This window comes from Vigna umbellata, chromosome 1, assembly GCF_029865625.1.
Source record: "Vigna umbellata cultivar VRB3 chromosome 1, Vumbellata_1.0, whole genome shotgun sequence".
NCBI lineage: Eukaryota > Viridiplantae > Streptophyta > Magnoliopsida > Fabales > Fabaceae > Vigna > Vigna umbellata.
In genome coordinates this window covers 40,828,742-40,970,154 of record NC_142165.1, presented here as the reverse complement: position 1 = coordinate 40,970,154, position 141,413 = coordinate 40,828,742, and the positions used below count along the sequence as shown (strand labels likewise).

At 31.8% G+C, this 141,413-nt stretch overlaps 16 protein-coding genes and 8 non-coding genes across 29 annotated transcripts; 21 read left to right on the top strand and 3 right to left on the bottom strand.

Moving 5' to 3' along the window:
* Positions 1–12,692: 12,692 nt before the first annotated feature.
* Positions 12,693–18,241, bottom strand: LOC124837376 (Pyridine nucleotide-disulfide oxidoreductase family protein). The gene is made up of 14 exons (XM_047312713.2): positions 18,087–18,241; positions 17,850–17,983; positions 17,679–17,783; positions 16,855–16,968; positions 16,706–16,759; positions 16,426–16,542; positions 16,144–16,253; positions 15,985–16,058; positions 15,366–15,427; positions 14,942–15,140; positions 14,625–14,685; positions 14,326–14,393; positions 13,330–13,472; positions 12,693–13,188 (listed from the first exon to the last, which is right to left on the bottom strand). The coding sequence occupies exons 2-14, from the start codon at positions 17,973–17,975 to the stop codon at positions 12,958–12,960; spliced, it is 1,464 nt and encodes a 487-aa protein (XP_047168669.2). The 5' UTR covers positions 17,976–17,983; positions 18,087–18,241; the 3' UTR covers positions 12,693–12,957.
* A 17,125-nt stretch (positions 18,242–35,366) lies between these two features.
* On the top strand, positions 35,367–38,796 carry LOC124837381 (transcription factor bHLH68-like). The gene is made up of 9 exons (XM_047312720.2): positions 35,367–35,910; positions 36,124–36,412; positions 36,791–36,865; positions 37,076–37,141; positions 37,414–37,479; positions 37,652–37,708; positions 37,919–37,963; positions 38,200–38,244; positions 38,360–38,796. Exons 1-9 carry the CDS (start codon positions 35,663–35,665, stop codon positions 38,492–38,494), a joined length of 1,026 nt encoding a protein of 341 aa, XP_047168676.1. The 5' UTR covers positions 35,367–35,662; the 3' UTR covers positions 38,495–38,796.
* A 5,995-nt stretch (positions 38,797–44,791) lies between these two features.
* On the top strand, positions 44,792–52,656 carry LOC124837380 (putative E3 ubiquitin-protein ligase LIN-1). Its single transcript, XM_047312719.2, has 15 exons — positions 44,792–45,906; positions 47,087–47,317; positions 47,437–47,519; positions 47,607–48,764; positions 48,855–48,999; positions 49,139–49,399; positions 49,496–49,802; positions 50,146–50,270; positions 50,352–50,468; positions 50,895–51,026; positions 51,103–51,225; positions 51,502–51,612; positions 51,694–51,840; positions 52,032–52,277; positions 52,486–52,656. Exons 1-15 carry the CDS (start codon positions 45,103–45,105, stop codon positions 52,501–52,503), a joined length of 4,008 nt encoding a protein of 1,335 aa, XP_047168675.2. The 5' UTR covers positions 44,792–45,102; the 3' UTR covers positions 52,504–52,656.
* A 1,974-nt stretch (positions 52,657–54,630) lies between these two features.
* On the top strand, positions 54,631–56,708 carry LOC124837371 (protein NRT1/ PTR FAMILY 1.2-like). The gene is made up of 4 exons (XM_047312709.1): positions 54,631–54,703; positions 54,829–55,046; positions 55,169–55,707; positions 55,829–56,708. Exons 1-4 carry the CDS (start codon positions 54,631–54,633, stop codon positions 56,706–56,708), a joined length of 1,710 nt encoding a protein of 569 aa, XP_047168665.1.
* Positions 56,709–60,498: 3,790 nt separating this feature from the next.
* LOC124837372 (protein NRT1/ PTR FAMILY 1.2-like) lies at positions 60,499–62,857 on the top strand. Of its 2 annotated transcripts, none has more exons than XM_088110530.1 (4): positions 60,499–60,905; positions 61,000–61,217; positions 61,314–61,855; positions 61,990–62,857. In XM_088110530.1, exons 1-4 carry the CDS (start codon positions 60,821–60,823, stop codon positions 62,855–62,857), a joined length of 1,713 nt encoding a protein of 570 aa, XP_087966656.1. In that variant the 5' UTR covers positions 60,499–60,820. The 2 variants fall into 2 exon arrangements, with proteins under 2 accessions (XP_087966656.1, XP_087966661.1); XM_088110535.1 differs by having other exon boundaries at positions 60,499–60,932.
* A 2,253-nt stretch (positions 62,858–65,110) lies between these two features.
* Positions 65,111–67,312, top strand: LOC124837370 (cyclin-dependent kinase F-1-like). Its single transcript, XM_047312708.2, has 2 exons — positions 65,111–65,710; positions 66,320–67,312. The coding sequence occupies exons 1-2, from the start codon at positions 65,222–65,224 to the stop codon at positions 67,055–67,057; spliced, it is 1,227 nt and encodes a 408-aa protein (XP_047168664.2). The 5' UTR covers positions 65,111–65,221; the 3' UTR covers positions 67,058–67,312.
* A 3,016-nt stretch (positions 67,313–70,328) lies between these two features.
* Positions 70,329–77,140, top strand: LOC124837374 (protein tesmin/TSO1-like CXC 5). Its single transcript, XM_088103097.1, has 8 exons — positions 70,329–70,978; positions 71,424–71,531; positions 71,639–71,816; positions 72,601–72,954; positions 73,835–73,935; positions 74,009–74,103; positions 75,149–75,571; positions 76,619–77,140. The coding sequence occupies exons 1-8, from the start codon at positions 70,779–70,781 to the stop codon at positions 76,807–76,809; spliced, it is 1,650 nt and encodes a 549-aa protein (XP_087959223.1). The 5' UTR covers positions 70,329–70,778; the 3' UTR covers positions 76,810–77,140.
* A 1,491-nt stretch (positions 77,141–78,631) lies between these two features.
* On the top strand, positions 78,632–80,637 carry LOC124838397 (uncharacterized). Its single transcript, XM_047313993.2, has 3 exons — positions 78,632–78,838; positions 78,997–79,115; positions 80,325–80,637. The coding sequence occupies exons 1-3, from the start codon at positions 78,702–78,704 to the stop codon at positions 80,342–80,344; spliced, it is 276 nt and encodes a 91-aa protein (XP_047169949.1). The 5' UTR covers positions 78,632–78,701; the 3' UTR covers positions 80,345–80,637.
* Positions 80,638–82,977: 2,340 nt separating this feature from the next.
* Positions 82,978–86,868, top strand: LOC124838386 (proteinaceous RNase P 1, chloroplastic/mitochondrial-like). Of its 4 annotated transcripts, XM_088103093.1 has the most exons (8): positions 82,982–84,463; positions 84,558–84,647; positions 84,746–84,927; positions 85,012–85,132; positions 85,381–85,452; positions 85,604–85,733; positions 86,078–86,138; positions 86,604–86,840. In XM_088103093.1, the coding sequence occupies exons 1-7, from the start codon at positions 83,075–83,077 to the stop codon at positions 86,122–86,124; spliced, it is 2,031 nt and encodes a 676-aa protein (XP_087959219.1). In that variant the 5' UTR covers positions 82,982–83,074; the 3' UTR covers positions 86,125–86,138; positions 86,604–86,840. The 4 variants fall into 4 exon arrangements, with proteins under 4 accessions (XP_087959220.1, XP_087959221.1, XP_087959219.1 ...); XM_047313980.2 differs by lacking the exon at positions 86,078–86,138 and having other exon boundaries at positions 82,985–84,463; positions 86,604–86,868; XM_088103095.1 differs by lacking the exons at positions 86,078–86,138; positions 86,604–86,840 and having other exon boundaries at positions 82,979–84,463; positions 85,392–85,452.
* Positions 86,869–87,134: 266 nt separating this feature from the next.
* On the top strand, positions 87,135–90,372 carry LOC124838388 (putative protein ABIL5). Its single transcript, XM_047313982.2, has 8 exons — positions 87,135–88,245; positions 88,334–88,416; positions 88,883–89,030; positions 89,104–89,203; positions 89,297–89,339; positions 89,425–89,582; positions 89,683–89,747; positions 89,882–90,372. The coding sequence occupies exons 1-8, from the start codon at positions 88,171–88,173 to the stop codon at positions 89,966–89,968; spliced, it is 759 nt and encodes a 252-aa protein (XP_047169938.1). The 5' UTR covers positions 87,135–88,170; the 3' UTR covers positions 89,969–90,372.
* Positions 90,373–92,585: 2,213 nt separating this feature from the next.
* Positions 92,586–99,619, top strand: LOC124838393 (uncharacterized). 2 transcript variants are annotated; one of them, XM_088103092.1, is made up of 5 exons: positions 92,586–93,146; positions 93,612–93,680; positions 93,771–95,467; positions 95,558–95,678; positions 98,970–99,619. In XM_088103092.1, the coding sequence occupies exons 3-5, from the start codon at positions 93,788–93,790 to the stop codon at positions 99,596–99,598; spliced, it is 2,430 nt and encodes an 809-aa protein (XP_087959218.1). In that variant the 5' UTR covers positions 92,586–93,146; positions 93,612–93,680; positions 93,771–93,787; the 3' UTR covers positions 99,599–99,619. The 2 variants fall into 2 exon arrangements, with proteins under 2 accessions (XP_087959218.1, XP_087959217.1); XM_088103091.1 differs by having other exon boundaries at positions 92,586–95,467.
* A 119-nt stretch (positions 99,620–99,738) lies between these two features.
* On the bottom strand, positions 99,739–100,777 carry LOC124838391 (dynein light chain 1, cytoplasmic-like). The gene is made up of 2 exons (XM_047313986.2): positions 100,320–100,777; positions 99,739–100,183 (listed from the first exon to the last, which is right to left on the bottom strand). Exons 1-2 carry the CDS (start codon positions 100,455–100,457, stop codon positions 100,040–100,042), a joined length of 282 nt encoding a protein of 93 aa, XP_047169942.1. The 5' UTR covers positions 100,458–100,777; the 3' UTR covers positions 99,739–100,039.
* A 5,601-nt stretch (positions 100,778–106,378) lies between these two features.
* Positions 106,379–106,475, top strand: LOC124838405 (small nucleolar RNA Z43). The gene has a single exon (XR_007028843.1). It is a non-coding gene; the product is annotated as a small nucleolar RNA Z43 (small nucleolar RNA).
* Positions 106,476–106,814: 339 nt separating this feature from the next.
* LOC124838400 (small nucleolar RNA U83) lies at positions 106,815–106,894 on the top strand. The gene has a single exon (XR_007028838.1). It is a non-coding gene; the product is annotated as a small nucleolar RNA U83 (small nucleolar RNA).
* Positions 106,895–106,993: 99 nt separating this feature from the next.
* On the top strand, positions 106,994–107,083 carry LOC124838404 (small nucleolar RNA snR60/Z15/Z230/Z193/J17). Its single transcript, XR_007028842.1, has one exon. It is a non-coding gene; the product is annotated as a small nucleolar RNA snR60/Z15/Z230/Z193/J17 (small nucleolar RNA).
* A 151-nt stretch (positions 107,084–107,234) lies between these two features.
* LOC124838401 (small nucleolar RNA snoR99) lies at positions 107,235–107,338 on the top strand. Its single transcript, XR_007028839.1, has one exon. It is a non-coding gene; the product is annotated as a small nucleolar RNA snoR99 (small nucleolar RNA).
* Positions 107,339–107,426: 88 nt separating this feature from the next.
* On the top strand, positions 107,427–107,550 carry LOC124838402 (small nucleolar RNA SNORD14). The gene has a single exon (XR_007028840.2). It is a non-coding gene; the product is annotated as a small nucleolar RNA SNORD14 (small nucleolar RNA).
* Positions 107,551–107,659: 109 nt separating this feature from the next.
* On the top strand, positions 107,660–107,783 carry LOC148205369 (small nucleolar RNA SNORD14). Its single transcript, XR_015783983.1, has one exon. It is a non-coding gene; the product is annotated as a small nucleolar RNA SNORD14 (small nucleolar RNA).
* Positions 107,784–107,890: 107 nt separating this feature from the next.
* Positions 107,891–108,014, top strand: LOC124838399 (small nucleolar RNA SNORD14). The gene has a single exon (XR_007028837.1). It is a non-coding gene; the product is annotated as a small nucleolar RNA SNORD14 (small nucleolar RNA).
* Positions 108,015–108,192: 178 nt separating this feature from the next.
* On the top strand, positions 108,193–108,316 carry LOC124838403 (small nucleolar RNA SNORD14). The gene has a single exon (XR_007028841.1). It is a non-coding gene; the product is annotated as a small nucleolar RNA SNORD14 (small nucleolar RNA).
* A 1,154-nt stretch (positions 108,317–109,470) lies between these two features.
* Positions 109,471–112,553, bottom strand: LOC124838385 (chloroplast processing peptidase-like). The gene is made up of 5 exons (XM_047313979.2): positions 112,056–112,553; positions 110,781–110,918; positions 110,366–110,452; positions 109,885–109,952; positions 109,471–109,790 (listed from the first exon to the last, which is right to left on the bottom strand). The coding sequence occupies exons 1-5, from the start codon at positions 112,476–112,478 to the stop codon at positions 109,646–109,648; spliced, it is 861 nt and encodes a 286-aa protein (XP_047169935.1). The 5' UTR covers positions 112,479–112,553; the 3' UTR covers positions 109,471–109,645.
* Positions 112,554–117,276: 4,723 nt separating this feature from the next.
* On the top strand, positions 117,277–119,105 carry LOC124838394 (putative polyol transporter 6). The gene is made up of 2 exons (XM_047313991.2): positions 117,277–117,511; positions 117,589–119,105. The coding sequence occupies exons 1-2, from the start codon at positions 117,325–117,327 to the stop codon at positions 118,947–118,949; spliced, it is 1,548 nt and encodes a 515-aa protein (XP_047169947.2). The 5' UTR covers positions 117,277–117,324; the 3' UTR covers positions 118,950–119,105.
* A 10,935-nt stretch (positions 119,106–130,040) lies between these two features.
* On the top strand, positions 130,041–131,194 carry OFP8 (ovate family protein 8). The gene has a single exon (XM_047313987.2). It carries the CDS (start codon positions 130,097–130,099, stop codon positions 130,979–130,981), a length of 885 nt encoding a protein of 294 aa, XP_047169943.1. The 5' UTR covers positions 130,041–130,096; the 3' UTR covers positions 130,982–131,194.
* A 7,841-nt stretch (positions 131,195–139,035) lies between these two features.
* On the top strand, positions 139,036–140,033 carry LOC124838395 (uncharacterized). Its single transcript, XM_088110516.1, has one exon. It carries the CDS (start codon positions 139,280–139,282, stop codon positions 139,913–139,915), a length of 636 nt encoding a protein of 211 aa, XP_087966642.1. The 5' UTR covers positions 139,036–139,279; the 3' UTR covers positions 139,916–140,033.
* Positions 140,034–141,413: the final 1,380 nt, after the last annotated feature.

The window sequence follows — 141,413 nt, the reverse complement described above, 5'->3', positions numbered from 1 at the left end:
TACATATCTTCTATAAAAAATAAACAAGAATGTGTGTTACATACAAAATCATAGCTGAGCATACCTGTTTAAAAATGTCAGACTTATTCTAGTTTTCCACAGAATCATCCTTCATAAATCAAACTAAAAAAAAGAAAACAATAAGAGTACTAAATTAAAGAATAGAATTAAAAACTCGATTTAATTTAAATATTTTAATACTGTAAGAGAATTATATCATCATTTAATGATAAATTATTGTTTTTTAATATAACTATTTTATGAGGATTGTTAAATAATAATAATTGTTTGCATGTTACTTTTATAATTATTTCTAATTACTTAAATATGTAAAATAACTTAGATTTTCTTGCTGAAAAAGTCATTATGTATGTACTATATAAAAAAAGCGAACTTTAATAATAAGAATAAAAGTTTCGAAAACATATTTTTAAAGGTTATCTATAAACTAAATTTAATCTTTCCTTCTATGCTAACCTTTTCCCGTATGTCATGAATGATAAATTATCATTCTTCTAACTAATTTCGATTTAGATGAAAAATATTTGCTTTATTTGTATATTAAATTTTCTTTATTCTTAATTTTATAATTTATTTTCAAGATTAATGTTTTTAATCTTTTCTATATTATTTACACTTTATTCGACTGTTATTTGATATTTATATAATTATTTTTTTATAGCTGATATTGAAAATATATATGTATATTATTTTAATTTTAAATATTTAATAATATCAAATTTTATTTATTGTGACTTTTTATATAAAAGATCATTTAATTAATATTTAAAGTAATAAAACGAAGAGCATATTCGTGTAAGGTATAAGTTTGAAAATGAAAATAATCTGTTGCTTTTTGTCATCGATAAAGTTATACTTATTTAAGGGGATGGTTTAATCCTTCACAGGAAAAAGAAATTATAATTATTGCAAGTTTGTAATAACCTCCTCATAAAGAAATGTTGATAATAATAATAACTTGGGTTATATTATTATAGAAAAAATATGTTCCATATAAAAGTATACCATAATTTATAAAGGACATTTTTTAGTTCTGAATATATAGAGATATTTAATATCAGAAAATAAGATTTTGCTTACTTGTTTTTGAAAAGTTCTACAGTATCTATCGCAAGAGTAGTATAAATTAAAAAAATTGTTTTTTTTATATAGTTTATAGCTGTTGTTATTATGCTTTGTGGAATGGTAATTTGCAGGAAAAAGCTAAGATGGTGGTTTGCATGGAAGAAAGGTGAGACAGTGAGGGTGGAAAACTGGAGTAAGGAATCAAAGAAAATGATGGAACGAACAGTGTCTCTCTCGAAAAGCCAAATTTTCATGCCTCTCACAGATAAATTTATTTTTGGCTCTTATGTTTCTTAGATTCTCGTGAACAAAAGAAGATCAAAAGAAAAACAAAACTTTAACCTAAGAAAAACAAAACAATAAAGAGAAAATAAATCAATACCATATACAACAAAACTGACAACTAATCAAAAGGAAGAAATTCATATGTTCAGAAAAGAATTACAAAATAATAATAATAATAATAATAATAATAATAATAATAATAATAATAATAATAATAATAATAATAATAATAATAATAATAATAATAATAATAATAATAATAATAAAGATGAAATTGAGTGTTGTAATATTATTTTTACTACTTTGTCTTGAAGCATTGCTTAAAGACAATCATTGCCGGTAGAGACATGGGAAGGACAAAAACTCCAATACATGAAAAGGGTTAAATGATTACACTTTATCATAAAGTTGTAAAAATAATTATACAAAAATAAAAAACCTTGAATCAAGTCAACACACTGTAAAATTAAAAAATATATGTATATTTATGCAAGAAAAAACAATAATCAAATCAACAAAACGTTATAAATAATCAGGGGTTAGTTTTTAAGAATTTGCTTTAAAATCAATCTTGTAAGGTTTAAATAATTATCACACCAATTTTTTTAGGAAAAATATATTAATTAAATAATTTTCAAAATTTATAGGTTTTTATTTTTATTAACATTATTTGAGTTCAAAAAATAAGAATGAGAGAAAATTATGTACAAAATTTGAGATAAATGAACATTAATAATTTATTTTAAAGTTATAAAGAATATATATTACATAAGATGCTTTTTTAGATCTAATAGTCTCAAAGTATAAATATGGTAACATCGTGTGTTGGTGTTATTATTATTTATTTAATTTAATTTTATATATTTTTTAAAATTAAATATGTTTTTAATTTTTAAACTTTAAAATAAAATTATCATTTTTTATTGTTAAAACTTTTATAACTTTTGTTCTAAATTTTAAAAATAAATATATAATCTTTTTAACTCAATTATATTAACATATGTTTTGTACTAGTGTTAATATGCTTCAAAATTCATATTTGAATTTTCAGCAAACGTATTATCATGTTTGGTGTCAATGTTGGGATTCATTACCATTTTCTTAATTTCTTTCATTTTACTTACAAAAATAACACAAACACATCAATTTATATTTTTTATAACTTCTCTGCTCTTCATTTTATAATTAATGGCAAAATGGGTTGTTTTAGTAAGACTTATATCAAATTCATAGAAGATAAATATATGTAATAAAAATGGATTGTTTTATTATCACACAACACTTTTCAAACTCATTTTATGATAATTAACTTGTGTTGTTTAATATATTTCATCAACTATTTGTAAAGGAGTTTTCATAAATCAATTTAATAAAACTTGACTTGCATTATTGAATGCTTGAAAAAAAAAGTTAGTTGTTGGTCCGTCAAACATGTGTAAATTATTTTGAAAAAAGTTTTTTATATATTTTATTTAAATTTGTATATAATTAAATTTTAAAATATAAAAACTCATTTTATTTTATTTTCATATATTTTGTTAAAGCTTCTGGAGAGATTTATCCAAATGTGCTATGAGAAAAATGATTTATAATCTACAATAAATAAATTAGCATGAGTAAATATGAGTGAATGGTCATGGACATGAAAACCTTATTTCTACTTTAATTGAAATTTTGTTTCATATTTTATAAAAAAAAACACTTCTGAGGTCTAAACTCACTCTAGAAACTTTTATTATTATATCGAGAACAAGGATTTTAATTTGAAATAAAAACGAAATATACAGGAATATATAACTGTATACCAAGAGGTATTTTACTTCTCTTTTTTAATATACTTTTTTATACTATAAAAAATACATAGTATTTTTTTTTTCTATAAAAGAATTAAACAATGCAAAATAAAGGACTATGGCTATTATTAAAAATATCTAAAATAATTTGACGTGACATAATATTTATAAAGTAACTTTTATTTATATATATATATATATATATATATATATATATATATATATATATATATATATATATATATATATATATTCATGGTGTACAACAAATTATAGAAGCTATAAAAGAACATGATGTACATTAGTGGATGTTCCAAGTTGTTCTGGTATATATACTATTGGATATACGAAAACAACTACAAATTTATTTTTCATATATCATCAAATATTTTATCCATTTTTTTGAAAAAGACCAAACAACCATTTAAAAAAAACTTACATAGCAAAACATATTTAATGTAGTCTTTTAATGAAATGAATGGAATAACATACTCACGTCCCCAGGAGAAATATGGGTTGGTAGGAGACAAAACGCCGTTACTTTGAAATGTGGTATAATTTTATCAAATGAAAAACTTATAAACTTCGACGATTAATTATTCATGAAGAATATAAATATATAATTGCTTAAATAATTATCATTTCAATTAAATTTAAACAAGCTAGTGAGACGAGTGATAAACAATCAATAACATTAAAATAGGCTTTCTAATTACGATTATCACGTATAAAAATGAGAAATATATAAAGAAAAGTCAAATATCATGTACAAGAAAAGTCGTCTATTTTGACTTACATACACATGTTATCTTTCTCTTTACCTATCATTTAATTTTTTCAAAGGTGTAAAATGATTAAAAAAATATATTTTTTTTTAATCGAACATTCACATATATTGTGAAAAAATCAACCCTTATAAATATTCCTGAAATTTTTTAATGGAAGACCATAGTTAGCCACAAGATAATGGAGGAAATTGTATGCTGTCTCCTAACTCTCTGACAGTGAGTTTCCACTTAAGTACTATTTTTCCCACAAATCATAGTTACACAAAAAGCAAACGAAATGTACTACTTGAATTATGTATTTGTGATCTTAAATATATATTATTTTTTATGAAGCACTTGGCATTAAAAATAATACATTAACTGTTACAAATTACAAGTCAAAGTTCAGCCACACTGGATCCTTGGTAAATAAAATAATCTTACACTGACAATTTTTTCAAATAAATATACTTATAACTATCTTTGACAAGGTTAATATTCAGAACTTTTTGTTGATTCAAAACTAATTTGAAATCACAAAATTATTAGTCTAAATAGCATATAGTTCGAATTCTTTTAACAATACTTGCTTATACATGAAAAAAACTGAGATAATTTTTTTTCTAAATAATTAGTGTAAGAAATGATTAATTTTATCTAGATTATAAGTTATTTAAATGAGATAAACATATAAATATTTTGTTTAATTAAATTAAAAGTTTTATAAAAAAAATTACCTGGTCAAATCTTTTTTATAAAAAAAATATTAATTTTCTATTTTTTCCTTAAGATGATGAATTAATAGTTTATCCTCCTTAATGAAGTTAATAAAAGGTAGAAAATATCATCTTAAAGTTTTCTTCTTTTCTGTTTTCTTTTTCTAATATTTGTATGGGGTTTGAGAATACAAAGATGAATATTTGTTAGTTTATTGTCAAAGCAAACCTTTAGTTCAGGTTTTCTATAAAGTGGTTTAAGTTTAATGTATTAAAGTCTGAACTTTTTTAAATTTGATTTTGAGTAATTGAAATTTTCAAATAAGGAAAATGGTTATAATTTAATAGTACTTTAGAATAAATGATCTAGATATAAATATAATTTGGTCATAACGTTTTAATTTTTTTCAAAAAATAAGTTTTGTTGGAGAATATGCAAAGTGTTGAGTTTTGGCATGGAGAGTATATATGATGATGATTTTTGTTGGATATTTGCGATTGTGATTCTATATTTAAAATATAGTTAGTAGTGTTTTATTAGACATTATTAATTAATAGTGTATTGTATGAATAAGATGTTGAACGGTTGAAAGTAATGAATATAATAATTTGTACATTTTGTTTGAAACTCTAAATAAGTAATGAATATAATCATTTGTACACTTTGTGTGTGTGAAATTCTAAATAAGTTGTAATATAATATGTTACTAAAGAGAGAAAGTTAAGGATAATTATCTTTATTATTGTAAGAGAAAGTATAATTATGTTATTAATGATAAATATGATGAGATGGAAATTTTGAAATGTGTGACTTAAATTTTGTATGATGAAAGATGAAATATGTTTTGAGTTTAAATGTATAGATTTGATAAAAATAACATTATCACTATCAAATGATCGGCAACTCTTTGGGTTTAACATATTTTTAAATAATAATCACGTTAATTTTTTAAATTTTATTTTTAACTTTAAGTGAAGTGTACATATTAAAGTTTGAAGTGTTCTTAATTATTTTGTTGAATATATGTAAAGGCATTATAGTATTCAAGTTGACAATGATTTTACTCGATAGTGTGTCAACGCATAATTTGATGCTACAAAGTTTAATAGTATTATAAAAGTTTGAGAAGAGATAAATATAATCACAAGGTCTAAGGATACTATTAATCTATAATGGAAGAAGACCCTCACTTTATTTCCAAGAAAAAGTCTTTATTGTTTTGTTTGAATTAGAAGCTAGAAAATGTAATAAAGGAAAATAATAGTAAAAAAATAAGGTTGTTTTGGATTAGAAAGTTAGAAAAAAGGTAAAAAAAATTGCAATTAATTAAATTAATGTGATAGAACAAAAAAATTACAAATTAATAATTTAACATTTAAATGTCATTATATTAAAATTACATTATACATGAGTTGCCAACTAGCTTATATATTCTTAACTACTGAAATGACCAAAATATATAATACTATTAATTCGAAATACGATTCGATAAATATAAAAACTATATAATATAATTATCACAATCAACAGAATAAAAAACTATACTGAACTAATAAATATTAGTAGTCATGCAAAGGAATATCACAACAAAAAAAGTATACACACATTGAATTTACAGGTGCATAACATCTCCTACCCAAAATTTTCGAGTTTAGAAATGCAGAAAAACAAGCATAATCAATTACATGATGCAACATAAATAACCAAAGATACATAATAAATTATGACATATTAGGTAATTAATTATGATAACTTGATATCAAAAGATTAACATGGTAAACTCCTAATTTAATGAGTTGGTTATGCACTTAACATCAAGGTGTTATTAAGGAGATTAAGCTTTAAACTCAATCTAAAGTAATGTAGAGTTAGATAACTAACCAATATTTAAAGACAAAATTTTCATGTCATGAATGGTGTTGTACATTCATCTCATATTGAGCCTTAAACTAATATGATGTAGAGTTTGAGGATCATAACTCGATGTTTTCTAAAATTGTCTCATGCATATTGAATTGCTCATTTAAATAGTGAGTGTATTAAATATATGTTTAACCTATTATAATGTTGAGTGTAAACAAGAAAATAAAAAATAAGAATAAGTATATGTATTGTGTAGGATGCAAAAATATGAAATTAAAACAAAACACTAAACAATGTATTTAAAGATTTGAAGGTTGAAGACCTATTTATATCTGAAACAGTAAAAAAACAAAGGAATGACAACATCAAAGTAAAAGATGAATATTATGGACATAGATAATTCTAAAGATTAATTACTCCATATTTATTCAAGAATTGAATACTAAAAACTTGATTTTAAAATCAAACACCCTCTAATTCAATTATCAAACAACTATAGTTTTTATGCATCACAAGGGTAAAATGTTTTCATTAAACTATATAACCTAACATGGGCATTAAATTATTAATTAAAAATATATTTTTTATTGAGTGATACATTATTCTTTTAGTAGAAAAACAAAAATAGCAAGCCATGAATGAAAAGTAGGCTGAATCCTCCAATGGGTCCTATTATTGAAAAGAAAAATGAAAATTCTGTGTTGTAGTTGATGGGTCCCAAGAACAGCAATGTGATGGTTTGATTTGAGGGTAGTTCAGTGGTTGAATTTCTGACCTTTTTCCCCCTTCTCTAAACAAAACCATGATGATGGCAATCCTGTGTATAAATCCTAACATAGGATGGTGTTAACTAGTAACAGGAGAGTTTTTGTGCTTGCGGGTTTGTTAGGCCAAGCCCAACTATATCCCCATCACAATCCTATGTTCCATGGTCGTGTCAATTTGTGGGGTCCAGTTTGTCATGCATTTTGCCTACAGTCGTGCCACAGTCATAACTGGATAATAAGATAAGCCTCAGCTTTTTAACTAGCACTTGTGAGGATCCTAATCTCTTTTCTCAGTACTCAACCATAGCATTCGATTTCTGTAGAATATTAGAATAATCAACTGTAACTCGTAATAATCCTCATTCATTCTAACTTTAGCTTTCTATGGAGGCCCTGTTCGAATCTACCAAAGCATGATACCACCTACTTAATACTGAGAGAGCTATGCTTAATTCTTTCCATTTATTTAATTATCTATTTATCCATAAATAATGCACCTACCAATTGTAATAAACAACAAGAAAAAAACTCACCCATTATATCTTTTTCAAAGACAGTGATTTAGTTTGACTGTTACTCCCAGTTGGATAGTCTGTGAAATTTCAAGTTTTGTTTTGCTTTGTTTATTATCAGTAATAGAACTGCCAAGAAGAACAACAAACAGCAAAAAAGCTTGAGAAAAACTACAGCTCCCAAAGAGGGAATTGAATAAAGTTTAACTGAAAAGTATGAAATGGTTGTCATAATCGAACAAAGACTTTGTAGTAAAGGGTAGAAGACAGCATGAATCTTCAAAATAACACTCTCTTGACCCCATCAAGGATTTGATAAAACACAAGTGGAGTCCCAACCTACCTTTTTTCAATTTTATAGTCCTAAATGGACAATCATATTCCTGTATGAACAATGCCACTCTCTGCACATTTGATGCACCAGATCAGAGAAACCAGGCCCCACAATTTCAATTGCTTCCTAAGATGCTCCTTACTCAAATAAGTAACAAGAAAAATTTTAAAAAGTCATACATGTGTGTGCATATGAGTGGGGTTGAATATATCATATCTGCATTATCACAATATATATAATTTAATTACCACTGTGGCTGTAAAAATGCAATGGTAATCTCTAGAGTGAAGCATCTTGATTCCACGTCAATCAGATCACATCCAAAGTTTTCATCATTGGTTCGTGAATGAAAAATGTTGTCAGTAACATCTTAAAACGGGTGCTGTTAGAAGAATGTTAATAATACGCAAAAGTAAGAAAGTCCCATCATGCAAAGGCGTGTGTTCTTTGACGTGTATGGAGTGGCTGGGGCTTCATTGCGCATGGATGTACAGCCATAATAAAAAGACTATGCACCTATAACGCACACAAGTGTTGAAGACGTTCAAAATCCAAAGGTCTTATTTGTGCTAAATGGAATTCCTATTCATCCTTTTACAAGAGAGGAGGGTCATATCATATCAACGTCCTTATAATCTTGTCACCTAGCACAGATGAATTTTGAGATATAATTCGAAAAGCCTGCAGGTAGTAATATATTCCAACTAGCAAGGGGCCCTTTGTATCAAACATGAATTATTCACTCCATGTAGTACTACCTATGAATTTATCACACCATTCACCACTACTCTTGTATTGTAGCGTGAAATCAGGAGATTGGAATTTCACCCATGACCTATTTTTTCCCCTACAACAGTAATTTATGTGCAATCATGATGGTGTGCCAGCAAGAGAAGAATGTGACAAGAGGGTCATAAATACATTGTTCTTTACCAAGGTAAATCTCACATTTCTGTCTCATCATCACAAATCAGCATCACCCTTTTACCTTCAATATAAATAAAATCAAGGTTCGTTATTTGGATGGACGGTGGATATATAGCATAGCATAGCATATATATGCATAGGTACGTAGGGAGGCTAGGAACAAAAATCTGTGTGTTGGAACATATATTCAGTGATTTTGGTGGCTGAGTTTATTTTATTCCTTTGAAACTTTAGTTTAATTTCATTAACTTAGCTTTATTAATCGGGTAGAGCGGTAGGAGTGTACCGTGACACCGTACAATAACAGAATCTAAGCCTCTTTGGTTCAAAGAAAGTGAAAATATCAAGGATTGTGGTAGTGGTTTAGAAGAGTACAAGTCTAAACAAAAAACAAGAGGGTAATATAGAAAAAGAAAACTTTATATAAGGTGAAGGAATATCTTCAACTATTATATCGAATACATAATATAATCTGTTTGTTTTTTTTGGAAACCACTGTAGCTTTTATGTAAAATATGAATTCTTTAAAGTTGGTTGTTCTTTTTTTCTTTTAACTTATGATTTTTGTCTTTAAAATTAAGTTAAATAAGAATTTTTGAAATTAACACTATATTCACGTTTACATAAATTATTTGAATGTAACTTGATGGTATTTATAATGAATTCATTTTGTGACGTTGATGTTTTGAATTGTATAAATAAGTAAATATATGATTATATTTATATTTTTAAAGTACGAAATAATGGTAAAAATAAACAAAGAAGGTAAAAAGTAATTGGTGAATTGAAAAGGATGCCTTAAATAAGAGAAAACACGAAACAACTTACATTAAATACCCATCGCATTTAAGGAACCCTGTAATTGTGTTGTTGTTCCGAATCTTGAAAATGAGTTGTGAGCTACATATTATGTGTAACATGAACCATTATATAAACAAATATATGATTATATGTCAAACTATCTCGATTTTCGTTATTTAAGTGATATTGCCGTATATGTTTATATTTATAGTAAGGAGTAATAATCCTCAAACTACTTCTTATCGTCTCAATAACATTTACCGATTAAAAAATATTTATGATAAATCATTTTCCTTTTTATTATAGTAATAAATAATTGGAAGATAACATAAATATTAATAAATAAAATCACATTTTTTAAAACTAATTAAGTTCCTTTTTTTAGCGTAATTCTTATCCTCTCTTTTTTCTATTTCCTAACAGGCAGACGTATCGTAGAGATGATCGCATCCACTAATACCGGTTGTGCTGAAAAGAGAGCTTCAGTGGGAAAAATGACAATAAGTCTGGGACGTATGCACACGACACATCAAATGAGTCATCACAACACACCTATTTTCTCACATAGGATCTAGCTTCTACACTGGTCTTGTCTCGAAAACAAATGGAATCAAACTAAGATTTATGAAAAAGTTAAACAAATTAGCAGTTCATCAAAATTAAAATTATAAAAAAAATGTTCAGATTTTAAAAAGTTACTGTGTTGCTAGGTTGTGTTTGAAAACCTGTTTAAGAGATAAGAATTTTTTGGTTATGATGTTTTTCTACAATTGATTGAAAACTTTTTCTTTCTTTAATGGAAGTCACGTGTTTCCATTTATACTTTTATTTTATTTCGTTAAATTTTAGTTACACCTGGTTGACTCATTAGACTCTACACGTTTAACTTTTTACTTTTAGCAAATATATTTTTATTATAAATTAAATAAAAAATTAAAAAAATCATTTTTAAAATCGGATTCTAAACTAAATTTAGAAACGCATGTTAAGGTCAGGTGGAATATAATGAATTTCAGCACATAATACTTAAGTACCTCTTCCAATTAAATCAATTTTAATATATAATTCAACTCATCGTTACCCATTAAAGTAATTTTATCTAACTATACAATGTTTAGTTAATTCGCTACTTAACTCGATCAAAGTAGTTTGAGACTTGAGTTTGATTTCTTTTTTTTTTGTTAATTTAAATTAAACTAACTAATATATTTTAGGTTTTGCAAAGTATGAAATTAGGGTAAGATAGCTTTATGACCAAGTTAACAGAGTTAATTGTTTTCCTTTTTTTTATCTCTACCTTAAAAATGTATTTTGAAAAGTCTTGAAATTGAACATGTAACAAGTTTGATTTAAGCTAGAATAATGTAAAAAAAAATCTTGTTGATGGATAAAAATAATATTTGCTAGATAAAAATCTTGATCAAGTACTTAAAATGCATGAACAAGTCAATATTAGCAGTTGTATAAAACTTGTGAAATATATATAATGTAAAAATTGACATACACATTACATATGAAACTCTTGGTCTAACAATTAATTATGCATTATAGACATGTGTTCAAGTCTTCCCAGCAGGTCACTAATTTAGTAAAAAAAATTACTTTGAATAAAATAGCTCAGTAGATATCTGATTCATATTAGTGTGGTAGTCTAACAAATAGTTCAAATTAAATTTTAAATCGACCACATAGTTTTGAAGCTTAGAAAGTTATAGAAGTCATACGTGATGATGCCAGAAAGTGAAATATTTCTATATTTCATTAGTTAATCACAGACCCAATTTTAACCAATTTGGGTATAACAGCAATTCTACTACTCTCAATTGGGAAGCAACATCCACCATTATTATAAGCCATTTTTCATTCAAAGCCAAAGAATATTTGAAAAGCATTGAATGACACATAATGATGTGATTGTGGAGTGTGGAAGACTTTGAGCATTCTGTATTGGAAGACTTTGAGACGACTTGAGCAGTGAGTTGAACGTATAAAGAAATTGTAGCAAGTGCTAATTTGACTTTTGAGACAAATGACATGCGCAGAAGCAAATGGCTACGGCTGCTACCCTTCAAACCACACTAATGTCTTTATAATAAACCCAAAATGGAAAGAGTGAAGATTTTGATTTGCAGGTGGAATTAATCATTTTTTCTAGTTTAAAAAATTCTGATGTTTGACATAATAAGCTATATTGAAAGCAATGTTTCTTTTTCTATTTAACCTCACATTACAGAAGACATGCCTATTAAATTCTTAGTCTTACTGAGGGAATCATCAGAAAAATATGAGTATCAGTAAGACATCCTATTCTAGAAACCCCGTTTCAGAGAGCTTCATGAAATGCATCAACATATTGCAGTTCAAACGTGTTAAATAGGGAAATTAAATTTTGTATTATTGTCTTACATAAGAAGTCAAATGTTGCAGAAAATCAAAGATGTGTGCAGAGCAATTATTTAAATCTGCAATAGACCATTTGAAGATGGCCTACTCCAGTTTGTTTGAAGTTCAAATTTCCTCTTTCTAACAATACCTTTATAATGGTCCAGACAGTAATTTAATTTTACAATTTTTATATATTCTTTAAAAAAACTATTATCAGTTATAAGAAATCCTAACTTATTCCACTCAGTTCTGAGATCAAATGTTAGCTATGGCACATTATCAACCAGAAGAAAACATTATTTTTCACCTTTTTATTCGCTCATTAGCTCAACATTTAGTATGAACTGTTTTCTAAATTTAATAAAACAGTTATGGATTGTCTTCATATTTAATACCCAATTCTCATAAATTATGTTTATTACAAGTATTATAACTTGTACAATGCAAATAAGATATTTAAATCACAGTAAACAGACGTATATAAAGAATTGAGTGTTCCAGTAAGACAATAACCATACAATTACCACCTATCAACAGGTTAGCATGGTTTGTGTTCAAAGGGATTTCACCATTTTACGAAATGATTGAGGGCATTACAACAGACACAGAGAATGACTTCACCGACAAGTGTATAGTTTCTTCGTGTATTTACTGTCCTTGGGGTACGAAAAGATGTTTATCAAGCTTAAAATAATGAAGTATCATGAAATTATTGATTCCTTATGAGATAGCTTTATACAGTTTATCCCAGGTGGCAAGTTTTTCCCTAGGCTTGTTCCTTAAACTTCCAAGCCTCCTCTCTTCAGAGTCTATCTTTTCCCAATCACTGAATGAAACTATTCTTACATTTCTGTCATGCAGAAGCTGGAGAAGTCCGACCCTGCCTGGTTTTTCCAGGGCTGATGATGGAATCAACCCTCCTTTTTCAAGGTCTTCGGATATGCTCGAAACCTATCAAGTCAAAATGAGCAGAAAATACAAAACTTACATTAGTAATTTATTGCACAAGTGTAACAATTAACAAGGCTTGCTACTTCTGTCAGTTTAACTGGTATGGGAATAATATGTATGATAGAAAAGCGAGATACATACAGTTTCTTCTGCACAATACAAGTTTGTGGCAATAATGCCAGTTGGTCCTCTCTTCAACCAGCCACATACATACAAGCCCTTTTCAGGGACTGTAGGATCTGAAGGGTCACTCAACACTCTACCTCTATCATTTGGAACTATACCTGAAAGGTAGCCATCATATATACACGACTATGAGCTCCCGTCAGATAACACGTTTACATACATCTACACATCATGTTTCTTGGCATGCCAGAAAAAAGTTCCATCTAAATGTTTTTATAAAACAGAAGAGAGGAAACACAAAGCAGGAAAGTTGGGAATCTGCCAAAACCCTAAACCTATAGCTACAATGAGAAGAATGTAAAAAACAAAAATAAATAAAAATACATCAACACAAGAGCAACAATCCATTTACTGCACCTGGCTAGGAACACCCGTCAAAAACAAAACTAGACAAGTGAAACACAATAGTGCAATTAGCATGAGTTAAGCCATCCAAGCCAAGTACTGTTTTATTTGTCATTTAAAATCCTCTGATACGGATAAATCTGACATGACCACGAGGAATCCAACAACTACTGAAAGAAATCCTGCTATTATCAATTAAAGTCACATTTCCTGTGACCAATACTACTGAACAAAGTCATGCCATGAAAAACCAAGAAAATATACACTGAAGACTATTTTCAGGAGAGTGTAAACTTCTTATAAGACTAGGAATAAAAAAATATTGTAAATGCTATTTGTTTTCATTTCATTTACCAATTGAAACCACAGGATCAACAAAATTACATCACTTGTTTCCAGCCCTTTGGGGCAGTTTGGTATGAGAAAATGTTTCTATTACATTTTTTGTTTTCGCCTTCAAAAGCAAGCTGAATTTTTCTAGAATTAGTCATATTTTTAAACAAACACAGTTTTAAACGTGGCTACTACACCAAAGAATATGTAACATCGATTAACAAAAATTTGGATGAGAACTGAATTGATTGAGAGCGTCGATTACTCATTCACCTTTCTTGTGATCAAAAGGTAAGCCATCAACCGGTACTGATTTGTAACCAATGCTCTTAAGTACCATCCTACAAAAAGCCAACCAGTTGCACCATACTATTACTCTCAACATTGTGTGACAACAATACATGAATAAAAATCTTGAGAGGCTGTAATCAGTCATTTGAAGAGTATAATAACAATTTCTTTATGATATATATAGATTATAAAAAAAAATGTGGATCTTTGATTACAATGCTACCAGCAGAAAGGATCTCATGTCAAGCAATGACAATTAGTAATTGTAAATGAGATGATACCCGCATTTTATATCTTCAAACTCTCCAGTACCAATAGCAATCTGTTTTCCGTGGCTAACACCTGCAATACTTAACTGAATCAGACATCATAAGTAATTCATTGCACGATAGACTACTATGGACTTAAATGTACTAGAATATAGCAAAGCTTCAAAAATGGCTTATATTAAGCATTATAGGAAAGCCCAGTACTGTACATATTTGCAGTTGTATAAGAAATTATGACAATTTAAAACTTTATAAATTACAATGTCGCCAATATTGTAAAGCTCTAACTTCAAAGTAAAAAAGAAAATATTTGGACAAACAAAAATTACCCTGAAGAACTGTCTTCTCAAAGTGCACGCCAGAAACATGGCCAGCTCTCTCTTTCGACTCCTGAAAATCATTTGGCTTACGGAAGAAGACAAAACGGAGTTCACGCTGATTCAAACCTATGTGTTTAGGTTTTGATCTAGCAGCCTTAGATAGCAACTCGTGAACTCTTCTCTGTATTCGGTTACTCTTAAGTTCTTCCTTTGCCAAGTGACAGCATCAACACGGATATAAGATAACATCAGTGAAAAGGAATCAACCTTTATTTATTATCAAATACAAATATTAATGTTCTTAATTTAGATAAGAAAAACAAGAATTTAAAAAAACATAGTGTACTTAGGAAATCCTAGTATTCTATGCTTTTGGGTGAAGATGATTGAAAACAGTGATTGACGAACTAAAAGTAGATTCATCTAATTATACCTCATCCAGTGGGGTTAAAAGTAGATCAGATTCCTGAATGAAAATATCAACATTATGAATACCTGTAAAATAGACCTTAAAGCTTCAGTTAGCATCATGTGTGAGACATAAATAGCATGTTACTCGTAGTATATGACAATTAACAAATAAGTAGGAAGTAATCAGAACTAATACAGATTAAGATAAGAAACCAATTATAACATGTCAGATTGTAAGACAAAAGCCATGATAAGGGCTCCAATTCATTTCAGACTTAGTCCTTGGGTTGTAGGGTTTGTAATCAAAGGCCTATGAGTAACTAGAAACAGGTACTCTTAAGTAAGAATCACTCGTAAATATTTGGAAGAAATCAGTAAGAGACTGAATTCATCGAAATCAATGGAAAGTAGAAAGCGGACAAGCAAAGTAATTACTAGGGATACAAATTAAGAAAGTATAAGTTTACAAAGGAAACTTTGAAGTCTAAAGTGTTAGGTAGTACATCGTATAGCGGAGGCATACCCCTTTCTCAAACAGTTCCATTGAAAAAAGCCAAAACCAAATCAAAGTATCAAACAAATGTGTACAAGAAAACCACATCGCTAAACTAACTGTGTATAAGAGTTGATGCAGAAGTTACCAAGAATTTCACGCAGTTCTTTTGCAGTACAAGCTGCTTGTGCTGGACCACGTCTTCCAACCAAATAAACCACCCTGCAACATTGCTTATATTACAGACAGGCAACATACGAGGTATCAATAAGACTATCTGATTACTTCAACTAATGCAACTAAAAACCTGATACAGCTCTCCTCTAGGGTAGCCAAAGCATGACTGGCAATATCAGTTGTTGCTAACTCAGTGGTAGGTCGTAAAAGAATCCTTGCAACATCTAAAGCAACATTTCCCTGAAATTAAATAAAACCTTAAATCAAAGTTAAAATTATATCTATATCTTCAGGAAAAATCATTTTCACATCACAAGTATGTTCTTTAGTCTAAACATTCATTACGTTGTCTTTTTTTCTAGAAAGAAATGAATAAATTTTTGGCATGGTAGGACACGATAGGTAAAGGTACCTGACCAAGAATTACAGCTGTATCAGTGCTCTTTAGGTCTGGCTCAAGATTTTGTCCATCTGGGTGCCCATTATACCACCAAACAAACTCCCTAGCAGAATGTATCCCTTTCAAATTCTGAAAGGGAGAAGAATATTAAACATCATTGAAATAGGAGTAACTCAAACTATCATCTAGAATAGCCATCACATAATAAATGAACATTTAAGACATTGCTTATGCCGTTGGAACACACAAAACTCTAGCAAATTCAGGAACAAAAGTAAAAAATCAAGATTACCTCCCCAGGAATACCAAGACTTCTATCACTTTCAGCACCATATGCAAGGACAACCTGCCCAAGTTCATAAACTGATTATTGAAAAGATGGTACAACTGACCAATATCATGTCACCATTATGACAAAAACATCCAGAATCAGAGCCTCACCACATGATACAGCTCGCGTAATTCAGAGAGAGAAATGCTTGATCCAAGGGTCACATTACCAAAAAATGAGCATCGTTCTTGTTGTGCCACCCTTGAAAACTGGTTGATGACAATCTGTTGCAAGTTTTCTGGTAAATTAAGCTCAATGCTGTTACTCTCACCAAAGAAAATAGTGAAGTCCCCAACACCATAAAAATAGAAATAATAAGTTTTGAAATAATTTTTCAAGTAAACATCAAAATTCATCGTTGAAAATTTTGGCAGCTGGAGCAGTAGTTCCTAGCAAAAGCCCCACTCTAGTCCCTAAGAATCACAAATCATAGCCATATAAGTCCACATACACCAGACAAATTAATCCCTCACAAATCATAGCCATCACATATCCAAATTTCTGCAGTGATTAGAATCAAACACTTATGCAATCGGCGTATTGGAACCATTGGAAAAAGATTGAACAGCTTATATTAATTTAGTAAATAGGACTGACACACGTTCAAGATTTGAGTTGTCCATTCTTCATCCAAAAGATCCAACCTACTGACTGTGTGTGAACACATGATTGCACAAATTCGGTTTGATCAGGGACTAGGCGGAAAAGTTTTTTAATTTTAGGAACTACTGTGGCCTGAGGATTTTACTCCATTTCTTTTTTCACTACTACAACACCAAAATATCTAAATAGCCATAGCACAACATAACTAAGAACTTCTTTTTCATCCCCACTCCCTTGTAGCCAAGAAAGATCCCCCTAAAATCACATTTATGAAAAATTCCAGTGCTAGTGAATTTTGAACAAAGGAACGGTGCAAGAAACAAGAGTGGACCTTTGTTTCAGGGTGATCGGGTGCAACACCAGAGCGAACCAACCCAAAAGGTGTGGGCAACCTGTCAACGATATCAACTTGTGCTTGTTGATGCGCCTTCAACATCTACCAAGAACCCATTTGGTTACAGTTATTCATTTTCAACTGAAAGCCTAAAGATTAGGGTTTTACCTTCTCCGCAGTGTAGAAACCAGCAGGGCCACTTCCAACGACACACACCCGCAATGGGTTTGAAGAAATGCCCGAGAAGCTCCTACATAGCCACCTTCTAGCTCGGAAAATTGCGATTTTTTGCATTTTATTATCTGTGGGAGAGAGAGAAAAAACAAAAATGTGGTAAATCCACAAAATGGTGTTTGTTTTTTCTGCAACGAAGGGTTTTCTTCTTGGGAAGGAAATCAGAATCACCTGTGCTGTGTCTCTCACGAACAGAACATCATCGGAGGCGATCCGACTTGAAATGTTTCGGTCTGGATCAGTTTGGTGGAAACATATTTTCGGCTCAAATCTAGGCCTGACAAATCCAATTGAACTGGGCCTAATTATAAGATTGGCGGCTGGGTGTTGATCCCTCCACCACCACAGCCTTCTCCCTCCACCTCCCCTTTATTATTTTGCCCCTCAATAAAATTTTATTTTTAGAATTATTATTTTTTAATTTTACTCATTTATAACATATTTCACTGATAACCTACGTAGTTCCTTGTATGAGTAAAATATTTTTCTGCAAAGCTCAGTGATCGTGAAAAGAATTATCAAGCAATCTTCCTCTTGCTTTCGGTGCAGTGTGTTTGTGGTGTAATGTGCTTGTCGTGGTTCCTCTCCAGGTACGTAGTCATAATCCTTCCAATAATCCTAAACCATAAACCCTAAACCCTTCCAATAATCTTTCCAATAATCCTTTAACCCTAAAACGTAAAATGAAAACGAAGCCTAAACGGATGACATCCTTCAACGGATGTCAACATCCGTTTCGCCTTAAACGGATGTTGACATCCGTTGAAGGATGTCATCCGTTTAAGCTTTTTTTAATTTTATGTTTCTGTTATTATTTTATTAGATATTTTAATATTTTGATTTATTATTTTTGAATATCTTTTTAATGTATTTTAATAATGTATATTTATATTAGTTTATATTTAAATATTAAAATATTAAAATAATAAAATAATAAAAATAAAAAATTTTAACTTTAAGGATATAATTGGAATTAAAGATAATTGGGGAGGTAGAGGGAGAAGGCTGTGGAGGTGGAGGGTGCAACACCCTTGGCGGCTCCTTTGGGGCCTTTTGTTCTTGCCCTACAATTTCTTTCTGCACCCCGAATTTTCAACGTGACCATAAAAATAGACTTCAAGATTATTTATTTTGGAAATTTTCTAGAACAAGTTTCTTAAAATTTTCGGAATACAATTTCTGAATTTTTGGTACAAGATTAATGGAATAGGATTTAGAACTTATAAAATGTTTTCTACAACAAGTTTTTTTTTAAAAAAATTGGATCTCTTAAATAAGTTTTCTGAAATGTATATAATACTTTCTGAAACCATTTTTCAGAATGATTTTTCCAAAACCATTTTTTTAATACACATAAAATATGTTATAAAAAAAGCTTTCCAGAATAAGCTTTGTCAGCAACTCTTTCTCTTCTCCTCCTCTTCTTCTTCTACCTATTTGCAATAGAACAGCGATGATTAGGTACAAGTAAATAAGAATATTTTAATATTTTTCTATTTTATATAAAAGTGCACTTAATAATAATAGGGTGCAAGAAGTAAAAGCATTTCTTTAGACACCTTTATTTTCGTAACATTTACTAATTTATTCAGGATTATCTAAATTGATAAAAAAAAACATATTTATTCTTGACTTTATGATAAACAATAGTAAAGAAGAAAAAATTAGTTTAACTTAAATATGATAAATTTAATTAAAAAATTAGGTAAAAATTTCAGAAATGATTGTGAAACACTTCCTTTAAAAAATAATAATTTTATTAAGTATCACGACATAATGCTAAATAGGAAAGATACGTATTTTTATTCAGTATAATTATCAGTTGTATGACTATTTTTATAACGAATTCTTAATTCGACAAAATAATGTTTTGTTCTTTAAAAACTTCACTGTAAATTGTTGCTTCAATGACGTCAAGTTTTTGGCAACATGCAACGAAACTAACTCCTAAACTACATCTAATTTTATCTTCATATATTAAGTTTTCAACTTTAATAAACAATGGTATGCTTGGAATAGAAAAAAGAGAACAAGTAAAAGAATGAAAAAAAAAAGTGAAAATAACGTTCTCATAAATATCACTTACAAAAAAGCAAAGGAACATAAATTTTAAGTCTCACTTATATTTCTGATCCTTCAAATTAGAAAGAAGACAACTTTTATAGTCAAAATGCGAAACTATCATTTTGTTTTGGTTATAAATATTTATGTCACCTTTACATATATGATTAACATGAATTTCTTTAATGTCAAACAACCAACAAAATCATCACACTTTGTACTCTTTTGTTTTACCTTTTTCTTTCTTTCTTCCTTTCTTAATCCATATATGCCACTAATAGTAAATTCAAGTGTGAAATTTCTATGAGTTGAATGTTTTTCGTTAAGTTCACAAGTACATAAAATTGATTTCATGTTTCTTTTTTCCTTTTGAAAAAGCACATGTTTTTATTAACCCACCACTTCGTCAAGTTACAAACTATTTCAACAGTTTTAACCTTTGTCATTGAAATCTACCTTCAACAAAATGTCTGCTTTGCAATGTCTACTTTTGTTGTCCTTTTTTAGCTTTTCCATAATGAAAAAAAAGTGGATCCATTCAAGAAAACATGATTAAATCCGAAAAGCCAGTACACGGGTTTAACGACAGTATATATTGCCTTTAGCAATGTTAATTAATTAAAAGGTTCTTATACGTATATTTCCCAAGCTAATCTAAGTCGCAACAAGAGAAAACGACCGTATAAAGGTCAAACACGTACGTATGTATAAAGTGCATGCAAACACGTACGTACATGTATATACCTCTTTATTGATGAGGTTAAACGAAAACCTAGTTTATATAGAGTGTTAAGGATAGGTTTGTGAGAGATTGTCAATGTCAGAGATGACGTGAGCATGACGTAGATTAATTAGAATATGAAAATTTGTGGCTGTGTGAATTTACGAGTAAAAAAGGAAAAAGCAAGAGAAATAATTAGAGGATGGACCCGATGTTGATTTTGGAATAGGGAGATTTATTCTTTAATAAAAGGGAGAGGGAAAAAAGAGGTGTAATTTTTGGCTTTTTGCTTTATGTGTATAGGAAAGAAGACAAAGTGGGCCAGGGAACAGGGCCCACCGCACTAGGATTGAGTAGTTGTGTCCAAAAACTTTAGCTCACTGTCAAATATTGAAAAGCCCAAATAGAAAGGAGTTCCCTTTGTATAGAACACTTTCCGGACTATTACAGCCAACCTGGGCCCACAAAACTGGGCCCACAAACCGCCTAGCTCACCTCCTTAACTACTTTTTCAGGTCAATATCTTTCCACTTTTTTGTTTTTAAAATATTTTTATTTCCATAAATTATAATGAATTAATTATGTTAAGCAATGCCTCGCACGTGTCAATAAACGCTGGCACAGATACTTAACAAGATTTTCACGAGTTACATCACTAACAAAATTGAAACTTTTGTCTTTCTAGAACACCAATCTAATCCTTATTAATTAATTAGACAAACCTTGATTATTTTTTTTAATCAGAGTACCATTATTGTAGAGCGTGTGGTTCAATTAGTATTGGTTGGGATGAAATTATTGAAGCATAGATAATAATTTTTAAAGTCTTTTAGACTAATAAGTTAAATGGAGAAAACAGATTTAACACTCGTGATCATAAATTTAGATATTACTACTTTATACTTCACCTTCTCAATGTGTTCTCACGTAAAGTTAAATTTGTATAAAAATATGAACTAAACTTCAAAAATATTTTATACTTATCCTAACTCGATTTTTTTTCACAACGAAATTATGTCAAAGTGACAATATTTTCTCAAATTCTTAATATTTTAAAAAAAAATGTCTATTTTCATAAATTACAAAAATACATTAACTTGTTAAAAACCGGAAAATGGTCTAAAGTGTAAAATTTTGAAATTGATCAAAATTAGGTTACACTTATCGGAAACTTGATTACTTATTTGGTATTATAGAGTACTACGGAAAATAAATGCGAGAAAAAATATATTTAAATTAATGGTAAGAATGGAATAAAAATATGATTTTTTTTTTTTACTGTAAAAGAAATATATTTTTATCTTTATTAGTTTATTTTTTTGAATATAAATGCGAGAGTCCATGGGCCTTGGCCCATTTTCTCCACCTAACTTTCTTTCAAATTTCTGTCTTTATTCTTTTATTTTGTTTCCCGTTTTTTCTTTTAAACAGAAAACCATTCTAATTAAAAAAATAATTAAATAAAAGTAATTTGATCCCATCAGAATTGAATTTACAGTAATTGTTTTCTAAAATTTCATAACTTTTAAATTGCAAATGCTTTTGAGTATTACCTCTGCTTTTGTAGAGAGATAATGCTCTCGACTGAGGCAAATTTTTGTTTGTATTTTTGGTTGTTTTAGCGATAGGTCATTACGTACCTACATTGAGAGTTTTCGTCTCTCTTTTACATATTGCTTTAACTATCCTAATAAGGTAAAGAAAGCAATTTCGTATTTAATTTTAAATTATGACGTGTAAATGTTTTTAAGTTTTTAATATAAAATTTATTGTTGAATTTAATTTGAATTTGTTGGTGTTTTTATTGGCATAAATGTTTTAGCATAAATGTTTTATGTGTGTTTTTTCTGTTGGAACATGTTAATAAATAATTTTAGTCTCCATATTTTTAAATTTTACCTGTTTAATCTATTTGTTACTTCTATACTTTTACAACTTTCTCACTTGTTTGGAAACATTATTTTATTTATTTCACATTTTTCTCATTGTAAAACATAAACAAGTTTTTGAAAAGAAAAATTAAAATTTTATCACGTTTCATTTATATTAACTTTTTGTTTTTTTGTTTTATTTACTTAATACACTTCTATATAACAAAAAATAGTTTTAGAAAAAATTATAAAGTTAAGACAGATTTGTTTCTAATAATAAAATTAATCTTCTTAAAGTTGAATATTTAAAATGGGACGCTTGTTACTCATACAGATGTTCACATTTTGAATTTTTTGGTTTAAATTCTCTACTTACAGAGGTTACTTTTATTTGAATTTTGAAATATGTTATTCAGATGTGTGTTTAAATATTGACATGTGGCGTGTTTTTGCCTTTTTCTCTATTTTGTTGTATTTTTTTTTATAGATATGTTGATTGAGTTTGTTATTAAAAATATTAAATAATAATTTTATTGTTATGTTTTATTGATAGTTTAAAAAAACTTAATTCATTTAATTGGTATAATATGAGTACTGTGAAAAAATAAAAATGAGAAAAAAAATATGCACGTGACATTAAAAGTAAAAAATGGGAAAAAAACTTGTTAATAATAATGTAAATACCTCTTTTTTTGCATTTAATGAATTAATTTTTAGAATAAATTGTTTTATGAATTACTTTTGGAGACTCATAAGAAGCTATGTTTTAAGAGTAAATAAATGTTTATAAATCACATCTTCTTTATAAATATAGTAGATAATGTTATTATATTTTTTTTATTGGCATAATTTTAAACCAAATATTGATCGTTATAAATGTGGCACCTTGTATAATTTCCATTATTGTTTTTTTGGTGATAAATAACTTTATATTAACATTACGATAAAAAGTTATTTAAATTTTATTTAGATATATTTGATTTTTTTTCAAATGTAAATGGAAGTTATAGTCAAATTATCATGCAAACAAAATTAAAGAGAGTGAAAAGTTTATCTTTGATCCTATTCAGATGGAAGTGTTTTTATATTACTTAGTTTACAATACTTTAACACTAAATATTGTAAATTTAGAAATGTAAAAAGTATTTTTAGTCTTACTTTTGGACAACTTTTTCTTAAATTTATTCTTAAATTCTCTTATTGGGATTTACATTGCAGTGAGTTTTTTTTTAAAAAAAATGCAAGGTAGTGTAACTTTTAACTATAAATAAAAAAATTAATTAAGAATTTGGGACACTAAACGCCTAGATGATAATTTCATCAAAAATAAATATTCATTATTTCATTTAAGGAGTAATCATTCATAAAGATAATAATTCTAACACGTTTTCCCTTTCTTTTTCTCCACGGGCATTGTCAGACCAGTATAAACTCAAAATCTTTCAAAAGACATCCCTTTAATTAGAAGTTTTTGATCCTTAACTTTACTTTAGGGTTAAGTCTTATGTTGTAACATTATCATCCGTTAATATTATATATTTATCAGTATTATGTTTTCTTAAATAGATAAATATAAAAATAATAAGGAAATGTCAGATTAATTGGCCAAAGTTTAATTTAGAAGTGAAAAAAGAAAAGGCTATATAAACGTTAAATTGTTATGTATAGTTATAATGGTTATACATGCCAGGAGTATCATTTCATAAATTTTAAATCAATTTAAGTTTACACCGTTTATTAAGATATTAATTATTATTTTTTACAATTTAAAATTTTGAATCTGGTATCTAATAGAAGAAAGAAAGAAAAAACTGATTTTGGCAAAGAAATTCTTGATTATTGTGAATCAATCAGTGTCGAAACTATCATTTTCACAACTTTTTGTTAGACAGTAGTAGGTTTGAACAGTACATCTGATTTTATTTTTATATAATTTCTTTAGAATTTTGATAATGCCCTCAGACACTGAGTTGACCCCTTGATTCAACTTCTAAGATATCTTAATTCTTAAGATCAAATTGCGGATTTTATTTCCTCTATCTTGAAAACGATTGTGAGAATTAATTAAAAAATAATGTTATCGTCACCAAACCCCTCAGACTAGAGGAAGGTATCAATCTTTCTGCCAATCTCACTCTTAAAAATTCGTTTAATAGCATGAAAATTAATTTTATAAAATAAATTAGATTTAAAATTCATTTTTTAGCACAATATTAAAATCATACGTTCTATTTTAATATAAGAAAAAAGAAATTAAGTTTAAAGTTTATCTTTTTTATCATGATGACTCATACTTTTATTTCGACTTAAGAAAGTGTGTTAAAAAATATTTTTTATCTTCTTATATTTTATTGTTAAAAATTAAAATAAATTTATAATTTATTTTTGAATATGATCATATATTTTACTTCAATGTGAGAAAAATGTTTGAAAAATATGTCTTTTATATTTTATGGTTGGAGGAGTAGAGGTAAATCTGGATGAGTGAGTGAATTATATAAGTGTGACAAAAGATTAGTTAAAGTAAGATTGATAATTAATATATTAATTTTGGAGTGTTTGACTTTGTTTCTCTTTGATGAGTTTCACTTTTGACACATGAGAGGGTAGAGAAAAAGCAACGAGGAAAATGAGCATTGTTCGTGTATGTAGATGATTTAAAAACAGATGCAGTGATGGGGGGTGCAATTAAAAAATAGAAAGTATGAATTATTTTCCACAAGATATAGGAAAAGACAAAAGAAGTAAAGATAGTAGGGTTGTAATGCGTAGGGCATTGGAATTTGTATTTAAAGTATGTATAAAATATAGAAATATGAGTATCAATTTCTTACTCAGAATGATTGAAGCTTTTATTTATAATCAACTGAGATCCTGCATGCCTTTTGCCTCTCTGCCAACATTATTTCTTTCCCACATTTTTAAAGTTACTCCACATTTCACCAATTTCCTCCAAAATATCACGTGCATTACTTAGTGAAAAACTAAATATTAATTCATTTTTATCAATTATATAACTTATATGTAAAATATAGTTTGTTTTACCGTTATCAAAATAACCAATACAGTACATAATTTAATTACAAATTATCAGTCATATATTCTAAATAAAATAAAACATTCCTAAAGATGAGGTGTTAAAATAAGAACAAACTAATAACAAATACTCAAAAGGAAAAGGAGAAGAAAAATAAATGAATATCACAGGCTTGGGAAGAATTTGGCATGCCGGAGATATAAATTAACCCGTGTAATGAAAACAACGGCACGAAATTAAGCAAAAGAAGAAAAAAATTCAAGACTAAACGAAAAACTTAAAATAAGAGTCTTAGAAATAGAAAATAATAATTTATAATTCTCTCAAATATGAAAACAACGATAACTTTTACTAAGGTTGATTTACTTTGATGTAACTTTCCAATCATGATTCAAGTTATAAACATCATATAACGCTCTAAGTGTACATGAAAAGTGGACAACAATATATTTAATATCGTCTTTTACAATATGTATGGTAGATTACCTGAGCCGATCGACTAATAACACAGATGACCACTGAAGATAAGCAGTTTACGGACGATTCTAAACGATCGTCTATTTATTAAGACGAACGATCGTTTAGAGATATCTTATGTGGCTCGTCATCGCCCTTGACATCAATCATCATAAGCGATCGTTGTCTAACGATCGTCTAATGATTGAACTAAAGGGCGCTCGGTCAATTTCATCCTATGTGGCCTGTCGCCGCCCTTGACATCAACCATCATAAGCGATCGTTTTCTGACGATCGTATAATGATTAAACTAAAGGGCGATCGGTCAATTTTAGTCAAAATTGACATCTTAATCCTAAGAAGTTAAGAAGCAAGCGGTTGGATGTATCCGGTTATAACGCCGCGGACCACGCAGTCAACTGACCCATTATCAAGTACGACTTAACGGTTGTATTTTCCAGAAAGTCAGATTCTCAACCAACCGGATTTTAAGGTAAACGGTTTATTTTCATTACTAGGATAAATATGAAAAGGCTGAAGGAAGAAAGGTACGTTTTTCCCCTAGAGAGAGAAATTAAGAAAGAGAATATTGATCTTCTTCTCCATTTTGAACTGAAAAAGGTTCATTTCATCCTTTTCTAACTTGAGCGTCGGAGTGCCTTTGCAAGTACCCAGCCCATTTCCCTTCAAAGAGCTTTATACAGGAAGGAGACGCGACAGCAACCGTATCACTGGAAGGAGCGGTGGAGATTCACTACGCTCATATCTCGGCCTCAACTAATTTACCGAAACACAATCTATCAAAATTTGCAAGGGTCATCAAAATATCTAAATTATCGAATTTAATCTATAATTGTATAAACTTATATTATTTTAAATTTACTCAAATGGATTATCTTCAAATCAAAATTTTTATTTTTAGATTTTAAGTACGATCTATCTGTTTGGATATAAATTTGATATAAATTAGATAATATTTTAGATTTAAAAAATTTAAAATTAGTATGTTTTTATGTTAAGTGAGATAAGTTTGGATCTAAGTCGATCTGGGATGGCCAAAGCTAAAGAACAAACTAAGTCATGTCAAACCTGTGTCAAACTAAGTGAGACTAGGTTGAATCAAGTCAAAAAGTCGAATTGAACATATCCTATTCAAAAACTGAGTTATGTCTACTTGAACCAAAGGTCAGGATTAGTCATCATAAACAAACAAGACAAATGAATGATGAAATTGAATTATTTGAATCCAATATTAGACATATCTCCTTATACTAAAAGTGGAATCAAACTGAATTAAAGTGAACAATCACACCAAATCTGTTTAGATCAAATGTCGAGCCAAATCAATTTGAAACAAAAGTCACTTCAAGTTAGGACAAATCAAAAGTTAACTCGTAAATGTTTAAATAAAAAACTAAGACGAATCAATCCAAACAAAATATAAATAATGAGTCAGTAAAAAATTTAGTAAATTACATTTTATAATTTCATCTAATAAACTAATTAAGGTGTACAAAGACTAAAAACATAAAAATTAATCAAATAATTATATATTTTATTTATTTATTTTCTCAACCAAGTAATTTAGTTTAAATCTTTAATTTTAAAACCACTCCCATAAAAAACACTGAGTAGTGTGTTATATATGTTTAGATTGTTTCTTTTGTAACTATTCAAGTAAAAAGTTATTCAAATTTTAAATTCTGTGATATGTATTTTACAAAGGACACAAATATTCAATCTTGTAATTTGAAATAGGAATATGAATTAAATTTTAAAAATCAATTGTAATAAAGTAAATTAATATTTAAAAATAATATTTTTTTCTTCAAATTTTTCGATTAAAAATAATCAATTCAAATTTTAAAAAAATGTATATAATTAATTATTATTTCAAGTTATATATTTGAATTAAAGAAATAAAGAATAACAAAATTAAAAAAACTAAAACAGGACTATATTATTCTTTCATCGGTTGCGCTGAACCTAACCATTACACCTAAATACAAAAAGAAAAGAGAAAAAAGAGGTCGTACAATTGATGTGTAGTGGAACTCAAAGGATATCACAATTGAAATGATGCATATCACAATATCATCTCGTGTGCTTCTTTTATTTCTAGCCTAAGAAAATAACAAAGTTGTTAGATACTGAAATTGCACTTTAGCTTTCTCTCTATTGTAGGGTTGTTCTTTACATTTACAAAGGAAAGTAGGACTAGGAAAGGGTTAGCTTTTGGGGCATCCTATTAACCTATATTTTTATTTATATTTTCATATTATTCTTAAGTGTTAATTAAACCGTCTTGGGATCATCTTCAAGAGGCATAATAATGATACTAATTTTAAAGGGAATTCGGAAGCATGTGATGAGGAATCCGATGACCATTTTTTTAATTTTAGAAAGCACACTCTTTTCAAGTTTTTTAAGGATAAATATTGGGTTTCAAAAACCACATTCCAAGTTTCAATATTGTCGTTTTAATGTGTTACACAAATAATTTAGAGTTATGAGTACGATATGCTAATTATGATATTGTCTAAGAACATCATGTTCATCACGCGGATTCAATATTAACAATAATTCTTTGGTTACGTGACGAGAAAAGACAAAGCACCCCAATATTAGCACTCTAATTAATGATCATGGATTATGGAAAGTTATAGTAGTAGATTATTAGCGATTACTTTTAATCAAGTGTTTAAATTCCAACTTTTCCTTATAAGTTATGATACAAATTACTAATAACTTAAGTCATTTAAGTATATAAGTAGAATTTAAGTATATAAGTAGAACAATACTTAAGTAGAGTGAGTTATTTTTAAGCCATCAAGTTCACTTGTCATACAAAAATATTTGACTTTTAGAAGAAAAATAACAATTAATTTTGTATTATATTATATGATTGTCCGATCAGTAGATTGATTGGTCAGTAGCAGCCCATCAGAAGGAACAACCACTGAGATAATTAAGAGATAATCAATAACAATAAATCACCATTGATGAACAGTTAACAAAAATCATAACAATTATTAATGGATAATTAATGAGTCTGATTTAATTGTTATTATGAGGTTTATAAATATATGTTTCATATTGAACTAAATGACACTTTTTCACGAGCTACTCTTCTAGACTTCATGAAAAACATATATGACTTAAACGGTAAAGTATTTTCTACATGTCAATCTCGGACAAATCGATCATTTCTGAAACAGTAATCAACAAATTGAACGATCAAGACCTTAAGAAATATTAATCCTCAACACCCTATACACAAAAAAATTTTATAGCAATATTTTGCTCATTTATTTCTTGTTGCTAATTACAGAACATATATTTGACTTAAAAACTTTATACCTCACTAACTTGCGTACACTCTTTGATATGAAATAAGTTTTTGGCTATGTTGATCATAAATGTCATTGCTGAAATAATCAAAATACATATAGATGACGAAAAAGCGAGGTCAATGTCTTCCTTTTTTTAATTATACATATGTACACGGTACTACTAAACGTGTACTACTAAAAAGACAATTATTAAGTGGAAGGGGAATCCAGTACATAAATTTACGTAAAACACATATGGTCGGAATTTTTTTTTTAAATAATTAAAAGAATATATGAACGACTATTCCACGGAGATATTTTAGATATGTTTAAATAGATTTGTTTACACGTGATTAAAAAAAAAACAAACAAACTTATTTATTACTCTTGTAAATAAGCAAATTTGTAAAAGAAAATTTCAAATTTATTTTTACTTTATTTTTATATTATATATATTTTTTTTCATTTTTCATATGAGAAAGAGGGTAAGGACAAGAAGGTGCTCGAACATGTTTGTTTCTCGGGAAAATCAAGGAGAAAAGCATGGAAAATAAACGAAAAAGTGTGGGGGAAAGAAGAAAAGAGGCTGTGTCATGTGTGTTAGCAAGAAACGACACCGCACCTATAACCAAGATTTGGGAATAGGGTATGTGCTAAGGAAGACAGACCACACGCTAGCTAAACTATGTGTCTGTTACTTATAAATATCTTTATATGCTTAAAAGTTATATTCTTTTTCACCTTTAAAAAAGTTATATTCTTTTTACTATAGTTTTTTCAGATTTTTTTAATTACGTAATTCGTTTTTATTTTATTTTTTAATATTTTATCGTTTCATTTTCCCCCATTATTTGATTCTTAGAAGTTTCACGGATATTGAATAGGAAGATCATAGATGACATCTTCTTTAAATTTGTTTTATTCTATGTTTTTTATTTTTTTCAATAATTCACGTGCATGAACACGAAATGTGATTAATTATTTCCACGCATCTTGTCGACAGGGTAGCCTAAGCTCGCGAATTAAGAGCTTATTTTGTTTGTTGGGAACATTAAAATGCGGTTTAAGGAATGTTTGTCTGAAATGTATAAAATTTAATAATCGTATATAAAATTACTTAGTTGTTATTAGATGAATAATCTCATGAGTGGTTTGTGTTGACTATTGATTTGCATCGATCACATTAAAATTTGTGATAAAGATTCTCATGGCAGCATGTGTGTGTACGAATATATTATTTATTTATTTAATGAAGGAGGAGGTAATCTTTCGAGCGCAGAATTGTATACTTTCATTTTTTTAATGTGTGCATACTTTATTATTATTTTTATAACAAATTTATTAGGTTTAATTTGAAATTTAATTTTTCTATTTAGATATTTGTTTTGTTTTGATTTTTATGTTTAATTTTTATTTAATTGAGTTTTTTTTAAATATTTTGGTTATTTTTGTAAAATGAGTACTATTATCATTTAAAAGTATACCTCAAAAACTAAGGCTTATACTTATTAAAGTTTTAATTATTTTTTATTTTGAAATTTTAATTTTGACACGTTATATAAATAGATATGACTAAGATTTTGACATTTAACAAACTAAAATATTAATGTAGAAAACTTTTTTATACTGGCTAAACATATTTTTTATATTGAATCTTAAGTTACTATAGGAAAATATTATAAAAAGTGTAACTTTTTATGTTGATTCTAACCACAACCAATATAAAAAAGTGTCATCTTATAAATGACATGATTTTTAATGCTTGTATTATCACATTTTTTATTTCCAAAATAATCTATTAACTCATTTTTCATATTGTTTTTACAAAGTAGAAGAGTTTAAAATATTAACCTAGGTTAAAAAAAGTAATTTTTGAAAGACAATTATTCAATTAAAATTATATACTAAAATATTAGTATAATAAATTTCATTTTTGCTTTTGCTGGTTTGGATAATCATCTCATCAACAAACATATCCTTAAATATTAAATACTCATATCTATCACCAACAAATTTACATTAGTATATATTAAGGAATATTATCTAATATTCATTTATGATTTTATATGCCTGATGTTTCATTTTTATCCAGTTTATATATTAAATTAAAAAATATATATTATAGAACATTAAACTTAAACCAACCTATTTATTATTTGGAAAAGGTTATAACTGGTTAGTCAGTCCACTCAGTACAACATCATATATTGAAAACGACATAATTTGCTGCCCAAATACTTGTTAAATTTTACAAAATTTTCCAAATTCATATGATTGTTCTAACTCTTCACGCCTGATTTACCCCATTCCATTTGTTTCTTAATTTGTTCCTAGTTAGGTTAATTCGAATTCATGAAAAGGATTGAAGTAAAGAAGAAAAGGAAGACATTCTCGGTCCATTTTTCTTATATAAACAAACAAATGTTAATTATTAATATGCTAAATTCTATTAAAAGAGAATACAAATCCATTATCTATCCTTTATCTCCTCATTCATACCAGGTTACTGGAATGACATGATCGGTAGATGAAAAGGTTCTTGAGACACTTGTTTAATTTGTTTCCTTTAATCAAGATAATTTTTTAAATGATGTGGTCATAATCTTGCATTCGTATACCTAAATGCACAGTCTATTATGGGTGTTTATGATCACTCCATAAGATTTAGTATTATTTTAGAACTATAATATCATTTATCGGAATTATACTTTTTTAATAATGTTTATCAAGTATTTTAATTTAGTCTTAATATAAACGAGTGTTAAACATATGGTTTTTCGAGAGATTAAAAGATATATTAAAAGAAGATTTGGACGTAGGAAAAATTGTTTATTGGTTTGGTGTACTGTATAGGGAATAATAATGATGTCTCAAAATTTGTAATTGTTTGGGCTCTCATGACTGTTTACGAGGTCAAATTCATTTTCACTTATAATGTTATTTTTCTATAATATTATTTCTCGTTGTTTTTAGAAAAACGACTGTTTTTTTTTTCATAGAGTTTCTATTGTGTATTTTTATATTTATTTATTTATTTATTTGTTAGTAGGATGATTCTCAGCAATAACAACGATGCGGTTTTTCTAACACAAAGTTCATATATATGTAAATAATTTATAGATATATTACAATATTTCTTACATTATATAAATTTTAAAATTTCTGACAACTTACAAAAATGTATATATATTGTTTGAAATTTTAAATCATTATGTATATTAAATATCTTGAATTAGAATAGTTTAAATGTGAATTTTGTAAGTTGATAAAATTATTAATGAGTTTTATCAAAATCACTCCTCTATTTAACTTATTTTGAGTAGTTTCATTGTTGTGTGTATAAGTAATATAGATTGAAAATGGTATATTTCGTTGAGCTATTTTTAACTTAATTTGATAATTTCCTGGTGACATTTGCACGTTGTTTCATAATTTATTTATCAAATTTATTAATTTAAATTACATGCTAAGCTTATTATATTTTTGTTCACATTATCTATGTACACATAATTGTATTTGTATGTTATTTATAGGATAACGTTATCTTTTATGAAAAGAAACAAGACAAAAATTGTAGTGAATAATGCGAACTAAATGTAAGTGATTAGTGTGTTTTTATACACTCATTCACCTTTTAAGTTTGATTCTTTAATATAATAATTGCTTTTAAATATGTTGTTTTAATTAAAATGTGTTTATCGAATAAGCACCTTAGTGTCGTCCATGAGAAACGTTTGCGATTTTAGGGTCGCTTGCTATAGCTGTTATTAGTTATGTGAGATGGAATATATGATATCTAAAATACTGTTTTATTGATCAAGATTTACAGAATATGATATCTCAAATACGTTTTATTTGGAATCATTATGCTAAAGTGACTTCAGTCTGATAAAATGAATATTCTCGGTTTATACTTCAAACTCTTCTTACATGTTAACCTCTAAAAAGGTTTTATTTTCAAATTAATTATGCTATTTTTAAATTATCAGATTTTATTCTTTACACATTCTCTGTTAACTCAAATCCATTGTAATTGAACCTTGCATTTATAAGTTTTTAACTAACTTAACTTTAAGATTCTCTTAGTATAGATGAGTTTGGAAACTTATACAACTTCTTTTTAGATTTTTTAATTTTTATAATTACTTTGATATACATATTTCAATAAGTTCATATTAGGTATAACTGATATATATGAATATTATTTAAAAAATATGAAAAAAAAAACATTATGAAAAACCTTCTTGATTTTTTTCATGAAAATTATTTCATACTTTAAACTTTATATATCATGAAAAAAAGTATAAAGAGAATTTTATTATTGGTCAATCCTCTCACATTTCAATAAAGACCTTTGTTTTTCAAAATTTTTGTTTTGAAAGATTGAGTATTAAATCCATTCCTATCAAATATTCTTGTAATTTGAGGTGATTCATCATCTTCTCGGTATTAAAATATTCACTCTCATTATACATATTGGTCCATTTAAAAGTTATTTTCAATTCTTTTGCAAAATAAACATTCTTAAATGTCAAAAAGATAAAAAACTATTGTGGAATTACTATTAGTTAAATATAATGGTTGTAAATCCTATAAACTATTAATAACATGAGTGTTTAAAACCATTGAAAATCACTTTCTATAAAATCATTTATGTGGGTTAGAGTACTCTAAATAGTTATAAAAAATTTCCTTGCTGATAAAAAAAAAAAAATCACACAGGCAAATTTGGTTGTGCATAGCTTATAATGGTTATTTTGTTTTGTTAAAAAACGATGAAGCCTGTTTACAAAGTTAATTTAAACCAATAAATTTATATATTTTTTATCATGAAAGAAAGGAACTGTAATGTCTACCTTGCAAAGTGTTCCATTTTTATCCCAATATGCAACTTTTTGGATTCAATACAATTTTCATGTCTGCATGCACATTTTATGCTTCAATACAATTTTGGGCTTTCTATTAAAAGAATATAATTTTGATTTGTCTTAATTTTGGTTCATGTTTGATTATTTTTCTCACATTTTAATTAATTAAATAGTGTTTATTGCACTTCTAAATAAATATGTTCAAATTGATGATTATTTTATAATTACATATTTTCTAAACTAAGAACATAAAATATCTTTGTTTTTAAAGGTGATATTACGTTGACAGTAGTATTTGTCTTACATTCAACTTATAACTTCATATAATATTATTTTATTGTAATTCTTTAATTATATTTATTCTTATTACATTAAGTATAATGTTTTATTATAAAACGAATTGTCAAAGTAAGTGTACGTAGATTCAAAAGGGAGTGTCAAAGAATTATTTTATTAATATCAAAATCGCGGATTGAGGAAAACAGGAAATACAAACTGTATTTAAACCTATATTTCAATTAAACTCCAAATCTCTTGTTAAATTATTTTTCATAAAAACTGTGTTAAAAAGAGTTTGGATTAAATATCAGGACAAAAACTGAAATTGAAAAGAAAAAATAATCAAATTCTTAAATAAATTAATCAGCTACTACTAAATTCTATTCCCACCAATGACATCACAACAAAGTATACATATGCTTATAATGAAAACAAAAGACCATGCAGAATTGGAAACATAGTAAGATGAAGATTAATAATTAGCTGTAAGCCTATTTTCGAGAGAGAAAAATTAGCTGTAAATAAGGTTTAACTTTTCATACATAAATATATGGAAGAGACATACTAATTAAGTGTTTAAGAAGTGGTTAATGAAATGGAATAATGAATGAATGCAGACAGAGTCAAGGATAAGAAGGTGGAAGAGTTTGTGTTGGATAAGTCAAATTAAATTTCCCAAGTTTGAGACGTCTCATCTATTAAAAGGGTTTGCAATATCTAGAAGCCTCAGCAGCACGCCACGTGGAAGATGTGATACAAAAATCGTGCACTTGAGAGTGGCTATGGTTAGACGCATATATTGGTTTTCTTAATTATGGAATTGCTACCACCTTTTCTGTCCCACTTTAAGATAAAGCAAAAGCAAGCAGCTTAGGGGAAATAGAAAAGCAAAAGAAGAAAAAGAAAAACATGAAAGGAAGAAAGAAAAGAAAACAAAAGCAATAAAGAAAGAAAACAAAGACAAAAGGTTCTCAAAACTCCATGATTATTCAAATTCTCTCAAAAACAGTACCGAGCACTGCTAGTGTTCCCCCTACTTAATCAGAACCTCTCAAACAACCTTCGATCGGAACAACGTCTTCCTTTTTCTTCTGTAGAGATCATACCAAAATTCAGAAAGCCATGAACAGAGGTGTCTTGCAAAGCTCACCGGTGCAACAAATGATGGCTGCAAACCCTAACAATTGGTGGAACATCAACACCATGCGCCCTCCTCCGCCTTCTCCTCCTCCTCCTTCTCAGCCTTCTTCTCCGTTCTTCTCCACTCCTTCCAACTTTCTAACTCCGTATAATACCTCTTCATCTCTTCCTCTTCCTTCTTGGCATGATAACAATCAAGAACTACCTGAGTCATGGAGCCAGCTTCTCATGTAAGAATCACTCCTTCTTTCTCTCTCTCACAGACACACAAACACATCACTTGACTGTGTTTTTTACTTGTTAGTATCAATTTAAAGACAGATCATTTCATTTTTCAAAAACCTTTTAAGTCAAAATAAGGAATTGTTTCTTTGATTATTTGAAGGATCAAATCTAAGTAGCTGAGTTTTGTTTTTGATTGTATGTACGGTTTTGGGAAATAGGAGTGGGATGGTGTCTGAAGAAGAGAAAGGGGCTATGTGCCAGGTTCAGCAACAAATGCTGAGTCAGGCTTCAAGGGTTCCTATTGTTGATGTTAAGCAAGAAGGCTCGGTGAACAGCTACGTGTACGGTCATGGAAACGAAGAGTTTCACCCAGCAAAGCCAACTTGGCCTCAAATAGTGCCTTCTTCTTCCCCTAAATCATGTGTAACAAGTTTCAGCAGCAGCATGTTAGATTTCTCTAACAGTAACACAGATGCTAGGCCTCCTCCTCCAGACCCATCATCAGAGGTATATATTATATTACTGATACATGTTATTTAATTTCTTTTCTGGGTTTTGCTTTGAGTTATGTTATACATTTCGTGAAACTTTACTAAAACGGTATTGAAGAATATTTGCTAATATGATTTCTGATTGATAAAGGCATATGGGTCCTCTCCAACTTTTATTTTTTGAATGAATATTTATGTCAAACGGTTCTTCTATTCTTTCTTTATTATATAGATCAAGCATAACGGATTTCTTTGCTTCTCTTTATGTTCTATTCTTTCTATATAATAAAACCAATTCTAGTAAATTCATGGTCTTGTACGACTTCTATTTTCTTTTTCTCTGCATTATAATTTTAACCAAAAGTTTTTGTTTTTTATTTATTTTATTCTCAAGTGTAATAGCACTGCAGCTGGTGGGGCATTCAAGAAAGCTAGGGTTCAACCGCCCACAACGCAGACGACCTTCAAGGTATTTTTCATCCACTGAAAACTATTATACAGAAACTTCCAACCTCGAACACTTTTTCAGGCAAGCCAACACACATAACCGCACACAAACATCACATGTGTGTGGCTGGTCACTATTGTTTTTCTTGATTGTCTTGTTCCTGCACATGTTTTTTTTTTTTTTTTATCTTGAAAGGAAGAATAACCTTTTAAGCACATGTGTCCATTTCAGGTTAGGAAGGAGAAATTAGGTGACAGAATTACAGCCCTTCATCAACTCGTTTCCCCGTTTGGAAAGGTATATAAACTTTAATTTATTCAATTGGAGATTTAAATAAAACTAAAAAAAATAAAGTACCAAGAAAAGTTAATTCAATTACCTACCTCCAAAATAATAATGGAAAATAATCTTGAAGAAAACGATACTTTTTCTCGTATATATGTTTCATCTTCCCATCCCATCTTTATTATATATTTTTTACACAGTATTTTAGAGGAAGCAACATGCTATTTGTTTATCATCGCATAGGAGATGACTGTTGTGTGTGCTATTTTTTTTCACTTTTACAGACTGACACGGCGTCTGTCTTATTAGAAGCTATTGGGTATATCAGATTCCTTCAGAGTCAAATTGAGGTAATTAATGTTTATTCCCTCTGTCGATTTTTGCAAACACCTACGAGAGTCAGTGAATAGTGATGGCACGCTAGCTGTTAAAACTCCACTATTTCACCCTGTTCTAATCGTCCACACATTGATGTATACTTTTTGAAGTTCTAAAATTATTCTCTTTTCACCATTAATGCAGGCCCTTAGCTTACCATACTTGGGTAATGGATCAGGAAACATGAGGCAGCAACAATCTGTAAGAAATAAGACCAACCCATTTCTGGTTATCACACATAGCAAAGTCGTTTCTCATTTCCCAAAGCAAAATGAAAAAAAAAAATTACTATAATCACTCATTCTTTCTCTCTTCAGCATCTTTCTTCTTGCATGTGCGCCAGAATGTATACTAATTAATGGGTAATTATGTTGTACTAATTGAGTGATGATTGTAATTGTTTAATGTTAGGTTCAAGGAGAGAAGAATTGTATATTCCCTGAAGACCCCGGTCAGGTTTGCTTTTTCCTTGGATCCATTAAAGGTGTTTGGGGATTTTGCATTTCAAAAGAAGCTATGACAAGTTCAACTTGAATTCTAAATTATAAATGAAGAAAGTAGCTAGACAATTAAAGAGAAATGTCACCAGCTTTATCTGATATAATATATATTATATTACTCTCTGAGATGAATCAGTTTCTCTAATTTACTGGTCAAATTCTTATTTTGTTTTATTTAATTTCTGGTTACAGTTGCTGAACGAAAACTGCTTGAAGAGGAAAGCAACTAGTGAGAAGGTAATTGTCAGTGAATTAATTTTGAATTTGAACTTGATAAAGATGAATTTATAGTTCAATTATATATTCTGATGTTAACTTGTGTTCTTTTGTTGTTGTTGTTATAATTAATTAGGATTCTGAAGAAGAGGCGAAGAAGGATCTAAGGAGTAGAGGGTTGTGTCTGGTTCCAGTGTCATGCACACTGCAAGTTGGAAGTGACAACGGAGCTGATTATTGGGCACCAGCTTTTGGAAGTGGCTTTCGGTAGATGGAGCTAATTTACTTATTAGCAGAAATTAATATATATGTTGCAGCACACAGAGAAACGAATTCATGGAGATTGTATAACATCATTAGCAGTCAATCTGCTGCAAAACCTAAGGCTGATTGCTCATGATGCTATACAGCATTCCTGAATAAAAAGTGTGCTGTCAATCCAGTAGTATATATTTGCAACTCCTTGTTAAGATTCCTAAATTCATAAAAATCTACCTTTTGTTTATTTTAACGAGCTTAAGCTGTATAACGTTAGATGATTGTATATATGCAGTAACTGTATGATTACTTTCATTGCTACTTCTATAGCAGTAATTAAACAGACCATGAAAGCTATTACTAATGCAGGTACGAAAACTTTTAAAAATAAGTTCTAAAATCTCTTAGTATAAGAAATGGATCTTTTGAAAGTGTTTGCAGTGAGCATAAAACTTTTGGTTGGATGAATGGACGTAAAAAAGTGTGCCAACTTCAGACAGATATTCACCGACAGAGTCGAACACGCATGCAGAATTGTATCGCATGCGGGGGTAATATATATAGTTATACGCTCTTTCTTTCGGTTATATCAATCACAGGGTATGTAGCAGAATAAATAACCCTAGATTGGCTAGGGCATCACTTCTCATTACATAACATATACAAAGACAATTTTCTAAAGCATTTCTTTATAATTTTTAATTAATTGAGTCATAATGAAGTTGTGTTAGAGAAACTTTCAAAATGTAAAACTTTTACTATAAGGAAAAAAAAAACTTCGCCTACCTTCGATTTTATTTTAGTACTTGATCTTTTATATTTGAAAGTCAATAATCTATTTTAAGAACTTCTTTTGTGATAAGACTTTTGAACATCGTGTAAATTTAACCTTCAATATAAGAATATATGTTTTACTCAATAAGGAAACGTGTTTAATATTTTAATAAACAAATATGCAATTTTTAGTATCATATATGAACTTAATATATGACAATAGTGCTAATACTTATTTCTGAAAGACTTTTTAAATACAATTGATATAACTTTTTTTAACTATATTAAATGTTTTTTTAATGTCTAGATATTGTTCGTTGACGAGTGACCTATCTTATTTTCATTTCTCTTTCTTCTATGAAGTCAATGAATTATTAAGTAATTGCGATAAAAGAGAACCTCAAATGAATCCTTGCTTGTTTGGATAAGTGTATTATTAGAAAAAGAAGGAAATAAAAAAGGAAAGAGAGTATGATAATTTTAGATGCGTAGAGATAAGAAAATAGAGAAAAGAAAAGCATTTATACTTTTTTTTTCGTTTATCCAAATAAACAAAAATACTTTATTTATTTATTTCTATCTATTAAACAAATATTTATTTTCTTTTTATTTTATCTTCTCATCTCAATCCAAAATTTCAAAGGAAATTAAAATTGGTTGAAAGTTTCACATGCCAATCTAGAGTATATAAATGAGTGCAAAACTCATCTTAAAAAGTCGATTTTGTAGGATTGAACTATACTTGAAGTTCATTCTTAATATGTATGGTGATGATTGAAAAATTATATTTGTTAAGAAAATTGAAAACTTACTCAATTTTGATGATATTTATGTTTGAAAATTATGGGCAGAATTTTTCCAAACTGTGATAATCTATAATGATAACTTGTTGCCCTTTGTTTCCATCACTATATCATCTATGAACTTCATAAAAAATAAAATATATGTTTCTTAGTGGAACATATCAAGACTAAATTAAAATACTTGATAAACACATTTCTGTATACAAATTTTCAATAAGAAAGTGGCGAGTATGAATTATAAAATTTGTTGATAAATATTATTCTTCCAATTTTTTATTATGTTTTACAAAACTGTCGATACCTGTAGAGAAGGTAATGAAAATATTCAACAAGAAAACAAAATCACTTAAAAATTCAATTTCATAATAACATATTTACCTAATTCGCTGTTTGTAAAACTAAAAAAAAAAAAAAGAGGAAAAAAAAAGTTGAAATCAATGTCGAATTCCGGGATTTTGCAGTGCAGGTTTTATCTCCTCAGTGAAAAAACAATCACAAGGCCCAATCTGATAAAATTCCAAGCAAAAAGTTTGGCCCACATACAGTATCCTTGTTATTATTTTAATTGGTATAAGATAGTAATGCAATTCTTGAATGTCTAAGAGGCTATTAATTTCAGTCATTGAAAAGGTAAAAGAAAAATAGATATATCAAATATCTAATTTAAAAATAAACTAAATACATATAATTGAAGAAATTGGAAATAATTAAAATTGAAATCACATCACTTCCATTCCATTGAAAGAGGGGAGATGAAATTTATATATAAATATAACTTAGATAAGTTCATTGAGACCAAAATCTATAAATAAGAAAATAATGATTTGCAATCACTCAAACTTTATACAATCATATGGCAATTTTTTAATAAAAATGTTAAACAAGTAATATCTAAAGTTTGAAATAAAATAGTGAGATACGAATAAGATGACACGCTACATACGTATAACAAATAGAATAGTGTGAGACTCTCAATTTCATTCCTTAATTATTTCTTTTTGGATGTGATGAACCCTTTCTTTTTCTAAATCTTCATGTTTTTTTATCTTTTTTTTCATGTCATATTCAAACTCTTTTCATGAGTGTACAAAACATTTTATGACATCTAAAAAAAGTTTACTATAGGTATTTTGATATTATGGTTACAAGAATAACAAAACAGACACTCTTTTTACAATGTCGTGAAAACATGTCATAATAAGTCTGACTTACTATGATAAGTATTTAAGTATAAGTCATAATAAGTCAAATTTAACTCCATTACACAATACACATAAACATAGCTTATCTCACACCAAAATTAAGTAATCTTGTTTTGTACTTTTCATCTACAAACTCTTTACTCTCTAATTAACGCATGATTTGGGTTTAGGAAACTAAATACTTCTTCAAGATGGGATGACAAAGGTAATCGAGAAAGATGGCGAATCTTCAAACTATCTCAATCAACTTTGACCAATGCTAGATGTGGAAGAACACAAAACATGATATGCATCACCATCAAATTAACACATTAAAATAATAAATGTAAAGGTTTGAGATTTGTTGTAGAAAAAAGAAACCTATATGAGAAAAGTGAGGTACCAGCACGGGTAATGCAGAGACTAAACTCGAGGATGAGGGTGCAACCAAGATCAGTCTTGTCAGGGCACGACAACACAAATCGAGAAGTGACAATGGAAAACAAGGCACAACTATTTGAGACGAAGGAAAATATGCAAGACGAGGTGCGATTGTGTGATACGAAGGAGACGATATGAAACTATAGTGGATGACGATGCTATTGCATGAGAACAAACTATACAACGATAACTGTGTGATGAAACTTTAGAAAGAAAGACTAAGAAGACGTTGACTGTGGACTGATTGCGAAACTTGATAGTTCAAAAAATTAAAAATTTAAACATATTATTATGATGGGTATGAAATTAAGAATCATAAAAAGTCTTATTATAATAGATATTTCTAAGAATGACATAAATAATAAGTCATCATTAATTATTCTTTACTAATATCTTTTTTTTGAATTCATATGGATCTGAAAACACTCTCAGAAAAGATATATTTTTATTCAAGTCTTATTGGTAATCTATTTTTAATCTTCTATAATTGTTATTATGCATTATGAATTTTATTAATTTTTACTTTTTTATTATGATAATGATAAAACAGTCTTAGTTTGTAGCATTTATTTGTAATTAAATAACCTTTTTCCACTTATTTTCCTGCCCTTTTTTAACTATTGCAGTCCTTTGCGATCTGTCAACAAAACATTAGTGAAAGTCAACAAGTTAGATGTATAAAAACACGCCCTATGATTCAAAAATGGATTACGATCTTGGTCTTACGGGCTACGTTATGTTCTTGGGCCATCTCTTCTTGCACTCCCATTTTTTCTTCCTTCACCGCAGTAAATTTTAAACTTCTCCTTTAGTCTTTAGGAGATTATATTAAAAAATTTAAGAAAATAAAATTTCTCTAGAATGACGAATCGGAATGCAAGATTGATTATTTCGAAATATATTTTTGGATTTAATAATGTATTCTGGACTAATAATTCAAAAATACATCATATTTCAAAGTGTGTAAATTGGATGTACATTATGAATTGATTGATCCAGTTAATATGTTTATATTCCGGAATGGTGAGTCTGGTGAGTTCCTACAATCCGGTAATGCATTCTAAAAAATCTTCTGAAGAATGTTCTTGAAGAGTGTTTTAATCGTAAATTGTACATAGTGATTAAAGTAATCGATACTTTAATAAAGGACCAAAATTTTGAAAGAATCAAATTAGTTAAAGGCATAGCTAACATTTGATATAAAAATATTTTTCTGTGGCGTGAATCAGTAAGCAAGTGGAATTTACGCGAAGAAAAGCAAATATTGATTTAAATGATTTTGAATTATTGTTAAGAAATTAGAAAAGAAGCGTGATTGAGTTAAGAAGAAAAAATAATGGTTTAATACATATTTTGGTTCCTCTTTTCGGAGGGTTTGTTCAAAGTGATCATTCCTTTTTTCAAAAATTCACTTTAGTCCTACCTTTCGCAAAAACTGTTCAAGTTGGTCCTTTTTGGTAACGGCGTTAAGTTCACTAACGGTAGAACTGTCAAGTGTGCAATGTTTGATGACTTGGAACCTTTTATATGTGTTGGCAGTGTCACTTCATTATATGGGTTAAAAAAAAATTAATTTCTCAACCAGAAACCCTAGGGAGAGTTTGCTTCCCACTGCCTCTCACTGATTTGCCGCTGCAACAGGCCTCCACCCAACCAGCCACCGCGAGTTGTGGCACAAGGCGTCGCCGGCGCTGACGTTCGTTGCCGATCGAGGTGAGAGTTCCCCTCTTCCGCCGCTCGTCGCGCGATCGCTGCCACAATCTCTGCCGGCCACCGCACCAAGGTGCCTCTTCCTTCTCCTCTTCGCGCGAGGTTCTCCCTGCGCCTCGTCTTAAGACGTTGATGCCAGAAAGGGTCGCCACTCCAATGCCGGCGATAAAACTCCTCTTCCTCTGTTATGCGAAGTCAAAGGTGAAATAAATCGTCATGGTTGCACCGCTTCTACTCGGAATTCACACCCGCCATCGGCAATCACCTTCTTGTTTGTACTATATTGTGTTGGGCATGAGTCTTGGGGTGTGGAAAATTGATTTTCTGATTGGTGTAGTGAATGTTTTCTATTAAGCATTGGGTTGGGGAAAAAATGGGTTTATGTTTGGGTTGAACTTCTGGAGATGAAGGAGAGGGTGTTTAGAATTCTCAGGTTGTGATGGTAAGGCGTTTTGCTTCAGAAATTGATTTGTTGTTTGATTTTCTTTCGGCGGTGGTTGATTTGGGTGATGGTGGAAGATGAGGGATGTGAGTTGTTTCAAAAGATAAGCTTTAAACCTATCGGCATGGGATTTGTGATTTGGGTCTGTTCATTCTGGAAATGCATTTGATTCTGCTACCATTTTCTATAGTGTTTTCTGGGTGCAAGCAGAGGAGTATCGAAGCCTTGATGCTGGTGGAATATACACTATTTTTTTATTTTACCCTATTTACACGTCATTATTAATTATTTTTTAAAACAAATTATAATGCCACATCATCAAACATTACACATCTGGCAGTTCTGCCATTAGTGAACTTAACGCCGTTATCAAAAAGGATCAACTTGAACAGTTTTTGCGAAAGGTAGGACTAAAGTGAACTTTTGAAAAAAAAGAGGGATCACTTTGAACAAACCCTCCGAAAAGAGGGACCAAAATAGATATTAAACCAAAAATAATATATAAATGATGAATGTAATCTGCTTTATAGAACGATTAACTGTCAAACGGAGCCGGCTGGGCGGCAAACTGGTCCCACACCTTGTTCATGTTTTGCCGCCACATTTCGAAGTGGATAGAGTTACGAAAATGGCCCCACTCTTTTGGACTTCCTCCACTCCTCATTGCACCCAGCTGTGGGCGATGTTGCCATCTTCAACTTCACCCTCCGTCTCTAATTGCATCCTTTCTTTAATCTTAAACTGTAATTTGTCTCACATATATATAGAAAGAAAGAAAAAGTAAATTATTAATTTGTGATTACAACCGAAATTATACAAACGACAAATTAAGGTGTTGGATGCATGTATTACTGTAGACCAATTAAGGTATCTCTGTCCTTTCACAATATCTGAATATAGTTTTGACGCCAATAATAAAAGGATTATATATCTCACCACAATATCTTTGGACCGATTTCTTTACTATCATCACCAGTTAAACAACGAAGTTCAAAGAAATTACAGACAAAACATAGATTATGAGATGAATATAACATTAGCATATAAAATATCTACTTTACTCTAATGAATTATGACTCATTCTTTTGTTTACTAATTATAAAAGTAAGTGCCTGAGACCAAACCAAGGGACATATGGGTCATTTCAAAAGGTGCCGCCCGAGACTTCCCATTCCGGCAAATTGAATCAAAACCGTTAACTGCTATTTCCGTTAACGTCATATTCGTGTACCCTTAAACGCACCGAACTTTCACTAACATTCCCACGGCCATGACCACCGTAACGGTCACCACTCGATCTCAGATCCTCCGCCACACCTCCGCATTCACTTCCTCCGTCCTCTCGCAATCCGAACTACGGCGCCGCCTCATCGCCACTCTTCTCCGCGACACTCCGATCTCCGACCAAAAGCACCTCAAACTTGCCGCAGACACTCTAGAAAGCGCGATATCCTTCTCCAGCCCCGCCCTGCGCGCCTCCTCACTGTCTCTCGTTGAGAAGCTCCTCCTCCCTCTCCCCGACTTCGCCCTCTCCTCGCTACTCCTCTCGCTCGCCCACGCCCTCCGTAACCGTCCAACCGAATCCGCCACCAGCCTCCTCCGAATCTTTCACTCCAACAACAGCAGCAACAAAAGCGCTTCACTCGCTAGATCGGAAATCGCTCCTGCACTCTACGAACGCCTCTTCTCTCTACACCTCTTCCCTGTTTTCCGCTGGTTCGATCAGCAGAGGACGAAGATTCTCTCCTCCACTCCCTCAACCTCCATACATGAAAATGATTACTCGGTTTCTGAGGAGTACTCGGTGGTGCTGCCTTGCGCTAAGGTGCTATCGAAGATGAGCGAGGAGCAGGCCGCAAAGCTCCGGGAGGTGGAGAAAGAGTACGAAGAGGTTCTCGACGACAACTGTAGGGTTCTCGCAGAATATTTCAAAGAGGTTTTGGTGAACGAGGACAGTGACGCGGGGATTAGTCCACCGTCGTTGATAATGAAGAGCGGTGCTGAAGGTGGCGGCAGGGAGAACATAAGGGAGGATATAACGCGAACGAATCTGTTGGAGAACGGGCGGTATAATGTAATGTTGTATATCTACTTTTCACCAATTCGCTACTCTTTTCATCAATTGCATTTCTGTTTTGTTTATGCTTTCTTCTCTAAGGATTTTGATTTTAGCTGTTTAGTTATAAATAAAAGAATTATACAGACAGTTTAAAACAATTCTCAAATTAATTATATAAATTACATGTATCAAATTTTTTTATAATCATGATTAAACTTTTATTTAATTAACTGGATTACGATTTTTTCTCTCGAACTTACATATATATGATTCTTTTCATGAGCTAGCTTAGATATGATTTGTTGTTCTCTTAATATCATTTTGAAATTTTGTCCAAAGTTTTCATAACTTCATGTTTAATCTTAACTATAGAAAGATGCTTCCTCAATAATACATGCACCAATTTATATATATTATTTATCACTTTTTTTTTTCTTTCTCTCTATAAATGTCTACCAACATGTGACATGAGTGCGCTTGAATTAATTATTTTCCATTTTGTCATGTTTTTGTCTTAAAAAAGGAACGTTTTAATAATTATACTTCGAAGGTGCTTTTACGAAAATAATTCTATTTTTCTTATAACTGCTATTTTAGTTAGTATATAGGATACATATTCTTTTCTATAACTAAAAATTATTATAAGTGAATGTTTTAAATAGATAAATTATATCTAAAATTATTTACTTTTCTTTTTAATTGTTGAAAACGTATTTTGATAAATTGTTAAATTTTAATTTAGAATAAACAATATATAATTAAGAAAAATACATACAATAAAGTAAAGAGAAAAATGATACGAGATGATCTCCAGAAGAATTTTTTGACTGGTTAAAAAATAATGTAGAGGAAAAAAGGTATTATTAAGTAGTTAAGAGATGGGAGTTGCTTTCTGAAACTATTAGGAGAATATTAGATTCGAAAACGTTTGATAGACATTCATAACATCTACCTTTAGAGAATGAAAAACTGAAATAAGTGTAGGTTTGTAAGAGGTAATGCTCATCTAAAGAAAGAAATAAAAGAAATAAATGCGGGTTTGCAGTAAGTATGATGTGATAAAAGAAGAAAAGAAAAATAGAGTTGATTAAATATTAGTGGTTTTGTATCATCGTTATGGTGGACTTTAACATACTTGCACTTTCATTTCATAATCATTCTGTCACACTTTTTTTTCCCCTACGATGTGCTGCAGCCAATATGGTCCGAAAGGGAAGCATCTGTTGAACTATTGAGCCCCAGTTCCAGCAGAAGATCTTCCCAGGAACCATTTTATCCTCAAAGAGTCTTTTCGAGAATTCTCAAACCCAAAAATCCTTCGAAATCTTGGACAACGACAGTCTATTTAAACTCAACCGCTGACGCCGATTTTTCTTCAGACGAGAGTTTGGTTAGTTCTTCTTCAGATTCTGAGGCAGAAAATGAGGTACGTAATTGATGATACCGAGAGAGGGTGCCGAGAAAAATACCAAGGAGGACTGAATTTTCTATGACAGTTGTTTTAGTTCTTGAAACGCTAAGTGATGATAAAGCTGTGTCCTGTAGGAAAAGGACAAAATCGCATTGTTGGAGCCTCGACAAAGCCAAATTCAAGAACAAATGCAAACCATCTTCAAACAATCTAGTGGGTACGTTAATATTTAACAACCACCATTATTCTTCATTATCTCGTGGTGTGCTGAGTTTTCTTTAACTTGGATTATTCCTATTTGTAGTTCACCAGATTATCCTATGGCCGACTTCGATAACCCGCTGCATGAAATTGGGAAACATGCACCCCCCAAGGACTTTGTCTGTCCAATAACAAGTCACATATTTGATGATCCAGTGACTCTTGAGACTGGTCAAACGTATGAACGTAAAGCTATCGAGGAATGGTTCAACAGAGGGAACTTAACCTGTCCCATCACTCGCCAGAAGCTGCAAAACACTCAGCTTCCCAAAACAAATTATGTGCTCAAACGACTAATTGCAAGCTGGAAAGATCGCAACCCTCATTTGGTCCAACCGCCGTATGAGAGTCCATACGAAGATACTGAGGCAGTTGTGCAGTCAACAACGGCTTCAACTTCTCCTAATAGCGTTATAACCCAAGCCACAGTTGACGGGATGATGAGTGAGTTACGCTGTGCCATCAATAATCTGTACATGTCAGAGGTTCTCAAGGAATCGGAAATGGCGGTGCTTCAAGTTGAAAAGTTCTGGAGAGGAGTGAATCTTGGAGTGGATATCCACAGAATGTTAGTAAAACCTGCGGTAATCAATGGATTTATGGAGATTCTTTTCAATTCTGTGGAGCCCCAGGTGCTACAAGCAGCAGTTTTCCTTCTAGCCGAGATGGGGTCAAGGGACAACGCTGTAATCGAGACTCTCACCCGTGTGAAGACTGATGTAGAATGTATCATGGCTCTTTTCAAGAACGGATTGACAGAGGCTGTTGTGTTGTTGCATCTGCTAAACCCTCCCATCACTAGTCTTGCGGAGATGGCCATAGTGGAGTCTCTCATAACGGTTTTGAATACGAAAGAGGAAGAATCGGTTACGATGTGTTTGAAGCCAAAAACAGCTGCAGTGCTTTTACTTGCCAGGATAACTCGAAGCAGTGAAGAGATAATTGCATCATCGGTTGTCAATACCCTTTTCTCTGAAAATGCAATTGGAACTATTGTCAGCAGTTTTGGAGCTGACTTGGCAAAGGAGAGGATTGCTGCAGTAGAGATCTTATTGAGGTGCATGGAAGAAGATGGGACTTGCAGAAAGAATATTGCTGATAAAGCAGAGTTGTCACCACTTATGGAAACCTTAATCGGTGCAGATGATGGAGAGCGTTTTAAGATTATTCAGTTTTTTGATGAGTTGGTCAAATTAAACAGGTAAAAAATTTCATATTTATAATTACACTAATCTAATTATTTAATCTACCTTTTAGTTTGTCTGATAACTTCTTCTGGGGTTCCCTTCAGGAGGACATTCACTGAACAAATTCTCCATATTATAAAGGAAGAAGGACCATTTAGCACAATGCATACTCTTCTTATTTATTTGCAGGCAGCTCCTCACGATCATTGTCCAGTTATGGCTGGCCTCTTACTCCAACTTGATCTTCTGGTGTGAATCTTTGACGCTCCCTATATCTTAAATATAAGAACTAGTTGTGTTTCTTCTTACGTTATCATTTTTTTTCTGCCCACGATAAAATGCTGTTTTACAAGTAATAAGGGCTTAATTTTCCTCGTGCTATTTTTAGGATGAGCCAAGAAAAATGAGCGTATACCGTGAAGAGGCTATGGATACTCTTATTGCATGCCTGAGAAACACAGATTTCCCCGTTACCCAATTAGCAGCTGCAGATACAATCATGTCACTGCAAGGGAGCTTCGACTTCTTCGGAAACCCTCTATGCAGAGAAGTCCTCCTTAAACGTGCAGGTATTGACAAAAGTTCCAGAAATCTTGTACTGGTGGGCCATCAGATTAGCAACTCCAGTCCAGAAATTGATATAACTCCAGTAAAGTCTTTTGAAACATTTCTTCTATTTTGACTTTGTGCTTTCTCCTTGCCAAATATTTTTTCTGATGCCTTATTTTTTGTTTGGCATCAACAGGAAGACGAGAAGGCAGCTGATGATTCGGAAAGAAGAATTGCATATGTTCTAGTTAGCCATGAATTTGGCACTATTTTTGAGGCTTTAGCTGATGGCATGAAGAGCCGAAATACAGAACTACGATCAGCATGCTTTATATCAGCTACCTGGCTCACGTACATGTTGAGCATTCTACCGGATACAGGTATACAAGTACCAGCTCGTGCTTGTTTGCTGAAGCAGTTCATAGCTAAATTTAATTCGGCTCGGGATGTAGAAGACAGAATCCTTTCTATGGTTGCTCTCAATAGCTTTCTTCAGTTCCCTGGTAAGGTTCACAAAGCCATTAATTAGAACTTACAGCTTACAATCATCATTTCAAAATGTGGTAGCAGTAATCTTGTCTAAAAACGAAGGAGTAAGCGCTGATAAGCAGTTCCTCGAAGCATGATAAGCCACTGAAGTTACAGAATTCAGCGTTGATTTAGATCAGATATCATCTATATTAATATTGGATGCTTTCTTGGTCTATTATTGGGAATGAAAAAGTTCAAAATATTTTCCTTCTACATGATACGAGGCTTTCTATATATTTATGTTTTCGAATTCCTGCAAGTCATTGTTATGCAAAATAGAAAAAGGGTGATGATACGTTATATTGTGAATTTCAGAAGGCTTAGGTGATCTAACTTCCTACACTAAGGATATCTTAAGAGGATTGAGAGAGCTGAAGAGATCCTGTCCCTTGGCATCTAAAATGCTAAAATCTCTGGTTGAAGAAAATGAATCTAAAGCGGCAAGTTCTTGTATTCTTAACCCATTTTCTAGTACAGGCAATCAGGCATTGTGGATTATTTAAATTTCTCCATTGGAACAGGACATCTGGATACATAAAGAGCTCATAAAAGAAGACTGCAGCGAAAATGGAGAGGTGGTGTCTGTCACGTGCTTTAAGGATAAAATATTTTCTGGTCATACAGATGGGACGATTAAGGTGATCAGATTAAAATTTTACATGTTCTGTGAATTCTAATGAATAAGGATTTTAAGTGTGAACAGAGACATATTTCCTAAAGCTGTTGTAGTTTATTTAAATGTCCTTTTTTGTAGAAACCAATATTTGTTTCCCTAGATTGTCTAGAAAATAAATCATTATTGATCTGTCAATTTATGCAATTACAATAAATGAGAATTAGGTGCAACGTGCTTCTGAGATAGATCTAAATAAGTATAAATGTAGATATATGTATAGCAGAATGGAGTGGACTTTATGTGGTGTTCTCTGCTACATGCTTGAAAGGTTGAATAGATCTATAAATTCTTAGTCATGACTATCATTGCGAAATACGTTCCTGTATTGGTTGCAAACTACAACCTTACTGTAATATGAACTGACTGGAAAATACTCTGACTTCTGAAGGTCTGGACATTAAAGAATAATTTATTCCATCTGTTGCAAGAAATCCAAGAACATACTAAAGCAGTGACAAACTTGGTGATTTCAGAGTCTGGTGACAGGCTATATAGTGGTTCACTTGACCGAACTTCAAAGGTAAAATTTTAGGTAGTTACTCTAGCTTCAATGTCAAGCCGTCTGCTAAAAAGGGGTTTGTTTCATTAAATAACAGGTCTGGTCCATTGGAAAGGCAGCAATACATTGTGTACAGGTGTATGATATGAAGGACCAGATTCATAATTTAGTTGTAACCAATAGCTTAGCTTGTTTCGTTCCGCAGGGCGCCGGTGTCAAGGTACTCTTAAACTATGAATGCATGTTCTTATTTGAATGGTGCTGAGAGAGTCTGATCACTTCTTTTATACAATCTAGAGTGTAAAATAACACTAGTCTCCTTATTATCAGTGCCTCTGTCACACTCAACCGTAGTATAAAACATTGTGCTCTTTACTTTGCTCTGATCTGCAAGTTGTACCGTTTACTTTATTTTATTCCCATGTGACTGATTATGTGATTGAAAACAAACTCCCCAGCATTGTTTTCTACTGAAATTACTTGGCTTTCTCATCAGGTTCAGACACTGAATGGAGAGTCAAAAGTGTTAAATTCTAGCAAATATGTGAAGTGTTTGACTCATGTTGATGGGAAGTTATATTGTGGATGCCATGACAGCAGTGTTCAGGTATAGAGTTTTTTTAAGTGTGAGACAGTCTAATGGATGCTATATCAACATTCTTGCAATAATATTCACCTGATATATCAGGAGATACATTTGGCCACTGGAACAGTCAACACTATTCAAAGTGGTTATAAAAGATTACTTGCGAAAGCAAACCCTATTCATGCAATACAAATTCATGGTGAACTTATATATGCAGCCGGCTCTTCCATGGATGGATCTTCTATAAAGGTATCTTAGACTCGTTTTGATTTAGCAGTATGTAGAATGGTAAAAAATAGTTAAAGTTCTAGCTAGAAACCCCTGGTTTCATGATATTTTGAATTCCGAAGGGCAGAAAATGTATAAGCTACTTGGTGTTAATTTTAAAGATGACATACCATTATCATAGTTAGCTAACTGATGCACATATAAATGTCAAGATATGGAACAGTTCCAGTTACAGTATGGTTGGATCACTGCAAACTGGATCTGAAGTGCGGACTATGGCAGTGAGCTCAGGATTGATTTATCTGGGGTGCAAAGGAGGTACTGTGGAAATTTGGGATAAGAAGAAAAGCAGTAAAGTTGACACGTTGCAAATGGGTACCAATTGTAGGGTCAATTGCATGGCTCTAGACAGGAATGAAGAAGTTTTGGTAATTGGAACTTCAGATGGACAAATTCAGGTTACTTCTTACCTTATTCAATTATTAAACGATTGAAATTTTACTCTGGCTCACTTATTAGAGTTCAAAGTCCTGCATTTTTATTTTGTCATCAATTCACCGTCTGTGTAGGCATTTGTACATTGTCTTCCAAGTTCCAAATCAGATATAAAGGAAACTGTAATGATAGAGCTTTCCATTGACAGTTACTAAATCTCTGGTACTGCAGGCTTGGGAAATGAATTAACAGAAGATTTTGAGAGTACAGCTGGTGCGGGAAGACATAGATGAACTTCACAATATTTGATTCGTTGATACTTTCATTTTAGGTTCTTCGTGAACTGTATATCCAAGTGCCTTGTACATAAGATTAAGAATAATGATAAATGACATATATTTACATTTATTTTATACATGTTACAAAAATAAAATCATCATTAAAAAAAGTAATTTTTTTGTATTTTTAAAAAATAATAATAAAAATAAATAAATGAATGTAAAAAATTTGTGTATCCAAATATATTTTTTATAACATTAACTCGTAGATACGTGATTAGATTCCTACATGTGAAGTTTTCTTTTTATTTGTTTTCCTTTTCTTATGGAAGGATGTTTGTAGGGTGGAAAGATGACGAGAACTTCTCCTATGTGAATAACATTATGCTTTTGTGTGGGTCTCTGATGTTTAATTTTTTGAAAAATTATATGAATAAGTATAAAGAAAACTATATGAATAATCATGATCTTACAATTATATTTTAATGGTCTGATAAAAAAATTACCTTTTTATTAAAAAATAAGTATTAACAGAATATTAAAAGTTATATTAGTATATAATCGTATTGCTTATATATAATAACTAATTAATTCATTATCTTATCATCGATATATGATATAATGTTGTACCTCTAAAATTCTTGTTAACATTTTTTCTTTTCTAAAATTTTATTTTTATAATTTTATTTTATTTAAATTATATCTTCGTTATTCTGATTTTTACATCTCCTTTTATATTTTCTTTTTCATGTTTTCAAATTCTTTACGCTTAAATTTTAGAGTTATCTTTTATTATTTTCTTTCAAACAAGTATTGAAAGTACATTAGTTTTCCATTAAGTGAAAAAAGTCTATTGATTTAAATAGATGAAAATACAGAAACTAATAAGTATTATTTGTAGTTATTTTAACGTTTAATACGCTGTAATAGTAATCTTGTTTTTACAAGGTTTATATATTTATTTTAACTACATTTTTGTTTGCTATCTTCATAATGTATTTTAATTTCATCGGTACTAAAAATATTCGATGACACACTATGACTATTTTGATTTTTTAAGTTTTTTTTAAAAGGGTTATTTTTTAGAAATGGGAGATTGAACAATTTTATTGGATTCTTTAAAAAAATTAAACATATAAAAAATTATTGCAGTTTGAATATCAGAGCCACTGAGTCGTAAATTGGACCAAACAAAGATAATAATTATACATGAAGGAAATTTATATTCATTTATTTGTGATAGATGCACTATCACACTGATTAAGGGATTAATAGGGAATTTTTACCAAAATACATAAAAACACATTTTTAACATTTTTAAATTTATTCATATATTTTTAAGAAAAAAATTCTTATTTCAATTCCTTAATAAGACTCATATTTTTGGGGAAGGTTTTCTTTTTTTTTTTTCTCACTAGCACTGCGCTAACAAAAATATGGTTATTTTTTGCACCTAAATATTTAGAAAAAAAGTTTTAGAAAAATAACATGTTTTTATATAATAAAACTCAATAATAAAAATTTTATTTTTACGTTAAATTTTTTATATTAAAATAATTAATTATCGTTGTTTATAATAGATAATGAGTTCTAAGACGTTATCTTTTAGGCTCTTACAAAATCAATTTTGTCAAGATTATTTTTATCAAATTGACAATTAAAAAATAAAGTTAATCCATCACACTTGAAATGACATTTTGTTTTCACCCTTTGAAACCTTGATCCGCCGTGTGACAAGTTAATTACCCTTTCATTCGATCGAGTCACATATACGATACCACAACGTATTTTTCACTTCAAGATGGATGCCACAGAGAATCAAGACCAATTGAATCCCATTTCATATACTTCCTATGACCAACTAAATGGTTTAGTATTTTTGTGTGCTAATTATAATTTTGTTTTCCTTTATAAGAAAATTATTGGTTGTTTGCAACAACAAATACTCATCTCCTTCTATAACTGAGCTGCGACAACAAATTACTATAATACATAAGTCTGAGTTTATGTAAACTAAAGTTTTTCTGTTGTAGTAACGGACTTCAATTATATTTTGTGTGTAACCTTTCCATGTAGCAGAAGAAGAAGGGTGATACCAATGGAGCAGAATAAAGGCATTGAACCAGTTGAAAGGAAAAGGGGTGGTTTCAGAACCGTTCCCTTAATCATAGGTGATGACCGTTTTTATATCAAACAATATGTATCAAATGTTTTTTCTTTTTGCGCAATCTTGTGTTACTGCCAGTGAAATAAAGGAGTTCTAACCAAGGTGTGATTTACCATCTTCTTATTTTAGCAAATGAGACCTTTGAAAAGATTGCAATAGTGGGGCTTCGTGTAAACATGATATTGTACTTGCTACAGGAGTACCATTTTGAACCTGCAACTGCAGCCATTGTAATATTCCTGTGGAGTGCCTTCACAAATTTTTTGCCCATCTTTGGTGCTTTCCTTTCTGACTGTTGGCTCGGACGATTTTCTGTTGTTGCACTGGGAACAGTCATACACCTTGTTGTAAGCCATTACAACCACACTCTTAAACCATTGAAATTCAGCTCCTTATCAGTTATATTTGGTGCGTAGTGCATCAAAACTTGCCTGAATTTCCTTCGTCTTGGTTTTTATCTTCTTTGCAGGGCTTAGTTGTGTTGTGGCTCACTGCTATTATCAGGCATGCAAGGCCTCAGTGTGATATAGAACCTTGTGCAAACCCAACAGGATCTCAACTCCTGATTCTTTTTTCTTCACTGATTCTCATGGCTCTTGGAGCCGCTGGAATTAGGTCGTGTACCTTAGCCTTTACTGCCGATCAAATCAACAACCCTGAAAACTCACGAAACGAGAGTACCATGAAGAGTTTCTTCAATTGGTATTATGTTTCGGTTGGCCTTTCCGTAACGGTTTCAATGACATTTATAGTGTATATTCAAGTTAAGACAGGGTGGATTGTGGGTTTTGGAATTTCGACGGGGCTTATGTCATTTTCAGCTATCTTGTTTTTTCTGGGTTCTTCCATATATATCAGAGTGAAACCAAACAAGAGCCTGTTCACGGGCTTTGCCCAAGTGATTGCAGCAGCTTGGAAAAACAGACACTTACCTTTACCTCCAAAGAACTCCGACCTTTGGTATTTCCACAATGGCTCTAATTTTGTTCAACCTACAGACAAAGTAAGGTATGTATAGTAGTTAGTCATACAACAAATTTCATGTGAGAATCTTGCTTTTTTCTTTGTATTGTGTGTTTAATAATAAATAATAAATAATAAATTTCGTTGGTTTGTTGTCTCTACGGAGGTTCTTGAACAAGGCTTGCATGATAAAGAACAAAGAGAAAGATTTGGACTGTGATGGGATGGCCATAGAGCCATGGAGTGTGTGTACAGTGAGACAAGTAGAGGAATTGAAAGCCATAATCAAAGTCCTTCCGATTTGGTCTACCGGCATAATAATTGCTACTACCATAAGCCAACAATCATTTTCAGTGATTCAAGCAGAAACCATGAACAGAGTGGTGTTGAATATGGAAATCCCACCGACCAACTTCGCTGCATTTATATTCGTGACTTTGACCCTATGGGTGGTTTTGTATGATCGAATTTTACTTCCATTGCTCCCTAAGGAGCGAGTACTCACTGTAAAACAACGAATGGGAATTGGGTTAGTGATTTCATGCTTGGCTAGTATGGTGGCGACATTGGTAGAGAAGAAGAGAAGAAATGAAGCAATAAAGGAAGGGTTTTTGGACAACCAGAAAGGAGTGGTGAACATGACAGCCATGTGGTTGGTGCCACAATTCTGCCTATATGGTTTAGCGCAAGGTCTTAATTTCATCGGACAACTTGAGTTTTATTACTCTCAGTTTCCGAAAACGATGTCCAGTGTTGCTGTTTCGCTGTGTACCCTTGGCCTTGGAGTAGGGAACTTGGTCGGAAGCCTGATTGTGAAGGTTGTGAAAGATGGAACGAAGAATGGAGGAAAAGATAGTTGGCTAGCATCAAATATTAACAGAGGACACTATGATTACTACTATGGCCTACTTTTCATTCTAAATTTGGCTAATTTGCTATGCTTTTGCATGTGGAGCAGGGCTTATGGGAGTACTCAGGATATAAAATATTGGGATGAAGAGATTCATACAAAATTCATATCTAAGAAAAACACCAACACAAAATAGAGAAACCAACAAAACAAATAAAGGGATTCTGCAGTATATTTTATTTGTAATTGTAATTATAATAATGGAATAATATGTGGTCAAAGAGGTTTATTTAGATTATTTAAATATTTATTATCTTTAAAATGTGATTTTTTTGCTACCATTATTATTATTTTATTTTATTTTATTCCTTTAAAAGAAATAACATAATAATAATTTTTTTTGGCACATATTCTTAAAATTTGGTTTTGAGTCTAACTTGAAAGAATAACAGTATAGTGATCATTTTTACATTTATTTGACTTATAATACAAGTGTAAAATAGTTATAAAAATAAATTTATATATATATATATATATATATATATATATATATATATATATTTAAAAAAAAGTAAAAAGAAAACACTATAACAATGTAAAGAATTTATGTATCTCAAAATATATTTTTCAATTTCAAAACTAATTCGGGCAGAGCAGGGAATATATAAGATTAAAGTCACTTGATAGCTATCGAACATCAAGGCAACGGGAATAATATTTAGAAACATTTGGTAACCAAGTTTATCCGGTAAAAAGTTGAATGTCATAAACGGAGAATAAACATAAATGTTGAATAATCCAATGCAAAGTTAATAATGTTTCAAGTTAAAAGATTAATTTCCTTATATTTATGTATGTTTTTGTATTTCTAAATAATGTGATAAAGTGATTTTTTTTTTCATGTTTTCAAATTATTTATGTTTAATTTCCAAAGTTATCCTTTTTTTTTTCTTCAAACAAGTATTTAAACTACATTAGCTTAGCATTAAGCGAAAAAAAGTCTATTGATTTAAATGGATGAAAACATAGAAACTAATAACGTTTAATACATTGTAATTGTAATGTTGTTTGTTCACAAGGTTTATATATTTATTTAACTACAATTTTGTTTGTTATTTTCATAATGTATTTTTATTTTATCACTACTAAAAATATTTGAAAACATTACACAACACACGATGACTATTTTTATTTTTTAAGTTTTTTTTAAAGGGTTATATTTTGGAAATGGGAAATGAATAATTTTATTGGATACTTTAAAAAGAATAAAACAAATAAAAAAAACATTGTAGTTTGAATATCAGAGTCTCTGAGTTATAAATTGAACCAAACAAACAAAGATAATTATTAATAGAAGGTGAATGACCCGTTATGTTAGCATGTTAATGAGGTAGATATATGTTGGTTCATGTTAATAAGGCCCATCCATGCAATATTAGTGGGGTAATCTTTGTTAGAGTATTGCTAGTAAGAAAGAAAAAAAAACTTCCCCAAAAATATGAGTCTAATTAAGGAATTAAAATAATTTTTTTTTATTAAAAATATATGAAAATATATTTTAAAATGATAAAAATGAGTTTTTATGTATTTTAGTAAAATGAACATAAATTTCCTTTAAGTAACCTCATGTTTGTAGTTTTGGTAATAATATCGTATACAGTACACATTAACATGAAAAACAAGTAAATTATTATGCTAAAAAACAAGTGAAAAAAATGAAAATGTTTGAAAAATTAATTAAAACAGACAACATAATAAAGATAAAATATAGATAAATATTCTTTTGACGAACTTAAATTAAAATTTTATAATTTAATAGATATTTAATTTGGAGAAATAAATTATTAGTCCTTAAATAAAAATGGCTAGTATAATGTAACTTAAAAACATATAATGTTTTATGACTGATAAAATTAATTGAATCATGTTAGAATGGGAGTACTGATACAATGTTGTGTGAATGCTGCATTAAATTAAGCTAAGTATTAGTATTTTTACTTTGAAAAAGGATTACCCTGAAAGCTAGAAATATATTAATTATTAATTCCATGTTAAATTCATTTTAAAGTAATGATTAAAATAGTTTATTAGTTTATTTTGAAATTGCATTCACTTTAAAAATTACTTTCATAAAATATGTTAAACAAAACAACTATAAATAAGATCTTAGTATATATAAACCTAGTAAAATAATGACTAAATCAACAGCTATATCTCATTAAAAAAATATATATATATCATTTTAAAAACACCTAATTTTAACATCGAAATGCTTAAAAGGCACTTGGACAATAAAAATTGTTAAAGTAGAAGATGTGAAATCATCAACCAGTTGGAGCAAAATAGAATATTACAGTTAATATTAAGCTTTCAAACTTCACCACAGTTTTTTGTAAAAAGGAAAAAATAAAGTGTTATTTTCATGTAATTTAGCCACACTGTTAAATACTTTGATATATAAATTACTCCTCATTCAAGGGGAGGGTAAGTTAAACGGAATCAAACATTAAATAAATTATATTTAAGCTTAATACAATTTATTTCCTGTAAAAAATTACACTTTAGTATAAACGAGCTAAAATTAAATTTAGGTTTGACATGTGAATTTTTCAACATATTAATTTATTTAAAAAGGTATTATTTATTTATTAACCATATTATTGAAGTAATTAATCTAAATTTATACTAATTGTGCATTTAATAAAAAGGGTAACGTTGTCTTCCAAGCATTGACAACATACTTACTTACTAATTATCAATATTTACGAAAATATGTATCAGTTTCTGATCAAAAGTATAAATTGAAAAAAATATTTATGATAAGTTTATTTATCCGCAATAGTTTTATAAAATTTACCAGTTTCTAATAGTCAGTTTTTTAAAATTTAAGTTATTTTAATGATATATTTTATAAGTGTTCATGTATCAATATGCATCTAAACAGTTCAAAAATCGATTAATCATTTATCAATATCTGTATCTAAACACGGATAACTTGTTTGATTTTAAACACTACAAAGCTCCTATTTAATAAGAAAATATTAATTTAAAAATTAATTAAACTGTTTTCCAAACTGACTTTTGATCAATATGAGAAATTAGAGTTCAACTTTTGTTACGTCATATTACTGGAAAAGTTGGTTTTTAGCCTTAAAATATAAATAATTAGATAGTTAATAATTTTTTTGTTCAAAAAAATATATATTATAGAGAAGTGAACGTATAAAATAAAAAACATTGTACTAGTCAAAATCAACAAATTAAATTGTGTGAAAAGTTCATGGCATTTTTTTATAACTACGTAGGAACTATAACTAACAACCAATGTTTTCTTTTGGGAGTAAAGTTTAAAATTTTAACTTTTTGAAACTAAACAAATGTGTCAAGGAAAATGAAAAAAAAATAACAGCTGTTAATTTTAAGTTCATAACCAGTCATTTGACTCGGAATAATAAAATTCACTGTTAAAAAAATATTCATACTTAAATATTTAGCAAATATTAACCTTTTGTATACATGCAAAATTAGTTTCCACACATATAAACAATGATTTTTCGAAGAAACCAAGAATTCGGTTGATGTGACATGTTTGGAACTCCGAATCTAACTAGGAGTTACAAAAGACAACACAGCTTTCGTTTCATCCAAAGGATCAAATTTAACTTCTATTTATATCCTAATTAATAAAAAAAATCACACTTTTTTACGAAAACCACTTTCCAATTAAATTTTAATTACTTTTCCGTGTTAACAATGAATTTCATGAAAATAAGTTTTAGATCAAAGGAACAGTCAAAAACGAAATTTAGTTCACTGATAAGTGAAATGACATAAATTAAGTAAATTTTGTGCTTCACCCTTTGAAACCTTTGATCCGTCGTTGGACACTAAAACCAACCTTTATGTTTCATAGAGACACATTCTTTCACTTCAAACTATGGTACAACGTGGACGGCAGATTCCGAATAAGACCAATTACATCACCAAAAATCTTATTTATTAAGTTCTCACAACAGTGGGAGCTAAAACCTTGGAATTTTTACACAGGCATGTTTATACACGACATCTTTTTCATCCCTTGACTAAACTAAAACGAGAAATGGACAAGAACATGAATAAATATTCATTTGTTTCAATTACTAAGATGACAGAGCATAAGTAATAACGAGGTTCTGCCTCCACCGAAGTTCAACTGAGGAGAGAGATCTATTTCTGTGTATAAAACAAAGCTCTTGTATAGTGTAGCAACGAGTAACGAGCTTCAAGTATATTTGTGTCTAACCTTTTCATGTGTATCGCAGAAGAAAAATGGAGATGCCAATTGAGCAAAAGAAAGCCACCCCAAAGGTTGAAAGGAAAAAAGGTGGCTTCAGAACCATGCCCTTTATCATAGGTGATGATGACGCTTTTCTTTATCATGGTTTTTTTCTTTTTAGAACTGTTGTACTGGAAGTTCTAACCAGGTTATGATTCTGAACTTGTTTTAGCAAACGAGACATTTGAAAAGGTTGCGAATGTGGGGCTGCATGTGAACATGATATTGTACCTGCTACAGGAGTATAATTTTGACCCTGCAACAGCAGCCATTATAGTATTCCTGTGGAACGCCATATCTAATTTTATACCAATGTTTGGTGCTTTCCTTTCTGATTCTTGGCTTGGACGATTTCGTGTTATTGCCCTCGGAACCATCATCGACCTTGTTGTAAGCACCACAATACTTAATAATGAAGATTTTTCAAAGAATTCCCAAAATATAAAGAAGTTATTCTGAAAATTGCATGAATTTCTTACATGACAGGGCCTGGTTGTATTGTGGCTCACAGCGATTATTAGGCGTGCTAGGCCCGAATGCCATAATGAAGAAGCTTGTGCGAAACCTACATCATTTCAACTCCTATTTCTTTTCTCTGCACTTGCTCTGATGGCTCTTGGGGCTGGTGGAATTAGGCCGTGCACCTTAGCCTTTACGGCTGATCAAATCAGAAACCCTGAAAACCCACAAAATGAGAGGACCATGAAGAGCTTCTTCAATTGGTACTATGTTTCGGTTGGCGTTTCAGTATCAATTTCAGTGATATTTATAGTGTACATCCAAGTTAAAGCAGGGTGGGTGATAGGTTTTGGGATTCCTGTGGGGCTTATGACATTTTCTACTTTAATGTTTTTCTTGGGTTCTTCTTTATATATCAAAGTGAAACCAAACAAGAGCTTGCTCACTAGCTTTGCCCAAGTGATTGCGGCAGCATGGAAAAACAGACACTTGTCTCTTCCTCCCACGAACTCCGACGCATGGTATTTTCACAATGACTCCATTCTTGTTCAGCCAACTGATAAAGTAAGGTATGTAACATGAAAATTCAATACTCTTGAGAATTTTGGTGTTATAAGAGACCAACCGGGAAGTAACACACCATGACGTAAACCTGGTTTTGTAATCTTATTAATCAATTTAATATTTGATTCTTCATTCCTAGGTTCTTGAACAAGGCTTGCATACTGAAGAACAAAGAGAAAGATCTAGACAGTGATGGGATGCCCACTGACCCGTGGAGTATGTGTACAGTGAGACAAGTAGAGGAATTGAAAGCTATAATCAAAGTTCTTCCTATTTGGTCCACTGGTATAATATTTGCAACTACCATAAGCCAACAATCATTTTCTGTGGTTCAAGCAGGGACCATGAACAGGGAGGTGTTCCATATGGACATTCCATCAACCAACTTCAGTGCATGCATAATCCTTACTTTAACCTTATGGGTGGCTATTTATGACCGAATTCTGCTTCCCCTGTTCCCAAAGGGGCGAGGACTCAGTGTTAAGCAACGACTGGGATTTGGAATAGCTATCTCATGCTTGGCCACTGCAGTGGCAGCATGGGTAGAGAGGAAAAGAAGGGATGAAGCAATAAGGGAAGGGTTTATAGACAACCCAAAAGGAGTCGTGAACATGTCTGCTGTGTGGTTAGTGCCTCAGTACTGCTTATATGGTTTAGCAGAGGGTTTGAACATCATTGGACAAATAGAATTCTATTACTCCCAGTTTCCTAAGGCAATGTCAAGCATTGCTGTTTCCCTATGCACCTTTGGCTTTGGGGTAGGAAACCTTGTCGGAAGCCTTATTGTGAAAGTTGTGAAAGATGGAACAGGGAAAGGAGGAAAAGCTAGTTGGCTAGCATCAAACATCAACATGGGCCACTATGACTACTACTATGCCCTTCTTCTCGTTCTAAATTTGGCTAATTTATTATGCTTCTTAGCATTTAGTGTAGCTTATGGGAGCACTCAGGATATTAAAAACTGGGATCAAGATTTTACTTCAGAGAAAGAGATCGACGACAAATGAAGGAAAACACAAACAAGCAAGTTTGTTTTTTCCCATATTTTAGTAGTAACTTGAATACGGGAAAAAGAGTGTTTATTTAGATTATTATATAGTATGTTTGTAGAAAAAATTACATATAAAACTTTTATCGTTATCAAAGTGTAAATTCAACAATCAAATATTAAAATGTGATTTTAATTAAATTAATGCAAGTTGAATTGAAATCACCTTAAGTTATAAATAATTTAACTTATATTAGTTATGACAATATAGAAACATAAATGAAAATTCTTTTCCTAAACTATAAATTATTTATAAGTGACATTCTTTTACTCAATATAACAATATAACTGATACACATCATTAATATATTTTCCTTTTGAAGTTAAAAATTCTCTTCGTTTATCTTTTTCTCAAAATTTTAACTAATGCAAATATCATTGGAACATGATCGACTTAATTCAGGTTCCTTGACCTTTAGAGTAGGTGTGCTTCCATATATGGATTATTTGAGTAGATGTGTGAAAATATATTTTTTATTCGCTTTGCGTTTATTTTTGTGTATGTGAGGAAATTTGAAAGCATTGATTTATGGGAGAGAGAGTGGGAGTGATTCAGATAGATTGCATAGATTTATTGAAGGTGGACTATGAATACCAAAATATATTTGCTTTATTTAGAACATTCAAACTTGGTAACCAATTTTCTAGGAGATAGGTCCCAAGTTTTCATGGTATATGGTGGTTCATATACCCGAATATAAATTATCTACCTAATCATATAAAATATCAATTTTGAGGTGATTGGAGAATATAAAGATAGAACAGAATCTTTAGACTTATAAATGAAATAAATGGAATATAAGTATATGCGAAAGTTTTGATTTAATTAATAGATTTTATAATTGGTAAATATTTTAATAAAAGATAAAAAAAATTATATTTCAATATTATCTTAGAAATATATGATTTGTAAATGAAACATTTATAAATAAAAATATAAATCCAAAATTTAGAGAATTTTAAAAATATGGTTAACTTTTGAGTGATTCTCCTTTTATCTTATCACATCTTGCATCTCCTTATTCTTTTATAATTTTAACTGTGTCCCTGTCAGAACTTTACTTTCGTATTGCATACACCCCTTTCTTCTCTCTTCTGGCATGGAGTGCTCCTCCCATCTCCCCTCCTTCCTCACTCGTTGTCATTTGTTGGATGAGATGAAAGTCGATGTTGTAACTGCACAAGTTGGAAAAGGAGGTGCAAAGCTCTCCGAAAAAAGGATTGTAGAGTTCTCCGCACTTAGAAGTGTGGTTGAGGAACAGTTTGAAATGCAATCTAATTGTGGTTGGAAATGCGGTTCATATAACATCGTAATTGGAAATGCGGTTTCACACTTTGCCGCACCTTGAACTACGGTCAAGCTTTTCCTACTTTTTCATTGCTTTATTATTGTTTTCTGAATTTGGAAGACTGAAGCATTAGACCGCATCAGGGTGTGTCTTTCTTCCGTAAGTTTATTCTCAAAGCTGCTAGGATGAGATCTTCTTAGAAAAAGATCTAATTGAGGAGAAATGTCAACCTTGCCTGAGCAATCAACTATAAAAAGCATAAAATAACATAAAATTATTTATTAACTAAAAAACAACATACAACTAAAACACCTAAATAAAAGCATACAACTAAAACATCATACAACTAAAACAACATAAAATTAAATTTAAAAACAGCATATAACATATTATATAAATAGAAACATCTTATAAATTAAATTAAAAGTTAAAATAATTAACACTTAAAAAATGTATATAATAAATACAAAATAACAAAAATAATTTAATAACAAAAAATTAACAAATAAAATAAGATTGAAAGTAATGCACAAGCTTAAGAGTGAAGAAATGAGATGAGTGCATCCTAGAGTTACATTACAATAGTATATAAATAAAGATTGTTGGTATTTAAAAAATCATTAAATCATCATTACACTTTTTAGATTTTATTAAATGAAGGATATAAATGTGAGAATCGAAACAAATGAGATGTACGGAGCAACACTCTTAATTTTTTTATATATTCCAAGTTCTTAGTACTTTTCTTCCATAACTGTCATGTGTATGTAGCACACGTGTCACATAATAATTGGTCCAACAATAAAACGTGGCGATTGGCTGTCGAATTCTGAGGAACTAACTACTAATATAATCATTCACGTATCATTTAAACATTTTTACTCTGTCTCGCATTTTACTAATAATAATAACCAATCAATACGTTTTATATCTAAGAAAACAAATTCATAGATTTAATTGAAGGCTTAAAACCTTATCATAGCAGAAAAGGTAGGAGAGACAGGCATCGAGTAGTGTTAGTGAGAGTGTGTGCGATGGAGATGGATCCCCCACCCAAGAGCTGGAGCATCCATACCCGATCCGAGATCATCGCCAAGTACGAGGTCATGGAGCGGGTCGGGTCGGGGGCTTACGCCGACGTCTACCGTGGCCGTCGCCTCTCCGATGGCCTCACCGTCGCCCTCAAGGAAATCCACGACTACCAATCTGCTTTCCGAGAAATCGACGCGTTGCAACTCCTCCAGGGATTCCCAAACATCGTCGTTATGCACGAATACTTCTGGCGCGACGACGAGGACGCCGTCCTCGTCCTCGAGTTCCTCAGGACCGACTTGGCAACCGTCATCGCTGACGCCGCCAAGGACAACCAGCCCCTCCCCGCCGGCCAGCTCAAGCGGTGGATGATCCAGATTCTCTCTGGCGTCGACGCCTGTCATCGCAACATGGTCCTCCACCGTGATTTGAAGCCCTCGAATCTCTTAATTTCCGAAAATGGCCTCCTCAAGATCGCCGATTTCGGACAGGTAATCTCTTCTCATTGTCGACAACCACAAAACCCTAACCCCGACTTTTCAAATGTCTGAGCGCTTGATTGATCGGGTGTTTGCAAAACTGACTTTTAGTTCAAATTGTTTTTGAAGTTATGTGATTACTTTTCAATGCTTTTGTTTTAAAATCAAGTCAGTAGGTTAATAAAAACACAAATGTGAAGATGTTTTAACTCAAAATCAACACCAAAAACTCAGTGTATGTTTAGTCACACGTTCGATTATCCAGAAGTAATCATTAATGTGTTCTTTTGTACACTTTTACATATCAAGTTTTAGCTTGAGCAGTTGATTCCTGAGTTAACGAAACTTAAATGGCTTCTGTATTAAATAATGAAAATTTACAGTGAGTTAGCTACTAATTTGTTTTAGAATAAATCATTTTTACTTCAATTTTCATCAAAACTAACTTCACATAAAATCAATTTCGTAACACTCACCCAAATACATACACACACTCAATTCCTCAAAATTGAAACCAAACACATGAACACTTATAAAATTTGGTTAACTAGCGTAGCAACGAAATTCTGGATGACTCAATGGGAATCCAATTACGTACTGAATTGATGGCTATTTTTTCAGGCAAGAATTCTTACGGAGCCTGGATTTGATGATTCTAATAAGCATGAAGAGTATTCTAGAGACATTGATAATGAGGATACTTGTACTAATACTCACGATGGAAATGCAACATGCACCACAAGTGACATAAACAGGGAAGATGAAGAGAACGAACTTGGTTGTTTCACTTCATGTGTTGGGACTCGTTGGTTTAGGGCTCCTGAGTTGCTTTATGGATCCAGAGACTATGGTTTGGAGGTTGATTTGTGGTCCTTGGGATGTATATTTGCGGAGCTTTTAACTTTGCAGCCTTTGTTTCCTGGAACTGCTGATATTGACCAGCTCAGTAGAATCATTAGTGTTTTGGGTAACCTTGATGAGAGTGTTTGGGTTGGTTGTTCTAAACTTCCTGATTATGGGATAATCTCCTTTAGCAAGGTGGAGAACCCTGCTGGTATTGAAGCCTGTTTACCAAATAGGTCCCCTGATGAAGTGGCTCTGGTGAAAAGACTGGTTTGTTATGATCCTGCTAAGAGGGCTACGGCAATGGAGTTGCTTAATGACAAGTACTTTAATGAAGAGCCTCTTCCTGTGCCTATTTCTGAGCTGCCAGTTCCTCTTAACAGAAACGGACAAGATGAGGATTCCCCTGGTGGGTGGGGTGATCTGGATGGAATGGAATCTGATTCTGATTTTGATGAGTTTGGCCCGCTCAATATTACTAGAACTGGTACCGGTTTCTCCATACAGTTTCCTTGAAGAATTCAAGGTACATCGTATCCTTGGAACCTGCCTTTACCTTTTGTGTGGTGCTGTTCAAATGGTAATTATTTGGTGAGAATATTTATGAGAAATATTTTTCGGATTTGATGTGAACAGAGAGATAAACTATTGAAAAAAACTTGATGGACTGTGTTAACATGAATTCATAGTTGACCATGACACTCATAGTTGTTGTAATAATGGACTTGTATCTTGTCATATTTACAGATAGAACGTATTAGTAACTAGTTATTTCTTGTGTTTATTCCGGTCATGTCATGACCTGGTAAACAACTTACAGCAAGAGGATTTATATCTATAGAACAACACCATAAACATAGACTATACATGAGTGGAACTGGCAGGTTCTGCATTCCAGCTATATGAGCATGCCTCTTTGTGAACTTAGACTTACGATATTTAACAATTGAATAGAGGAATATAGTCGAGTTTCCTCTTATTAACTAACTCCGTACCTTTTTTACGTGAACTCCATGACCTTGTTTTTGTCTCTTTACATAATTGTATTTTGTCATATCATTCAAAGGAGAAAAGCACGCCTTATATCATCTTTTTACAGTACACAGAAATAGAATAATGAAAATGATGGAAATTGGAAAGGTATACTTCATGATATTTATAATCCCCTTTAAATCCATAATACCACGTCTGAAAACAGGGGAAAATCATGATATTCCATCATTGAAATTAAAACTGTTTTTGAATATCAAGCTTAGCTTGGACTGCCAATACACCAAATTTCTTCCTATGAAACGTTATGCCCTAATACAATTTGCTGCGCTCTGCGATCATATAACAATTTCGTAATGTCTTCTGAAGTATGAGAGTTGCTCGGCGTGAAACACTGATATCAGCGTCAGTTCCCTCTGCCAAATTCTAAGTCCCAGTTAACAAGTCTCTAAGAAATATTGTTTATAATTTCTAGACCAAAAGATGAAACTATTGATTAACCAAGGGCAGTAGTAGCAGCAACAAATAATTTTTGTATCTAATTTTATTTAAAGTACAATTAATCTTGAACACCAAAGGAAATACACAAAAATATGAAGAATTAAAATAGGTCTTTAGGTAATATCACCTGCAAAATGAACCATTTACACGTAATTAAATGATCAGAAAAGGAACAACGTAACTCAATCCTTGTTTACTTAGAAGAAGTACAAATTCAGTAAAAACGGAGCATAACAGATTATATATTATCAACATCTATTATTGAAATCGTCTTCTCTAGTTCTCAATATTTCATCGGTTGCATTGTTGTTGTTCTATGCCTCTTCAAGATCCCTCTCATTCTGCTAGCATATTTTGTGATTCCATAAGCCCAGCCCTGCTTCTCTGATGTGGAATAAAGGATGAAAATCCTTTGAAGTTCAGGTTTATTAGCCTTGTAATTTCCAATCACACTTATTGATTTATGCAATTTTGGAATCAGTAGAATACTAGAATGTGACTTGGATTCTACTTTTAAATAAAGATTTTTAAGTACAACTTTTAAAAGCTAATTCCTTGATTTTTGTTTTCTGCGCACTACCTTCGCAACACATATATTAAACGTATTTTTTTTTGTGAAGTTTATATTTATGAAATTAAACATTTTTATGTTTAGTACACAGTTAAATATTGGCTGATAAACCAAATACTGGCAGCAAATTGGAGAGAATGGTAATGTAAATATAACTACTATTTGACACTCTTTAAATACTGACCAAGGGCTATCTCAAAATCTGGTATCTAGTGTTATGCTCCATGCTGAATCTATTTTTTCAATTTTCCGGCAAAATAAAAATAATAAGTACCTTCTAAAAATATATAATATTCATGAGAGAGTAGGCAATGATGTTCTGAAATGTAAGTAGAAGAAGTTAATTTCATACTTCAAAGACAAAATTTGCTACATCAATTATAGACTGTCTTCGTAAAATAGATTCTCAAACAAACTACCAACAAGGTTTCGTGATTTGATGACGAAGAACTTACGTTAAAAGGGCCCACAGACGTATGCATGTTTCAATATTGGTTATTTATCGGAACAAATTAGAATACTTCACGTTTATGTTCTATAATTTTTAACATCTACTGTGATTTTTCAAGCGTTTTTATATTATTTTAAAAAAATAAAAAAGTTTAAATATTATTATTTTATTCAATTTTTAAAGATAATATTTTTTAAAAATAAAACTGTAACTAAATTTTAAATTTTTTCAAAGCAAATACTATATTAAATATCAAACATTATATAAATGTGAACAATTAACTTATTAAGTTAAGGTTTTGAATAAAGAGTAATGTGAATCTCTTATTATATGATTATTGGATTGTGTCTTTTTCCAGTAAAATTGATAAAATTTATTATATAAAAATACTTATATTAGCATAATTAAATTTGGGATCAAATTTGATGTTGTTTTCTTGATGGTAATCAAGGTAATTGAAAATGGAGAATGATGATGATGAAACCTTTTTAACTCTCACCTGAAAAGGAATCGAATAATGAATTGACTTTTACATGTTGGCTTATACGGGGCCAATGGAAGTGGTGGTGTGTCATCCATGGTCCAATTGTAGTGGGTAGTTCGATTCAGGTTTTTAAACCATCGAAGCCTTTTCACACCAAAACCATACAGCCATCATATTGTCATCTACTCCTTCTCACAAAACATATAAATATGTCATTTCCTTTTCAATTTATTACCCACCAAAAATATCACATTCCATTCTCTTTAACAATTTTTTCAATTGCTCCCAGAAGAAGGAAAAAAAATTACTGTCATACAATTTTTAGAGTTATCATATTATAAATATGAAATATTTATTGATGCCAACTATAATCTGTTACAGAATCTAATCAATTTAAAAAAAAATAATTTAGTTTTTTTCAGATATAAAATTAAAATATTCTATCTCAATTTCAATTAAATTCAAAGGATATTAAAGGCTTTAGCATTGCAAATTTTTTTGTGTTGAATGTTAATGGGATGATAGTGAATTTAGCTCAAAAGAATTGCACTGGGAAGTCAACAACTCGGATGGGACTACTTTATTTTAGCGCCAAATTCTCTGTTTATTTACATTTTAGGTTTAACCCCAAAACGAAATCCACTGTTGTAACCCCCAGCGACGCAAAGAGAGGCGTGGGATAAAATACGCACACGTGTCGATCTTGAACGGGTGATATTAAAAATGGGTTTTTAGGGGAGTTGAATCGGAGGGCAGAGGAGGAGAGAGGAGTGAGGCTTCTATGAATTTGCGCCGCGAGATTGACACTTTAGCGGAGGAGCGTGGGATGACGAGGGGAAGGAGATCTGGCCGTTGAATATTTACGAAAATTGAATTTGAAAAGCTTGGGAGAGAGAGGGAGGAAGAGAGGGGCGAACGAGAACACCACCAACGAAAGAAACACGAAGCCCCTCTCTTCTATTCTGGTTTCTTAATCACAGACTATTCTTCTGCTTCTTCTTTTTCTTCTTCTTCTTCTTCCTTTTTTCTTTCTATGGTTGTGTTCAGTTGGTTTTTGGATCGAATTGTCTTGATTCGAGAGTTGCACACGCAGTCGCGTGGTGTTTGGATCTGAAACCACTGAATTTGAGCTTAACTTTTGATGAATTTGTTGCTGATTGTTGTTGATGTTATCGTTGATAATCGGTGAGTGGAGGAGTGAGTGAGGTTCTTACTTTTTTTTTTTTAAATTATTGTTTTAATGGGAGAAGGGGAAGGTGAGGGGAGTGATTGTGCTCCCAAGAATGTTGTGCCCAACGACGTCGTCGCGAATGCGCTTTTGCCGTCTGATGTTCCCGCCAAGAAGCTCGCCAGACAGCTCGATTTCACCGGCTTCGGTGGGATGCCACCGCAGTCGCCGGTGGTTTTGCCTCTGCCGCCTTCTGCTTCCGTCAGGGTTGGGTGAGTTCTTGAATTCTGTATATGTTTCTATCTTTTTCGTTTCTCATGGAATTTCAGAGTTATGAGAAAAGGAAGGTTTAATTGTGTTTTTTTGAAAAATGTCTGAAATTTTGGAAATTCTGGGATTTTGAGTTTGTTAGTAAAGTTTCGATTTTGATGTTTCTGTTTGGGGGTATAATACATGGCCGGTTTTTTTTTATTAGTTGCGAAGTTGAGTTTGCAATCAGAGCTTGTGAAGATTTGGATAGGAAATTTCCTTTCTGGTTTCGGGTTTTGGTGGTTGAGAAATGAGAAAGAAGTGACTGATAATTATTATTAGCTTTGGTTAATTTAATATGATATGAATTTTATTTAATTTTTTTTTCCAGCTAAGGTGTTTGTTGACTGCTTGAGTTGGTTTTGGTTTTTTGCTCTTTGGTCTTCAATTAGCGTTTGTTTTGTTCAGGAAACCAGAATCTCCAAAGTCGAGACCGAGGCCTGGCTTTGAAATTAAAGAAGCTACTCCCAAAAAGCAAAAACAGTGCAATTGTAAACATTCAAAATGCTTGAAGCTGTAAGTGAAATACTCTGGCTTTCTCTGTCTTCTTTTTATTGTGCTTTTGATTCTTGTTGGATGGAATGGTAAGTTATGTGGAGCTAATGTTTGAATTGCTTGCGCAGATATTGTGAATGTTTTGCTTCGGGAATATATTGTGATGGTTGCAACTGTGTAAATTGCTATAACAATGTGGAAAATGAAGCTGCTAGACGAGAAGCGGTGGAAGCTACTTTGGAACGCAATCCAAATGCGTTCAGGCCGAAAATTGCAAGCAGCCCTCATGGAACACGTGATAGCAGGGTATGTGGTCCGTTTAGCTTGTCTAACTGTTAGTGTTGCGTGTCATGTTTTATATCGTGGGTCATTAGCATTGATTTAAGGTATTGCTTTTATTGATTAGAAATTTAAAACCTCATCAGGTTCCATTCTGGTACAGTGGCACAAGACATTTCTCCTGTTATCTTTTGTTAATTTTATTTAAATTCACTGTGTAGTTATATGCAAAACTTCTTCATTATAATTGGAGGTCACTTCTGCTTGTGTAGTTGTTTTCCCCATTGCATAATTTTAAGTTCCATTAAGTGAATCATTCCATAATTAGGGGTTCATGCATTTGCTTATGCTCAGCCATTTCTGGTTTTATAATTTTGTAGAAATAAGCAATTTTCTTTTATATTAAATATCCTTACTTGTTACATTAATTTCTCTATTCCGTACCTATCACTATGTTGATATTGTTTTTGACAAGCAATAATTTAGATAATTCATCTTTTTTATCTCCTAAAATGTTGTGTCAATGAAATCTTTAAATTTCATTTTAGTTTCCTTATTTGCTTTTTCATTAAATTTAGTAACACAAGCATGTATCTCATTTGTCTGTACAAACTTGGCTTTTTAAGGTATAAACATTTTATATGGCAGCAACCTATTGTTAAACAGCTGACATATTCACTTATATATGACCCAAAGTTTAAAACTGTAAACAAATGAATTTTCTTCAGAACATTATCAGTGGTAAACGTGTTACGTTTTTCTTTTAACTTTTCACTTTGTTGACTATCTTTGGGCATCAAAACGAATGTAGGAGGATGCTGGGGAAATTTTGATTTTGGGAAAGCACAACAAGGGATGCCATTGTAAAAAATCTGGGTGCCTCAAGAAGTACTGTGAGTGCTTCCAAGCCAACATTCTTTGTTCTGAAAATTGTAAATGCATGGATTGCAAAAACTTTGAGGGTAGTGAAGAGAGACAGGCTTTGTTCCATGGAGATCAAAATAACAACATGGTGTATATTCAGCAGGCAGCCAATGCTGCCATAACTGGAGCTATTGGTTCCTCTGGCTATTCATCACCACCAATATCAAAAAAAAGAAAAGGCCAAGAACTCTTATTTGGGTCAACCATCAAAGATCCGTCACTTGGAAGGCTGGGACAACAGGTGAAATTTGTTAATAATGTTTAAGGTTTATTTTAACTTGGGAAATCAGTTAAATTGGGGAAGTGTAGACAAACAGCTAGTGCAGTTTTACAATTTACAGTCACTTAATATTTCATGACTGTAATATTTACGGTTATGCAATAGCAATTTATATTTTTTAATTAAATGTGAAAGATGCATTTAAATTCGATTTAGTCTTTATTTAATCGAGACATGGTCCCTTTGATTTGTTCTAATGTTTCTAGTACGACTCAAACCCAGGAGGAAGGCCCATCTCAAAAAGCTAATCCATTGAGCAGGTGGCCTCAAGGCCTAAGTATGACAATATGCTTTCATTTTTTCTCTGTGCGAGATATTATAGTATTGTAAGTTAATTCAAGAGCCTGTGTCCACTATGGCCAATCTGGATATCCAGTCAGAGTCTGACTTTTTTGCATGCTTAGGGTTTCACTTAGAGCAAGTCTTTCTCTGGTTCGTTTTTACCGGGTCTAGGTTGCCCCGTTCATGTCAACTGGCCTCAGTGAAAGCACCATTTGTTGTGACTCAAGCCTGTCAGGAATGTCCATGCCTAAAGACTAGCCTTGTGGGTGGGATGATTTCTTGTCTTAAGCGTCACATTTGCTTAATCAGGCACATAAAAATGTCAACTTGTTATTTAAATTGTGAATGAATAAAGACAAATCATTTCTGCTGCTTTGGCCCTGAAAGTTTCACTTCAATACCATGAAGACTTGACATCGGGTCTAGAAAAAGTTCTTCCTTGAGTTGCAAGTTCACATTAGTTTACTGCAATTTAAGAGTGAAAATTGTAACGTTTCTTTTAATATCTAATTCATATACAATAATGTTGTAAATATATATATTCTTTAATGTTCACCAGGCAAACAATGTCAGAGTTCCTGCACCATCCTCATCCATGTCACCTATTCCAGGTGCTCGTGTTGGACCGGCAACATTAGGTCCTTCAAAATTAATGTACAGGTAAGACTGTTTAAATTTTATGAAATGAAGATATATTTATTTAATGTAGTCATTAACTTGATTATTGTTGAAGGTCTCTTTTAGCAGACATCATACAACCACAGCACCTGAAGGAACTTTGCTCAGTTCTGGTGCTAGTATCTGGACAAGCTGCTAAGACATTTACTGGTATATTGACATGTTAAATTGTCAAATTACGAATTGCATCATATGTTTTTAAAATATCATCACTGTTGATTTTTGTTTCTTCTTTATGAGTAGTGTTGTATTAACCGACAATAGATTTTCTGTCTCCCACTTTTTCTCTTCTTTTTCTCTTTCGTATACTGAGTGAGCATTATACATGTTTTAATTCTGCGTGCTCGAATTGAATTTATTACATCAGATAAGACTTTCTAATTTTGTTGCTTTACAAGTGCATGACAAAATGAAAACTAAACAAGTTTTCAACCACAGTAAGGTTCAGAATTTTATTTATCAACATGTTGTTTATGTGCCATCAAACTAATTTGAGGATTTAATTGGCTAAATAATAAATTACAGAATTCAACCTGATTTAATTCATAATGTACCTGCAAACAATAGTTTCCTTCATGGGAAATAAGGAAAGCAGAAAAGGAAGTACAATTAATCAAAAGTTATCTATTTTGAAGAGGAATTGATTTTACGTGACCTCTAAATGTTTGTTACCCTGCCCATGCGCCGATGTTATTTGCAACTGAGTAGTTGTTTGGTGAGTTTTGGAATATCGGAGGGAATGCAATGTTCAAGATGCTGAAGTATTGAAAAACTTGAGCACCTAAGAATCCTCTATATTGACAAGTGACCTTTTAGGTCATCTAAAATTTTCATGTTACTCCATAAAATATGTTTTCTTTTTATGTATTCTGTTTCTATCATAATAACTATAAAAACTTTCATTTTCTTTTTGCTTCTAGAGTTTTGTTTTGGAAATGGTGAAAGCCATGTAGCGTTTTCATAATCATAAGTAAAAAATTAAGGATTTGAAAACAAAAAATATTTCCTACAACCAAACGGGCTGTAATACGTGTGGTCCATTAGTGTACACTTACTAGAAGAAAAGATTGTGTGTGGACAAGAAATTTCTAGTTTTCTGTGTAATTGGTGATTTCAGTTGCTATCTATCTACCAGTGATTAGCATTATCAATTGACTTGTGTTCTTTGACCGATTATTTTTATTACTGTGAACAGACCAGAAAAATTTAATGGACAAGCATGCGGAAGATCACACAGAAACTTCTCTTGCTTCTTCAACTCATGAGCAATTACCAAACCAAAAGGAAGCTAATGTTGAGAAAGCTATGGCTGATGATGATTGTTTGAGTGCAAACCAGACAGATAAAATCAGCCCAGATAATTCTTGTTCAGATGGTGCTGATGTCCCAAAAGGGAGGCCAATGTCTCCTGGAACCTTAGCATTGATGTGCGATGAGCAAGACACAATGTTCATGACTTCTGCCTCCCCTATTGGATCAAGGGCTCATGCTTGCAACACATCTTCGCAACCGCCATATGGTCAAGGAATGACAGAGGTCTATGCCGAGCAAGAAAAAATTGTACTGACAAAATTTAGAGACTTTCTCAATAGGGTTATCACTATGGGAGAAATAAATGGTAAGTCAATACCTTCATCTGATCTGAGTTATGATTTGTTTGCAAAAATTTCAAATCTCATCCTTAGCGCTGGTGCTGTTACAAATGGATCTTCTCAACTTTCAATTTAGACAAATAATAGCCTCACTCCCAATAACATTGACAGCCTTCTCGATAACCGTTTTCTTATTTTTCCGTGAGTTGATTTGTCTTTGTTACCATCTGGTTATTTCTACTTCTGTGAATCTAAACCTGTATTCTTTATGTATAAACTGACTTTATTTGAGTCTGATACCAATCACCCGAGAGAGTGTACATTTTCACGAAGATAAGAAAGAAATACGGCAAAGAAAGTAAAATAGCACTGCGTTGGCTTTACCCCTTTCTCACTTACTAACCTTTATTCTCCACTCCCCACCTGAATCTCCCCTGTTCCATTTGCTTTCTGTGACACCCTGTCCATCCAATTTCATTAAGATGCATATCCCTATCATGAATATTCTTCATGATTTCACTGTTGCTTCCCTGCTGGGCCTTGAGGCTTGATCCTCGTACCACCTTATTCCTCCTAGAATATACCTTAGTTATATCACATCCCTGTACATGATATTTTCTCCATTGCTAAGAGCAATCTATTCCTATTCCGTTGATTTCTGGATAGCAGCTTGTGCTTAAATGCCTAATCTTGAAAATTGTTCACTTCACATCAAAGTTACGTGGTTTGTTCTGTGTTTTGCTGATTTCAAGTTATTGTTTGTGGTAAAGGATGAGTAAGTTCTATGAAACGTGAAGTAAATACCTCATGGATTGAAAATAATTGTGTGTATGTGTGTATTGTTTTAAAGTGTACATCAAGAGTCAGATTATCCAGCTGTTTCTTTCTTGTTTGTTAATGCTTTGTTGGGCCTGCTTATATATAGCTATGTCTGTTGAAATGGCTTTGAAATTTCCGACTTATGTGCTCAAAGTATCAAAATTCATGTGCTGGATTCCTTCTTGTGTATTTTTTTGCATTACCTACTTTATTGTTTGATGTTGCTAATTTATAATTTATATTCCCAATTTCAGAAACGAAGTGTTCTTCATTAGCTAGAAGTGAATTAGAGAGTGAAAAGGACCCAAACAACAATTGCACTGGAAATACCAGTACTGAGACAGCCCATCAGCAGGGAACCACTAATAATGTTGTTGCCAAAGCTGCGGGCAACATTACTTCTACATCTTCGTTTCCTGGTGGTAGTCTTATTCCTGAAAAATAGATATGAAAAGAAATCTAACTTAGATGAGCTGAGATAACTATGGAAGAATATTGTGTGAAGGTATGCTACAACTCTGAACTGTAAAAACACTATTCTTCGTTATGTTGCTTCTCTTTGAAGGGCGTGTCAACTGTCAAGCACACAGGCCCACCAATTAGTCCCCATAGAATCAATTTTTTGGTTATCAATTTTCTTCGACTCCGGTCATTCAAGTATAGAAATCTGAATTAATTGCTCTGCTTCGACGTAACTTGTAAATTGCAGACTTGTAATTTCATAAAAGAAGCAATGTAACTTAATTCCCCATTCTAGAGTTTTTTCCCCTTTACTATCTTTTGCCTCATTCATTGTTGTATTCAAATGAAGCGAAATTACGGTTTGAACTAGAGCGCATATAAATTGTAGTTTTGTTACAGGCTAGCTTAATATAATTACATTTCTCCAATTGATGATAATTTGATTCCATTGTTAGTACTCACCCGTAATTCTTCACCATTTAAGGCTTAGTTACTGTAATTTAAATGAATGAAAATGGAAAGAAAAATATATATTGTTTGTAATTTGTATGAATAAATAAAAAAGAAAATTAAACCAAAAAATAATAAGATTACAAAATTTTTACTCTAACAAATTTTTTTTTTCGTTAATTTTTTAACATGAAAAATATTATTTTTTTCATAAAATGTTATTTTGTTGTTAAAAACTGAAAACAAAATTAAAAAAGAAAAATACTACCAACCACTTTTATGTCATCTTCATATCTCTTCATCTAGAAAATGATTTTGATAGCATCATGACTGGACTTCAACATGTGCCAACCCAATGGGCTACTTTCACTACCCAACAAAAATGTAGCTATTGCTTTTTACACTCCCAATTACTAACTACACAACAACACTAATATAAAAAAACTAAAATACCTATCCTTATTGTACTACGTTATAATTGTAGTCCATGTTCGTCGTTATCATCATCAAGGAAGAAGAAAAGAAGGATGAGACTGAAAAAAAAGTGCAAAAAAAATATTAGAAAGGAGAATATATTATATCGGTTCCTAGATGATATAATTTGTGCTATGGATTATAATTTTATTTTTTTTATGCTTTTAAATTACATAATATGAATTTTAAATGGTTTTTTGAAATATAATAAACTTAGTTGCTAAAATAAATTATTCATTTTTAAATAACTATTAAACCATATTGATACGTTGACTAATATGATAATATTCATAATAGTATTAAATTTGATTTAGATATGCATTAATTCATTAAAGGTCATTATTATCATTATTTTTCTAGATATAAAAAGCTTTCAAAAGTATTCCGTTCGACACCTGAACTCTAAATTTTTTTAACTTTGAAATTGTTTAATCTAAATTGATATACCAAAATGTATTGTCAGATTTCAAATCTAAAAATAATATAAATTACTCAATCTCCAGTCTCCATAAATTTGATACGAAGGAATACAAAATAAAGAAAAAGATATTTAATATTTGATTCATAAAGATAAATATTGATTATACTTTTTTTACGCTTAAAAGATGATAAAAGGATAAAGCATTCTCAAGTTATGTATTAGACAAACATTAAACTTGTGTAATGTAGAAATTAAACTTCCACAATTTTTTAAATAATGTTATGATTTGTACAGAATAAATTATCATTGTTAATTAACTAATAATGAATTGTTACAAGGTATTGGTTAGAAAATATTCTGGGAAAATATAGTATTCGGAGTGGCAAACGAAAATATAGAGAATCCCTAAAGAAAAAGAGAAATACAATAAAGACGAAACGGTGTCGTTAGTATTCTGGGAAAATATAGTATTAGGAGTGGGAAGGTTTTATACTCAGAAGTGTGACATTTTGAGCTGAAACAACACACAAATGGCATCATCGAAGGTTTTGTGTAGGTTGTCATCTCGGTTACAGACACTTGCTCACAGCAACTTCACCAAACCCTCACTTTCTCTTCTCTCCAATCCACTTTCTCTCTCTGCGCGCCGCCTTTCTCGTACTTTCCGGTGAGCCCCGCATCTCCCTCACGCTTCGTTTCATTCCCCTATAGAAAAAAAAAATGGATTTTTACATTGGCATTTCGTTCTTGAAAACCTATATGACACTTTCATATGATTTTGTTTATTCATTTGTTTTAATTGAACTTTGTAATTTGGTTGGTTAGGTTACCGGTGGAGTTGGCGAGCTTGGAATCAATTATGCCGTTACATAGCGCGGTGGCTTCAGCTCGATTAGTGTCAAGCTTGTCTGTTGAGTCTAAGGGTTGGGGGTTAGTTCCTCAAGGTGTGTTCTTTTTGCGTTTATTCACTATTCAGCAATGTTATTGTGAATTTCTGACATGACTTTAAGGAATGTGAGATGAGATTTGTGGCAAGGACTTTCGTTGCACGTCACACTAATAGCCCGTGTTTTTTTCTTGTGTTTTTGTATCTTCGTTTTTTTATATGCGTATACAATTAGGAGGGTGAGGTTTGAATCGAAGAGCTCGTGTAAAGTACTCAAAATTCCTAGCATTAAACCAATCCTAGGAAGTAAAGTTAATGTTTGCTATATTGTGTTGTGTACATTTCTGCTGTTTTCTGTTGCATTGCTTATGAATTAGAACTACAAGTGGGGGAGAGAAAGGTCTGATCGGTTAAACTTCTCAATAAATATTCATAGGAGAAGAAAACAAGAAAGTAAAATAAGTTGTGTTTATCTCGGGAGTTAAAATCTACTTATGCATTTTGGATTTTAAATAAGTTAGACGAGGGAGGTTCTATAAAAAAGCGAAGTGCATAAATTGATTTTCCAATACCATTACCAAATGATCAGCACTTGGCATTGGAAGTATATATATTTGTGAGAGAATTTACTTAGATGTGAGAAAACATACGGCAGGCATTCAAGGGAAATGTGTTCTGAAGTCTGGCACCAAGGGGTAAGATGAGGGAGTTCTTCCAAATGATATAGTAAATTGGTCAATATCATTTTCATTTTACCTATTGTTTTTAAATTTTGGAAGCTTTGGATCTTATGCTAGTAGATAAATAGACAGACAGATTTGTTTAGCCGTCTGATAGAAAATGTTCCACGATAGTTGCATCATGACATAAAAAAGGCCAAAATAAATCATGATGGTATTATTGTGGTGAAGTTTTGCTGCAGTGCATTTCAGGGTATGAGTGTTAACTGTTAAGTAGAGATACCTGATGGGCAAGAAGACAAATATCTAGACTTTTTAATTTTTGCATAAGATTATATTTTAGAACTCAACAAAATTAAATGTCATTGGATCCTTTCACACTTTGTTAGAAGTTGTCTGCGTGAGTAAATATCTATCTTTGATGTTAGGCTTGCTGTACACTGTAGAAATATCAGGATTTTTTTGTTAAAATACATTGTTGATTAGAAAATTGCACCCATCTCATTTTTCTATCTGATTAGAGGTACTAACTTTAATAACTGGATGACAAGAACTCATTGCAATGCTTCCATTTGTGTATTTTACAGGTATTTCCATGCCTTTATGACAGCGTTTGTCTGCAGTTAGTAGCTGCAACGTAACATTTTCATTGGATGTCAGGCTCATGTTGATGTTTTCAGTTGTTGTAATGTTGAGGCTACTGACATATGATTCTTCATCTGACATATTTGAGGACACGCAGTGCAATTGATGTTGCTTAGTTCAATTTATCTTCATATATTTCTGGAATATATCTTTTTTGGTTTTTCCAGTCTATGGATAAATATTTTGTTAACTATTAATGCATTTGAGTGCATTATACCTCCTGAGGATTTAATCCATTTTATTTGTTGCTGTTTCCATCATTACTACAGTTCTATGGTATTTATAAATCATCGTCAAACCAGATATCATACTGTAGTGTAGAGGAATGCTAGCATATGGGAAATGAGGTACTTATTTAGTTGGACTCAGGAATTACATCTGATAGGAAAGTGTGTTGCAAGGAGGCTGTTGTTGTATGTGCTAATATTTCTCATATTGAATGTGAGTCTTTGAGGAAGTTGTTATGATATAGTGTAATTGTTCTGCATCTAAGGTTGACTGTTAACATAGGTGGAATGGGAACAAAATACCTGGTAGTTAGGACATGTTAAACCGTTACCTGCTGTTGACACCTTCCATTTTGTTTATGTAATCTTGTTACAGTTACATTTTCCTTTGGTAAATGCCTAATATAGTTGAATGATTTCCAATAATGGTTTGGTTTGATTTTTCCAAAATAAAAATTGCTTATTTAGTCGATATCTGAGTTTAACACTAGTTTTCCACTTCTATATTAATGTTTATGTATAACCATTGGTATGGCCAAGAACTAGAGTCTCTGGTGAGTGGCTTTGGAACTTGATTTAACTCTGCAGTTTAGAATTTGTTTCCATCAAGAGGAACTCCTTCCAACTACGACCATGTGCAGCAAAATACTTTTGTGCTTGGAAGTACAACTCTAAATTTGACAAATTTCACAAGTTTTAAAACACAATTACTGTTTTTCTAGATAATCTTGGGAGAGCTCGAGTTTAACTAGTGTCAATGAATTTGAGCTTTTGATTAACTTCATTAATTGCGGATCAACTTTGTTAAAGTTTTCCTCATGTATGTTTTATATAATGAATGGTTATTTTGGTTTACTTATATTTGAAGTAAATATAACTATAAAATTATAGTTGGCAACTTTGAAGAATACTTATTTCTTGAGAACAAAACTATCAATATTCGAATTGAATTCTATAGCTATTTATATTACAATCTATAGCTATTTTGATGTATTTTGGTTTTAAATTTTAAAATTTGATTTTTATAATTCAATTATGTTAAAAAAATTTAATGTCTTAAGCATGTTTTTTAGTTGACATTAAAGGAAGAATATGTTAAATGGTGTAGATAATTTATATTAATATGAAATGTGTTTGATAAAAACAATAACGTAATGAATTAAAATTATTACATTTATTTATTTTTAAAATTTAAAAATTAAAATATATTAAAATTTTAAATAATATATCAAAATTTGGATAATGACGATTTTTATGTTTAAACTTCGTTGATAAAAGAACTTTTGTCATTTGATAGATTAATGAAAACAGAAAAGAAAATTGATATGAAATATTAATAAGAAATATTAATAATAATATATTAATAATCGATTGGATTACAAAAGGGTAAGATTAATAAATAACTAATGACGAAATGGACAATTTCCTCTATGATGACCAAAACACTCTGGTAATCGATTACAACAAGCTTGTAATCGCTTACCTGGGTGCTTCTTGCACACTTAACACTCTGGTAATCGATTACAGAAGTGTAGTAATCGATTACCAGGAACATTTTTGCCTACTAAGTTGAAGTCGTGAAGGGGGGGCACGACTTCAACACTCTATAATCGATTACAGGATCTTGTAATCGATTACAAGACCCTGAAGTCGTTTTTGGGGTGCACGACTTCACAACTGGTCAAATGAACAGTGTGAAGTCGTGCAGGGAGGGCACGACTTCTTCATTTGAAGTCGTTCTGGCCCCTCACGACTTCCAATTTAGTCATAAATTGCCCATTTTCGTAATATACTAGGCAAATTTGACTAGTTTGGTGCAAAAGCCTCTTTTTGGCCTATCTTTAGTTAATATATACTCAAACCATGTTGTGATTTGTCTTGTATCTCTTTTAGTTGTTGTGGAAGAGTTTTACTTTAAAATTCCACCTTTTTATAAATACCATAAAATTCAACTTTATTTTCACATGTAATTTTAGGTTAATTGTAGTTGTTTCATCAAAATGTATGTTTTTACTAGTAAAAGAGTTTTAATTCTTTAGAGTTATGCTTAATGTATTTATTGTATCTTCACTCCAAACTTTTTTTCTAAACATGATCATACACTTAAAATTGAATACTTTAGTTAAAAAAACTGACAACATTTTCTCTATAATCTTACACTCGATGTAACATGTGATATTGACTATTTTTATAACATTCTTACTTTTATATAACTAAATTATTTATTTATTTATATTTTAAATATAAAAGTGAATATTAGAATTTCTTGATGTATTAAGATAAAGTTTGAATATATATATATATATATATATATATATATATATAAAAAGACGTAATCTAATGAAGTAAAAATCTTATTTGAGCAGATTTGTATATGAAAGAAAAAACATATAATATCTTGGAGTGAGGGTGAAGAGTTATCGGAGAGAGCACAGACGAAGTGACAGATGGTGGTGAGGTAGGTGATGGCTCCCTTTGCCCTTTACTTCAACACTCTGCAATTTCGACAATCTCTCACTTTATCGTACTCTAAGCCTAACCTTTGTCGTCTCTATCAACCTCGCCCTTCAAACAACATCGTCACTTTCATTTCCATCAAAAGAAAACAAACTGCAACTCGATACTCTTATCTCAATTCTCTACCTGAAACCGCTTCATGGTTTGCCAAGACAGCTCCTTTCGCTTTCAGAGACTGCAGGGGGTCTTTGGAAGCAAAAGCTACCATCAGTGGCAGCAGTTGCACGGTTACCGAGAAAGTGGAAAAGAAGATGAGGAAGAGAAAACTGGATAGGGATAGCCCGCAAGTGAAGTTGAAGAATGCTTTGGACATGTGTTCTAAAAGAGGTGATGTTATGGAGGCGTTGTCCTTATATGACTCTGCAATCTCAGAGGGTGTCAAACTGGGGCAGCACCATTACACTGTGTTGTTGTATCTGTGTTCTTCTGCGGCTGTCGGTGTTGTTCGACCGGCTAAAAGTGGAAGTGGTGCTAGAACTCTCAACGCACTTGTTTCCTCCGACGGACTTCTGAATGAGGGGTTGAGTGGACCAATGGACACAAATGACTCATCTTTGGAGTTGGATTGCAATGCTGAATTAAATTCTGGTTTGAATTCCACTCGGAAAGATGGGGTTTTTCTGGTGAGTGAGGAAGACAAAAGATATGCACTGCAGAGAGGGTTTGAGGTGTATGAGAATATGTGTGTGGGTAAGGTTCAAATGAATGAGGCTGCGCTGACGGCTGTGGCTCGAATGGCCATGTCCGTGGGTGATGGTGACATGGCTTTTGAGATGGTGAGACAGATGAATGACTTGGGGATAAGTCCTAAGTTAAGGTCTTACGGTCCTGCTTTATCAACATTTTGCAATAATGGGGAGATAGATAAGGCATTTGCTGTTGAAAAGCACATGCTTGAGCATGGTGTTTACCCTGAAGAGCCTGAGTTGGAGGCTCTCTTGAGGGTGAGCATAGGAGCTGGAAATAGTGACAGGGTTTATTATGTGTTGCACAAATTAAGAAGTAGTGTGAGGAAAGTATCTCAGGCCACTGCGTCTTTGATTGTTGATTGGTTTAAGAGCAAGCAGGCTTCAAGAGTTGGGAAGAGAAAATGGGATAGGAGATTGATAACGGAAGCAATAGAAAATAATGGTGGAGGCTGGCATGGGCAGGGTTGGTTGGGTAAGGGGAAATGGGAAGTTGCTCATACAACCATTGGAAAGGATGGAGTGTGTAACTGCTGTGGACTGCAGTTGACCACTATTGATCTCGATCCTATTGAAACTGAACATTTTGCCAATTCAGTTGCATCTATGGCCATGATGAGAGAAAAAGGATCAAACTTCCAGAAATTTCAGGTAAGAAACTATCATAATTTGTATTTGATCTAATCTAATTAATGTTATAGATTGATGATGTTGTAATTGGAATATATGAAAATGTGCATTGCAGAAATGGCTTGACTACTATGGACCTTTTGAAGCGGTGGTAGATGCTGCAAATGTTGGCCTTTTTGGCCAAAGTAGGTTCATGCCACACAAGGCAAGTTACTGAGTGTGGAAAATACTCTTATCTTTTCTTCCCTGTTTGTTGTTCTTGTTATGGTTATTAATTATTTTCTTTTGAGATGAAAACTTTAGATCAATGCTGTTGCCAACGAAATGCGCCAAAGGCTCCCTTCAAAGAAGTTTCCACTTATTATTTTGCATAATAAGCGTATCAAGGGAGACAAAATGGATGAACCAGTCAACAGGGCATTAATTGATAAGTGGAATAGTGCTGATGCACTCTATGCAACACCTTCTGGATCAAATGATGACTGGTAAGAACAAATGTTATTAACATTTTTGTTATTTGTTTCTACTGGTTAGGCATGTCGTGCTGCATTTACTGACCTGTGTTTCAGGTACTGGTTGTATGCAAGTATAAAATTTAAATGCTTACTTGTTACCAACGATGAGATGAGAGATCATCTATTTCAACTTTTGGGAAATGACTTTTTCCCCAAATGGAAAGAAAGGCATCAGGTAATGCCCTTTGGAAAGAAGTGTTTTCTATTAGATCTTTGTTTTTATTGTCATACTGATTTTATATATCTGATGAAATAATGTTTTAGTCATGGTAATTGGTTAAATCATATATAGACAAATACATCTGCAATTTAAGGTTTAAATCATTGGTAATAAGGTTTTGTCTTGAATTTACATTCCCTTTCTTTGATTATGTGCAATTTAAGCCCTTCGTAACATTGGAATCCCTGTCTACCAAATTTAAGGTACGCTTCAGTTTTTCTGGTGGTGGTAGTCCAGTGTTTCACATGCCCCCTCCTTGTTCTGTTGTAATTCAGGTAAGCTCTTACCCTGTTCGAAAAGCAGCAGAGCATGAACACAGATTAAGTTATATTTGTCTGCATCTAAATTTGAAACAATAAAGATGTGAAGAAAAGAAAGAAAGAAAGAAAGAAAGAAGGAAACATAACATGGCAATTGTGGTAACAGGAATCAGAGGAAGGCCACTGGCATATTCCAATTGAAACAGAACTTGATTATGAATCAGAAAGAAGATGGTTGTGCATTACCCGTGCTAAACTAGACATGGTTTGTAAAGATTCTTCCGCATCATTTAAAGGTAATTGATGGCGCACTCACTAAGGACTCTATCTGGTTTGCACTTACATGGCTGCTTATACAACTTATTGTCTTAATTACTCTTGTTTCAATGAAATTAAGGTATTCTTTATGATAGTAGAAAGTATTTGTCAAAAATAAAATTTTAAGCAGTAGTAGCGACAACAAATTCATTACCAAAATACATGGTATATAGTAGAAATTCATACTTCCCGACAGGTGTTTTAAACCCATACGTTGATGCTTCTTGTATTAACTCTTCATTACATATGCTACCCAAGTACATCTGGACTGATATAAACTCAGCTAGCTTGTTTTCTGTGACGATGAACATTGGGATTTCAGATGGTCAAAGGTTAGGGTTGGAAATGCAAGAACTTGTTACTCGCTAAATATATGGTCAAAGGTGAAAACACTAATTTGAATTTATTTGTTCTTTCTTTATGCAATGGTTCATGTAACATTCATGATCTTCTATATATACTTATCTAGGTCCCTTTTGTTATTCACTTTTCTTTTGACATGTAGAGTCACTTCTCCACTCAATTAAATAGCATAGGCTTTTGAATTGTACTAATAAAAAATAGAAAATTCATTTCATTACCTCAAAAGAAAAAGAAAAGGATTTACAAGGTCATACATGGCACAGGGAGTTCGGTGTTTCGAACATAATTATTAGTAACTTTAAAAATCTAAGGGTAGCTCAAGCACAATGATCTAACTCTTTTAGTCCTCATCATTTAGTCTGATAAACATGTCTGTTACAGCTCCAATGTTTGCCATCGTTATTTATTGCCAATTATAAAGCTTTTTCCTTTTAATCAACTTAATGTTATGCTAATCCCCTCCTCGTTTTCTTCCCTTTCGTTAGACTCTAGACACTTGCATAAAGGAGAACGTGCAAGATCAACTACTAAAAATGCGTCTGAAAAGGAATCACAACGTCAGAATCTTTTCAACCACGAAGAAAAAAGGGAAACGTCTCAGGAATTGTATAAAAGTGTTAGAGATAATTTTTTAGGACCCGTATCCTCGGATAATAATAACTCTATATTGTCTGACATTGAAGCTGCAGAATCGATTGGTGGTTGTACCATTGATTTTCAGATATAGAGTTGCCATTGTCGTGTTGATTATCTTGAGCTATGCACTAGAAATTATCACAGTGGTTTGATGTGAAGCTCCAATATAGTTTTATATTGCCGGGAGAAATACAAAGGATGATATGTAGTTCTAAATTATTATCTAGAATTAACTTCTGCATTCAAAACGTTGAATTGTTGCTCACACATGGGACAAGATACTATTTCGTGATTATTTAACCGTCATCACATAGGACAAGATACTATCCACAGTTGATAGTTAATGGACAGAACAGTAAATTTCAATTAAACAGTTCTTTGTCATGTTAACGAATCATAATTAAATCAAATTTGAACAGCAGAAGGCATCTGCATGTTGCATACCATACTGAAGATACAAGTAAAAGTCACAGGTAATCAAGTTGGTTACTAAATTTGTATCTTCAGTACTTTTGTGACTGTGTGACGTTGATGTTCAAATATCCGTGCTTTACCAAACCACCTTTTCCATCTTGCTACCCGGTACTTCGTATGTGTCTGTATCATGGTTGGTTATTTTGTTTCCCTCTTCCTCATCTTCACCCAAATCTTCCATTTTTGACGTTGTTTTGTAATAATAACTCACCCAATTAAGGCTTCCTTAGAGGGGATCATTCTAAATCTCACAAGGTTGATCGAATAAAATAAGATTGTGTATCTAACAGGTTCCATTTTGTTCTAAAAGAATGTGAGGTGAAAGGCTTTAACTATGCGTAAGCAATTATGATTATTTTAATTAAAAGTTCACATGATATACATCCTACGTATACATACATGTCAAATGAAACACCACATGTGCTAAGCTGTTTAAGCCTCCAGCCAAATAAGCCCTCCAACAAGTCACGTGCCTTTCAAAATATAAATATAAATATTATTAGCAACGACATATATCATATACGTAAGTGAGTGACTTGTTCTTATCAGAAAACTCAAGATGACAATCTCACTGAGTAATTATAAGCCACTGTTTGTTGCATGATTGACAATATTTAAAGAAATGACATCCCAGTAGGGCCTGTTATTGCACTATACTGTGAGTCATTACTTTGAGGTTTTAATTAATTAGATGCCCATCATGGTAAAAAACAGAATATCACGGGACTGAAACTGTTTATTTGTCATCATGCTCTATAATGTGTGTGCTGGCTGGTCATGGGCTGCAGAATCTGTTTTTTAGGAGCCTTGTTTGCTTCATCACATCACAAGCCTCCAAAAGCCAGATTACATAAATCCTCTTATAATTACTTGCTGAGCCTCATTCAGAAAAGTGAGCATTATATTAGATCCTAAGTTTACAAGCATTAAGCTTGTAGCAATATGATGGAGTTGAATGTCAGGTCTATAGCTGATGCTGAGGTAGAAGAAACCATGCGCTTTGACAAGTCTCTTCAGGTTCACATCTAGACTCTACAATACTTTATATGTTAGTTATACTTTTAAGTTCAATCTTTTGTTCATGCATATGGCGTTTGCATTGCAGGAGCTGAGGGAACTAAGGTCTCAACTACACAAAGCAGCTGAATACTGTGAAACAGCTTTCTCTAAGAGTGAAGAGAATAATGAGTGAGTGCTCTAAACTCACCATGCTCTAAGCCTAGAGTTAGCTTTCATTTTGCCAGTTTGATTGTCTGAAAAATCTAGCTTTCGTAGTTGTTTTTGTGCCTAAATAGATTCAGATGTGTTTGAAAGAGTATATAAGCTTGAAAGTGAAGAAACAGAAACTTGTACGAGACCTTTGAAAAAACTTAGGATGTGTCTAGATGTGGAGTGAGTGACGTACTCAAAATCTCAAATTGTACGAGACTGAAATACTGTGTGTATAAATATAAATGGAAATGAATTACAATTCTCACTACTAATAATTGTGGTTGGTTGGGATGATTTAGTTGCTGTTTTAAGAGGTTACGTATTAAAACCAGTTTAGTAGTTCCTGCTATGTTGCTTGTGTTTTCTCATTCATATTAAATATAGTTTGTTTGGTTGGTGCATATGTTGACGCGTGACGAATTGGTATTGGAAAATGTTGCAGTGTGGTGGACGACACAAAAGAGTACATCTGCAAGAGCATGGTCACTGTCATTGATCATCTTGGAAACGTATCTTCCAATCTCGATGGCCTTATTTCTCACACTAATGCATTTTCTGAAGCCGAGTTACGAATCCAATGCCTTCAACAAGTTAGTATTACTTCACACAAATTCATCCCTTATTTAAAATTATCTAACCAAGTTTGTATTTGTTTCTTGATAGAGACTTCTCTCGTGTCAACAATATGCTCGCAAATTGGCCCTCTCAAAAATGCAATGCAATGAGAATTCGTTGAGATTTCATTCGCGTTATTTATCACCATGTAAAACAAATATTCCCTTCACTCCAAATCAATCACATCGTTGTACCATCACAAATTCTTTTCATTTATGGTATTGATTTTTATGATCTGCAGCACCTTCCCTTGTTGAGAGATCAAGCAGTAAGAAAGTAACAAGGTAATTAATACTTCTCCATTCATAGTTAACTTGAAACTGAAATATATGTTAGCTAATATGTGACTTTTTCATCAATCAAATGAAGAGATTCCGAAAGTGAAGCTCCTTTGAAGTTAGATGATAAACATTTATCAGAGACATACGAGGATTTGCCACTCTTTATGTACACCCATAAGCCTCCAGTTTATCAGAATTTGAAGCCAACCACAGGCACACTTAACAGCCACAATAATTTGGCCATGGGTAGGTACTATGTAGAACAGTATTAAATATCGTTATCTCTAATTTTGGGGTTTCATCTCTAACATTTTGTTCTTAAACATTTTTCTGCTTTAAACAATAGTGGCACCAATTAAGGATGGTTTGTCCTTCTTATCGAAAGTTCCAAATCCTAGATTCCATTTCCAAGTAAGTGTGTCCTCTGTACTATACAAAAAAATTTACATTTTTACGACTATTTTACCTTTATACTTGTGTAATGTAAAAGTTTACTATAGTCCTAATTCTTTTTTTTTTATCTGTGCATGTTTTTGTATATGCAGAGTACACAGAAGGTTGGACGCCACAGAAGATCACTGCATGGTAGTGACATCTTATGGCTCTTCAGGCGTTCAAAACGAGTCCAGTGAAAAACCAAGAACCTATTCATGTGCAAATCTTCACTCTTCACATAGTTTATAATGTTTTACCAATACAAGAAAATATTTGTATTTCAAGCACAGTGAAAGTTTATCTTTTTTTCGTAAGATAAAGGTTTTCTTAAATCAAGATTTAGAGTTAGAGCATCTGACAGTGTATAAATGCTGATCTAACTCAATTTCCGAAATGAAAATGCTGAGGGCAACTACCTAAAAACTGGTCCCAAGTGCGACCAAAATGAAAGGAGCTGAAAATAAAGGATTTTAGCTATGATCTTAGATGAGAGTGAGTGTAATATATCATCATAATTTTACTTGTTTAAGTGAGAGAGTGAACATTCCGCAAGTGTTTGACTCAAAATGTACAAGTTATTTACCTATTTTTTTTTTGTGTATTCAGTGTTTCCTCTCTAGCCTCACTAATATAGTATATCAATTTAATATACTCAATCAAAATACTATCAAAATTCAACATGTGTATAATTCTTGCACTGTATCCGTACACACTTGTATAAAGACATGATACAACGTCAACAAATTCAGAACCCAACATAGAAAGAACAAGGACATAGTCGATCTACCCAACCACTCCCTCTGATAATTACTCATTACTCTTTTTGTGGGAATGATTTTAATTTTAATTTCACTATTCTAAATAAAAAATGAAATCTATAAAAATTATCTTTAATCACTTATTCTCAAAACCGTCTTAAAAAACAAAAATTTTACCTGTTAATTGACTAATAACAATTTTATTTATATTTATTGAGTTTGTTTAAATAATTCATTAATACATATTAAAGTATCAATTATTAATACATATTAAAGTGATACTTAAACATAGGACTTCCACAGTCAAATTGGAACATCAACTATAGCCTACTTCATCTTATTCTACACAATACACTGTCTTTTAAGAGTAATTTGTTCCTTTTCTTTTTATTAAAATTCTAAAGCAACATAACTTTTTGTTTATGGAAAAAAATTATAATAATTAACTTATTTAAAATTATATATATATCATTGATTTTTTTTCAGTGATAAATATAGGTGGGATTAAGTCCCTGAAATTCAAACCAATTGAATACCGAAAAATTTGATGATTAAGCGGTAGAGTTGAACAGATATAAAAAAGAAAATGGAAATGCCCCACAAGGATTGGTTCAAAAGAACAATTCTTATTTATATCTAGAAATTTTATTGGTAGAGTGAAAATAGTACGGAGAAAAAATAAATATGAGAAAAATAAATAGATAATAATGCTTGGGAGAAAGGAAAACCAGGAAATCATGAAAATGTGATTTGTTAGTTAGTTTTACTCTATTATTTTATCTATTTTCATTTTTTATATTTTTTCAATGTAAGTTTGACAAGATAAGAAAAATTTGAAAGGGTACGTAATTACAAAAAATAGAGCAAAAATTTGTATGTTTGATTTTAAATTTCATAAAATAAAAATAAAAAAATAAATAATATTTTAATAATATGTTTTTATACAATTTAATATATATACATTTTTTATTAATTGCTGAAGAAGTATTGCTTTTGTTCTGTATTTACAATAGTAATTAATTATTTGTTTTCGTGATAGTTGTTTAAGACTTTTTTTTATGTAAACCAAGAAAAACGTTTAATCTTGTTTAGTATAATTACTATGACTATATGTTTCAGTTTTTATTTTATTTTATATGTTTCAGTTTTTTTGTTTTAATATATTACTATGAATAATTACTTTTTCGATGTTATAAAAATTAATTTTCTCACTTCAAATTATTTGAATTAAGAATATCACTAGAACAAAATTATGTTATTTTGAAATTTAAAAAAGTGACTGATAAAAAGTAATATTTTATTAAATAACTGAAATTTAAAAAGAAACGAACTCAACTCAACGCAATTCTTAATTGAAAAATACAATACTATATATATATATATATATATATATATATATATATATATATATATATATATATATATATATATATATATATATATATATATATATATATATATATATATATATATATATATAGTAGACTCTATTAAGTAAACTAAGCTACTCAACCTGATGTAACTGTTTCCGTTTTCTAAAAAAAGTTAAACATTATTATGTTGAAATACACGACTAATTATTTAAATTTAATATTCAATTAACTTAGTTTTGTCAAAAGAAAACGTAAAAGGGTGTAAACAATTGATTGTATCATTATTATAAATTTCAACATCTCATATTATACTAACGTCTTAAATTTCATTAATGATTTTTCATGATAAAAATTAAACTTCACTAAATATAAATCAATTATTTCATTTTGAATAAAGGCAAGTTAAGCTTTTCATTATTATTTTTTCCTCTGTCCGTTTGTTCTTCTTTTCATCAGTGCCTAGCAGATCCGTAAATCAAACATTCTTATTTCCATTCATTTTTATGTTCGTTTCGATCTCTTTCCCACTTGTTTTTCTTTGAAATGCCGCGACAATGGAAGTTTTTTACACTAATTAAAGTTGACTCGGCTCAACCCTTTCGTCATGCGAGCGAGAAAGCAACAATCTTTACGTATATCAAATCATTGATTAGCCAAATGAATCACAATTAAGTGAGGAAATATGATGGGAGTGTTGAATCTCCACAGCCCACATGAAAAGTAAACACATCCTTTTATGATCATTCATTGCAGAAGTCTTGCATAGAAAAGAAAAAGGGAATCAGTACTAATGTTTTGAACTGAATTTTGTGGCTTCACCAACTAGAGTGCAGTGCCTGTTTCCACTTTCCATTCAGTGTGTAACTGACACATTTATGTTTCCTTGTACTCTGCAACATGTCTACGACCAAAACCATTATCTCTCATTTATTGCATTCATAATCTTTAATTGATCCCAATAAATAAAGCGAGTAAGCAACTGTACTCCACCTATTCAGCTCATAACTGTGTTTTGGAAAGTAATGCAAACACTTTCGTTTTGTTAAATATGTATCCATCCATCATACACGTGTGTTACCCCTATGAGTCTCTACTATAGGACTGGTTCCTCATTCGCATACCAACACATCTTTTGATGTTTTCATCACTTTCTTCCTCGTCTTCGTTATGCGATCTTGTATGTTCTGCTGATTCTGACATCTCTGCTTTGCACGACATCGTTTGGGATTGATGTCAAGAAAAGGGTACGTATGCATGAAACCGTGACTCCCTTTTTGCGCTTTTGAGCTTTATGTTGTGTTTTTGGGAAACAAGAATATTTTAAGGAAATCAAGAAAAATAGAGCTTGTGTTTTCTCTGAGAAATCTTCATCGGGCGATACCATTTTCTTTCGCCCTTCAATTATTGTTCTTTAATAAAATTTATGTACTATATCCCTTATGAGTTCAGTGGTGATTAACTCACTGATCAACTCTCTCTGTCCACAAATGGTTACTACGAGAATAAAGTAGGATATATATATATATATGTGTGTGTGTGTGTGTGTGTGCAATAGCTTAGTCTACAGTTCAATCTTAAATGTTACGATACAGACATGTTTTTCTTTTCTTTTCCTTTGCTGATGTTTCTTTGATGTGTATTCATGTTGGATGACATTGGGGACTGATTATTTAAGTGGCTATTTGAATGCTTAATTGGATATGTTTCAGTGGGACAAAGTGACAAACAAGTATGATATGTCCGCTATAAAACAGTGAAAATCAAGGGGACTAGACCATGTAAGTATATATTCTGTAAAAAATTATTAGAATTGTTGACTGTTTTAGAATATAAACAAATTCAGTCTGTTGATGAAATTTGTGTGACAGAAAACAAGGATTAAGCCATGTATAGATCATTTCTGAAATGTGATGATCCAAAAGGAGTTGTAGGATGTGGGACAATCAGGAAATACAGAACTCGTTCTCACAAAGGGAAGGACAAGACAAAAATGCAGAAGACAAGTGATATAATGGAAACATCCTTGATCAACAAGAGATACAAGGAGGAGAAGAAGGTCGCCAAAGAATGCGATGGAAATCTCGTTGGTCCATCATCTTTGCAGCTCACAAAGGTCTCCGAAGAGGATCATAGCTTGACCAATATGCTAGATTCATGGTCTAGAGATATTATATGTGAAGGAAAGTCCGAAGATATAGCAAAAGGTATTTTAAAAGGGGCTCTTGGTCTGCAAGATTCTCTGAGCATGCTTCGCAAGTTGCAAGAGGAGGTCGCACAACATACAGCTCCTTTTGGGAGAAAACAGACTGAGAAACCAGAAAGAGACAGAATTGATGGAAACAAGATTGGTATAAGGCAGGCTAATCCATTAGGAGAACAAAGTAATACAAAGGGGTTTCAAAGATCACAGCTTTCTGCTGGTGGTTCTTCAAGTAACTGCAAAGAGGAACTAAAGAAGGTGATTAAGGAGAGTTTGGTTAGGCAAAATATGTTTCCAAAGACCTCTGACGGATTTAATTCAGGTTCAGAAACTTTTCATATAAGCACAAGCCAATGTTTTGGGGTCAAGAATGACAGTCTTTCTGATCCTTCTTCATCAGTAATAGCTTCAAGGATTGAAAAAGGACCTAGCCTAGTTTTCAAGCTGATGGGTTTAGAAGAAGGCCCCTCAAAATCATTTCCAGCTGCAAAGCAAAAACTATTGGGTGGTGAGATAGATAAGTCAAAGGTCAGAAACAATGATTCTACGGCTGAGAAGGTTAATCCAGAACTAAAAGTCGTGAGGGAAACTCTTGAGACTACGCATTTCAAAGGTATTTTTAAGGAGAATTTTGTCAAAGATTCTAAGCCTCATGTGCATCATCATTTCAATGACACCAGTTCCAAGCAGTTTGTTGATTTATCTCACATTTCATCTACGGAACCTCAATGTACAATTTACCAACAATCAGAAAAAAGTGCCTATATTCCAGTTCTTCCAAAGGAGTTGAGAAAACTGAGAAGAGAAATACTCTCTTCCAAAACTATCAAACATAGAAAAGGTTCCAGTTCCACCAACATGGGAAAAGAAATGGAAAAAGGTATTAGGAAACGGCTTAAGAAAGAGGGAGGACCAAAATTTCTCAAAGAGGTTACTAAAGTGGATGCAAAAGGAAACAATCCTGTTGAAGAATATGCGGGTAAGGTAAAACTGTATTGTCACATTGGTCACACATCACATGTAAATGAGACAATTGATAGAAAATGGAAGGTACGGCCGATTAGCAGAAAACAGACAGAAAAGGATATCTCACAACCAACAATTGTGGCAGAACATCAGTACAAACGAGAAATCCCCTCCACAAAATTGAGGAAGCTGAAAAGTGGATCCAGAATCGACAAGAATGAGATTTCTTGCCTAAAGAGTAGAGGTTCAAACAACATCTCCACTAAAAAAACTACGAATTCCAAGGACGTTAAAGTTGAGAATAAAAAAGTTAATTCCGTGGTAGATTCCATAACAGGTAGAAAGAATCAAATGAAAAAACAAAGCCCTGTTGCTGAGCCAGAACTGGCTAATCTAACTGTAAGTTTGCCTTTTATTCTGTGCATATATATTAACCAGATAATGAAGTGAGATTTCCAATGAGTCTGAATTTACAATTCTTATGCATAGGTTGCACAAACCAGGCAGATAGAAAAGAAGAAAAATTACCCCGAGATTAGAATCTCAACTAGACTAGAAGATGAGCTCCTGATGGTGCGTGAAGCAGATGCCTTCATAAATAAGATTGGAGGTAAGTTTTTCAAGCTATTCCTGCTGGCAGAATTGAAATGAAACTAAAAATGCATTTTTTATGGATGCATCGTATGTGTGTTTATGCTTATCAGATATATGGAAGTAGAATGCCTTGCCTTCTTAATTTCTTGAACAATACAGAAACAAGTTACTATATTTTCTAATTTATGATAAAAACCAAAAGTTGTACTGCTACCATGGATCTAACCATGGATCTTGTTGGGTTTTTCAAGGGTAGACACCAGCTTACTAATTTTTTAACTTTTAACTCACCTTGAATTCTTGGTAGATTTCTGCAGGGACTTTTTTTTTGCCTCTTTCTAGTTGTCTTGGTCCGTCTCTATCAAAATAATTATTGGAAGTTTCCTTGCTTACGGAAGAAATTGTGTCTGTTAGGAATAAAAGAGAATGAGTTAGACACGTGTGAGACACGTGTAAGGAGAGTAATATGTTATAGTTGTTAGAAGAGAGAGAAGGTATAAATAATAAACTAAGTAGGGGGAGAGGGGGATCGGAGAATTTGTTCAGACTGGATATTTTCCAGAGGAGGAAGGTTAGGCTTCCTTGGGGTGATTCTTGTATTCTGATTCACTCATTCATCATTAATACATATATACATACTTTTCCATTCTTTATTCGAGAGTTGTGGTGAGAAGAGAGTCTTGATTAGGTTATTGGCATAAAGTAACCTAACAATTTGGTCCGACCTGCCGGATCCAAATCGGAGGAGTTGCGCGATGGAGAACAAGATGAATGCACTGGAGGAAAGGTGGGAAGGAAGATTCGATTCCATGGAAGCAATGCTTATGGAGATGCGAGCAGAGATGAGAGGAAGGGCTCGAAATGAGAGTCGCGACCGTGGAAGACGAAACATTAATCGCGACCGTGGGAGAAGAAGGAACCAGCGTCGGAGCTCCGAAGGGAGTCGCGATTCCGTCAACGCTGAACGCAAACGGCGACCACCAGAGAAGTCGGAGGACGAAGCGGAAGAGGACAGAGGAGACGTGCAACGTAGCGGGATGAAACGCATTGAACTCCCAACATTCGAAGGAGTGGACCCCATGGGCTGGATCGCGAAGGCAGAGAAATTTTTCGATCTACAGAACTTGACGGAGAGGAAGAAGATGAAGTTGGTATATACCTGTATGGAGAGAGGCGCGAGCTACTATTGGATTCGTTTCTGGCAGAAGAAAACCCGACATCCAAATTGGAAGATATTCACGGAAGCGCTGACGCGGAGGTTCGGCGAACTGAATCGAGACACCGTTTGTGAGGAGCTGGCAGCGGAGCTACAGGAGGGAAGCGTCAACAAGGACTTCCAGGAGTTGGGAAATTCGGTGCCACAAGCATCGGGAAAACCAGATCACTCATTTTCTGTTTCTGTCGATCTTGGAGCTGGCATTATAAATGGTGTTGAGGCTGTGGGGGCTATTGAGCGAAGATCAGATACTTATTCGTTGATTGGTGATCCGTTCGATCTTGGGTCGACAATGATGAACAGTGATTGCTTTCGCAATGACAAAGAAACCAAACAAAACAATTCGGCAAATAGACCATTTAATTCCGAAAGGGACAGTTCGGTGGAAAGAAAGCTTGATGAGGATATTTTGAGCTCTCAGGAGAGGAGGGTTAGGGATTGGCACTACACTCACTTGGAGCATGATTGTGCTGCTTCACTTAATAATGTTTCTCTTTCCGATTGGAATCACGATGAAGTGTATAGGAGTTTTGGAGGAGATCATGGTATGATTATAAGGGGTCACAGTTTCGTTGTTGAGTATCTGGGAGAAAGAATCACAATTCCCTTGAACCACATTGTAACAAATGTGTCAAATGATATCAAGGAGCCTGGTCAAAATTATAAAATCAAAGTTTCTACAGCAAATAACAACGATTTCTTTGGTGATACTGTTCTTGTTACTGTTTTACTGGGCAGTTTGAAGGCTGGAACTATACAGTGGTACCCACCTTTGCCACAATGGAAATGTTTTTCGGGGAAGCGTTTTAGTTATGGAACTCTAAATACAGTGGTTCTGGAATTTCCTAGTGAAGTTTGGGATTATGCTGGGGACTACTGGGAAGCAACAAATGCGAGGAGAAACACTAGAGGTCACTACTTTATGTTTTGTAATGTTAGGAACGCAGTTGGGGTTCCTGCCCTTATTGCATTAGAAGTTGGTAAAGTAGCCACAGATGGTCAAAGATGGAGCTCTTCGGGTCATCTCAAACATGCAATTAAGGTTCTCCGAAATTTTTTTGGGCAGGATTCAGTTCCAGATCATGTTACATATGTGGTGACTGATTGGGATACTGTTTGGGGGGCGATGATGAGTGGACTACGTGAGTCTGTTAGCAAAATGGACATATTGAGCACTGGAAATGAATATATTGTTGAGATGAAGGGATTAGAAATCAGAGACAAACTTTATTTCTTTGAGTCGGGAGGTTTGGATGTGAATTTAGGAGCTACCTGTTTGGCATCCCTGGGAAAAATGAAAGTAGATTGGTGGCAGTTGAGCATGGAGATTGAGCAGGAAGAATGGAAGACATCGGTGGAGGATTCGAGGAGCAGAATGTTGGAAGTTGATAGAATCCAGGAAGAATGGAAGATATTGGAGGAGGATTTGCCACCACCCAAGCCTCCAGACTTGAATTGGAGGGCATCACCTGGGAAGGGAAGAGGAGCATTACGGCAAATAACAGTTCCCTAACTTCAACCTTGAGGACAAGGTTGATTTTGAGGGGGGGAGTAATGTTAGGAATAAAAGAGAATGAGTTAGACACGTGTGAGACACGTGTAAGGAGAGTAATATGTTATAGTTGTTAGAAGAGAGAGAAGGTATAAATAATAAACTAAGTAGGGGGAGAGGGGGATCGGAGAATTTGTTCAGACTGGATATTTTCCAGAGGAGGAAGGTTAGGCTTCCTTGGGGTGATTCTTGTATTCTGATTCACTCATTCATCATTAATACATATATACATACTTTTCCATTCTTTATTCGAGAGTTGTGGTGAGAAGAGAGTCTTGATTAGGTTATTGGCATAAAGTAACCTAACAGTGTCCAAAAAAGAGCATTCCTTAATCTATATTTTATTGGATGATCAATATTTCTAACCTATAAAGTTATGTCGGAAATAATAGTTCTACTATCACAACTTAATTCAGTCATTGCTTTGTATTATGTTATCCTAAGCTTACACCTATGAATAAATCAAGAACTTCATCACATAACATGCATTTTCATTGTGTGTCTTTGTGTAACTTATTTGTCTCGTTTTGACACCACAGAAAAATGCAAGATGAGGAAGAGTTCTTCAGGCGATGAGGTCATTACGCTGCTCAAATCTGAACATAAAAATGATGATATCAATGCTTATAGCATCGACGGTGACAGAGAAGGGACAGAGCTGAAACATTTTCTTCTAACGAGTCCATCATTCATAGGACATGCAAAGAAGCTCTTCAATCTTGATGAGGATCGTCACAACACCCTAGAAAAGGATGAAACCATTTACAGCATGACAAACATGAGGCTTTACTTGGATTGCGCTTACGAACTGACAGAACGTAAGAGTCTTCAAGACTCCGAAGTCGTTCGTTCTCTCTTGCTGGCATGTGGGGGAAACTCAAGATTACGCATCTCCTTATGCAAGTTGGTGGAAGAAATCTGTGATGGCATTGAGAATCTGAAATTTTACAGAGAAGATTATGATTGTAGAGAGGAAGATTTTGCGTACAATGACACCTTTGCAATGATGGAGAAAGACATGAAGTGCAAGCGAGAGATAAATGGAATGTGGGAAACTGGTTGGAGAACAGGCTTTTGTGCAGACGAGGCTCAACTGGTTGTCAATAAAATAGAGAGCCTGCTTATAAGTGGATTAATTGAGGACCTTGTGATCAATTTATTAGCTTAATTAAATATTTACTCAAATAATTCGGAAAAATTATTGTCTAATTTTAGTACCTTTTTCCTTTCACAAACTTTTCATTTCTCTTTATATTCTTATTTGCTAAATATACGGACACTCGTTCAAAACATAAGCACTCTCCCACAAATAATAAAGCTGAGACAGTTTTATTTCTGTTTGTTTTACATAAAGCAGAGACAGCATTTTAATCATAGTTGGAGCGATACATGCATTTACATAGGAGAATCCAGAGTGATCGAAATGGTCGATTTGAGAGGCCAGATGATGGAGACATGTCATGAGTCATCCATACATAGTTTGTTCCATGCTCTCGCATCTCAAATATTCTGCTACTGCATGCAACCATAACCAGATGAAGAATCAAAAACCTATTCCTTCTCTCATAACCAAACCCAGGATTCTATCTCAGATTGTACATAGCATAAATCAAGAAGATGTCCCCTTAAAGATAAGAAAATTAAGAGTCTCCAGAGCAAAATAGATGAAAGTCCCCGATGAATGGGTGAAATAGCACCCAAAATTCGATCCCACCACGCATTGCCACCCATTCCCATACACACTATCAAATTCCTGAAAATCAAACGCACAAACAAATAATCAATACAAAATAACACAACACCCCACAGAACAAAAACTAGTCTTGAGATATAAAATGATTGGAGAAGAGAAAATATGAGAAACAGAAAGAAAGATGAAAGAGAGGCACCTTCTTGATATGGGCAGCAACAGAAATGCAATCAGAAACATCGTAGAGATCAAGGGCGTGAGAAGCAGCGGCCATGGCATGGATCTGCATCTTGGGTGACATGTCTGTTTCTTTCACCAAAGCTTTGCCTTCCAACATCCTTAATTGAGTGATGATGATTCTTCTCGGTTGTTCTTCTTTGTTACAAGGTTTTTGTAGTGTAACAATCTGTTACCTATGGCTGAGCCTGTGGCACCAGAAGAGAAGAATGAAGAAGGCCCAGTTCCAACTTAATCCAGCCCTGGTTCCAACAATGATGCATTGCTGATTTGAGGGATCTTATTATTGATGGGGTGACACTACTTCAAAACATACACGTATCCTTACACCACCTTTATTTTCACCTATCTCTTGTCTCCATCTGCTCCTCTCTCTCTCTCCAACAAAATTACAAAAAAATGTCTGCAAAAGAAAAAAAAAAAAGCTCTCTTTTATGTCATTCAAACTGCAATTTTATTTCATTCCACAGTTTATAATTGTAGCAGTCTATCTGGTTCCACCTTGAGAACACATAACCCTCGTAAAAATGGGGCAAGTGAAAGCTGTTACTACCTGTTAATGAATTTGTAGAAATTTTCCGAGAATTGATGCAAGTCTAAATGTACTATGAGTTGTTTTTACAAATTAATAAAAGAATATTGTTATCTACTATTTGGTAAATAACTGCTTATTTGGAAAAATATTTGTTCAAGTGTGTATTATGAAAAAAAAAAACTTTATAATGGTTAAAAATCAATTTCATAAAAACTTGTGTTTGGAAAAAATATATGCATTGAATATTTCTAAGTTGGAAATGTCAAATGGTAGGCTGGGTTAACCTACATGTCTGCGCTTCCTGTTCCTACGATAAAAAAATAAAAACAAAAATCCTACCATAAGCAATATTAAATTAAGCAAATTAATATTATCTTTAAATTATTGAAATCTCATTTCCGTAGATGCTTTACTCGATTGATAAATACGCTCTTACTTAAAGATGTTCTTAGGCAAAAAAGATTACCAATATAAAATTCATTTTCAATACTTTTTGTTTTATAAACTTATGCGTCGAACTTTGTGCAACCACGATTGAAAATAATTAGGAAATAATGTAATTAGGATGAATTAGTGAAGATTAGGAGGAATCTTCCCACTAAAATCCAAACTAATTTTAATCATTGTGGTTGATGTAAGTAATTGGCATTAGTTAATCTCTCTGTCACTGGGAAATTCAACCATGGCGGTTTTGGCAAAAGATGGTTGTCAAATGGATCAGTCCAAACATGCTTTCACACAATGCTATGTTTTGGTTTAAACATTCATTTCACATTCACAATGCATGGAACAAAAACAAAGAATTAGTCAACCGCTTATTACTCTTTCTATTGTTTGACCAACAAAGACTACAGAACTTCTTACCTCACAATTAAAAAAAATGTCCAAATTTATTTACCAGGTTCCATGGAACGAAAAATCTTCATTTTCTCAATGCAAAAAGTGGTAGAATGGAAATATGTTAGAATTTTCTTTTGCTTGATGTAATTTTTTTTTCTTTGATATTAAAATATGATGTGGATGTGTGACTTACCTAATATATATTTTTATTTTTACGCAAATCTAATTTTATCAAGTGATCAAATTTAGATTATAAGTTATAAGGCGTGATATTACGTGAAAATGGATTTGAAAATCGATTGTTTATTATTACTATTATTATTATTTATATTTATTGATATATATATTTATTGATATATATATATATATATATATATATATATGAACCCAACAAACATTATAATAAGTTATTTCAACTCATAATTATATATATGGAATTAATTTTACCTCAATCCATAATTATTTATATGTATATGGAATCGGTTCTCACTTGCAAAACACATCATGTATGTCATATTTAACCTTACACCATACATTGTTAATGTAAATAATTGATTTCCATATTCTAAAATTGGTTTCCTCCATTCATGGAATCAGTTCTCATCCCATGAAATCGATTAGGTCATCCTAGAATTGATTCTCATCTCACACAAAGCACTCCAAATGTCATTGATAGTTTAATATAATGTGTTTTGTGCAAGGATTTAAATCTCTATCGATCCAACATTTATTCTCTCATAAATATCTTCAAATCCAATGGAACAAACACGCACATATACGTGCATGTACATTTTATCTTAAATGTATGATATGAAATATCAATAATGTATGTTGCTTGTGTTGTGAATGATGAATGATTGAGGAACAATGTTGTTGTATGTTTTTGTATGACAAGCTAAATTGTATGGAATAATTTGATGAAAATATTAGATGGATTCATGATTGAAAAGTTATCTTAGGACTTGATGTATTAGATGGATTCATGATTGAAAAGTTATCTTAGGACTTGATGTATTAGATGGAATTCCAATGAGGAATATCCTTGTGAAATTGTGTTTTTTTAGTGTATGCATTATTGTGGGAATCCAAGGTTAGATGTTATCTTGATACTCTAATAGACTTGTGTAGAGTATAATTGATTATGTAGTGAGAGTAGTATGAGGTCCTGGTCAAGGGTTTTACCTTAACCCAAGATGTGAATGAGATTAACTCTGTGTGTGGTAGGGTGAAATTCATTGACAATGACTCTGCAAAATAGTAGAGGTCACCATAAGTTCAAAACCTCCTACGATTCGATACTAATGTCTGTAACCAAATAATTAAGTTTAGACAGGCCCTTTGATGATTTTTATATATTATGTGTTATTCTATGTGAAAATGGATAATGTATATTGTGGATCAAAGTATTATCTATGTGTTTTTTTACAAATTACGCTATTTGTTGATGTATATACCATCAAGTTTTAGTGTATTTCATGCTCTTGCTATGTATTGAGAGTATTAAGGACATTATACAAATTTCTATTGTGGAAAAAGTTTTTTTTGCAAAGACTATGATCATGCTAACTTGTATGTTTATGTATGTTGTTTTCTCATATAGATATATTTAAAGGTTTACCCTCATACCTTAATGTATGATATCAAAAGATAGGAAATTTCTTTATTTTAGGATGTTATAATTTTTAGTATCATAAGAGTTCATCTTTAGAATGACCTAAAATTTATGGATTTATCGTGTGTGACGTGTTTAAGTGTTTAAGTTTTGATTATAAATATAGTTATCAAACTAGGAGTATTAAGAAATAAATAATCTCAATGGAGTGACGAGAATGCACACTCATGACTACAACAAAGATGTTTTTCTCTCTTAGTTTTAAACATTTAGGGGAAGATAGTGGTAAAAAAAAGGTAGTGATATAATGTTTATGTAAGAGAATGTGTTGTTACAGGTAGATCGATCACATTGATCGTTGACATAAAAGATGATCGATCGGTAGACATCTAGCATAATTAACCAATCTAAAAGTAGCTTAACACAAATAAGCTAAATGTACTATATAGGATCCGTCGACAAGAGACTGAACAAAGACGATCGATCAAAGACGTGAGGACAGTAGATCGGCCATCTGGACGAAAGTGTCAGTCGGCCTGGTAGGCACACTTAAGGGCATTAATGGATAATTAATGTGAGTAATTATCGTATCATATGCATATATATTACATTTATGAATGATTGGCAGTGTATATTTATACTGCATTAATGGACATTCAATGGGCTGGACAATTGCAAAGCCTATAAAATGCAAGGTGAATGATAAGGTAAAGACGACTTGATCTATTATAATAAAATATAAATCTCTTTATGAAACATATCTGACGTCGGAGTGTCTTCTGTAGGTCGACAACTCGGAGAGGATTGAAGGATCAAAAGAGAATAGAGCAAATAAGGAAGACCTACCCTCAGACCAATTTAACCAAAACACTAAATAATAGCATTAAAACACGATTGAGTCATAATTAGGCCAATGATAAGTAAAAATCCATTACAAATAGTATAAATAGAAGTTCTGTGTACATTTTTAGTGGATTAAGACGATCAAAACATTCTTCACATCAAACTAATCAAAGACAAAAGTAACTCAAAGACCAAGACATAAAGGAGTTAAAAGTGGCCGACCGATATTATAAAAACATTTTGACGCTCACCATGGAGTTGAGCAAGTACTTTTTTTATTCCCATGTTAACCATAACAAACATGACGGAAAAAGTCAACTCGCAACATATCGACTTCTCGACCTCAACCTTTTTGGCTAAAACTTGACTTATCAATCTCGACATCTCGACCTCATCCTCCTGGTCTCGACCTTTTAGCCTCAACCTTTTCAACCTCATCCTCTTGGACTTAACCTATCAGCCTCAACTTCTTAATCTCGACTTCTCAATCTTGAGATATTGGTCTCATCTTCATGGTCTCAATCTGTTAGTCCCGACCTCTCAGTCTCGACCTGTTGGCCTGTTGACCTCGACTTGTCACCCTCAACTTGTTAGTCCCGACTTTTCAACTTCAACCTATCGACCTCATCCTCTCAGCTTCAACCTATCGACCTCGACTTGTTAGTTTCAAACTCTCAGCCTCGACTTCTCAACCTCGATCTTTCGCTCTTGACCTATTGGCCTTGACTTATCAATCTTGATCTGTTGGCCTTGATCTCTTAATCTCGACCCTTTTAACTTCATCCTTTCGGTCTTGACCTTTCAATCTCAACCTTCTCGACCTTTATCATCTTAATCGTGACATTTCAACCTTAATCTTTACATCTTAATTCTCAATATTGACTTCTTGACCTCATCCTCCCGATCTCAACATTTTTTTATGAAAATAAAAAATAATAAAATTATTATTATTGTTATTTTTATAATTATTATAATTATAAAATTAAATATAAATAATTTTTATGTAAATAAATTTTATTTGTTTTGTAAATATTTTTATAATTAAAATTTAATTTTAAAAAGAGTCAAATAAAAATATAATTTTGTTAAAAGAAACTATTACTTAAAAAAATTGATAAAGTAATTATTTTAATTTTAAAAAAATATTTAAATGATAAAATTGAAAAAAAAAATATAAACAAAAAATTATAATATATATATATATATATATATATATATAAATATTTGTGCCCAGTTATTTCTTAATATTTTATTTTATTAAATGCTTAACGTTTTAATTTAAATTATCATCCAGTCTCTACCTGGTGGCCATATACAAATAAGATGTGCCACAACATTTTTAATTATATCTCTCAGTAACTAATTAAGTTTTTCTTTTTAAATTATATCTCTACACCTATAATAATATATAAACGATTCTCTAAACATTTGTGTTAAAATTATTTTTCTGTAATAACATGTAAATAATTTTCTCCATTTGTATATACAAATTATTATTATTTATTTACTATATAAATCTAATAATTTTGAAATAGATTAGATTTTTAGTGTTTTTAATATTTAATTTTATATAACCAAACCTCTTATTTTAACGTGAATTCGTTATATATATATATATATATATATATAATAACTAATAACCATATATAAAATATTGTACGTTTGATGTACATTTTCTATTTTATCCTTTATAATACTTTTAAGTTATAATAAAAAGTTATTAATTTAAAAAATTAAATCATAAGTAACTGTTCATATTTTTTAAATAAAGTCAAATTATAAATATTTTGAATATATCATTATATATAATTAAAACTCTTGTGGTTAAATTATTTCACTATAATATACTATATATATATATACACTAATTGACATTATTTAATAAATGAAAAAATAAATTAATTTTTCATTTATTTTGACATCTTTGAGAAAATGTTTAGGTTATTATTTGGCGGCACACGTTAAGGAGAACGCATCATCCGCACATTCTAGAGACATCTACTCACCCAAAACCCTAGCCAGCAAATCTCCTTCCCCCCTTTATAAACACTCTCTACGCCCCTTCACTCTATGTTCCTCAAGAGGCTAGGGTTTCTTTTACACTCTCAATTCATAAGATTCCAGTTTTTAGTTTTTCATCTCTGTGTGTTACATTTGATTGTTGTAGTGTGTGTCGAAATCAGATCGAATTGGACTGTGATGATTCTGTGATAAGGTCTCGTTCGTCGTAATTGGCCTCATTGGCCTTGCCGACCATCCTGCTATATCACCACCCATATTCTGAGTCCCTTCTTTGTCCATTTTTTTTCCCCATTGAATTTTATTTGATTAATGTTTCTGTCTTTGTTTTATTTTTTTTCAGTTCTTCTTCCATATTTGCTGCTATTGTGGTTAGTAGCAAGATTTGTACTCTTTGATTGGCCTATGATTAAATTATAAATAATAGACAAGCATATGTCTGAACTACTCTGTGTGGATCAAACTAATCTTCTCTATGAGGCCAACTATCAACGTTTTTTCTATAGATATTTTTCTTTATTGAGTGATTGTGTTTTTGTTCATCTTAGTTTAGGTGGTGATGTTGCAGTGAAATGTTAGTTTATGAATCCTAAATTCTCTGTTTTTATTGCCAATGATGAATGATTTAGTGAATAGTAATGGATGATATTCATGATTACGAAATCACTACTGCCTTCCTTCTGAGGCCCCTTTACTATAGTTTTCTTTTTTATTTGCATGTTTGTAATCTGTTACTGTCTTAACTTATTATTTTCCTTTTATTGAGTTTGTGTTATTAATATGTTGGAAGGGTCATATGATGATCATAAGCATAGTTCAGATGATTTATCTGTGATTATATTTAGTTTTAGTCTTTCGCTCCTATCTGATGACCCTTGTCATTATGCTTTAAATCTTAATTTTTAGGTTTTAGATTGGTCTATGTTCTTACTACTACTCTTGTCTGATTTGGTTTTGTCATCTTTTATTTAGATTTTGTTACTTGAATTTACGGGACTTTACGTCTGCCCCTTTAGCAGTGATTCCGAGTGCTTTAGGGATGAACATGTCCCTAACATTCAATTCATCCATCCTTTTCACTTTGTCAGCTCTTTTTTCTGTTTCTTGCTGATCATTATAGGGTGGAAAATATAATTTGTCACTGTAGAACTCATTTACTGTAATTGTCAATTTTTAATCAATGCATGCTATCCTGTTGCAATTATAGCCATGCTATGAATTGTCTGTGATGATACCAAACAAGGCTTGTTTCTCTAAACATTCGCAGTGGCCGCCTAAGAGCTTTCGCCTTCGCCAGGCTTGAGAGCTAGTGCTGTATTTATCCTTCCTTGGATGTCTGAGACCTCACAGCTGTTGCTTTGATGATTATGCTTTTGTAATTACTATTATCTGTTATGATTAAATATTGATTTGTTGAGTTCCATAAACTTAGTTGTTATGTAAATTTCTGTTCATTCGATGATGACAAATCCTAAGGCTTGTTTCTCTAAACATTCGCAGTGGCCGCCTAAGAGCTTTCGCCTTCGCCGGGCTTGAGAGCTTGTGCTGTTTTTATCCTTCCTTGGATGTCTGAGAATATATGTTTTTTGATTCAGCTGTTTTATATAGTTTTTTTTTTACTTTTTATTTTTTGAAATTGTAATTTTCAGTGTAGATTGTTGTGTATTTTGTTTGTGCTTCAAAAACTCGATGATGACATATTCTAAGGCTTGTTTCTCTAAACATTCGCAGTGGCCGCCTAAGAGCTTTCGCCTTCGCCAGGCTAGAGAGCTAATGCTGCTTTTATCCTTCCTTGGATGTCTGAGAGTTTAATTTGTACTGCCGTTTAATTTTTTTTTCTATCTGGTTTTCAGTTCATCTATCTACGAACAGATAAACAAATGTTTTTAACGTCTCTTTAAATTGTACATAAAGTTGTGTGGAATAGTAGTTAAATGTATTATTCAGCATTAAGTGAATATGACATGAACGTGTGATAGGGATGATCGCCAATGATGACAAATTCTAAGGCTTGTTTCTCTAAACATTCGCAGTGGCCGCCGAAGAGTTTTCGCCTTCGCCAGGCTTGAGAACTACTGCAACTTTTATCCTTCCTTGGATGTCTGAGTTCAATTTTAGTGTTTTTGGTTAAAATGAATTTATTTTATCTGTTTTTGTACCGTGTAGTATGTGGAGTACTGATTTTATTGAAATAGAAATTATTTACATAAAATTGTATTGTGTTGTAATCATATATTTCTTCAACCCCGTGTGTGCAAATTACTACAAATCAAGGGACGTTGCTAAATGACGTTGTTAATGGAGTTCCTCAAGGCCGAACATGGCAATTTACGTGCCTTTTTTTATTACTAATTATGTTGAAAGTTTTAAAAGTAATAATTTGAAAATCTGTAGAGTTATTTCTGAAAATTTAAACTAACTTACAAAATAAGTCGAACGAAGTCTCGGGAGACCTACTTTATGTAATTCATAGATTGCTATGTGATATTCGTTTATAGGCATGAAATGTGAATCTCCAAGCTTTTACGTAAATAAATAATCTGACTCTAATTTCTGATTCTCAAGATGTAAATAATCTTACACTCTTTGTAGTCATGATCTAAAAAGACTCTAAGGTTGTGAAATCGAAGACTCCCAATTTGAAAGTCTAGTAAGTAAGTAACAATGTATTATTTTACATGAACAGAAATCTAAAGTTGGACGTCAAATTTAAATTTTAAGACCATAATCAAATTAACTAAAGAATTTGTTAATACTTTCAAGTGTGAGAAAGTAGTGTAATATATATTCATTACGGCTTTGATTTAAATTTTGTAATAAAATTAAATTCTTTTTAAACCGTGTAATATATTCATTATCAATATGTGTGGCTTTGCAAATTGTATCGTTTATGTAAATAAAGAAATATGAGTGTGCACATCATACTGTTCCAAGTATTTTTGTGTTGACTTTTGTTCCCTTTTCCCGGTTTTAGTTTAATATCACCACTTACGCTGTGATTATAATATAGGTTGATTTTTGCTAGCCTTGTGGGAGGATGTGGAACTTCTTGGGTGGCTTATTGTGGTTTTTTGTTGGGCGAGATTAAAGGTTTGTTCTGGGTGTAGGAAATCAATATAAATAAATGGTTGCAACAAGTTGGGTGAATAATTATGTATGAGGCTTGTTGATGGAAGTCAGGTTTAATGATATATTAGAAACAACCTTGGATATTTTATTTGAATATTACAAAAAATCGATCACTAACTAAAAATGAAAAGTAAATACATAGAAAGCTTGGTTGTTAAGTTTGAAATAAATTGTTTTACACCTACATAAATTATGGGGATTTACATAAATGTCTTTTCAACTTAATAACGTCCTATTTCTTTTCGAAGATTGAGACTAACAATACAAAAATTGGTATTACATAATCCACAGCAATGAATGGCAAGTGTGGTCATTGAGAAGGTAGAGCAGTCTCTGCACCCTCCTGCGTGGTTTCAACACTGCAGCTATCCTTAGAAATTGTGCCAGCAATTCTATTTGGTGGCCAATACCGAAATACTGATCTCCCTATGATGTTCTTGGATGGCAGGGGACCCCTAACAAAATCACATTCCATTCACAATATAATTATCAAACATGGAATAGTAAAGATAATGAATGCATCTCAGCATACTTAAAAAACATCATTACCACACATGGGAATCATAGCTGTTATTGCGATTGTCTCCCATCACAAACACGTAATTTTCTGGTACACGCTGCAAAACCAAACATTATTATCAATATTCATCTAAACACAAATGGCCATCTGATACAATCAATCCATTAATTATTATTTCTCTAATTGGATGGTAATAGTAAGTGGAATGAACAGCCTTTAAATCATATAAAAAAACCACCGAATGACCTTTTTGTTTTCAGTATAACACATTTTCTTGACGTTTAAATACACAAACTAGAAAAACCCAAGTATAAACATCAATGCTTTTGCTCTTATTTTAAACTTGAGTTACACTTAAACAGTTGTACAATGCATTACATTTTTGGTAGTTAATTATGTCCTTTCATTCATTCCAATGGAGAACTTGGCATAGAACTACCATGTCGTTCATTTGGGATCAATAGAGGAAGGGAAAACAACAGAACCAAAATATTAAAAGATATAACTTACTGTGGGTTTCATCTCATATGCAGGTGGTTCAAGAATGTAGTCTTCATTCCTCTCAACCCCATTAACTACAAGATGCCCTTTACGGACCTGCAAATAATTCAATTGCTCACATTTCAGACTAAGCTGCAGAATCGAGCACCCCAAGAATCTGGCTTACATTATAAATGACTACTAAATGCTATTCAAGCCGACTTTTAAGTTCCAATTACATGTAACAGTCAGTAGCCACCATCTAACAAACCATACTCCTGAACAAATAGAAAAGAATAAACTTCCCTATAAACCAGAAAGCAAGCGATTGGAAAAGTGAAGCTATGGACAAACAAAAGATAACAGGACTATGAATGTAACATCGTCAAAAGATAATACCATCACAAAATATTAGAGTATCAATGCTCTTCTCAAAAGATCTTACCTCCACAATATCACCTTCCTTTGCAACCACACGCTTTATAAAAACATCGTCATCACTATATCCAACTTCTTGGAGCACAGGAGGGCTTTTGAATATCACTATGTCACTTGCACATGGTTTTCTAAAATAGTAAGAAACCTGAAAACATAATTTACAATTGAGATGCATCATAACAGAAGGTAAGTCCAGTTGAACGTTGATGTCAAAATCAATTTAAAGAGCATAGCTAAATGTTACATGACTTGCCCCACAAGTATCCATGTCTACGGGTGCATTATATTTTGTGAAGTAGTTAAATTCAACATAAACACTTCTCATCAGAACAAATACGTACAAGAGTTAAAAACAAAACTATTATCTGCAAATTTCTAAGTCCGTAAATAATCTGTTTTAGCAAAACAAAGAGAAAGTAGGAATGTACCAAGTACAAAAGTCTAATACCAATCCCCATAACCTTGTATATGTCTAACGACAAGAAATTTTTAGGTTCATGCCTCACAGTTGAAAATTCTACAAAAATTTTCAGAGAATCAACATTTCAATTACCGGCACCCACAAAGATAAGACACTCAAGCATTTCATGAAAAAAATCAGTTAATGGTTTGAAAAGTAGTGTCAAAAAAAAGCAAAGACTTCGACTCATGTTTACAGTACCTTACAGACACCCCACACATTATAGAAAAGCACCAAATTCTTATCATATTCCAACAAATAGCCGAAGTTGTCAGATGAATATGAATCTAACCTACAGTTCTTGACATACAAACACTATAAATGATAGCAGAAAGTCAGATCAGAGGATGATATGACAATCTATAACAAGGGAAAAGCCATATCCACACATACACAAGATGTTGTCTGGACTGTTTTTTCCTTTTCTTTTTCTGAGTAGTTAATTTCAACATTGAGCGAGTCTCATCGTGTTTCAACTTAATCGTCTCTTCTAAAGTCAAAAGAGTACAATTTCAGAGGATAAAGTGCCCTTGCATTCGTCGTTTAAAAAATTAAATTTGAGTTTGAAATAAAGATCAATTACACGTTTGACAAACTTTGAGTTTAATAACACTTTCAAGTTTAAAGAATTGATTTTTTAAACATTAATGATTAGTACACTTTGAATCCAAAGAGCATTCTCCTTGCTGTTAAAAGTGCCAAATCCGAGGTGAATATCGTCCAAGGTTCAGTTCTAATAGAAAATATACAGCTAGTAACAAGTTCATGAACAGTTGAACAACACCCTCTTGAAATTAGAAGGTAAAGGAACAATAAGGCTACCTTTTCAGCAACAATTCTATCGCCAACATCAAATGTAGGGTACATTGACAGCGAGGGAATGTACCTAGGCTCCGCCACGAACGTGCGAAACGCAAGCGAAATTGCGATAGCAGCAAGTACCGTTTTGGCGTCATCAGTAGTGAAATTCAACCACTCCGGCAAAGGCCCTTCTTTTTTCTCCGAGTCCCGGTCCCCCCCACCGTCTCCACCCCCATCTCCGCCGCCGCCGTCGTCGGTCTTGACGACCGCTTTGATGTCCTCGCCGGGATCTCTGAAAGCTCTGCATAAGAAATTACGGCGAGAGAGTGGTGCAAAAGATTGCGTGGAATTGAAAGGGAAATAGATGAAATTGGAGAGGCGGGGATGAGTGAAGTTAGGGTTTTGAAGCGATGGGAGTGAGGGAAAGACGGAGAGAGAAGTCATGTTCTATGGTTGGTTGGTTGTAGTTGGAGTTTGAGATACCAACATCACCGTACAAAGGTAACCAAAACTAAAACTTCATTTTTTTCCAATCATCATGAGACCCTTGATTTGACTTATAAAAGTTGACTAATACGAATTAAATTAGAAGTGGATTAATTTGATTTAATATGAATCACTTTAATCTGGTTCACTTTATAGTGAGTTTGAAATTTTATACTCACTTCAAATTGTTGAGACAGGAGCAATGACTCATTAATCTTAAAAAATATAAAAAAAAAATTGTACATTCTAAATAACTTTAAATTAGAAATGATAATTTTAATATTTTGTAACTAATATTAACCCAATTCAAATATTAAATACATAATTAATATAAATATATTGAAAAAAATTAACTGTTTAAAATATTTTAACTCATTTTCAACAAAAATTCACTTTCTTCGGTTAAATCCGACTTAATCTATAATCAACAACCGGTTCATATATTCTATCATTATGGTACCCCCACTTGTGGTAATGTCTTTTGTCAGACCTCATTAAAAACGTACCCAAACTCTCTCTGAACGGACGCCAGGTGTCAAGCAACGAGAATCCGAAAATCAGATAGTGGAATGCAGGTGTCAGCAGATGAGCGGACGTTTGTTTTAAGCAAAACTGAGTTTTTTGAAAGTTACGTCACACTCTCTCTGCATGCACCTTCTTCTCCAAAACTCTGATCTTTCATTTCTCCTTCTTCTCTCTAAAAAGCTCTCCCTTCTATCTACCAAAACTCACCATTTCTCTACTCCTATCTCCATTCAGGCACCGTAGAAGCACTCCCGGCGTCCAGAGCTTCAGTTTGAACCGGTAAGTTCTTCTGTTCTTAGCCGTTCGTTCTCTGGTACATGCAAACCAAGTACCGATTGCATGTTGTTATCTTGTCTGAACCATTATTGGTTTTTGGTTGTTTGGTTTAGTTTGAAGAATTGTGGAACGTAAGGGTAGAAAGATTTGTAGTCAGACGAACCGTACTTCTGTCTCTAGGACGTTCGTTCACGCTCAGAGGTAAGGGAAGCTTATCTAATTTAATTGCATGTTCGTTTGCACGTTCGTTGATAATGAATGCATGTTGCTGAGTGGTTAAATGTATATAAAGTATGAATGCTGATATGTTTGTTTATATGGAATATGATTAATTAGTATGATATGGATTGTACGAAGTATGAAAATTGATTATGATATGAATTTATAAAGTTACGAAATTTTGTATTAAGAAATGACTTGGAGATAAATGAATCCTGGATATGAAATTTCCCTATGATAGTGTACGTTCGTCATTTAACGATAGTAACCTTTCTTTCATTTGGAAAGAATCCTAGTTGAGGACGAGCGTCTTAGTGTGGTAATACTATGCTTGAGCGTTCGGCCAAGCGTAGTTACATCTGAGTATTCTGTGATAAACTTAAATGTTGTAAATATATGTATTTGTATATTTTAGTTATTCTTAAACACTATTTCGATAAAATCTTATTATATTTATCAAACTTTCTATCATAAGTTAGTAGTGTTCGGTCTCAGACCAAGCGCTCGTGCTGAATATTGCTCGGTCTTACACCAAGCGTTCGGGCTCGCTTCTTTATAATCTATCTGGAGGAAAATAGCGTTCGTCCAACTTCAATAGAATTTCCCTCTACCGTGTTCGGTCATTGACTGGCATTAGGTTTCTTCATGTGAATTCTTCTAAGTATGGTTCTTTAAGCGTCTTGACGTGTCTACATTCATTGGTTCCGGCCTAGAGCCTTAGTACTTGACATGTTCTTTGAGGTGTTTGGTTCGAGCTCACGAGAGTCAGTTCATTTAACCGACTCATGGTGTAAGTAACGTTCGTTCTTGTGACATAGATGTATTCGGTTTCTTCCTCAACCAGACAGTAACCCTCTCGGTCTTATTCTATTCTGAAACGGGAGACTTCTCTGTCTCGTACCAAGTGTCGTCCTCGTTCTGAGTGAGGGTTGAACGTACGGTATTTGATGTCCTTGATAATCCTTGAACAAATATGGAATTTAAACGATTGATAATGAAAGATGAAGAAAATATGAGATGGATGAAATGTTGTGGATTATGTACGAGCGTTCCAGGGAGGAACAACTCATGAATGAATATTGAGATGGTAAAGTATGAATGTGGTTATGCTAAGCTGGCGGTTCATCCTGATGTTCCGTGAGTACTCGTCCTCATGTAGAGGGGAGTAGGTCATGTGTGGGAACGGCAGGAGGTCCTAGTCCTTAGGGTTACTTTGGACAGATAGGACTAACCTCGGGTGGCAGCTGATGAGGGTATTCCAGTTACTACATCACCCGGGTGCACGAATGTCGTAGCTACACAGATTTCATACAGTCTGGACAGTCAGTTTAGTATTAAGCATTGCTTGAAACGTATGATGAAATATATCTTATGTGCTTGAATGTGAGAAATGTATGTTTATACTTGAATTAAATTATATAAGTTTATCCTGTGTTTTCCTGTCCTGTCTTGTTTGGTACGTCCGTCTTTGTCATTGCAATGATCATCCGCGTGGATGTGAGCAGAAGGAGACGAGCTGGTGGAAGAGGCGCTAGAAGAATAAAATTTGGTAGAGGTAGAAGTGAAGACTGAAGAATAGGAAATTCGGTCATTAGTGTAGTCTATTGTAAGGTAGTCGTTTGATCACTTTTCCCCTTTTTAGTTATTTTGACCGTTCTGTATAAATTTTGTAAACCGTTCGGTCAGGTTTGCTTATCTTATACAGTGCATGATCACTCTTTTGTAAGGTCGTTCGGCCGTAATCATACGTTTGTTTTTTTTTTAATATAAAGACTGATCTGAATTATTAATTAATGTGATTATTCTATTATATAGTTTTATACTGTATTTTTGGGATGTCACATTTTTTATATTAGAGATGAAAAATATAATTTTGTCAATGTTTATGTTATAAAATATACATTTTATTTTAAAATATGATGAAATGTCTTTATCGAAATCTTTCTTCCTGTAATAATGACCTATTTATTATAGAAAGCAAAATGTTCGTATGGAAGCATCAAAGAGTGAAAAGAAGAAGAAAGTGTAGAAACAGAGAAGGAAGAGGTTTTGCTCTAACTTGCGAATATGCAGTTCTTCTTCCTTCATCTTCACTCTCACAAGCACCTCCTTTATCTTCTTCATCATACGCTTCAGCAACAAGGATACTGCTTTCAAGGGTGGATTGGTTTATTGCTAGAGGGAAAAAGGAAGAGCAATCAAGAAATCCAAGAACAAGGACACCATTTAAGTAAAATATTCAATTAGTTGTCAAAAGATTGTTATTGTTCATCTACAATTACTCGAGCTTGATGACATTCATTCACTAACCAAAATAACCAGCTTCTATTGGATGCAGCACCATTTCAAATGGTAGCATATTTGTAAAAGTTTTATCAACAAGTAACTTATGCTTGCTCTTAATTTATCATAAAATAAACTATTTATAACTGTTTTAGTTATAAATAAAATATTACTTCTCACATCCAAGAAATAAAACTATTTTCGTCCTATTTATTGAAAAAAATGTGAAAATTTATTTATTTTTTCTTTTATTTGTTTTTCTTCTTTTCCACAAATCGAGATTTGGCTGTGTCCTCTCCTCCACAAATATTATGAAGCGAAAACAGATACCGATGGATTCCTATCCTGTCATTCAATGAAAGGGAAGTTTCCTGCTTGTTCATTAATGCTTCAGATATATTTATTTAATATTATTTTGAATACTATTAATATTTTTTGACAGTATATTAGTCACATAAATTCTTAAATGTAATTATTGACGACTTTGTCTTTTTTATTTTTAATTGATTTTTTTATTTAAAATTTATTTAATAAAGTCTACAAGTTAGTTTTCAATTAAAAAATATTTCAAATATCAGATTCGAGTTAATAAATTAGTTTATTGATTTAGAACATTAATGATGAAACTAACCTATATTTTTTAATAAGCTATTTTATCTAAACCAATTTATTAAATGTAAATTAATTAAGTTTAATTTTTCACCTTTTTATAAATTTAAACCATTATTATATTAATTTTATTTCCTTACAATTTTTATTATGCGTAATTTTTCCATACAATCGTAATCTTGAATTTTTTTCAATTTAAATTGCATAAAAAGATTAAAAATAATTGAATAAATTCTAAAAATAGTAAGTAATTAATAGTCCATATAAAATTAAAATGGAACAAAAATATTTAATTTAATAATTATAAAATAAACTTATTGGAATACCCTAGTAAACACTTGTGCTGGTAAATTCTTTCAGAGTCCTCATTTGTTTATGATTCTTTTTGGATTAGCATGTATTAGTATTAGTGAATTATAGACTCTTTTGTATTAAGTATATTTAATGGCGCATTCAATCTAATAATGACTATGTATGTCTAAGTACTAGCTAGATATTAAGACTAACAAACAAATTTGAAAAATACCTAACAACAATACAAGGCTGTTTTTTTTACGTAATGCAGAAAAAAAAAATAGTGTTAAATTGTTAAATAAAACTTTAGAATATATTTCAGATGTAAAAAAAGATAAGTTGAAATATAAATAAATTCCAAACAACTTAATTTTATTTAATAATATTATTTTTTTAAAATATTATACAGAAACAATATGTATTTATGATATAAAAACAAGACATTGAGGAAATTAAAATATTATGTGTATGTTATATGAAAGCGATTGTGTGTGCATTAATAACTGTGTTAACCTGGTGTGATTTAAAAGAAAAAGACGGAAAGCGATTGATTAGATATGTTTTGGAGTGGAAAAGAGGGTGATTTGGAGGATAGTATATGTGGTCTTGGTTTTTATCTTCTCGTGTTTCTCTTGCCCGTGTTCATGCTGTTTCTGCTCTCATTCTCACTAACAGACAAGTAATGGAGAACGGCGACGCCAAACAAACCTCGCCCACTCGCCTCAACACCTACACACTTCTCTCCGCCCTTCTCGCTTCCGCCACCTCCGTTCTCCTGGGCTACGGTGGGTCACTCAATCGCTCAATCTCTTTTTTCCCTCATTTATTTTACTCATCAGAACCTCTGATTGAATATACGCAGATATTGGGGTTATGAGTGGCGCCGCCTTGCTGATAAGAGAAAACCTGAAAATATCGGCGGTGCAAGAGGAAGTGCTGGTGGGCACACTCAACGTCTTCTCTCTAATCGGATCACTTGCCTCGGGAAAAACCTCGGATTACATCGGAAGACGCTACACAATCGTCTTAGCCTCATTCACGTTCCTGGTGGGCGCAATCTTGATGGGCCTGGGACCTTCCTTCGCATTCATCTTATGCGGTCGAATGGTGGCAGGCATCGGCGTGGGTTACGCCCTCATGATTGCCCCTCTCTACACCGCCGAGCTCTCTCCAGAAATGACACGTGGCTTCCTCACCTCTCTCCCCGAAGTGTTCATCACCCTAGGGATCCTCCTCGGCTACATCGTAAACTACTTCCTCTCTTCCCTCCCTGAACACATTTCATGGAGACTCATGCTCGGCCTCGCAGCTCTGCCCGCAATCGCAATCGCTTTAGGCGTCATGGTCATGCCCGAATCCCCTCGATGGCTTGTCATGAAAGGAAGAATCCCCCACGCCAAACGCGTTCTTCTCAGAATCTCAACTACTCCCGAGGAAGCGGAATTGAAGCTTCACCAGATAACCAAAGCTGCAGAACCAGGCCCCGAAAATTGGCGTGGCCAGGGCGTTTGGAAAGACCTTTTATTACGGCCCACTCGGCCCATCAGGCGGATGCTGGTTACTGCCATAGGGATTAACTTTTTCATGCAGGCCTCCGGAAACGACGCCGTTATATACTACTGCCCGGAGGTGTTCAAAGCTGCGGGGATTCATAGCAAGAAGCAGCTTTTTGGGGTTAACGTCATCATGGGAATTGCTAAGAGTTCCTTCGTTTTGCTTTCCGCCTTCTACTTGGACAAGTTTGGAAGGAGGCCTCTTTTGCTGTTGGGCACCACTGGGATGGCTGTGTCGCTGTCCGCGTTGGGCCTGGGATCCACAATTCTCCAACACTCCAGTTCGAAGCCTCTTTGGGCCGTTGTGGTCAGCATTGTGGCGGTGTGCGCTGATGTTTCTTTTTTCTCTATTGGGCTTGGGCCCATCACTTGGGTGTACTCGTCAGAGATATTTCCTTCCAGGCTCAGGGCCCAAGGGTCGAGCCTTGCGATTTCGGTGAACCGGTTGGTGAGTGGGGTGGTGTCCATGACTTTCTTGTCTATTTCGGGGAAAATAACGTTTGGAGGGACGTTTTTTGTGCTGGCGGGGATTATGGTGTTGGCTACGGGTTTCTTTTATGTGTTTATGCCGGAGACCAAGGGAAAAACGTTAGAAGAAATGGAAACTCTTTTTGAGGATACTAATACTGACAGGAACAAAGTAAAGGAGACGGAGATGGGTGTTGCTTAGAGGAGGGGTTGTTGGTAAATTCAGGTATCTGTCGTGTTAGCTTGTTTACTTTATCCTCTGTTGTAGTTGCATAATAATATGTATATATATGTAACGTCACATTTCAGAATTTATTTAAACAAATTCTAAACACCATCACTTATAACTACCTTAGAATTGTTTGCCAAAATTTGCTTAATACTAGTCAAATTATTGCGACAGTACGAGGCTTGGAGGGAAGCCACATTACCAATTTGTCCTTATTGCTTCCTAAGGTACACAATAGCTAGTAGCTTTTATCATCAAGTTATATTATTCGTACCATAAAAATATACGGTTTTTAATGATATTTTTTTTTTATTTAAGATTGAACAAGTTATTTGTTTTAGAAGTGTTAGATATTTATTTGTACATGTTTTGTTTACCACGCCAATAAAATTCTTAGTCTTATTTTATAACAGAAAATGTGACTGTCCAAAATTTAAGGAAACTAAATTTGTCTAAAATTTTGTTAAATTTGTTGAAGGAGGCTATTGAGTACATGTACATCCCCTACAATGCTAGATAGAAGGAACGAATAATCGCCATGAGTGTTAGTAGACATGGAAGTTTGACCAGCCTACAGGGCTTGATGGGTAATAGTAAAAAAAAAATCATTGAACCAAAAAAGTTTAGATGACAAAAACTTTATAAGGTCAAAATATTGGGAAGATTTCATGGATATTTTTAAATAGCCAATCTTCTTTAGAAACGATTTAAAAAAAGAATTTTTATATACATAAAAATAGTACATAATTGCTCTAATATTTGACCACCCACAACATAGTCTAATATAAATTGGTAACATTGATATTATGATATTCATTTCAGCAAACATAAGTTAGGACGGGTTCATCTACGTAAGACTTGCGACTTAATAATATGGATGGTGCACCCAGCATAACTGTAGGTTTTGTCCTCGAGGATTGATCCATATAAATTATACAAAAATTTCTTTATAGTTTTTTAATTTCAAAGTTCAATATCTTAGCGAAACAATTATTTGATGCAAGTATAACAATTAAAAGAAAAACAAATTAAAGATTAGTTATTTATTATCTTTTTCAAGTACATACAAAAACATATTATTAAAAAATATATATAATATTAATAAAATAATAAATAAAAATATTTAGTCATATTTGAAACGTGCAAGTAATGGATTGTACGAAGTGAAATACAATTATATGTAATAGTAAAATGAATGCATGTCATTTAAATGGTCAATTCCAATATCTGACCGGTGCAAGTAATGTTGATTGTACAAAGTGAACCTCTGCAGATTGAAGCATTTGTAAGTTATGAGATGAGTGTATAATATATATATTTTAGAGAAAGAGAGAAATTAAAGCGTAGAGTGAGTGAGTCACGGGTGGTGAATCGTTCATAAAATGAGGTACTCTGATCTAACACCACACCACACGTACCCACAAAACTTAGGGGTTGACATTAATCTTTGTCATAGGCCAAACACCGTACTAGCTCTCTCTATGCAATTACTCCAAATGCACATGTTTTGCCTTTTGCTTCTCTTTCCCATTGCTTCAATTCAAAACTTTAAACACTTTTCGGTGACTTTTCTCTCGGTATTATCTGTGTCCAATGCTATTGTCTGACTCTGCAAGAATGCCCTGTTTGATGCAAACTTAACGTTAAGGATTTGAAATTCCAACCTAATCTCCTGTACAAATATCCTATGCTTGCACCAATCTAACTGCTACATCTGGTATTTAAGTCAATATAAAGGACAAGTTCAAGAAATTGTATAAAAAGAAGAAAGAAAAAAAGGAAGAAAACTACGTGAGGACCATACGTCATGATCCAAATGTCAAACTACAACACCTCCCCATGCTTTCATTGACAAGCCATAAGCTAACAAAAAATGGGGTTCAGACCCTTTATATAATCATCATAAGCAGAGGAATAGTGTGGCAAGAAATCCATGTAATCGTAATGGTATCTCCTTGTCATTAACTTCATGTGAATTTCAAAAGCTGACTGTAACTATCCCATATTGTCTGTTACCCCTTGGTGGGGCTTTTCGACTAGTAAAGCGTAACACCTTCTCGTTTCCACTGTCCTTATGTATTTGGAACCTTCCAAGACTTTCAGATGCTCTTCATATCTCACACACACACACACAAAAGTTCTTCACCCCATCATTCCAAACACATTTTTAGTGCTAAATGTTTAGCGTATTTCACCATGCTTCCTTTCTAATTACAGAAATCATTTAATAATTTCAAACTGTCATGTCTGGATTCATGATTTTTTACCAGGTTTTAACGTACACTTAGAGATAGTTGACAGTAAAAAAGTAATAATGACAAGCACTGATTTCTTTTTGGAAAATGACACTTGAACAACCATTTTTGACAACATTTAGACACGCGCACACGTGTCAAAATCTGAGTGGTCCAGTTGGAAAAATTAAATGAAAATGGACCACTCAGATTTTGACACGTGTGCGCGTGTCTAAATGTTGTCAAAAATGGTTGTTCAAGTATCATTTTCCTTTCTTTTTTGTGTTTTGAATTTATTAGTTGCATTAGCACACACTTACCTATCATGTGAAGGTTGGGTGAAACTGTAACGATACTTTTTAACCCGTAAGGTGTTTGTAAAATTGCTTCTGAAGTGAAAAATCACATTTAACCTAAAACAACATAAAATACTTCTGTGTTTGTTCTATCTAGAATGTAAAGATGTAAATGTGTGTTCGAAATAAGCATTTGGTATATAATAATCCCAGCAAGTCTGATGTATTAGACAGATTCTAGGAAATTGGAATTAGGGAGTAATAATTTGTGAGTGGGAAAGAGAGAAGTTGTTGATGTGGCAAAGAGTTGAAACCTCAAAGTTGTCTTATAACTACCGGACGAGTGGAGAAAGACGCGAACATGTTGACAAAAATGGTTGATAAGATCCATCAAGAAGGGAACATCGAAAAGATGACAATACTACCTTTGTCTTCCACTCCCATATCTCACATATCGAAAATCAAATTCCCAATATTCTCTTTCTTTATCTTTCTCTCTCCACTATCAAGTTTTGAAGCTTTCTAAATTCAGAGAACTGAGAAATATAAACAAAAATATACACTAGGAGAGCCCCCACCGCCTTACACTAATTTTCAAAATCCAATAAAAAAATAATTTTTAAAAAGAAGAAGGGTCAAAATCAAACCCCGCCAAAACATACATGATTGGTTTCTACTCTGTAGTAAATATTTTATTGAACCCACTTTCTTGGTTTAGGGTTAATGTACTTACTGGTTACAGCTATGGAAATATGCAGATATGTCGCAAATGGAAACTGCATTTTTGATTCAAATCATTTGGTGTAGACTCATTCTTCAAGAACTAACTGGTTCAATAGAATGCTCTCATATCAGTTGAATGCTATAAATATAGGTACTAGGTTTTACTGGTTAATGCTCAGATAGAAAGAGCTCTTCTACCACTTCCTTCTGTTATATATGAATTCTATAAGCAATTTCTGAAGGTGTTTCCTCAGCTAGCACAGTAAGATCAAATTAATCAATCCAGATTTTAAGAACTTTTTAATCTGCTGTGAATTATTCTAATTTTGTCATCAATGTTAAGTTTAACAGTCACGTGTGTGTATAAACGTATGAAATAAAGTTGTTTTTTCATAAAAGAAAGGTAGTTTTATATTACAGAAAGGAAGTTTAGGTAAAGATTCTTAAAGTGTTATGGAAAAGGCTATGGTAAGGTAGGACTTGGTTATTAATTTTTATTTGTGTTATTGTGTATTACTAGGAGATGCCAGCAGCTTTCGTTTTCTACTATTTGAATTTCAAACATTAAGCGCCATTAAATATGAAGTAGTATAATAGTATAATTAACTGTGGTCCCCTATCATCACTATATATCCCACACCAAACATATCCTGCACTTCTCAGATTGTTTTTTAGCTCAATTGGTATAATTAGTCAATTACCATTATAATAACAATAATAATAATATTTAATAATATTAATAACAAGAATAATAATAATAAAAGATCTTTAAAAGTTTCAAACAAAGATTTTCTTAAATGGTTGTGGATAAGATAAATTAAGTACAACAATCAGTGAGAACAAAAAACAACAAAGAATTCAAGAGAATAAGTGAAAGGGGAAACACAAGTATATTATTTGTATTTGTATATTTTGTTTATAAATGTTGATGTATTTACATGAATATAATTATATTGAAATTGGCAATAAAATTTAAAGATTTTTGTATTAGTATTGTGATATTGATACATTAACTTAAGAATGTAGCTAGTATTGTAATAATTTTAAAAAATACTTATTTTGTATATCGAAATTGTATTGTATTATAAAAAATTTGGCTTACACAAAGTTTGAAATAATCATTTCTTACGTAAGTGTATAAGACTTAGTAGTTTTAATAATGAATTATGGAAATGATTATAGTGGTTTAATAAACTATGTGAGATTGCAAATCATGTTATTCACTCCATTTATATAAATTATTATTTATTAGCTGAAATAAATTTTAATTATATTAATTATTGAGCATCAGTTATTGATCAACATTATTTAAAATAATATTCTAGAAAAGAATCTCTTCATCTTCATAATAGTGATAAATAAAGTAATGAAGGGTACAAAATTCTTACAACATGTCGAATATATATATATATATATATATATATATATATATATATATATATATATATATATATATATATATATAAGTTTTAATAAATATTTAACTAAATTGTTTAGGAAGTCTAAAGAAGAACTTAATATGAACAGACGTTCAACGAAAACTGAACGATGAATATAAACTCTCGATACAGATTATCTATTCCTATATAATATTACCGAAAGACTCTTAAACACTATCCCTAACTCATGATAATTCAAGTAAGACCATGCACTCCCAAGAAGAACCGAACGATCGCTAATGACGCTCGACCATGCTAAACACCTTTGCTCAGAATACTACGGTTCGAAGATTAAACTCTATCCCAACTCAGTTCACAACGTATATCATATGTCCGTCCACACATCCAAACCAGCAATACATTCATATTTCATACTCATCAAATAATCACATGTATCATGCAAGCATACAAACATTCAACACAACAAGCTAAATTAAATTATATAAGTTTCCCTTACCTCTAAGCGTGACCGAACGTTCACAATTTGAACAGAATAGCCCACCACCAATCTCTTAGAAGAATACGATCATGATTTACGAAACTAACCAAATGAAAGACCAGGAAGGCGTTCAAAATTGGGTTAAGGAACTCAGGTAACCGAAAACTGAGTTTGCATGTACAGAAAAACCACTTGGCTGAGAGATATGAACTTACCAGTCCAAAATCCAAAACTGATCGGTTCAAACGAACGTCCTCGACGCCGGGAGTGTTCAGACGGTGCCTGAGAGGTGATCGGAAGAAGAAATGGTGAGGTTTTCTTAGAGAGAAGGAGGATATTTTAGAGAGAAGAAGGAGAAAATGATTTTCAGCAGGGTGGAGAAAAAGAAAGACATGCAGAGAAGTAACACGACATTTGAAATTTTGCCTTAAATACTGCCGTCGTCCAAAACGAATGGTCACTCCCTTGCAGTCACCTGTTCTCCACTAATTGAGACATTCACTCACTTTTTGGCACATAGATTCCACTACTTGAAATTTTTGAGTGCGTTTTAACGAGTCATCACAGATTGGGTATATATAAAGCTATATAAGACATTTCCGAATTATGCTTCAAGAAAGAACCATCTCCAACAAGAGCTCTCTTGTCAACTATGACAGTTTGATAATTAAATGGGAAAAATAAAAAATAACAGTAGTTGTTCTTCTTCAACAGTGACAAACCTCTTAGAATAGAATGTCCTTATTATTTATGTGCATGTTTCCGTTGGCTCTTGGTACAAGACACCTAACTGTTTAGCAAGACAGACCATATTAGTGGTCATATGCCAAGGCTCTATTTGTATATTAATCAGAAAGTTTTTTCTATTAAAAAATATGTTTTGAGCTGGAAAGAACTATTGGCTGCATTGAGCTAGAAACAACATAAACATTATGCTTCGAAAGGTCTCTAAAACCATCACATCATGCTTCATATTATAAACATGAAAACAACTTGCTTAATTAATTGTCAGGATAATCATTTATATCAATCTCGTACAAACAGTAACTTAATTAAAAACACATGCAATCCAAAATTATGAAGAAAAAAAAACAATTATCATATATTACTTTTTCCATCCAATAACCCAAGGTTTATGAATCGGATTGCATTCAATTCACTAATCAATTTAAGAAAATAAATCATAAAATTAAGTTTAATAATTAAGCCAATTGAGTGGGACAGTAAACTTGAAGTCCTAAAATAACATAAAACAAAATTGCACGATTCAAACAAAGAATAAAATCAAAACAGGCTCAAAACCCTAAGTTACATAACTGGGAGAATGAAATATACTTACCTTAATTCACCCTCAAGAATTGCACCTCCAATCAATTGCAAACAGATTATTGAAGCAACCTAGGTTTTCAAAAACAATAGAAGTAATGAGATGTTGAGATTCAAATATTGGAGCAATCCATGATCAAGAATAGGCATGAGTGAAGAAATTAGACAAAATCAAATATTTTGTTTAATATTTTATTTTTGTTATGCAATATATAGTAATTATTTATACATCACCGTTAATTTAAAATAATTTTTTTTATTAATAACGTTACTATTTATTGTACGTTATTTTTATATTTATTTATTTACGTCACTTTTTTTTATATAAATACATATATTACATAATTCAATATTTTTTTATCTAAAAAAATAAACCATCAAAGTTTACAACTATAAAAATTGAATAATAAAGAAGATCGAACTCCAAATGAAACAATAAAGATAATAAAGCAGAGAGGACAAAAAAACGTGAAGACGATTTTGACAGAACATGTGATTTGAAGATGGGGGATGAGAATAAAAGAAGAAAAAAAAAAGATATACTTAATATAAATTTGAATATAAATTTATAATTAAATTCAAAATAATAAAAAAAATTGTGACGGTTAAAAAAATTTAATAGAAACAAAAATATTTGTAACAATTTTTTAAACAGCTATAATATAATGGCTAATAAAAAATGTTTTTTATTAGAGTTACATTGAGCTAAACCACTAGTCCAAATAAAAGAAGAATGATATGATATGTTAATACAAATTATTTAACAATATTTTGATACAGCATGTTATTTTTAAATTTAGTTTAGAATATAATAACCAGTAAAAAACTGACACGTGTGTCAAAAAAATCTTTTTTCAATAGAAAATTACAATAAAAAATTTAGTTCACTTTTGACGAGGTCAACTCTACATGAAAAATAAAAATAAAAAATATATTAAAACTTTACGTTTAAAATTTTTACCATGCATGTAATGTAATGCTTTTAAAACTTTACTACTAGTTACAACTGTTTAACATTTAAATGAAACTTATATTGAATTAGTTATACATTTTATGCTTAAACTAAATTTTCCTGTTTAATTTAACTCTGTAAAATAGATAACATATTTTCTCTATTTTTTTTTTCTTTTTGCTTTATAGTGAATAGGCTTGAAAAATCTATCTATAGGTGAGATGGGTCAAGCCTTTTAAGCTTAAGATGTTGAAACACACAGTGTTATCTCCATACGAATGGGATTCACATATATTATATAAGTAGTGTGGCAACATTCACCAGTACATAATATGGTTCTTTCTAATGTAATTATAATGTTACTATAGAAAAAGCACATATAAGTTAAAATCAAACTTCAAAATATTACTATAGAAGCATTAATCAATATGGACGAACATAGTTGTCATGATCAATGTCGTTTTTAAGAAGTATATATCACATGTATTCATGAAGAAAAATAAAAGAAAAAAAAAATACTCCAACATCTTTTAAAAAGTATTGTGTTCGGATATGTCTCTCTTAAACTAGTATTAGTTTCATCTTTTGGATATATTCAGTCATATAATACTTTAATACTTTTAAATGAGACATACTCATACACTAACTATGAAATGGTTGATAGTTGTTTAGTAAATAAGCTTGAATAGATAAATACTCTAAGTGCTATTTCAACTAGTGGTCTTACTCACTGGCTTATTCTTAATTAAGATTTTTGCTAGGGTTACTCTTAAGATATTTGGTAATAGTTTCTCACTATTTTATCTTTTTTAAGTTAACATGTTGTAACCTTGCTTATTGGTAACATGTCATCACACTTCATTACAAAATGAATAAGATAAAAACATATATCATTTATCATCTATAAACGAAACAAAATAGAGGTAAGATAGAAACATATATGACGAGAACAAAGACTAACTTTGTCTACACATTTTTAGATTGCAAATCTTAAAAAAATAGATTTTATAAATTTTAATTTAGAAAACATGACAACTTTTTATGTTAGATCGTAGTTTACTTTGTCTATACACTTTTAGATTGCAAAACTTTAAAAAAAAATATTTTTTTTAATTAGAAAACTTGACATCTTTTAATACCAAATAGTAAGTTATGAATAATTAATTTAGTTATGATCCTCAGAGAACAAGTTTATGAATTTTAAAAAGATTTTCAAACTTGTGTTCAAAGTTTTTGTTTTGATTTATGGGTAAAGGTTCACAATTTTTCAAACTCCATTTATTCAACTCTTTGTAAATGTTATTGTTATTTTTATTATGTTGGGTGGTACTGGAAGACTAAATACAAAAGGTACTCTGATATTAAAGTCATTGTTGACAGTTACAAAAATTAATACACAATAAATAAGAATCACCTACCTCTTTATTTTAAACATGTATTTATAATTTTCTCAGTGAACTACACATTAGCTAGAGTCTAATTTTAATCTAATAATTGGTAATCTTGTTTTGTTTTAAGATGACAATTAGTGATATTAATCTTTGGTCAGAATGACTGTTTCATTTTTGATATAAGTATGACCATACAGTTCATCATGTGAATATGACCATACGACCATATAATACAGTTTTCTTTTTTCTTAAAAATAAATTTAAGTATAATGGTGTTTAAATTATTGTTAAATCAGTCCATAAATATAGAAGAAAGAATTATTAATTTATAAAATAAATATAGTTAGAAAAAAAATTATAAAAGTGAAAATTCTTCATTCATCCTTCCGGAAAAAGCCTTAAAAATAAAAAAAACAATAGTCATACTCAATCCTAAAAAGAAAACCAGAGCATGGTAAGCATAAAAGTGGTTTTTGAGGGAAAGAGAGAAAGAAAGAGAATAATTTAAAAAGTGCATTGATCTAAAGGTAAAAGCCCCTCCTTGGAAACCCTCAAGATAGAGATAAATTAATGATGATGTCACATTTTTTATTTATTTTTACTTAACTACATCCGTAACTATTTTCTTCTTAGTCAATCTTTATTATTATTTTTCTTTCACGTGACCTTTTTCTTCAATTGAGTTTGTACATACTTATTCTCCGCAAGCGTACATTTCAAAAGTATTAATAAGATTAAAAATACATTTTTAATTTGTCAAATAAAAATATATTATTGTAGTTTATATTTTTATTTATTTTGTTGAAAATAAAACCGCAAAACTTTATAACTCTTCCGGTTATAGTCTGAAAATTATAAAATGTCTATAATCAAATTTAATATATTTCTAAATAAAATATATCATTTTTAATACAGTATAAAAAGTGCAATTTTCTTATTGAATGTACAAAGAGGATAATTTACATCCTCCAGAGAAGAGGATAGCATATCACTATCCCTCAAGATTTTGTCTCAAAGCTAATTTTAGAGACCAAACCAACTCGGAAGCCAATTTTATGCTATATTATATATATTTAAATAAAAAATTATTGCATAATCAAGTTCACATGCTGTAAATTTTTTTATTAATTTATAGTAAACTTGGTTATTTGTATATACATTAATCGTGATTTAGAAAAATGAAATAATAATTATGTTTAACAAATTATCAAATTATAATATATTTTGTTACTTACTAAGAAACAGTAGTTAAGAACCATTTAGAAAAATATATAATTTATTATAACGTTGTGATAATAGTTATGCACTGAAAAACTAATTTGATAAGTTTTTGGTACAACACGATAGAAAATATCCTAATTCTATGTAAATATACCCATTATTTATTAAATTTTTTATTGATATCCTAGATATCAAAATTTTTATTAAAGTTTTGAAAATGAAGAAAATAATTTTTAATACAGTTTTGAAATCAATATAAAACTCATAATTTCGAAATCAGAGAATAATTTAGTCTTGTTTCCAAAAAATATTAATATAATACTTTAATTTATATTTTTAAGAAAAAAAAACTAATATTTATATTTTTTGTTTGTAATATTTGAAGTTGTATTGTAAGTAACATTTTTGTAATAGATTTATAAATTGACGAGGTTGGAAGGCTTAGCTTGTGGGAGAATAATGGAGTTCCTTCTCAACTTGTGGAAGAAGGAAAAAGAGAAAGAAAGAGAAGCATGCATGGTGAATGCAGGTCATAAAATTTTTACTCTTTGGCAACAACACCAAATTCTGCTTCTCCAGTAAGCCTACCCATGCCCTTCTGTTCCTACGTATCTACCAAGCTTTCTATCCTTTTCAGAGTTTCACCCATTATTTCCACTGCTACAGTAATACTTCAACTTATTCTTCAAGATTCCTTATTAGTAAATAGTGCTGTTTAAGTAAAAATAAAGTATGGTAAAATCTTAATTAATTTACATACGATGTGGGTATTAATTAGAATTTGTTGTATTGTTATGTTTTTGGCATATTTTGGAAAGGGAAAGTGGGGACGTGAAGGTCTAAGGTCAATTACAACTGTTACAAGTATTTATTAAACTAAACTCAAATTCTCTCATTCATCCACTCTCTGCCACACTAAGGACAAAGCATAAAGCAGCATTTCTGTCCTTTATTTTTTTATTCATTTATTAATCGATTAAATTTCTCGCATTTCAAATCATTATTAATAACTCCTCTCTTCCACTCTTCATGCATTTATACCCTCCCTCTCTACTTTCTCCTTCAAACTTCTCTCTCTCATCTAACACTGTCTTTGGCCATGGAAAACCAAACCGGTCTCAAGCTCAGAATCTCTCGCATGTTCAGATCCTCCTTCGGTTCCTGTCGAACAAGACACATAGCCGATGTGATGGAAAAAGCAGTTTTTGCACCACCCACTTCCATTGACCCACCCTCTCCCAAAACCACACCCTTTGCTCCCTCTTGTAGGTCCAAAACAATCAATGACACTTGCATACTCTCCTTTGACGATTCTCATTCTCTCTCTAGACGCAAAATCTCACATTTTTCATCACCTTTTCTCTGGGCCAACACCACCACTGCCACCACCAACAACCTCAAGCTTAACCTCGGTGTCATGTCGTGTCCCCCCACTTCTCCCAAAGTTTCCCTTAACACAATCCAAGACCACGATTTCATTTTCCACGACAAGAAGAAGACTTCTTCTTCAACAAAAAACGTTAAGACCAAGAAAAAGAAGAAGAAGAAGAGACGTTCCCAGAAGAGAAGGGACTTTTTCCCTTTCAATTCATGCTCCAAAGACACCAACTTTGGTGGCTACTGGTGGTACAGCAGCAACGAAGACGATGAAACTGACACCCTTTTCTCCTCCAAGAGCCTCTCCTCCGACTCCTCCAGGTCCCGGCGCCGTGGCCGGAAAAGTGACCGGAGCTCCGACATGGGTGTTCTGCCGCTGCACGGGAAGGTGAAGGACACGTTCGCGGTGGTGAAGCGCTCGAGCGATCCTTACAGTGATTTCAGGACCTCGATGCTGGAGATGATCGTGGAGAAGCAGATATTTTCGCCAGCGGATTTGGAGAATCTCTTGCAGTGTTTTCTGTCTCTGAATTCGTATCATCATCATAAGATCATTGTCCAAGTCTTCACGGAGATTTGGGAGGCTTTGTTCTCTGACTGGTTTTGATATCAGTAAAACAATAAATAAGAGGGAGAAAGAAAATAACCTCTATCTTGTCTTCTTTCTCTCTGTTATTTGTGTTAGTTAGTTTCCAAGGAAATTTAATTAGTTCAGTCCTTCTAACTCGCTTTGCATGTATGATATGAAATGATATTCCATCTTCTGCCTGCCACTCAGTTTAATTACTGAACACTTTTCGTATGACATCTAATTTTCTTATCTTTGTTGCCACTGTTCAAGATTCTTTTCTATCTGTTGGAATGTTGGAGTTAATCTCTTCAAATGTTATTAAAATCTAACATTTACTCAAGTCAGGGGGATACATCTTTCAATATACTAGCATGTTTATGGGAAAACCAAGCCTTGGTCACATAATTAAAGACATAAGATAGGCATAGAGAGAATGTGTTTGGTTTGTTATAGTTGTTAAAGAATGGGGTGTTCGTGTGTGGATACACTGACAATTATGGAACTGTGGTTGCAAAGGAAGTGGTGAGATTGTGAAAAGACCTAAAAAAAGAGCACTTGTCTTGTTTTTGGGGTGTGGAAAAGACTGCAAAATGGAAATTGGAAAACAAGGGGGGCGATGGATGAGTTCTTCCTCTCCTCTAGGTTTGGACTTGTGAGCCTGGAGTTTGAAAGAAATGGTGATGCGATGGGGTGCTTTTTTTGATTTGAATGGGGCAAAGAAAGTGCTTGAATTGAAAGCACAAAAGCAAAGCTGTCTCACTCTCCCGTGTTGTTGAATTGGACCTTTTTCAAATTCTTTTCATCTGGATGCGCCAAAAGAGCACAAAAAGACTATCTTGTATTGTATTCTAAAGTGAGTAAAAGTCCCTCCATGATACCTACATTGGAGAAAAGTAAGAGATACTATCCTCTTTCCAATGGAATTAGGAGGTTATCATTAGCAAAACAAAAAGTTTCACATGTGATGAGAGTTCACGGAGTGAGTGAAATCTGCATTGGATTAAGTCAACAAAATACTCCATAGATAAACTTTTATGTGAGTTGTGACCACACAAGAGATTCCATAACACCTGTTGTATTTAAAATGAATAGTTATTTCATCCTTAGTTATAAAGCTAAACGTAACGAATGATTCCATATTTACACCGGATAGTTCTTATCCCAAAAAGTAACTACACTGAAGTTATTTGAATATGTTCGAACATTAAAAGAAGAATACTTCAGAAGGATTATCTATTCTACAATATTAGCGATGTTGACTGTGTTTTACAATAATAATCTACAATATATAAAGCAGAAACATAAGGGGACTCACATGATGCAAATATTTCTAGATCTCCTTTTCTTGTTTGAACATGTGTTTCTAATTAAGAATTATGAACTTGTAGACCAAGATGCAGATATGGCTGAACAGAAATTTTATTTGTCCTAGTTTCATGACAAAAAGTTATATGTCTATGGCCGCGAAAAACGTTCCTTCAATTCTTTTCAAATGTCCTACATATCACCTGGTCAAAGAAAAAAAAAGCACTTGTTCAATAATTTAGTAATGAATTTGTCACCATGCAAGGACAACATAATTTAGGAAGCATCAAGTGAAAAAAAAAATAATTGTTCTTACAATACATTTTTTATGCTATTTTTTATTTTTCTTTCCTTTTATCTTTCTCCGTGGTATAATCTATCTCATCTCATTTTTGTTTTTTCCGTTCAATCTCTCTTTTATTTACATAAAAAAAATTGTACAGAAATAATGTACATAATTTGTCATTCAAAAATAATGAGAAAGGGAACACAAAACTGTGTCGGTTTTGTAGGGGATCGGTACACCTACAGAAGAGACAAGATGTATAATTGTTAGGTGAAAACATTAGAAGTTTGGATCATTAACCAAATTCATGTGTATGAATGTATTGTTATGGACCAAATTGTATTGGTTTGAGCAAGCAAGACAGGACAGAACAAGCACACACCCCTTTAACATGAAACACTGTCCCAGAAGGAGATCATGTCGTTTGTCTTGACTATATAGTTCAAACTTGAGAGATCTGAAAATAATTGTTGTAAGGAAGGATCTTGGGCTGTTCATGTAGATATATCAATGACAGGCAAAGATATGTTTGGGTCATGATGGGACTAAGGACTGCAGCTTCAACAAGCTAATGGAAAACAAGGGTAGCCAAAATAAAGTTAAAGTTTAGTATAATTTAGAAAGAAGTGGAAAATAAAAAATTTGATTTGGTGTGGAAAAAAAAGAAGAAAAAAGAAAGAATTGGAGAAAGGGAAAGAGGATTGGTCATGTGTTTGTCAGAGGATGGATACGTACACTTCCCATTCCATTATACTGTGATTTGAAGGTGAAAGATCAATTTGGAGGCGTAACGTCGGTGTCAAGAGAATGGGTGTAGCAGCTTAAAAACTGAAACGAAAGAGAAGGCACAGTGGAATGAGAAAGTCTGGGGCAAAACTGTTATGAGGGTTTGCAGAAAGAATAATATAAAACCAAAACGTTTCTATCTTTCAATTAGTTGTGGGGACTGCGTCTCCTACTCTACTTAATGCTATCATTGCCCAATTACTCCAACCTATGGTAATAGCTATGTAAAATATGTCACACATGAGAGAAAACAAAAACGAAGCAAAAGGGAGAAGTATGTTTTTTGTAAAGAAAAAATGAAGAAATTGAAGTTGTTTTGTTTGTTGTTTGTGGCAATCTAGGAGGTCTGATTTATTTAGGTGGCATTGGCAATGGGCATAGGGGTGGGTTTGTGTCCATTTGCCTCAAATGGAAAGGAGATTAAAGAATGTCCGGTAGTGGTGAATCCATTATGCCTTGGTTTGGTTGCTACTCTCATTAATGATCGCATTTTTTGGGTTCTTGAGCCCCAAATCTCCTTGTCAATGCACAAAACCAAATATGTGCAATTAATTTTCGGCCGTAAAAAGGGCCAATTAATCAGCTGCATTGGGTGTCGGTTTCTGAACATGGGCCTCTTCGCAGTATAATTGGGCTGCCCTACCTCTTTCTATACTCTTTGTCGTTTAATCCCTATCTTGCCTTTGGGCTACCTCAAACATTCTTGTCACTGTCCTTCCTATATACTTCAAATTTTTGGATGTGTACACAACAATTTCAAAAATCATTCTATCTGTTCACGGGTATGGCGTTTATAACATTCTCTAAGAAACCAAATATTTGAAACCAACCAACCATTTTCTCAGCTGCCGCTCACTAGATGTCAGTCACTTTTCATAGTTTTTCATATTGCATCAAAAGAATCACAATGCCAAATACTATATAAATACTATATAGTCTTTTTACATTGTTATATAAGTTTTGAATTATGTACTTTACGTACTACATTGACCTATTTTCACTCGCGTGATTCGCTAAAAACAGTGATGGTACATGTAACATAGCTCGCGTAAAATCTTCAGAGACAAAAATAAATAAATACCCCTCACTCTCTTTCAAAAGGACTACAGGTAAAATTTGTTCGTTTAAATTAGACACAGTGTGGTCCCTCATATTTTGGAGACTCTGGTACTACTACTGTTGTAATGTTGATAGAATTGAGCAATATTGTAAGCACTGAGAGATTGCGAATTGAAATTGAAACTATGTAATGTATATGAAAATGTGAAAAAGGAGAAGTTTAAAAAATTTGAAGTTTTTGGGCTTGTTGAGAAGGTGTGGTTCTGGAAGACAGAAAAAGAGAAGGGTATGGTCAGAGTTGTGCAGGGTTGTATCTGTATGTTATATAATGACTATCTGGACTCTGAAAGAAGATGACAAAAGAGAACTGATCAAAACACTGCCTTTGGCTTCAATAAGGGCACCACCAACGAGTAACTAACTCTGCACCTTTGCTGCACCCATATTTTGCTGTCTCTTATTGCGTTTCATTACACTGTTCACACATAATATACATAGAATTTAAATAAGGAGAAAGATAGACTTAGTTGTGCAAGTATGAACTATAACATTGGTATCATGTCACATAATAATCAAATATTTGGTTTAATGTCTATTCACAACACTAATTAATGTAATAATTCATCAGCATGAGGATAATATTTATTTTTATGTAACGTCTTTTGTAATGTTGTCCATCAATAATAGCTCAAACATTAAAAAAAAGAATAAATATATATATAAAATTAACCTTAAAATGGTTGAATACAAGCTAATTTCTAAGTTAGGTATGTTTATAGTTTCGCCAATGTTTTTTGGCTTAGCATCTAAAAAAATAATTAAGAAAGTAAAATTGTCATGTCACCCAAAAAAAAGACAGAAATTGATAAAGAATAAATAATCCTGCATACTTTATAATCCTACACAGTAAATAACTTCTAGAAATTGGTTATGTATTTATGTTGTCCATGACCGTTTCTTTCTTAAAGAGAATTCAGCTTGTCCCTTCTTCTTTGCTACTGGACTAAGTCCTTATTGTGCAAGATAATATATCTTCTGTAATAAGTTTGGATTAATACTCAATTGCTACACATTTTAAAGCCTTACCTTATCATGAAATTTTATTTATATAAAATATATGGTTATTTAACTAATAAAGACATTGGTAATTTTATAAATAAAAAGGATGATTTTTTTAGCGACTGATTTTACACAAATAAATTCACAGTATTTATGGCAGAAATTTATTTTTAAAAGATATATGTTCATATCCCTTGTGAAAAATATTTTAAATCAAAAACTACATATATTTTGCATAATTTTTTTTAATAGAAACATTTGCAAGTAATAAGTGATGTTTTTAGAAATAGATGTTGCTGTAAGATTTTATTTGTGAGAAAAAAAATTATACAATCGACTTACATACGAGTAAATTAGCAAGTAATTTATTAAATTATGTTTTACAAATAATTTTACATAACAAAATATACATGTATTTCACAAAATATACATAACAACTTTCTATCAAAATCTACAACTATTTTCTGTTAATTCATACAAAAGGCAAATGATTTTTTTATAAAAAAAAATCTCAGAAAAATATGCATGAATTTCTTACTAAAATAATTTCATAAAAAAAATACGTAGATAATAAACATTTGTTTTAGTAGTGATTAATTAATCTAATCTTTCGTTTAAGATGAAATCAAAATAATTATATGAACTGACTAACTTAATATTAGAAATTAAATTATATGATCTTAAACGAAAAGAATGGAAAAATATACAAAACTTGGAATCATCACATGAACTTCTTTACTTTATAGTAGACTAAATACAAGTTTAACTTAATACCATATTATTCTGTAGAATTGGACAACAGCTCAAGTTCCAATATGCAACGTAGGTTTTACATGAAAGAGTGATTTGGGAAAGAAAAACATGCAAGCTATTGGTCCTTCCAGGCCCACGTGACATTAGGTTCTTCATGCACTCCTTGTTTGGATCATTACTTAATGTTTTTAGAATAATATTTTTTTAATTATTTTTTAATAGAGTAATACAATTCTTTTTCAATAAACTATGTTCTTTGGGAAATATTTAAAAGAAATTTTTTTTTCTATAAAAGTAATTAAATTACTTAAAAAAAGATGATTTCAAATTTCATCTCAAAATTTGTAAATTTTCACATTTTCGAACTAATGTATATTTTTCATAGTCTTCTTTAACTTTAATTTAGGATAAGTAATTTAAACCAAATATTATTGGAATAATTATTTTTCTACTAATGTTAACTGGAGTGTTATATATATATATATATACTTAAATTGTTACTATTATAAATTATTATTATTTTATGTTCAATATTAACTCGGATTTTATCTAATTTTCTTTTTCAATTTCTATAGATATTTTTTTATTAACACGAATGTTATTATTTATCAATAATTTCTTTCAATTGTTTTAAATGATTATTGAAACAAATTTCAACAACTACTGGTTAATATTTAAATAATTTTATATATTTTCAATAAAAATTGAAATTTAATAAGTTTAAATTGACTTTTAAAAATAAAATTATTTAAAAAAAATCAATTTAAATTTAATATATTTGAATACAGTAAAAATTGAAAAAGGTAAAGTATTTTAAAATTTAAGATTTTAGAATTTAAAATTATAATTCAATATATATTTTTAAATTGTGTAAATCATAATCATATTTATATTTTGGATAAGATAGTATCAAATATTTTTTTAATCGAGAAATATGATTTGATTTAGAAAATTTAGAATATATTACTCGATTTCTTAATTATAAAAAATGTATTTAAATGAAGTGTTCTTACTAACAAGAAATATATAAATATTTAAAAAAAGAGATATAATAAAGAGAAACAGAAATAAAACAAGAATGAGATGTGTCACTTTTGAAGCCCAACTCATAAAGCTCTCCATTGGGACAGAGTTATAACTTTTATTATCTCTCCAAAGTATCTCCTTGTCGTATAACCCTAATATTTCTGAATCGTGCTATCAGGTTCCAGTGGTAGAAGAGGAGAATCGGTACCTCCGACAAGATTACTGTTCATTTCAACTACTTAGAATTAGATGGATTTATTACATGTATCTTTTATTTATATATTGAAATTCATGATCCACTGCCATATGTGAAACAAGTGATAGTTCTGAATTTGCTTCTGATATGGAAGCCGAAGTCCGATGATACCCTCCACAAGAAAGAATAGCCTGGTATGATCACCAGACTACTGCAAAATCCTTAGTTAATGAAGAAGCCAAAAAGCTGCAGCTAATGAGACTCAGAAGAATATAAAATTATAATTGCTATTAAAATAGTTCATTTTCTTCATTAATTCATTGCAATCCTTAGTGTGAATTCTTATTTATAATAATATATGATTATTTAAGTAACAAAGACAACTAATTTTACAAAAAAAAAAAACAGAATTTATACTATGAAGTTTTTTTAATATTTTCTTCATTTTATGATGCCATAGGTTAGTTTCTTTAATTTATAGAATGAAGAGTTAAAATAATTTTCTATATCGTACATGTTTTAATGTAGATTTAAATCAGTGATTCAAAATATTATATTAGAAATATCTTTCAGAACTGATGTTCAATATTTTATTATAACTCACGGTGATCAATTGGTTGCACTTTATTCTAAATAGATCAATTTAGCCACAACAAAATTCTATGAATAATTCGGTGGTTAGAATACAAAATTTAGTGACTCTTTTCGGTTGCTAACATGAAAAAAATAATATAAAATTTTAAAATACTTCAATCGTTAATTCAGTAGCAGATGTGATAAACTTTCATTTACCGCTTTCCTAGTCGTCTTTCCCCTCACCAAGATATATATTCGATTAACCATTTTTCAAATTTCAAATTTTCTTTTTCTAAATACTCAATCTTCCTTTACCAACAAAAGCTCTTTCATTCCATAAATGCAACCTCTCAATCCAACAAAATATATTTTCGGTCCTAGTAAATTTGTGTTCTAGTTCTTTTTAGTCTTCTTTAAACATAATAATCCAAAGTTAAAATCTGACAACTTACGAGCAAACTCTCTCAAAAATCATCTTGTTCATGTGTTTGATATTATCTGAATTTGGAATAGGTGATTCTAAGGGAAATAAAAATCTCCGTCATATATTTTAGTATTCAAATCCCATATCCAACTCAATAGTTATCAAATGTATTTTTATTTAAAAGTCTCTCGACAAAATTTTACAAATTCAAAACGAACAAATGAAAAAAGAACTTGCCTTTGTCACTGAAGCTAACATCAGCTAAACAATTCTTCATACAATAAATTAACCCTTGCAACACAGTAAATTTGCCCATTAATGTGAAAGTGATAACTGATTAGGAGAAAAGCTGCTATAAAATATAAGACAGAATTGTTTGAGAGGCACAAAGTCAACAACAACCCGCTCCTTTCATCAAAAGCAAAAGCAACAAAACTTAAAAAAAAAAAAAAAAAAACCATGTTTATGATGAAAACGAGTGACTATATTCCAAATAGAAAAAATAATTTAGGGTTTGTGAGGGTTGTGGGGCCCTGTAGGAAGCAGAAAGTAAACAAGGGCAATAAAGGGAGCGTGTGAAGACAAAAGACCCAAAAAGCAAAGGAAGCCGATGCCAGAAAGGAGAATTGCATTCATCTTTCAAAACAAAAAGCTGAAGAACCTTTCATGGCTCCCCTTCTTCTATCATCTTATAAAGAAAACACTTCACTCAGATCATTCATTCACATCCAACCACACCATCAAAACACACAGCTACATATATTTTCTTCTGTTTCCCTTCATGCTCCAAAGTACACAACATCATAAAATCTTACTCACACACAAAAAATCATTACTATAACTGCCACTGTCATCACGTCAGCAATGCAGCCACGAAGCTCCATTTCCAACACCATCAAGTTCTTGCACAAGACTCTCGAGAACTTCAAGTCTTGTTTCTCTCCCGGATACCAGAAGCTTCCCAAAACACCTCCACAAAATCATTTCTTGGGCATGGACAATAACAACCCATGTTACAAAGACTTAGAAAAGTTCTACAGTGACTTCACCAAGCAATGGGATTCAGGAAAGGAGAAGGGTAGGCAAAGAAGCAAGAGAAAAGGCAAAGAGTTTCCAAACGAAAGCGTCACTGGGTTGAACAATGCAAGGCATGATGAACAGAAGATGAATGATGAGACTGAGAAAAGAGAGGAATGTGAGAAGAAAAAGAACAAGGGGTTAATCAGTGAAAGGGTGAAACAGAACGATTCATCGTTGAATTCGATGAAGGGTAGGAGGGGAAATGGAAATTATTGCATGGTGGAAAAGAAGCTTAGAGAAATGGAGATGTTGGAGATGAGTGATGTGGATTATGTACTTGACATCGAGGAGTTTCTGCATTACTATTCTAGAATCTCTTGTCCCATGTTTCTTGAAATTGTGGATACATTCTTCGTGGAAATGTACTCTGAGTTCAATGGTGGTCTTGTTGTTACACCTCGTACTCGTAGTGAGTCTTAGATTCCATGACTTTTGTCTTGTTAATGCTTCTTCCATGGATGGCATGGATGATTTCGTTTGCTTCTAAAATTCAAAATAACTGTTGTTGTTGTTCAATATCTATTTCGTTGATCAATCATCAAAGGATCAATATGATATGAAAATTCGTTTTGAAAATTGCCGTGTTTCTTAAAGAAAAAAAAAAAGATATTTATATTTCAATGTTAAGAAGCCTTTTTATTAGCTCAATTTACGGAAACAGAAGGTACTTGGGTCCCTTGAGGAAAGCCATAAACCTTTTTCTTTTGCTTTCTTTCTCCTCTTTATCAATATGGATGCCTTTTATATTTAAAAACAATGAGGTGATTTAAAATTATTAAGACTTTGGAGTAATCCAATTTTATTTTATAATTTACAATCAAAAGTTCATACTACTCAATTGTATGTTTTCTACAAAATTATTACAAGTACAAACTGTTTAAAATCATCTAATAATTTATTGCTTTTTACAACTAAAGACATCTGAATGATAAGAAAATAAAATCAAGGCAGTAAATAATATGATTAAAGAAAATAGTTATTGTTGGGTATAAGAATTAAGGTAAAATAAATAAAATTAAGTATTTATTCTACCCAGTGTTCTTATGCTTATTAAATGTTACATTGTGTATATTTATTCAATTTAAAATAAAAAGAAATACACATTATACGGGCATGTTTTTAAATTATTATAACGCAAGTTGCTATAAAATTATTATGGTAGCTAGCCATTAGGTGCTACCTTTTTTTTGTTAAATTAATATAGAAAATCCTGTGAAGTCTTGTTCTATTGCTGTAACTTTTAGATTAGTGTAAGAATTGTCCGGATTGATAAAACAGGGAAACGGAGTTTTTTTTTTCTTTTCGAATTTACGTATTTTTATTTTTCTCAATATGAAAAATAGAACAAAATTTTGATTATTATTCATGTTGTCTGTTCTTTAGTCGTACACTACCACGATCATCAACTTTCCGACTATGATAATATATTTTAGATTATACAGTCTAGAACGCATAAGAGATATTTCATATTATATAATTAAGAATGTATTATATTTTAAAATGTATTTTGGATGTATAATTCAAAATAATTTCGAATTACATAATTCACAATGTATTTAAAAAAATTTCGTATTAAGGATAAAATAATAATTTCATTACATATATGGAAGTATAGATGAATAAAATATGGAGATGCAGGAAGCAGAAATGAGCTTGGACGGATCCTTTTAAGACTTAAAATGGGTCCAATAGAACGATGACCGTAAATCTCTCCCATTTTTTTTATTTATAAGTTTGTTCTACAATTTTTATAGCTCAAAAACATAATTTCTTGATTTTATTTTCGTTTATTAGTATAAAATATGCTCTTTGAAACGTATTTAACAATTTTATTAACTAAGTTCAAAATATATTCTTTAAGCATTAATATTCCAAAACTTAAATTTTAAAACATTCAAAAAGTATTGAAAAAATACTT

Coding starts and splice junctions, on each gene's coding strand:
- LOC124837376 (XM_047312713.2), bottom strand. CDS start 17,975: ATGCAAAAAATCGCAATTTTCCGAGCTAGAAGGTGGCTATGTAGGAGC. Junction 16,059..16,143: donor CTAGAGGAGAGCTGTATCAG/GTTTTTAGTTGC, acceptor GCAATGTTGCAG/GGTGGTTTATTTGGTTGGAA. Junction 15,141..15,365: donor TTTTAACCCCACTGGATGAG/GTATAATTAGAT, acceptor CACTTGGCAAAG/GAAGAACTTAAGAGTAACCG.
- LOC124837381 (XM_047312720.2), top strand. CDS start 35,663: ATGAACAGAGGTGTCTTGCAAAGCTCACCGGTGCAACAAATGATGGCT. Junction 37,480..37,651: donor TCCTTCAGAGTCAAATTGAG/GTAATTAATGTT, acceptor CCATTAATGCAG/GCCCTTAGCTTACCATACTT. Junction 37,964..38,199: donor TCCCTGAAGACCCCGGTCAG/GTTTGCTTTTTC, acceptor TTCTGGTTACAG/TTGCTGAACGAAAACTGCTT.
- LOC124837380 (XM_047312719.2), top strand. CDS start 45,103: ATGACCACCGTAACGGTCACCACTCGATCTCAGATCCTCCGCCACACC. Junction 47,318..47,436: donor ATTCTGAGGCAGAAAATGAG/GTACGTAATTGA, acceptor TGTGTCCTGTAG/GAAAAGGACAAAATCGCATT. Junction 49,000..49,138: donor TACTCCAACTTGATCTTCTG/GTGTGAATCTTT, acceptor TGCTATTTTTAG/GATGAGCCAAGAAAAATGAG.
- LOC124837371 (XM_047312709.1), top strand. CDS start 54,631: ATGGAGCAGAATAAAGGCATTGAACCAGTTGAAAGGAAAAGGGGTGGT. Junction 54,704..54,828: donor AACCGTTCCCTTAATCATAG/GTGATGACCGTT, acceptor TTCTTATTTTAG/CAAATGAGACCTTTGAAAAG. Junction 55,047..55,168: donor GAACAGTCATACACCTTGTT/GTAAGCCATTAC, acceptor TCTTCTTTGCAG/GGCTTAGTTGTGTTGTGGCT.
- LOC124837372 (XM_088110535.1), top strand. CDS start 60,821: ATGGAGATGCCAATTGAGCAAAAGAAAGCCACCCCAAAGGTTGAAAGG. Junction 60,933..60,999: donor TGACGCTTTTCTTTATCATG/GTTTTTTTCTTT, acceptor AACTTGTTTTAG/CAAACGAGACATTTGAAAAG. Junction 61,218..61,313: donor GAACCATCATCGACCTTGTT/GTAAGCACCACA, acceptor CTTACATGACAG/GGCCTGGTTGTATTGTGGCT.
- LOC124837370 (XM_047312708.2), top strand. CDS start 65,222: ATGGAGATGGATCCCCCACCCAAGAGCTGGAGCATCCATACCCGATCC. Junction 65,711..66,319: donor AGATCGCCGATTTCGGACAG/GTAATCTCTTCT, acceptor CTATTTTTTCAG/GCAAGAATTCTTACGGAGCC.
- LOC124837374 (XM_088103097.1), top strand. CDS start 70,779: ATGGGAGAAGGGGAAGGTGAGGGGAGTGATTGTGCTCCCAAGAATGTT. Junction 70,979..71,423: donor TCTGCTTCCGTCAGGGTTGG/GTGAGTTCTTGA, acceptor TGTTTTGTTCAG/GAAACCAGAATCTCCAAAGT. Junction 71,817..72,600: donor ATGGAACACGTGATAGCAGG/GTATGTGGTCCG, acceptor AAACGAATGTAG/GAGGATGCTGGGGAAATTTT.
- LOC124838397 (XM_047313993.2), top strand. CDS start 78,702: ATGGCATCATCGAAGGTTTTGTGTAGGTTGTCATCTCGGTTACAGACA. Junction 78,839..78,996: donor CGCCTTTCTCGTACTTTCCG/GTGAGCCCCGCA, acceptor TTGGTTGGTTAG/GTTACCGGTGGAGTTGGCGA. Junction 79,116..80,324: donor TTGGGGGTTAGTTCCTCAAG/GTGTGTTCTTTT, acceptor TGTATTTTACAG/GTATTTCCATGCCTTTATGA.
- LOC124838386 (XM_047313980.2), top strand. CDS start 83,075: ATGGCTCCCTTTGCCCTTTACTTCAACACTCTGCAATTTCGACAATCT. Junction 85,453..85,603: donor CTTGTTCTGTTGTAATTCAG/GTAAGCTCTTAC, acceptor TTGTGGTAACAG/GAATCAGAGGAAGGCCACTG. Junction 85,734..86,603: donor TTCTTCCGCATCATTTAAAG/GTAATTGATGGC, acceptor CCCTTTCGTTAG/ACTCTAGACACTTGCATAAA.
- LOC124838388 (XM_047313982.2), top strand. CDS start 88,171: ATGATGGAGTTGAATGTCAGGTCTATAGCTGATGCTGAGGTAGAAGAA. Junction 88,417..88,882: donor AAGAGTGAAGAGAATAATGA/GTGAGTGCTCTA, acceptor AAAATGTTGCAG/TGTGGTGGACGACACAAAAG. Junction 89,031..89,103: donor GAATCCAATGCCTTCAACAA/GTTAGTATTACT, acceptor GTTTCTTGATAG/AGACTTCTCTCGTGTCAACA.
- LOC124838393 (XM_088103092.1), top strand. CDS start 93,788: ATGTATAGATCATTTCTGAAATGTGATGATCCAAAAGGAGTTGTAGGA. Junction 95,468..95,557: donor CAGAACTGGCTAATCTAACT/GTAAGTTTGCCT, acceptor TCTTATGCATAG/GTTGCACAAACCAGGCAGAT. Junction 95,679..98,969: donor CTTCATAAATAAGATTGGAG/GTAAGTTTTTCA, acceptor TTGACACCACAG/AAAAATGCAAGATGAGGAAG.
- LOC124838391 (XM_047313986.2), bottom strand. CDS start 100,457: ATGTTGGAAGGCAAAGCTTTGGTGAAAGAAACAGACATGTCACCCAAG. Junction 100,184..100,319: donor TTGCTGCCCATATCAAGAAG/GTGCCTCTCTTT, acceptor TTTGATTTTCAG/GAATTTGATAGTGTGTATGG.
- LOC124838385 (XM_047313979.2), bottom strand. CDS start 112,478: ATGACTTCTCTCTCCGTCTTTCCCTCACTCCCATCGCTTCAAAACCCT. Junction 110,919..112,055: donor ATAGAATTGTTGCTGAAAAG/GTAGCCTTATTG, acceptor TTATGTTTTCAG/GTTTCTTACTATTTTAGAAA. Junction 109,791..109,884: donor AGCTATGATTCCCATGTGTG/GTAATGATGTTT, acceptor TGATTTTGTTAG/GGGTCCCCTGCCATCCAAGA.
- LOC124838394 (XM_047313991.2), top strand. CDS start 117,325: ATGTGGTCTTGGTTTTTATCTTCTCGTGTTTCTCTTGCCCGTGTTCAT. Junction 117,512..117,588: donor CTCCGTTCTCCTGGGCTACG/GTGGGTCACTCA, acceptor GAATATACGCAG/ATATTGGGGTTATGAGTGGC.
- OFP8 (XM_047313987.2), top strand. CDS start 130,097: ATGGAAAACCAAACCGGTCTCAAGCTCAGAATCTCTCGCATGTTCAGA.
- LOC124838395 (XM_088110516.1), top strand. CDS start 139,280: ATGCAGCCACGAAGCTCCATTTCCAACACCATCAAGTTCTTGCACAAG.